The 118,156-nt window shown below is 33.5% G+C and overlaps 9 protein-coding genes and 2 long non-coding RNA genes across 47 annotated transcripts; 8 read left to right on the forward strand and 3 right to left on the reverse strand.

Annotated features, from left to right (window-relative positions):
- Nucleotides 1-1,585: 1,585 nt before the first annotated feature.
- Nucleotides 1,586-8,061, forward strand: LOC108208573 (protein HESO1-like). Its single transcript, XM_017379103.2, has 9 exons — nt 1,586-1,807; nt 2,956-3,124; nt 3,573-3,737; nt 4,230-4,408; nt 4,485-4,580; nt 5,811-5,880; nt 6,671-6,801; nt 6,978-7,088; nt 7,535-8,061. Exons 2-9 carry the CDS (start codon nt 2,986-2,988, stop codon nt 7,895-7,897), a joined length of 1,254 nt encoding a protein of 417 aa, XP_017234592.1. The 5' UTR covers nt 1,586-1,807; nt 2,956-2,985; the 3' UTR covers nt 7,898-8,061.
- Nucleotides 8,062-9,285: 1,224 nt separating this feature from the next.
- Nucleotides 9,286-9,962, reverse strand: LOC108208578 (histone H3.2). Its single transcript, XM_017379111.2, has one exon. It carries the CDS (start codon nt 9,888-9,890, stop codon nt 9,480-9,482), a length of 411 nt encoding a protein of 136 aa, XP_017234600.1. The 5' UTR covers nt 9,891-9,962; the 3' UTR covers nt 9,286-9,479.
- A 1,717-nt stretch (nt 9,963-11,679) lies between these two features.
- On the forward strand, nt 11,680-18,713 carry LOC108208030 (protein HESO1-like). Of its 4 annotated transcripts, none has more exons than XM_064087632.1 (10): nt 11,680-11,913; nt 12,618-12,719; nt 14,468-14,606; nt 14,952-15,116; nt 16,035-16,213; nt 16,290-16,385; nt 16,766-16,835; nt 17,443-17,573; nt 17,892-18,002; nt 18,212-18,713. In XM_064087632.1, the coding sequence occupies exons 3-10, from the start codon at nt 14,468-14,470 to the stop codon at nt 18,578-18,580; spliced, it is 1,260 nt and encodes a 419-aa protein (XP_063943702.1). In that variant the 5' UTR covers nt 11,680-11,913; nt 12,618-12,719; the 3' UTR covers nt 18,581-18,713. The 4 variants fall into 4 exon arrangements, with proteins under 4 accessions (XP_063943702.1, XP_063943703.1, XP_063943701.1 ...); XM_064087633.1 differs by having other exon boundaries at nt 12,659-12,719; XM_064087631.1 differs by lacking the exon at nt 12,618-12,719 and having other exon boundaries at nt 11,681-11,913.
- A 16,872-nt stretch (nt 18,714-35,585) lies between these two features.
- Nucleotides 35,586-55,957, forward strand: LOC108209370 (uncharacterized). 20 transcript variants are annotated; one of them, XM_064087640.1, is made up of 12 exons: nt 35,586-35,726; nt 36,347-36,425; nt 36,996-37,278; nt 51,534-51,617; nt 52,135-52,300; nt 52,465-52,664; nt 53,604-53,659; nt 53,814-53,946; nt 54,366-54,530; nt 54,914-55,109; nt 55,246-55,366; nt 55,541-55,957. In XM_064087640.1, exons 3-5 carry the CDS (start codon nt 37,036-37,038, stop codon nt 52,174-52,176), a joined length of 369 nt encoding a protein of 122 aa, XP_063943710.1. In that variant the 5' UTR covers nt 35,586-35,726; nt 36,347-36,425; nt 36,996-37,035; the 3' UTR covers nt 52,177-52,300; nt 52,465-52,664; nt 53,604-53,659; nt 53,814-53,946; nt 54,366-54,530; nt 54,914-55,109; nt 55,246-55,366; nt 55,541-55,957. The 20 variants fall into 20 exon arrangements, 16 of the variants coding, with proteins under 16 accessions (XP_063943710.1, XP_063943714.1, XP_063943718.1 ...); XM_064087644.1 differs by lacking the exons at nt 51,534-51,617; nt 52,135-52,300; nt 52,465-52,664; ... (4 more) ...; nt 55,246-55,366; nt 55,541-55,957 and adding exons at nt 37,413-37,496; nt 38,014-38,179; nt 38,344-38,542; ... (4 more) ...; nt 41,142-41,262; nt 41,646-42,289; XM_064087648.1 differs by lacking the exons at nt 51,534-51,617; nt 52,135-52,300; nt 52,465-52,664; ... (4 more) ...; nt 55,246-55,366; nt 55,541-55,957 and adding exons at nt 37,413-37,496; nt 38,014-38,179; nt 38,344-38,542; ... (4 more) ...; nt 41,142-41,262; nt 41,646-42,289.
- On the forward strand, nt 35,722-88,227 carry LOC108209373 (uncharacterized). Of its 10 annotated transcripts, none has more exons than XR_010288938.1 (13): nt 35,722-35,813; nt 81,925-82,081; nt 82,185-82,244; nt 82,442-82,520; nt 83,083-83,364; nt 83,489-83,572; nt 84,097-84,626; nt 85,568-85,622; nt 85,752-85,917; nt 86,331-86,495; nt 86,879-87,075; nt 87,212-87,295; nt 87,677-88,227. It is a non-coding gene; the product is annotated as an uncharacterized LOC108209373 (long non-coding RNA). The 10 variants fall into 10 exon arrangements; XR_010288939.1 differs by lacking the exon at nt 82,185-82,244 and having other exon boundaries at nt 84,097-84,262; nt 84,427-84,626; XR_010288941.1 differs by lacking the exon at nt 82,185-82,244 and having other exon boundaries at nt 84,097-84,262; nt 84,529-84,626; nt 85,488-85,622.
- On the forward strand, nt 71,229-75,843 carry LOC108209372 (uncharacterized). Of its 2 annotated transcripts, XR_010288927.1 has the most exons (7): nt 71,229-71,396; nt 72,379-72,544; nt 72,709-72,908; nt 73,816-73,980; nt 74,364-74,560; nt 74,697-74,817; nt 75,201-75,843. It is a non-coding gene; the product is annotated as an uncharacterized LOC108209372 (long non-coding RNA). The 2 variants fall into 2 exon arrangements; XR_001804596.2 differs by lacking the exon at nt 74,364-74,560 and having other exon boundaries at nt 71,234-71,396.
- Nucleotides 88,228-88,447: 220 nt separating the features above from the next.
- Nucleotides 88,448-97,311, forward strand: LOC108206085 (uncharacterized). Of its 4 annotated transcripts, none has more exons than XM_017376268.2 (8): nt 88,448-88,890; nt 90,394-90,597; nt 90,729-91,097; nt 91,614-91,721; nt 94,297-94,488; nt 94,683-94,913; nt 96,603-96,729; nt 96,820-97,311. In XM_017376268.2, exons 1-8 carry the CDS (start codon nt 88,474-88,476, stop codon nt 96,933-96,935), a joined length of 1,764 nt encoding a protein of 587 aa, XP_017231757.1. In that variant the 5' UTR covers nt 88,448-88,473; the 3' UTR covers nt 96,936-97,311. The 4 variants fall into 4 exon arrangements, with proteins under 4 accessions (XP_017231757.1, XP_017231755.1, XP_017231756.1 ...); XM_017376266.2 differs by having other exon boundaries at nt 88,449-88,890; nt 90,729-91,223; XM_017376267.2 differs by having other exon boundaries at nt 88,449-88,890; nt 90,732-91,223.
- A 783-nt stretch (nt 97,312-98,094) lies between these two features.
- LOC108206256 (putative F-box/FBD/LRR-repeat protein At4g13965) lies at nt 98,095-100,978 on the reverse strand. The gene is made up of 3 exons (XM_017376496.2): nt 99,736-100,978; nt 99,138-99,302; nt 98,095-98,826 (listed from the first exon to the last, which is right to left on the reverse strand). Exons 1-3 carry the CDS (start codon nt 100,885-100,887, stop codon nt 98,263-98,265), a joined length of 1,881 nt encoding a protein of 626 aa, XP_017231985.1. The 5' UTR covers nt 100,888-100,978; the 3' UTR covers nt 98,095-98,262.
- A 452-nt stretch (nt 100,979-101,430) lies between these two features.
- LOC108206257 (cyanidin 3-O-galactoside 2''-O-xylosyltransferase FGGT1) lies at nt 101,431-103,053 on the forward strand. The gene has a single exon (XM_017376497.2). It carries the CDS (start codon nt 101,592-101,594, stop codon nt 102,963-102,965), a length of 1,374 nt encoding a protein of 457 aa, XP_017231986.1. The 5' UTR covers nt 101,431-101,591; the 3' UTR covers nt 102,966-103,053.
- A 1,317-nt stretch (nt 103,054-104,370) lies between these two features.
- LOC108205963 (uncharacterized) lies at nt 104,371-109,063 on the forward strand. 2 transcript variants are annotated; one of them, XM_017376100.2, is made up of 8 exons: nt 104,371-104,634; nt 105,393-105,430; nt 105,562-105,639; nt 105,782-105,865; nt 105,965-105,999; nt 107,726-107,811; nt 108,664-108,729; nt 108,831-109,063. In XM_017376100.2, the coding sequence occupies exons 1-8, from the start codon at nt 104,568-104,570 to the stop codon at nt 108,863-108,865; spliced, it is 489 nt and encodes a 162-aa protein (XP_017231589.1). In that variant the 5' UTR covers nt 104,371-104,567; the 3' UTR covers nt 108,866-109,063. The 2 variants fall into 2 exon arrangements, with proteins under 2 accessions (XP_017231589.1, XP_017231588.1); XM_017376099.2 differs by having other exon boundaries at nt 104,374-104,634; nt 105,779-105,865.
- A 1,387-nt stretch (nt 109,064-110,450) lies between these two features.
- On the reverse strand, nt 110,451-113,286 carry LOC108208505 (WUSCHEL-related homeobox 9). The gene is made up of 4 exons (XM_017379040.2): nt 113,131-113,286; nt 112,193-112,969; nt 110,708-110,883; nt 110,451-110,596 (listed from the first exon to the last, which is right to left on the reverse strand). The coding sequence occupies exons 1-4, from the start codon at nt 113,228-113,230 to the stop codon at nt 110,591-110,593; spliced, it is 1,059 nt and encodes a 352-aa protein (XP_017234529.1). The 5' UTR covers nt 113,231-113,286; the 3' UTR covers nt 110,451-110,590.
- Nucleotides 113,287-118,156: the final 4,870 nt, after the last annotated feature.

The raw sequence follows: 118,156 nt of genomic DNA on the forward strand, positions 1-118,156 counted from the left end.
GCCAATTTAATCTTTGATCAAAATGTGTATTTTGTCAACACCCTGGCAATATCACGTCGAACTGTTTCAGGATCAGCCTCTCACCAACTCAGCTTACTTGTCTTCAGGTATAATAGAAGTGATTAGACATTTACTAGAAAATGAGTGGGCTTGTTCATTTCCAAACAGCCGCCGAGTCACTCTGGTCCAAAACGTTCCCTCTTTCCCTCCCTCCTCCAGAGTCGAGCCTTTGTCAACTTATGCATAGAGCGTGTTTGTCCCGGCTTAAAGCTGGGACTTAAAGCTGTTTCCAGCTTTAAGCTGAAAAATGTCTGTTTGTGCAATAAGTTAAAAGCCGGTTTAAGCCAAAAGCTGACTTAGAGGCCGAAGTTAGCTGGAGGTTCTTTTTTCAGTGACTTAATTTTTTTAAACTTTTTCTTTGATAAAAATTACCCATAAGTCATAAGTTATTCATAAATCACTTATATTTTTATTTTTATATTTTTAATAACTTATAAGTCATTCATAAGTCAAAATTACCTAAACAGATATTTTAAGCTGTCAACTTATCAGATAAATTGCGTTAAGTCATAAGCCACGTTAAGTCTTAATCATCTCCCGTTAAGCTCCGGATATCTTTACTGCTTAAACAAAAAAGACAAAAGGTTTTGATTTAAATAGATTTTTAAAAAAAATCTTAAAGGTTTTTTAAAAATTTGAAGAGTTCCTTCTTCTGTCTAAGTACCCATCCATTTCTTTTCTCTTTTTTCTAATTCATATAGTTTAATTAAATATAAAATGTAAAAAGGATTATAGATAGTATTTCCTCACCTTTAAATATAGGTCGCTTGATTTTTTAAGACATATTTCTAAGTTTTTTGACCGCATAACTAGAATCATTATTTTTATATATTCTATTCGAATCATAATATTAATATATTTTTATTTAAATTTTGTCTTAAAGAATAATGATTTTAACCGTACGGTTAAAATGCTGTATTTCAAAATAAAAAATTCATATACTAATATTTTAAAAATTATATATTTTTATGTTATATTTAAAAATCAAGAGGAAGACCCCTAAAGAGTCTTTTCGTATTTGAAATTGTGGCTCTCAAATATAAACAGAGCAGGAATGTCAAACAAAGACAAATTATTGCTAACATTATATGAGATACTCAATTAAGTACTTAAACTTAAAAATAAAAAAGTTAGGATAAAAATACTTGAACAAATTATATGTACACTAAGTTAGTCTCGTTTATTAATAAATCTAACTAAAATTTGATTTAATTATTGACGGGTTGAGTCGGTCAAAATTAAAAATAATTTGAATATGTTTTATTGAATTATGAACATTCTACCCGATCAAAGAAGTCGAATGATTTAAACTTTTAGTCACGTAATCATGAATTATATAATAAATTTTAATTTATCATAAATAAATATATATATATATATATATATATAATTGATGTAAAATCTGTACACTACACTTTGTAATAATTAATTTAATAATTATTAATGATAAAATAACTACGATAATAAAATCCAACTAATATATTCCATATTAAATTATTAATTAATTAAGGCGAAAACCGTACGCGGCCGAAACAGAGATCATGCTATGTTGAGGGCCCGTACGCAAAACGAATTGGGCATGATACAATCCACCAGTCCGCCACACTTTCAACCCTAGTTCGCCGCACTTTGACCACACTCTCACTTCATCTCACCACTTAAAACTTATCCATATAAAGCATCTCAAGCCCTCGCTTCCATGTTACTTCACCAATCGTGCTCTTGATTTTCTCAATTCAATTCTCAGGTAAACACTTATCTATCTTTATTTATACACACATTGCTTTCAATCAGCTTCGAGGATCGTGTTGTGATGGATGTGTGTGAATTTTGTGTATGTACGTGTTTATGTGTGTGCTGTAATTGTGTAGATTTGTCGAAATGAGGATTGTTGTGTTCGTCTTTATCGTGTTGATTGTGATTGGTTTTGTGATGATGTGGAATGGTGTGAAGAGACTGGAGTGATGTGTGTTTTTGTTGTTTGTTTCTTGAGGATTTAAAATTGCAAAGCTCGGATTTGTGAGATACATGTGAATTGTGTGATGAATTAAAGATTATCTGATTTTGAGTCTGTGATGCTACTGAGGGGATTGATGAATGATGCAGCGGTGTTTATATGTGATTGAGAGATGACACTAAAAATACTAGCAGGATGATACAAAGATAGAGATATACAATCTTGTGTTCTTCCTAGAGAATAACTTGCCAGGGTAGAGCATAGTAAGTGAAACAGAAACTTTTTTGCCATCTATAACTGAAACCGAATAAAACCAGTACGAACTGAACTAATTAATTGAATTACCCATTTGGTTGTCTAAGTTGGCTGTTTAATTGGTAGCTCATTAATTAACGCTCAAATGGTAACTCTAGTAAGTACCGATTTTTTTGTAGTTTCAAACCTAATCCCAGACTATCCCATGCCCAGTAGGTAGGTAGGCTTGTTAGTGGACCGTGGCTTCGATCTGAGCCTTAACAAAAGGATATGAACTGTATTAAATAAATCTGATCCACTAATAACCTAACCTAATAAGGATCGATGGGTTAAAAGCAAATATGGATTTCCGCTCATCCGATGTAATAAAGACCCTATGACCCTATCCAATTGCACCTGATTATATATATAATCTAATATATTCTCATGTATAAAATAAATTTGATAATGCTTGACCAAATTATTTAACTATTATGCATTCTTTATATCATTGGAATTGCTGTGTTGTCTCTCTTTCACACACACACACACACACACACAATTATATTAGATTTCCTCTTCCGCACACATCGTTATTTCATTAATTTCAATCGATTGAATGCTGTGTGTTTATAGTTCATCCACATATACTTAATTTGAGTTTTTTTCATGATATAAATGAAATCTTTATTCCTTGTTCGCAGTCTTCTCCTCTCCTTTATTAGTATTGGCAAATGAGTTCCAACACTCAAGTGGAGCAGACTTTGAGACATATTCTTCAGGTTATCAATCCTACAAGGGATGATTGGGAAGCAAGATTTCATATCATTGAAGATGTGCGAGATGCTGTTCAGACTGTGGAAAGCCTGAGAGGTATTAATGCGTTATGACTAGTAGCTCCCTAGCTTACGTACATTCTTGATTCCTGCAATCTTCAGATCGAGACATGAAATGGGATTGGTCAGGAATGAAGATTTATCTGGCAGTTTTATTGTTAGATTTTATCTTGCTCATACTTAACATTTTTTTCATCTCCTAGTTCAGAAATTACTAACTGGTACTCGCATGCTTATCTAAAAAAAAAAACAAAAAAAAACCTGGTACTGGCATAGGTCAGACCTAATAGGTCTGCATCCTACTCTCATGCTATCAGAAACATAGATAAATTGATATGGAAATTGAGATATTTTATGATGACTAATACACACACACATTACACATATATAATTGGTGCTTAATTGGATGGTATATCATTGTTCCTTTTTTAAAATTGAAATGGCTTTATGCCAAACAGAACTCACAGCTTAAATGGTGTACACAGGTGCAACCGTGGAACCATTTGGTTCATTTGTATCCAATCTGTTCACAAGATGGGGGGATTTGGATATTTCTATAGAGATACTTACGGGTTCGCATATATCGAATACGGCAAGAAAGCAGAAGCAAAGTTGGCTAGCAGATGTACTAAGAGCGCTTAGAAGGAAAGGTAATCTATTTAAAGATCTGAAACTATATGCATACTGTGAAATCATTGTTGTCCCTTGTGACATTTCACGGTATAAAGTTATGAACTTAAGGCAATAATCAATATGTGTGCTGCCGACAAGTTTCTTCATTCTTACAAATTACTTCCAAAAATTGCTGATGTCAGTTGCCTAATCATCACTTCCTGGTGTTGTGTGTGTGTGTGTGTGTGTGTGTGTGGGCAATCTTTGATCGGCAGAATAGTAAAAAGTAGTTATCCATAAAGGATAAATATTGTATTATGATTCAGTAAAGTTTCTTATGTTGCATCTACCTCCTTATAGGTAAAGTTTCTATGCTAGTAGAGGCTATTTGTACCAATAGATTAAAAATATATTAGTAACTATGAAAATATAGTTGATCCATATGTGTGTAACATTGATCTGGGGATTATATATAAAGGTATGAAGCAAATAATGAAATATATTGTTCATAGAAGTGTACCTCTTTGCAGGAACATGGCTCAAGCTCAGATTTGTCGCCAATGCCAGGGTACCCATCTTGAAGTTAGAGCACAAACTTCAAAATATCTCGTGTGACATCTCCATTAATAATTTGCTTGGTCAAATGAAGTCTAAGATGTTGTTTTGGATCAATGCGATTGATGGACGCTTTCGAGATATGGTTTTGCTGGTATTTCGCTATACCAAATTTGAGATGCCTGTCTCAGGAGTTATATACACCATTTTGATATGTGTCATATGTGTAGGTCAAGGAATGGGCCGGAGCACATGATCTAAACGAATCAAAGTCTGGGTCTTTGAATTCATACTGCCTCAGCTTGCTAGTTATCTTTCATTTTCAGGTAATATCAGTCCCTTTTGCATGTGGTGAATATTAATTTCGAACTATTACTGGTTCTCAAGTAAGTGAATAGTGATATACAAGTCCGGGAAGCATGGATTTTCAAAAAAAAAGTCTGGGAAGTATGGGTGCGGCAGTTAGGTACAGCACCGCACACCGGGTGCGCCACCCGGCTTATTCTGTACTTCGCTGGCGGGATTTGTAGGGGATACGGGATGAGTATACGGGGATTTAAAAAAGCCGGGACTTGTATCCTCAATTTCAGTTTTGAGCCATAATTGGAACATACTTACATATCGAGGGAGAAAATCTCAGCTCCAACCATCATCTCTGCTTAGTTGTTGTGTCATCTGTTAGTGTATGTATATATGTATCTCGTGTATGTATATATGCATAAGGACAGGGGGTCAGTTTGTGAGTGTGTGTATATGGACCAGCTGACTAGTACAGTAATTGGAGGTTGATTTTGGTTGGCTTTTTTTTAGTTTGATTTTATTAAATTCAATTGTCAATTAGTTTATATTTAGGTATTAATAAGTGATTTATGGGAAGTAGTGTACAAAACTACAAATTATGTCTTTTATTTGTCAAGACTCAAGCTTGATGAACTTATGTATTTGACTATTTCATTCAATTTGATTACCTCTTCTTCATTTTATTAATTAATTATGAAAGTATTACACACACACACACACATATATATATATATATAATACTTTAATAATTGCCGAATCCCCCCAAACCTGGATCCCCATATTCTTAATTTTCCCGAATTAGCGTATCACCGCACCCGCACTTGTGCTTCCTAGATACAAGTAAAGTCCTCCTAAGCTCTTTAGAGATTAAAAGAGACACCGCCTGTTCTATTATCAAAAGAGACTGAGACTCAAAACCAATTGCATCCATGGAGAAAAGAAAACAAATTGTCATATGTAACATATCATGCATCATGTATTATTATCTAGCCTTTTCTACAGCATTTTCCATGTTCTTAAGTTGCCTAAAATTATTAGATTGCTGTCATTCTGTGTTTGCTTAGGATGATTTTAGTATGGCTGAATAGGGATGTTCTGTAGCCTTCTGACACCAACTGATTAGCAAAAAAAAATTAGTGCTGTTTTCTGCCCAGCCACTTTGGTCTAGTGTTATTAAAATTATATTGCCCAAGTCTTATTTAAAATTGAAACCAGAATCACTACAATCCAGGCTTATTTTTATATATATCTTGCAGACTTGTGTACCTGCAATTCTACCTCCTCTTAAAGAACTCTATCCAGGAGATATGGCACATGACCTTCGAGGTACCATTTTTGATATAGTTATATATTATTCAGAGGTAAAGATCGCTGTTAGTGAGTTCTCATATTTATATTATATCAAAAATCATGTCTAGTTATTTAGCAGGGAAAAAAAAAAAAAAATCATGTCTAGCTTAACTTTAACAGTCCTCTCAAATTGGTGGAGATATCTGATATGACTTTTGATTGATCTTCTTTTTAACTTAAGAGTTCAAAATCTCATATACAGGTGATCATATGGTGGAATAAAAATGGGAAGGTAATAAGTGGTATACTGGTATATGGGCTTACAGTGTAGTGAGTGTGTTGAAATGAAATTCAAATGTAATACCGAGGTTGAGCATACTCTAATCTCAGGGGTCCAAACTGTAGTTCCACTTCTTTGGTTTTGTTGTACACATTATGGTAACTAATTGTTTGAAATATGGGAATTTCTGTTGATGAAGTCCATCAAGATTAATTTGCAAGCCAGCCAATATAGACATAGGGGTACACGAGTAATATTGGCTTATGTTTGATTTCTCATTTTCTACGAGAGTAGGGAAAATTTAGTCAGCCTATCAAGATGGTTTGATGGAAATATGAACAGATCTTAAAGATGGTATGGCAATGTTGCAAACTTCTTGTGTATCTTGAAGATCACATGATATTAATCTGTGCTGGGGTTAGGATTTATTACAGTTATAGATATGCAGTTTGTTATGCACCAAAAGCACGAAACCACTTTTAGAATCTGGCCGTTCAAAATCCAAAATAAGTTGCTCTGAATAATGCTTTCATTTTTCCCATACAGGTGTGAGAACTGATGCTGAGAAACAAATTGAGGAAACATGTGCTGTGAACATAAACAGGTTTCGGTTGAATAGATTTAGGCAGAGAAACCCAAGTTCTTTATCTGATCTGCTCATCTCATTCTTTGCGAAGGTATTTTCACAATCAGAACTGATGTGGGTTGCAAAAATAGTGTAAACACAAACATGACCTGCCAGATAACATACATCTTTTGCTCTTCATAGTATGTGTGTGTTTGCAGTAAAAAATGCCTGGCACTAATTTTGGTGTAGCGAAATAATTACTGTATATACATTATTCTTTCGCAGTTCTCTGACATTGACGTAAGGGCCTCAGAACAAGGGATCAACCCTTACTCTGGAGAGTGGGAAGATGTTGAGAGCAACATGGCATGGCTGCCCAGAACATTTGCACTCTATGTATGTTGTCTCTGTATATATCTCCCCCCCCCCCCCCGCGCGGTTCCCTCTCATTCACACATAGATACCGTGCTTTATTAGCTGCTTAAGCCTTAATAAAGGCATCTGTACCTCCAGATTTAACCTTTTTCTGTTGCCATGTTTTCTCATCAATGGGACCTCATTAGCTGCTTAAACCTTAATAAGCGCATCTGTAACTCCAGATTCAACTTTTATCTGTTGCCATGTTTCTCATAATGGGGCCTTATTAGCTGCTTAAGCCTTGATGTAGGCATTTTTAGCTCTAGATTCAATTTTATGTTGGCATGTTTTTCATTAATGGGACCTTATTAGCTGCTTTTTTTTTTTTTTTTTGCTGAATACCTTATTAGCTGCTTAAGCCTTAATAAAGGCATTTCTAGCTCCAGATTTAACTTTTTGTCTGTTTTGGTAAATATATTTTTTAGGTTGAGGATCCATTTGAGCAGCCTGCTAATACTGCAAGGTCGGTTACCAGTAACAATTTAACAAGATTAGCAGATGCATGTCGAGCAACCAACTACATACTGAGCTCAAATGATCACAACCAGGCTGCTCTCTTTGCTACACTAGTTGGACAACATCGATTGCCAACTGCGACGAGATCACAAGTCAGAAACACAAATAACCCTGGAAACTACAACCAAGGCCGTCCATGGGTAAACAGATCACATCAAAGTCGTGATACAAGGAATAATGGTCATTCCAGCAGTGCCAACAGGAACAGACCAGTTCAGCCTAACCAAAGTCAAGCACAGCAGCAGACTTGGAGGCCAAGACCCAGTAGTTAGATACATATCATGTATCAAATGCCTAAATTTACTGTACCATTACTGGAGTTCTTTGCACAGGCCACATGGTCTAAACGTAAAATTTTTACAATTGAGTATCAGTTGAGAGAACTGTACAGATTATATACAATTTTTTACAAATTTATACAAATTATTTTAGTTGACATTCATGGGCAAGTTTGAGTTTTTGTGCGATCGTTTTTTTTATAATGTGTATTAAAGGAGGGAGTTTTGACAGGAGGGTGGTCTTTAAAACCAGTGCGGTGTTTGGTTAATGAGTTTGAGTTTGGTGAATGGGAACTGAAACCCTGATTCGGGTGTAATTGTGTGGCTTATTGATTTCATTGCTGGTAACGGGAAGTTCATTTCCTGTTGATTCCCAATAGACGAGTAATTTATTTCCTCAATACATTTTGAAATTTATATCATTATAAATGTTTTTAAAATCTCATTTCCTTTCACAATTCGCATCCCATTTGGCCCCGAGGACATGAACATTAACCTCCCTTAAAATGTTTTAATTTTGTGCACCTAATTTGAAACTTATACCCGATCCGATCCAAAACGTGTACTTTCGTGTACATTATATATAAAAATATTAATAAATTTAATATATATTAATCATGTATAATTTTACTAAGTGTAAATGATATATTTATATTCGTATACAATTTTATACAAATTTGTTAATGTATCTTTAATATATACCTACACATACATATAAATATATGTTTTTTACATAATTAAATATCTAATATATTATATATTTTGCATATTTTCGTGTATTTCGTATACCCAAAATGAAAATTCATATTCGACACGATATCTATCGTGTAATTTCGTGTTCGTGTACTGTATCGAAATTCAAAATCCATATCCATTTTTTTCGTGTAGTTTCGTTTCATGTTAGCGTGTTACGTGTCAAATGGCCCAGTAGGTTTTACCAATACTTCAATAGTTATGTGTCATTTGTTTATAGGATGTTATAATTATTTTATTTTACAAAATATTGCACTAATTTCCAAAAAAAACTGAAATATAAATTATGTTAAACATCTCTTAGTTATTAATTTTTTTGGAAATTTATATAAATATATGCTTTTTTAGAAAATTATTTTTTGACAAAAAGTTATACTACCAAACATTGTACTTTGATATTATTGACTAATCTATATTTCAAAAATAATAATTTATTATAATGAAAATATAAGAAAATGTCCTAAATCTCACAGTTTAATATTGATAGTAAAGTTCAGTAATGTTAAAATTAAATGCCTCCTGCTAATCATTAGTAATACTGCAGCAGTGCCATCTTAAACTAACAAAGAAAGCACACACTTTTTACTGCAACTTTTTATGATCATCTTATCATACTAGATATAAAAATATAAATAAAAACTTAAATGCATTTAAACAAATCCAATTACTGGTTCAAATTTGAATTAAGGACATATAAAATTCGGATTTAGTGCTATACGCAGACATACACTTTGAACACAATTCATTCGACTTCTTCAATTACATATAATAGTACCACATTACCCCCAAATCGAAATACATAAACCCTAATTTCATCCCTCCTTCAAGCTCTCTCGCCCCTGATCCTCCTGGCAAGCTGAATATCCTTAGGCATGATGGTGACACGCTTGGCGTGAATCGCGCAGAGATTAGTATCTTCGAAGAGTCCAACCAGATAAGCCTCGGCAGCCTCCTGGAGAGCAGCCACAGCAGAGCTCTGGAACCGAAGATCAGTCTTGAAGTCCTGGGCGATCTCCCGAACAAGTCGCTGGAACGGGAGCTTTCGGATCAGAAGCTCGGTTGATTTCTGGTACTTGCGAATTTCTCGGAGCGCGACGGTTCCGGGGCGGAAACGGTGGGGCTTCTTGACGCCGCCGGTGGCCGGGGCTGACTTCCGGGCGGCTTTTGTCGCGAGCTGCTTGCGGGGGGCCTTGCCGCCGGTGGACTTGCGAGCGGTTTGCTTTGTTCTTGCCATTGCTTTTGCTGTTGTGTGTGAAAACTGTGTGTTTTAGTGTGTGTGTGAATGCTAGACTGTGATGTGAAGTTTGAGAGTGGTGGTTATATGGGAGTTGAGGTGAATGTGAGCCGTTGGATTGGGGGACTGGATCTACGGTTGTGGATGTGATTGACCCGGATCACTGACGTGGAGGTGGGTGGGATTGGATGAGCGCGGATCGTGGCCGTTGATTTTTGGATGGTTACTTGTTTGAGGCGGGGGATTTGAAATCTGACGGGCGGAACCGCGGAAGAGTGAAAATTTAGGCGGGCATGTAAAAACTGAGAAGTTCTAAATAAAATATTTTCACGTTCCAAATCGGTACATTTAAGAATTACTGCAAGTTGAAGACGACTGAGCCTAGCTTGATATTATATTATCTTTATAAAGAAAAGTTTCTCTGATGTTCGGAGATCTAAGTTAAGTTTTTATTAAGGATTTATTTTTATAAAAAATTAAATTTTTGTAAATTTTTTAAATATAAATATTAAGAATGTATTTCGTATGCTTTCAAAAAAAAAATGAATTTCATATTGATTATGTGATGAAATTGTTTTAGAAAAAAGGTAGAGTTAAAAGAAAACACTCTTTGTTTGAGATAACTAACAAAGATAAAATGAAATAGTAATTAACTTCATTCTCTTTGTTCGCGTTTGTATTCGTCCTCTTTCTCATTTTTTTTGTTTAACATTTACCCAACTTCTCCCGCAGCATTTTCAATGACCTTTTTTATGTGCTTTCAACTTGAAATTTAAACAACAATTGAAAAGAAGTTGCTACTAAAAACATCATCTCTCTCCTCTTTTATGAATTACCCGTGTAATTGATATTCCTTCCATCTCTTTTTAGTTGTCCAGTTTTGACTTTCAACAGTCAAACTGATCAAATTTTTTATATATTATACAATTGAAAAATATTTAAAAAACATATCACTATAAAGTACAGTGAACATTCATAAATTTCTTTTTGAAGTTAAAATTTTTTTTACATAATTATTATAATTCTTAATTTGAAAAATTTAAACTAATTATAGTTTAAAAAAATTATATGATTAAAAAATCCTCAAATAATAAAGTCTATGTGGGTGTTGGGCTAAGTTTCTTATAAGTGCTTCCGGGCTTCTTTTAGCACTTTAAGCAGCTTCTACTTTTTATATGGTGTTTGGCAAAAATAAGCAGAAGTGCTTATTTTGGGTTTTTAACCCAGAAGCTGGAAGCTAGACATGCTAGCTTTTTTTGAGTTTTTCCCGTGATTTGCATTTATTATGAAGTTTTAAAATTTATAATATATAATAAACTTTATTTATTAATAAAGTTTTTAATATTTTAATAATTTGATTTTTTTTTTAAATTTATACATTTAAATTACCAAACACTCAATTGACTTATAAGAAAAAGTAATTCAAACACTTTTAATAACTTATAAGTCAGGTTCACTTATAAATTATAATTCATTTCTTTGTTTTAAATAATAAATCACACTTTTAAGTTAAGCCAAATGCCCCCTATGCATACGGTATACAGTATAATACTACCTCCATCCCAAATTAGATGGCCCCGTTGACTTTGAGCATGTAACTTTTGGTGCATTGGCGTCTACTTCCGAAATTTATTTTTTTATTTTTTATTTTGTAAATAAAAATTTCATATTTAATTTATTTGCAAAATTAAAATTTTAAAAATAAGTCATGTAGCTATGCGGTCACTGAACGTTAAACTGTGTGCTCAAAGTCAACGGGTTCATCTAATTTAAGATGAAGGATATTAACATAATATTTAAGATTCAGATTTGATAAGCTCGTCGTCGTCGATGAATATGTTTTATTAGCGACATGCCGTCGAACAACTGGTGGGCGTGGACAGATAATCGTACCAATGGTGGGCGTGGACAGAGATAATCATAGCAAGGGACATAATTTGTTAAACAAAGTGGAGAATGTGACAACAACCGCTGGGAGAGCAATGGTTCTCCACTTATTCAAATCAGGTTCAACTTGGCTCAGGTACTCTACTCTCTGAGTATTTTTTTTTTTTTGCTAAATAAGTATTTTATGTCCACTATTTAGATATACGAAAGAATCGAGACTAAGAATTGGTTTGTTTAATACTTCAAATTTGGTGGAAGTTTAGGAACTTGACTAGTGTTTCTTTGAGAGACACCTCATGAAGTTTCGGATAGCTATGGTTAACGTAATTATTTGGTAGTGGATGAAGTGTCGAGTCTCGTAGCTTGATGATATTGTCATTAGGAATCTGTTTGATTTTGTGATGGATCATGGTTGCTGGTTTTGCTAAATTGTCTAAGGACAATTGCTTAATTGTCTTAGCAGACATAGTTCCTACGTTCTAGTCTAAACTTGTTTTATGCCAGTCATTTCAGCATAATGAAGATACATTAATAAAATACTGTGGTGCAACCGTAATTGTCATGGCAAACCTTCAATTTGCTCTTAATACGAATTATACTTATTCAAAGTTGTGACCGGTATTAGAAAAGAATCCCATGTGTGCAAGTCTTGTGAAATGCGGTTTTTTCAAATGAAGATTAAAGACTTTCGAAATATCTTCTTCTGAATAACTTGTGGAAGGTGTTTTGCAGTTAGTGATTTAGCTAAATAAGATTTTTAATCAAAAATATTTACCCTTTGCTATCGGTATTTGTGAGAAACTATGAAAGATAATCCAAAGTTTGTTTATCATGCTTTAGGTAGATTTGATCAATTTGAGACTTTTTATATGTGTCTAAAGGAGTGAAGGTTTTAAGGAGCGTGAAAGGAGTTGGGAGACAATGCCATTTCGTTCATGACAGGTGCTTACGAGTGTGAAAACTTTAAAATCAACTCTTCATTTCTAGCCTCCTGCATGTGTGTTTTTTTCTTCTACCCTATTCTGGTTTGTGTAGCTTGTTCGCTGTCTTGCCTGTGTTTCCAGTGTAGCTAGGGTTCATTGCACTAAGCTATGCTATGTGTATAATAAAGCAGTAAAAAGTTTGCACCTTGTATATATATGATCCTTATGGGTTTGCTTTAAGAAAATCTTTAAATGTATACATGATGTTTACCTTTACTTCTATGATCCGTTTGTGTTGTGTGTGTGGAGAAACGTAGTATGACTTTATGACTATCATCTTAAGGTCCTTTGTTATTACGCGTAAAGATCTAATAAAGTAGTGGTTCATTTATTTAATTTATCTGACTATTAATTTTAACTGATTCCTTTCACTTGTAAACCACTCTCAGCATTATGAAACTTATTTTGAGTTTTATGCATAATAAAGTTTGTAGTATATTTGCTCTGTTGCATTTTATGAGATATCCTTTAATTGTAGTTTTGTCATAAAGTTTGAAAAAATAAATATTGATCTCACCAAGGTATTAAGGACCGAATGAAAATAGGCATGATTGAGATCATATTGCATATACTTTTCATTCACACATCCGTACTTGATTGAATATATTAATTTGGTGATCATTAAGGATCGAGTTATGGTAATGCGACAAAAGTCGCTTGGTCTATATAATTATATGCAATTTTTTGCTCACTTTTGGTTATTGAATGTATGTTTTTTTGAATAATTTGTTGGGTAAGCGAGAGATATACTCATTGTGAAGCCTTATTAGTGGAGTCTAATTCGGCTAACATAATAGGAATTTGGTCCCAAGAACATTCACAACCTTTCGCTATTCCCATTAGTTCGTGAGAGATAGGACTAGAGGCTAATGTTTGTGTAAGATCAAGTACCACAATCTACCATCATGGAATCAGGTACACTTCTGCATATAATTTTATAGTATTGGCTTGATAATATCACAAAGATGATTAGTGGTTATATCTTTAAGTCTAACAAATGGAGGACTAGAGGAGACCTAACAAGGAGAACAACAATTTTTTTGCATTTTTCTCCAATTCGAGTTTCAACATAAAATTTACGTTGTCATATAATACTAAAATATACCCGACTCACCCTTTTTCACCTTAACCGGCCCAACCAAATAAAGAGGAAGCCCACCAAATCGCGACAGTAAAACCCTAGAATTTTCTAATCCAAGTATTAGACAATATCTGCGCCGCGTGCTCAATATCATTGTAGCCCCTTTTCAACAACAAATAAGAAAAAAGCAATTCTTCATCCGATCGGCACTCAAACTTTGGCCAATGATCATCTTGAAGTTTTGATTTTGAAGACAAATTCTCACTTGAAGGTATACATCTTTGCGCTGACTTATCTTCTAATAAGAACTTTTTTATGTTCCATCTTTCTGCAATATGTCTGTCAACATCAATTCTCACACCTTTTTCATTGTATGGAAACAATGAAATGATCATTCACTCAAATCTATATATGATATGCTTGATTCATATGGGTGTATGGATATATTCACTGTTCTTATACAAATGTATGCTTGTGCACTTTGGATTGATTAAATCTGGATATACGCGTGCTATATTGCTATATATGCATCCTTTGTATTAATTACCTGCCTAAAAGCTTAGATTTGAGTTTCAGATATCTCTAGTCTTGTTTGATGGCATTTATGACTGCTTTGGTATTTGCAGATGAGTGCCTATAGTCAACTAGAGCAAGCACTTCAGAGTATTCTTCCTATGATTAAACCTGAGAGAAAAGATTGGGCAGTGAGATTTGACATCATGGCAGATGTTCGAGATGCTGTTCAGACAGTGGAAAATCTCAGAGGTAGTAGAGGTTTATAGCAAGTAGTATCTCCCTCGCATAATTTTTACATCCTTTATTTCTTCAGAAACAAAACTAATATTCTTGTTAAGACATAATGAAATTGGTTAGGACTCAAGTGTATCATGACATTCTTTTTTATAGTATTCTATCTTCCTCAACTTGTCCTTCGTGAGCTTTTAGTTCAGAATATGCCAACTGGCATAGGTTTGTGTCCTAATGGCATGCCATCACAAAAATAGAAAGTAATGAACAGAATACTCTTAATTGGATAGAATGTAGTAATTCTGATTCACAATTTAAAGGTGATATGCCTAATAAAACTCACTACTTAATTGTTGTACACAGGTGCAACGGTGGAACCAATTGGATCGTTTGTATCTGAACTATTCACGAAATGGGGGGACTTAGATATATCTGTAGAGATACTTACTGGTTCTCATATCTCAAATACAGGGAAAAGGCAGAAAGAAAGTTTGCTTGCAGATTTAGTAGGAGCTCTTAGAAGTAAAGGTAATCATTTTCGAGATTTGGAACTATACGCATACTTTGAACTTGTTGCTGCCCCTTGTGACATCTCACAATATGTGGTAAAACAATCAATCTATAAATTCACAAATACTAGTTTTCCCATTCACAATATGTAGTAAAACAATTAATTTACGGATGTCAGTTACCGAATCATTGATTCCTCTGTTGGACTGTATATATAGGCACTTGAATCATGAACTGGCAGAAAAATAGTACTGTAAATATTTTGCAGAAAGGATATGTTTTATTATATTGCTTCTACTACCTTTTCAGTAATCTGCTTAATATGTAGGTATATTCAGTGAATTATTCAAAGATATCGGTAATGAGCTTGGTGTTTATCTTAACTAGAAAATTATTAAAAGCATTACTTGATGATTTATTCTCTGCAAATATGAGGATGTGACCAACACAATCACCAGTATTCATATATAGAATTATTAGATATCGTTTGTGCTTATGAGTGTGGCAGACAACATTGTGACAAACCTTTATGCCAGTAGAGGTTAGTCATGCCAATACATCAAAGGTAAAGGACACATATTACTTGTGTACACATAATCTATAAAAATATATATAATCACTGTATTACATTGGTATGAGGATTCATATATTAAGTTATGAAGCAAACTATTATGTTGAAGTGTACCTTCCTTTTTAGTATTAACCAGGATTGTTTGTAGGCAGGGACGGAGGGAAGGGGGGGGTATGGGGCGGTCTTGGCCCCCCCCAAAACCTTCCCCAAGCCCTTATATATAATCAATTTATATGATTAAAATTCATAATTTGTAGTATTTAGTCCCCCCAAAACTCATGATTTTGTAGTATTTTGTCCTTAAAATTTTTTTAGTAAAATTTCGCCCCCCTGGAAAATATTTCTGGTCCCGTCCCTGTTTGTAGGTACATGGCGCAAGCTCAGATTATTCAGTAATGCCAGAGTACCTTTCTTGAAGTTGGAGCACAGCCTTCAAAGGATCTCTTGTGATATCTATATTAATAATTTGCTTGGTCAAATGAAGGCCAAGATGCTGTTTTGGATCAATGGAATTGATAAACGATTTCGAGATATAGTTTTGCTGGTATTTCCTTTAACTAAATTATAGATGCATGCGTTGGGAATCATATACAACATTTTAACATGTTTCCTATATGCAGGTCAAGGAATGGGCCAGAGCGCATGAAACAGATGAAGCAGAGTCTGGGACTTGGAATTCGTATTGTCTCACCTTGATGGTTCTCTTTCACTTTCAGGTTATATCAATCCCATCATATGTGTTGAATATTTTGATGCACTCTACCAATTTTTTGAACTAGGTAGCATAAAAAGATATCGAATTCGAAATCAGTTAGGTTCATGTAAAAGGAAATGGACAATGCCCTATATTCTATAGCCTTTTTCGACTGGATTTGCCATGTTCTTAGGTTGCTCAAATTTGTGAGATCCTTGTGTTTGTTTAGAATGATATTAGTCTATATCTGACATTTGATGTGCTTCTTTCTGGCAAACAGATTTCCTTTGTTACTGTTTTTTGTCCAGACACTGTTCGTGATATATGAAATTTCATAGTCCAATTTTAAATTAGAAACTAGAAGCACTACTATCTAGGCTTATTCTCTTATAAATCATACAGACATGTGTACCGGCAATTCTACCTCCTCTCAAGGAATTGTATCCAGGAGATTTGGCACATGACCTTTCAGGTAACAGTATTAAGTTTAAAAACGTCCGCTTCTAACTTCACATTTCACAAATCTCATTTGTATGTATAGTCGAATATGAACTGCAAGGCAAAAAATTGAATGATGGTACATTGGCTAAAAGTATATTTTGTTAAACAAAATTCAAATATAACAGACTGAAGTTGAGCGAACACCCTGATTTGGGATTCAAACTGTAGTCCTACTTTTTCACATTATTTTTATCAAATATTTGAAATTTGGGGGTTTTTGCTGCTCAATTGCTTTAAGATTAAACTGCAAGCTAATCCAATTCTTGAAAGGTACACGAGTTAAACCGGCTAATGTATGAACTCTCATTTGCTTCGTAAGTTGAGAAGATTTTATTATCATATGAAGAGGGTTTGTTAAAATGTATAGTCGTATACAGATCTTCAGGATAGTATGGAGATGATGCAATTGCATATCTAAAAGATTGCATGATATTAATCGGCGTGTGTGGTTTAGGACTAATATAGCAGTTAAATAAGGTTCCAAGTATGATTATCTATATAAATTGTACTTCATTTAGAAACTTCTTTGAGATCCAAAATGAGTTGCTCTGCGTAATACTTTCTTTGTTTCCATACAGGTGTGAGAGCTGATGCTGAGAGACAAATCGAAGAAACATGTGCTGTGAACATAAACAGGTTCCAGTTGAATAGGTCTAGGAGGATAAACCGAAGTACTTTGTCTGGTCTGTTTATGTCATTCTTTGAAAAGGTATTTCTACAATTTTTTGATGACGGACTATTTTTAGCCTGCATTCAATTGTTATCTGAAAGTCAGATACTTGGTACAATTAGAACTATTATGGGTAGCAAAAACACCGTGGCAAATCTTCTCTTTCTTGAGAAATAAAATCAATAGGTGCTGGAGAGTAGCTACAACAGCTTTAGCAGGATATGCAGCCAGCAGCATTATCTGAACTCTTATTTGCTATTACGTTGCGCATCATAATATGTGTGTGGGTGCAGTGAAAGCTCCAAAAACTGAATTAAGGGTAGCAAATTAATATATGTACATTTACTATCTTTGCAGTTCTCTGACATTGATGTGAGGGCCTTAGCACAAGGAATGAATGTTTACTCTGGATGTTGGGAAGATATCGAGATCAACATGGCGTGGCAGCCCAGGACGTTTGCATTCTATGTATGTGATTCCTAACCTTTCTCTCTTTCTGACATTTGCACTCTTATGTGTATGTAATTCTCTTTCTCTAGACATTTAGACTCTATGTATGTAATCTCTCCCTCTCTCTGCCAACATGTTTCTTATTAATGGAATCCTTAATGGCTTAAAGCTTTAATATATGCATTTCTACCCCCGAATTCAACTTTTTTTGCATTTTTAATTTCTAGGTTGAGGATCCTTTTGAGCAGCCTGTTAATACTGCAAGGACGGTTACCAACAACCATCTGACAAAGATGGCAGATGCATTTCGAGCTACACACAATATGCTTGCATCAAATTATTATAACCAGGCTATCCTTTCCGCTACACTAATTAGACAAGATCGATTGTCACCAGCGAGACGATCTATATTCCGAAACATGCCAGGAAACAACCGGAGTCGCCCACAGGTGAACCAAGCTTCATCATCACAGTCACAATCACACCAAACTCGGAATTTCAGGAATAATAGAAGTTCCAACAATGAAAATATGAACAAACCGGTGCAGCCTCCTCATAGTCAAACAGGACAGATTTGGAAGGCAAAACCATCTTAATCGAACTAAAAATTTGTAACAGGTTACAGCACCGATCGTATTTGATATCGTATTGTGTGTGGTGGTTGTTTGTATTGTTTTGGTAATTTAACACCGTTGATGAAATTGGTAAAAATACAAAAAATAATAGTAAGAGCGATTGTTTTTACGCACAAAATTAAATTTATATGATAATTGAATCACTAAAAGAATTATAAATTTAAATCTTCTAACTAAATTTTAGTTGAGTTTAATATAAGTATAAATTAATCTAAATTAAAATAATAAATATTGATGAGTCATGTACAAATATAAAAAATGCGACGAAGATTGATGATTATTAAATAATTTTGATATCGAAAATATATAATTAATGGCGATAAAAAATAAATTAGTTAATTATTTATTTGAGGAATTCTGAGACCCGAAGATGAGTTCTAATTAGATAATGAAAAGGAGTCTAATTAGATTAGTCATAATTGGATTATGAAGGAAATTTGATTAAATTATATTATAAACCAAAAAGTTATAAGTTAAATTATGATTAACTTGTATGCGGTTAATATCTTGGATAAAATTTAATATAAATTTTTAGGTGTTGCCTCTGATTGATCGTAAGATGATTCAACTAAAGTTTGGATAATATGATCTCGTTAAGCCTCTCCTCGAAACCCTAAGAAAAAAAACCTATCAAGCTTCTTTCTTTTTCCTAGTCGTCGTGAGGGGCTTCCATCGGTTTTCACCGGTGGAAAGCCCCAAATCAGTTATTTTTTTTGTTTTGTTCTTGTTTTTCAATAATACCCCTCCCCAGGTAAGGATTTCTATCTTTCAAGATTGTATTTTTGTTTGATAAAAAATTTTTGGGTGATTTTTGTTCCCAATTTATTTGAGTTTTGTTTATTCTCTCCTTGTGAGAGCTTGGTGTGTTTTTTGGTGTGATTCAATGTCCAGGACGTTAGATCTACCAGATTTTCAAGAGGTTGATTCAGTGGTAAAGATTTATATGGGATTACAGTTACGATCGATAGCTCAAACGGGTTTTGATGAAGGCTATATGTGTATATATCAATTTCAACAAATCGCTTGATTGTGTCTTTGTAAAGACTAGATTAATCAGCGATATGATCTGTTTTATGTTTGCTCGACTAGATTGTTATTGTAGATGCCGTATGGCTTTTCATTATTGAATTAATTTCCTTTTTTCCAAAAAAAAAAAGATGATTCAACTTTACTTACATTAAATTAAATTTATTTTAAAATTACTTAAAGTAAATATGAAATTCTATTATTATCTAATCATATCATCATATCATATTATTATATAATATTCTAACTGGATAGTGAAAACGAGCCTAATTAGATGAGTTATAATTAATGAAAATGAAGTGATTAATTATATTATATAATAAAAAAGTTGTAATGATTTACCCATGGTCATTATCTTGGTTAAATTTTAATAAAAGCAAAGTTGTAGAATGAACATCATTGGTTTAAAATTTAGGGGTGAACTCTGATTGGTCCTAAAATAATTCTTATTTACTGATTGGTTAACTGCATATTATGGTACAAGGAATGTTGAAAATTGAATGTCATTGATTTAAAATTTAGTAAGGGCTTATGATTAATTAATTCTAAAATAATTCCTCTTTTTTGAGAGTAACTAAGATAGGAATTGGTAATCTGCATGCTGGCTCCCTCCTCTCTTCCTCCTCCTCCATTAGGGTTTGCTCTTTTTCAAGTAAATCGAGGGGCTTCCACTGGTTTTCTCCGGTGGAAAGCCCCAACCCTTTCATTATCTATCTTTTATTCTCGTTAATTTCTTTTCAATAAAACCCAATCTTTTGGGTGTTTGTGTGTCTCTCCTCTTGGAGTGTGTGGTTTGTCTCTCCTTTTGGAGTGTTTGTTATGTTTTTCTTTAGTCATGATTGGGTTTATTTCGTGTTGGATCCGTTGAAAACGAGTTTCTTGATATTTTTGGTGATCTACAAAAACTGTATCGAATCTGGGACGGTGGTGATTATTGCAAGAGCTCACCTTTCACAATCAAAGATTGTTCATCATTCACGGGTTTACACTTTCGGCATGTCTATAGCTGGTATCCGGCATGTAGATAGCTGGGGTGCCTTCGGCAAGTCTATAGCTGGTATCCGGCATGTAGATAGCTGTGGTGCCACTTCTCCAATCTCGATTTATGCGATTGGTGTTTCTGAACATTGGGCTAACAATAGTTTTTATGTGATATGGTCAATTGCGATGTTACTGTTTCCAGAGATTTTGGTGCAATTTGGATCGCTTAGGATGTCTTTGATTTCGTTTTTTGCTTCAAGAATTTTTGAATTCTATCTGTTAAACGATCAGGAAACAAATCATCTAATTGTTTTTAGCATGTTATTTGTTTTACCACCTGGTTGTATCGACAGTTGGGGGTTTGTCCCGACTGTATTATATTCAAGTTAATGAAATTTTCTTGCATTTGTCAAAAAAAAGATAGGAATTGGCAAAAGATTGCCAATGTCTATGTGGCATGACATTTTTAGTTGTCAACTTATTAGAGCTTCATGATTGCCAATGAGTTGCTACTCAAAGTTGGCAACTACGTCGTTTAGCTAAAAGCAAACTACAGTATTATCCAAAAACTATATTTAACCTTAACCATTTATGTATTTGAAATAGGTATACAATATTTATTTAGGGGACTACATTGACAATTCTTATAGTTGCCAACTATTGGAGTGTATTTTACAAAGAGGTTGCAAATGTGATATGAAGGAGAGATAAAATAAAAAATTAATATATATACCGAGTTGGCATGACTTAGCAACTATTTTAACAACCCTTGTTGGAGATGGTTAACGGCTCGTTATGACGGGAAAACACTGCATACTGTAGTAGAGTCGGATAGTATAATAAATGTTTATCCAATTAGAAAAGTGGAATTATTTTGGGATTAATTAAAGGTCACCCATATATTTTAGACCAATAATGTTCATTCTTCATCTGGGATTTTAATTGATTTTATACTCCATCCGTCCCACAATACAAGTCTTTTTTGTAAAAAAATTTTGTGCCTTAAACTTGTCGACTTTTAATTTCCAATGCAAATATATTGATAATATTCCAAAATTACCTTTTTTGAAAATGTATGACAATTAGTGAGGACTGAATAAGAGTCCACATTCATTCATTAATCAGGGGTACAAGTGAGAAAATATTATCAAATTAATGTGTTCTTAATATGCGCAACTTTTACAAAATAGACTTGTATTGTGGGACGGAGTGAGTGTAGTTTATGAATAATAATTGATTCTATCTGATTTTGATTTTATCCGGATTCTTTATAAATATCGCAAAGCTGACTAGAGTCTTTATGATTTAAGCACAATGTTTCGAAATCTCATGGATTTAGGTGGAATATGAAATATCTTATAATACACACAATCCCCAAAAAAAAATTCATCATTTTATGAAGTCCAAAAAAAATTCATCACCATTTGAATACAACCAATTTTTAATATATTTTAAAAAATCCCAATTGAATACCTTTGAAATTTGAAGTATAATTTAAAATCATGATTAAATACCACCAGTTTTTCTAAATAATTTAAAATCTTAAGTGAATTTCCAAGATTGTGATAATTTTTGAAAATCAGATTTGAATCCCCTCAAATTTAATGAATGAAAAATATCTTTTAAAATCTCAATTAATTATACCCCTAATAAATGCGGTAGATGAAAAAAATCTTTAAAAATCTCAATTAATTATACCCCTAATAAATGTGATGCATAAAAAAAATCCCTTTAAATACCCCATATGAATTGACACCAACCCATGAACATGTCAATTTCCTGAATCCCGAGGAAAGCTCAACCCTAGTTATGATCCACGCATGTATTTATCAATTTTCCATATCCACTTTGTCGCCGCCTTGTCAAATTTTCGTTAGTGCATTTTGTCGAACACTCGGTGGAGATGAATGGTTCTCCACCTGTTCCATGTGTAGTTGTTTCACTTTAACAAACTTATTATATAATGAAGAAAATTTTGGCAAACAAAATAAAAATAATGAAGAAAATGCTCCATTAAATATCAAACACAAAAATAGCTTCCATGGGGTTTTGGTGTTGTGATACAAATACTTTTGTTTCTCCATGAGGTTGGGTAGCTATCACTCTTGAAGATATGCATTTAGGGTCTTTGTCTGTTTTAGGTTGCTCTATTTCAACTCCCTGTGATGATGAATGTGTTCATGTTTATAAGTGTTTGAGAAGTGAAATTAAGCAAGTTAAATTTGCTAGTGGTGGATCTGTGAATCCTTCTATGTGGATGGAGTATTTTATGAATAGTGTTAAGGATGTAAATATGTAATGTTGCTATTCATTTGTCTACAGGTAACAAGGTTGCCCTTGCGCCCGTTGTTCTTGCATGTATTTATGGAAATATTAATTTATAACACGTGTCATCCACGAGTGATCTATAATATTTGTAATTTTATCGTTTATTTCTTAAATTTAATTGAATTACAAATAAATTATACTAACTGAATTTTTAAAAAGGATATTTAATTATATAAAAGATGATTGGTTTATTTAAAAAGAAAAATTGATTATATAAGAAGGTTCATAATTCGGCCGAAATACTGACCGACTAAAATTTTAATATTTCAACTTTAATAATATAATATAGAAGTATAAATGAGAGTGTTAGGACGGTCCCAATTTTGTAAAATTGCCAGGGCTGAACCAATTTTTTTTTACCAACGGTGTAAAATTTAATATGTCGCCCAACGAAATGATGTCTTGACATCCCAATGTTTTCTTTTGTTAGTTTTCATATACCATTGTAAATGAGTGCTAAGATCTGTGTGACGTCCCGAACCTGGGGTTAGAGTTCTGGAGCCACTAACCATATTAAAACACAAATCTGAAGTTTGTCTAGCAAATATTATTAAGTTCACACAACAACCCCAACAACAGGATCTTTGTCAGGTTAAGTATGTCACAGGTTTACAACTTATATCATAAACAAACCAAGATGTGGGACAATCTCTACATGAGATTACACCATATCCCTTAAAACCAACCTACAGAAATATCTACATCAAGCCAGAAACCTAGTTTAGATATGACTCCAACCGCCCGGAACTACTTGAGAGCTACTGAGCCAGAACGAAGAGCTAGAGGAACGTGCTCGGCTACTCTTACGGCAAGAAGGGTGGTTTTGATGTATCTGAAAAGGGTTAGTAATAAACAAAACAAGGGTGAGCTCAGGAATGCTCAGCAAGTGCTAGAATATTCAAATGTACGGTAAACAGTAAGAAAATTGTGATGTAAACAAATCAGTAAGTAAAGCTGTATAGTAAAACGAGTATGGAAGCAGAATAGTAAAACGTAACAGTTCAAAAATAGTTTAATATCAACTCCTATCTGCTTTTCAAATCAAGTTGAAGCCTCTGCTTCTAAATCAAAAGCTTTTCAAATCAATTTGGAAGTAACCCTTCCTCTAAAAGCTTTTCAATTCAAATAGGAAGTCCCCCTTCCTTTAAAACCAAAATCTCGAACCTGTTTACATGTTGGATTTAGATAAGACGCAATGGTCTGCGAAAGATGATCAGTCCTTCACAGGCCCCAACAATACCTAAACACATTAGATAATGTTGAACAATAATATCCATGGATTCACATATACAACCAGATCTGTTAAAACTTGGGACTGGCGCCTCAGCCACTTATTAACCGTACCAAATGCCTTACAAAGTTCGAGTAGTTTCCAGCTTTACATTTCAAGAAAAAGGTTTATTCCCTCAGAAGTATACTTATAACATATAAGCTTGAAAGGAACTAAACCGAGCTGTGAAAATCATTTATAAATATTTTGAAACCATGTGTACCAATTTGGCAAATTCAACCTTTCAAATCAAAACGGTACTTATATCATGCATTTGAAATAAGTAAAAGTTTTAAGGAAAGTACACTTGCCTGAGCTGAGCAAAAGACACAAGGTGTGGAATACTACTGCTGTCGGGAACCTACATAATTTAAAAGACTAGATCTCAATCGAAAATCTTATCCTTAATATCCTCAGCTAATATACTACCCTTCGTCATAACAGCTTCAATCAGCAAGTAAAGCATAATTTTGATCACGCACATAATTCTATACTAAAGCTTTAATAAAATTTTGGCAGCATTTCCCCTATACATAGGACTATGCCAAAATAACCAAACACAGCCAATCAAGCCAAAATTCAACCGACAATCAAAATGTATCAACCAAACTCCATTTCGCTTTCTCCTTTGATAAGATTTGAATACTCATAATGAATATTATTACCATTCAAAAATTAAAATATCAAGATACTCCATAAATATGATTGTAACATCTTAATCAATTCCCCTCTTTTAAGTTAAAAAAATAAAATTCAAACATATATATATAATATTAATAATTTGAATATTATTTTTTTTTCGAATTACTATAATCAAAATTTTAATCTTCAAATTTAAATATATAGTAGCTTCTAATCACAACACAATTACCACGTAATCATATAAAAGGCTTAGCAATTCCTCTTCCATTTTTTTTTTATAAAAGCCGATTATATACACATATATATAAATAGTTTAAATTTTTAATTTAAATAACCACACAATCAATATTCCCTACAAATAATTCAAAATCAAGTACCACAATTAGAATATCATAATTAAAATTAATTTGATAATAATCTACTCACACTTATCATTAATCATGTATATAATCGCATAGCCATTCAATCAAGACATAAATCATAGATCAAAATAAAAATAAAGATATTAAATAAGAAGGTTCGAATTTATACCCCTTGAAATCATAAATGCTTGAAAATCACTTGTGGAATTTGTCCTAAATACTCCCCGCACAGTTGATTAAATTTGCAAGGAAAATGTGTGGTGGTTTTGGAATTTTGTAAAATAAAAGAAAGGAAAAGGAAAGAAATGGGAGAGGGGATCTGGAAAGGGAAGAGGGGAGAGAGCCGAGAGGGAGGGAGCAGAGAGGTGAGAGAGAGAGTGGAGTGGTGTGAGGTGTGTGTGTGTATTTTTTTTTCTTTTTTTTTTTATATACAACTAAGGACACTTGTCCTACATGCATCTCACTACATGGGTGAGTCATCCCCACATTAAATCTGGTTGTGACACTTGTCACTCATGCAAATTCTCAGCTCCCAAAAGATGCCAAGTGTCCTTGGCTCGTGTTTTATCATATTTCGTTTCGTTTTTAACGTAACAATTACGATATGCAATTTATTCGAAAAATCATCTAAAAATCACGAAACATTTACCACAGCTAGATAATATTATTAAAAGCTTATAAATAATTTTTCAAAATTTTTAAATCAATTTTGGATATTTTACAAATTTTGAAAGTTTAATACAAAAATATTTCACCGAAAATCCAATTTTTATCAAAACTAATATTTCAGAATTTTTAAAAGTCTTAAAAATAATTATTAACATTATGGAACCTTAAAACGAATATTTGAAATTATTTTTGTATTTTTCATAATTCATTCGCTAAAATATCAATTTTCTGAAGTTCACAAATAATTATTAAATAATTAAAACAACCACCACAAATGTATTTATCCACACAAACACATACGAGTAACATGTCAAGGTCACATAACATTAAATTTTCACTCTTAACAAATAATCACATAATTATCATTTATTATTTAATAATCTAGCACAAAATTACGAGTCGTTATATCCTTCCCCCCTTAAAAAGATTCTGCCCTCAGAATCTGACTTAGTCAAATAAGTGAGGATATTTTTCTAGCATCTCACTCTCTAATTCCCAAGTAGACTCTTCTACTCTAGGATTTCTCCACAATACCTTAACTATAGGTATCGACTTATTCCTAAGCACTTTCTCTTTTCTATCTAGGATTTCAATCGGTTGCTCGATATATGACAGATCAGGTTGAATCTCTAAAGGCTCATACTCTATCACTTGAGTTGAATCTGAAACATATCTCTTCAACATCGACACATGGAACACATTGTGAATATGGCTCAGGTGAGGAGGCAACCCTATCTCATAGGCAACACTTCCAACTTTTCTCAAAACTTCATATGGTCCAATATATCTAGGGCTTAGCTTTCCCTTCTGGCCAAATCTTACTAATCCTTTCCATGGTGATACTTTTAACAATACTAGATCTCCAACTTCAAACTCGACTTCCTTCCTATGAAGATCGGCGTACTTCTTTTGTCTATCTTGAGCTGCGATCAATCTTTTCTGAATAAGTTGAACTACTTCCTTGGTCTGTTGTACTAATTCTGGTCCAACTATCTGTCTTTCTCCAACTTCTTCCCAATAGACAGGGGATCTACATTTCCTTCCATACAAAGCTTCATACGGTGGCATTCCAATGCTGGCATGGTAGCTGTTGTTGTAAGAGAACTCAATCAGTGGTAAATGTTCATCCCAATTTCCCTTGAAATCCAAAGCACACACCCTCAACATATCTTCTATTGTCTGAATCGTTCTCTCACTTTGTCCGTCGGTCTGAGGATGATATGCGGTACTCATTTTCAAATCAGTGCCCAAGCTCTTCTGAAATTTACTCCAAAATCTTGAATTGAACCTTGGATCTCTATCAGACACAATCGACACCGGAACTCCATGTCTAGACACAATCTCATCTAAATATAACTTAACAAGCTTATCCAAAGGATATTTCTCACTAATCGGAAGGAAATGCGCCGACTTAGTTAATCTATCAATAATAATCCAAATAGCATCATGTCCCTTCTTGGTTCTTGGCAATCCTACTACAAAATCCATGGCAATCTCTTCCCATTTCCATTTGGGAATTTCTAAAGGTTGAAGTAATCCGCTGGGTCGTTGATGCTCTGCTTTAACTACTTGACAGGTGTGGCACTTACTAACCCAATCAGCTATCTCCTTCTTCATTCCTGGCCACCAAAAGTTCCTCTTCAAATCTTGATACATCTTGGTACTTCCGGGGTGTATAGAGAACTTTGAACTATGCGCTTCTCGTAGAATCTCCGTCTTCAATTCTGGTACGTCAGGAACCCATATTCGATTAGAGAATCTAAATATCCCTTGTTCATCCTTTTGTGCACCAAGTTCTTCTCCCTTCAATACATTTGATTCCTGATTCCTTGCTCCCTCTTGGTATTTTTGAATTCTTTGTATCAGTTCTGGCTGAAAGGTCATCTCATACAAGCTTGCTTGAGCCATTCCTGGATTGCATACTTCAATTTTCAACTTCTCCAAATCTCTGGCCACTTCTTCTGCCATCACCATTATATTCAACCTCTCCTTCCTACTTAATGCATCTGCTACCACATTGGCTTTACCGGGGTGATAACTTATAGTACAATCATAGTCCTTGATCAATTCCAACCACCTTCTCTGTCTCATGTTTAAATCCTTCTGGGTGAATATATATTTTAGACTCTTATGGTCCGTATATATATCACACCTTTCTCCATACAAGTAATGTCTCCAAAGTTTCAGTGCAAACACAATCGCCGCCAATTCCAAATCATGTGTTGGATACTTCAATTCATGTGGTTTTAACTGTCTGGACGCATATGCAATGACTTTATCATGCTGCATCAACACACATCCCAGCCCTTTTAAAGAAGCATCACTAAAGATCACAAAATTTCCTCTTTCATCGGGCAATGCTAACACTGGCGCGGTCACCAACCTTTCTTTCAATTCTTGAAAACTCTTTTCACACTTATCATCCCAATTAAACTTCTCATTTTTCCTTGTCAACTTAGTCAAAGGTGCTGAAATCTTTGCAAAGTCCTTAACAAATCGTCGGTAGTAACCTGCCAATCCAAGGAAACTTCTTACTTCCGTCGGCGTCCTAGGTTGTTCCCATTTAGCTACAGCTTCAATCTTTGCCGGATCTACTTTTATACCATCCTTACTTACTATGTGGCCCAAAAACTGAACTTCATCCAGCCAAAATTCACACTTCGAAAATTTGGCATAAAGCTGCTTCTCCTTTAGTCTTTGTAAAGCAATCCTCAAATGTTCCGCGTGTTCCTCCCTTGTCCTTGAATAAATCAAAATATCATCAATAAAAACGATCACAAACTTATCCAAGTACTCCTTAAACACCCTATTCATCAAATCCATGAATGCCGCTGGTGCATTAGTTAATCCAAATGACATCACTAGAAACTCATAATGTCCATATCTAGTTCTGAAAGCTGTCTTCGGTATATCTTCCTGCTTGATCTTCAACTGATGATACCCGGACCTTAAATCAATCTTTGAAAAACAAGTAGCTCCTTTAAGTTGGTCAAATAAGTCATCGATCCTTGGTAATGGATACTTATTCTTAATGGTTAACTTATTCAACTCTCTATAATCAATGCATAGTCTCATGGTCCCATCTTTCTTCTTTACAAACAAAACTGGTGCTCCCCATGGTGACACACTTGGTCTGATCACACCTTTATCCAATAATTCTTGCAACTGCTTGGCTAATTCCTTCATCTCTATGGGTGCCATGCGATACGGTGCCTTGGAAACTGGTTCTGCTCCTGGAATTAACTCAATTGAGAACTCTATCTCTCGGTCTGGGGGTAATCCAGGTAATTCCTCTGGAAAAACTTCAGAAAACTCATTTACTATTGGGACCTCTTCTAATCTAGGTGCTTCTTTCTTAGTGTCTATTACATGAGCCAGATATGCCTCACATCCTTTCCTTAACAACTTTCGTGCCTCTATAACGGTTAAAAACTTTTTCTTTTGCTTCTGACCTTTAAACTTTATTTTCTCCCCTTCCAACGTGCTTAATACAACCTCCCTATTCTTACAATCTATCTTAGCCTTATGCTGAGACAACCAATCCATTCCCAATATAACATCGAACTCCCCTAACTGAAAGGGTATTAAATCTGCCCAAAAATACTTCCCTGATATCTCTATTCTACATTTTGGACAGACTTTACTTACGGACACTCTATCACGGTTTGCCACTTCTATAATTAGGTTTTCCCTTAATGCAACTATCTCACAATTCAATTGACTAACAAATTTCTCAGATATAAAAGATTTTGAAGCTCCAGAATCAAACAACACCTTAGCATCTACAGAGTTGACAGAAAGCGTACCTGCTACAACATCTGCTTCCTTCGCGGTCTTCTTCCTGGTCATCTTAAAAGTTCGAGAAGTGGCTCCCTTAGTCTCTGAACTCCCCATCGTATTTACCTTAGCATCCGCCATCCTTGGGGCTGGACAATCCTTTTTCATATGTCCCAACTTCCCACAATTGAAACACTTGACCTGATCTCTCTGAATTTTCTTGGTTGGACATGCATCCGCATAATGCCCTTTCTCACCACATCTGTAACAAGTGACATTAGGCCTATTACACACCCCTGAATGGTTCTTTCCACAACTAGCACACTTTGGAACTGGGGGTCTTGAGTTGCCTGGCTGATTTTGGGGTAAGGGCCTATTGAATGGTCGGTTTAGGTTTTGCCCCTGACTTCTGAATCCGAAATTCCTATTCTGGGGAGTTTCCTTCCTCTTCTGAGACCCCATATTCTGACTTCCTTCTCCAACTTCCGCCTTTCTCTTCTTAGCTTCCTTCTCCTTTTCACCCATCTTGTGTTCTCCTTCAATCACCATCGCCGTCTGAACAACCTCTGCATATGTCCGCAATCTCAATGCGGCAACTCCAACTCGAATATCCGATCTCAATCCTTGCTGAAACCTCTTCGCCTTTTTCAGATCCGTATCCACATACGAATCCACAAACCTTGCCATCTCCACGAACCTTGCCTCATATTCCGCCACACTCTTATCACCCTGCTTGAGCTCCAAGAAATCCAACTCCATCTGATTTTGAACATGTTCCGGAAAATACTTTTCCAGAAATAGTTCAACAAACCTATCCCATTCTATCATTTCCTCTCCTTCCAAACCTTTTGCTGATTCCCACCAATAATTAGCCTCATTCTTCAGAAAATAACTCGCATAATTTGTCTTATCCTCTTCCTTTACTTTGGCCAATCTAAACGCTTTCTCTATTTCTTTCAGCCATGCTCTGGCCTTGAAAGGATCTGGAGAACCCTCAAACTCAGGAGGTTTCGCTGACTGGAAGGATTTAAAAGTACCTACTAGCTCAACCCCTTGCGGTTGTTGCTGCCTCTCCTGTTGATGCTGGATATGCTGCTGTTGCTGCTGTACCATATTAGCAGCCTGTTGTTGCAATAATTGCATTATCTGATTCATAGTTGGGTTAACCGTCTCTTCCTGATTCTCAGGATCAGTACGGGTTGCTCTTTCTGTTGACATTTTCCTGTTAACATCACAAACAACATGTTGAGCAATTTGCTTTCTGATTTTAAAAATAATGGTATCTATGTACCTACATACATATAAGTTTTTGGAAAAAGCAAATTCACTGCTTCAGAGGTTATTTGTTAGTTCACAAGTGGTATACAAAATATCAACAGTAAGACAATACAATATACCAGTTGTAAATAACCCAAATGAATACAAGATAATAAACAACAAGCATGCATCTAAATAGATCCATGATAGAGTACAACAGTCTAACAGCTCGGGTACATACCAGAGTCAACAGAGTATAGATAATGTCTGAATTACAAGTACAACATCAACCTAAATGGGGATGTCATAGCATATTATCATTCCTCTCAACAGCCATAACCTCTAACATGACTCTAATCACTGCCTCCGATCACTCCTAGCTCAAATACTAGTCAATCTATAAGTCCTCTATACTGCACCGCCCTAGCCTTTAGACTAATATAGGGGCGAATCCCTCACGCTAGAATATCGGGAGACAGAGCAGCCTCTCCCTAGAAAGGTCCAAGGGCACACGGTCAAGATGATCAACGAGCTCTGGACTATGCTATCGAAGAAGAACTCGGTCAACAACTATTAGAATACCGGTCGATGCCAGGGTCAGCACCACTAACCCTTGACTAGATCTCACCGAACAGCTCCTCTATATGCGTTGCTTGACTCTACCCTTACAAGTTATGCTAATTCTAACCTATGACGGTGACTTAAACCTGTAGCTCTGATACCAACTTGTGACGTCCCGAACCTGGGGTTAGAGTTCTGGAGCCACTAACCATATTAAAACACAAATCTGAAGTTTGTCTAGCAAATATTATTAAGTTCACACAACAACCCCAACAACAGGATCTTTGTCAGGTTAAGTATGTCACAGGTTTACAACTTATATCATAAACAAACCAAGATGTGGGACAATCTCTACATGAGATTACACCATATCCCTTAAAACCAACCTACAGAAATATCTACATCAAGCCAGAAACCTAGTTTAGATATGACTCCAACCGCCCGGAACTACTTGAGAGCTACTGAGCCAGAACGAAGAGCTAGAGGAACGTGCTCGGCTACTCTTACGGCAAGAAGGGTGGTTTTGATGTATCTGAAAAGGGTTAGTAATAAACAAAACAAGGGTGAGCTCAGGAATGCTCAGCAAGTGCTAGAATATTCAAATGTACGGTAAACAGTAAGAAAATTGTGATGTAAACAAATCAGTAAGTAAAGCTGTATAGTAAAACGAGTATGGAAGCAGAATAGTAAAACGTAACAGTTCAAAAATAGTTTAATATCAACTCCTATCTGCTTTTCAAATCAAGTTGAAGCCTCTGCTTCTAAATCAAAAGCTTTTCAAATCAATTTGGAAGTAACCCTTCCTCTAAAAGCTTTTCAATTCAAATAGGAAGTCCCCCTTCCTTTAAAACCAAAATCTCGAACCTGTTTACATGTTGGATTTAGATAAGACGCAATGGTCTGCGAAAGATGATCAGTCCTTCACAGGCCCCAACAATACCTAAACACATTAGATAATGTTGAACAATAATATCCATGGATTCACATATACAACCAGATCTGTTAAAACTTGGGACTGGCGCCTCAGCCACTTATTAACCGTACCAAATGCCTTACAAAGTTCGAGTAGTTTCCAGCTTTACATTTCAAGAAAAAGGTTTATTCCCTCAGAAGTATACTTATAACATATAAGCTTGAAAGGAACTAAACCGAGCTGTGAAAATCATTTATAAATATTTTGAAACCATGTGTACCAATTTGGCAAATTCAACCTTTCAAATCAAAACGGTACTTATATCATGCATTTGAAATAAGTAAAAGTTTTAAGGAAAGTACACTTGCCTGAGCTGAGCAAAAGACACAAGGTGTGGAATACTACTGCTGTCGGGAACCTACATAATTTAAAAGACTAGATCTCAATCGAAAATCTTATCCTTAATATCCTCAGCTAATATACTACCCTTCGTCATAACAGCTTCAATCAGCAAGTAAAGCATAATTTTGATCACGCACATAATTCTATACTAAAGCTTTAATAAAATTTTGGCAGCATTTCCCCTATACATAGGACTATGCCAAAATAACCAAACACAGCCAATCAAGCCAAAATTCAACCGACAATCAAAATGTATCAACCAAACTCCATTTCGCTTTCTCCTTTGATAAGATTTGAATACTCATAATGAATATTATTACCATTCAAAAATTAAAATATCAAGATACTCCATAAATATGATTGTAACATCTTAATCAATTCCCCTCTTTTAAGTTAAAAAAATAAAATTCAAACATATATATATAATATTAATAATTTGAATATTATTTTTTTTTCGAATTACTATAATCAAAATTTTAATCTTCAAATTTAAATATATAGTAGCTTCTAATCACAACACAATTACCACGTAATCATATAAAAGGCTTAGCAATTCCTCTTCCATTTTTTTTTTATAAAAGCCGATTATATACACATATATATAAATAGTTTAAATTTTTAATTTAAATAACCACACAATCAATATTCCCTACAAATAATTCAAAATCAAGTACCACAATTAGAATATCATAATTAAAATTAATTTGATAATAATCTACTCACACTTATCATTAATCATGTATATAATCGCATAGCCATTCAATCAAGACATAAATCATAGATCAAAATAAAAATAAAGATATTAAATAAGAAGGTTCGAATTTATACCCCTTGAAATCATAAATGCTTGAAAATCACTTGTGGAATTTGTCCTAAATACTCCCCGCACAGTTGATTAAATTTGCAAGGAAAATGTGTGGTGGTTTTGGAATTTTGTAAAATAAAAGAAAGGAAAAGGAAAGAAATGGGAGAGGGGATCTGGGAAGGGAAGAGGGGAGAGAGCCGAGAGGGAGGGAGCAGAGAGGTGAGAGAGAGAGTGGAGTGGTGTGAGGTGTGTGTGTATTTTTTTTTCTTTTTTTTTTTATATACAACTAAGGACACTTGTCCTACATGCATCTCACTACATGGGTGAGTCATCCCCACATTAAATCTGGTTGTGACACTTGTCACTCATGCAAATTCTCAGCTCCCAAAAGATGCCAAGTGTCCTTGGCTCGTGTTTTATCATATTTCGTTTCGTTTTTAACGTAACAATTACGATATGCAATTTATTCGAAAAATCATCTAAAAATCACGAAACATTTACCACAGCTAGATAATATTATTAAAAGCTTATAAATAATTTTTCAAAATTTTTAAATCAATTTTGGATATTTTACAAATTTTGAAAGTTTAATACAAAAATATTTCACCGAAAATCCAATTTTTATCAAAACTAATATTTCAGAATTTTTAAAAGTCTTAAAAATAATTATTAACATTATGGAACCTTAAAACGAATATTTGAAATTATTTTTGTATTTTTCATAATTCATTCGCTAAAATATCAATTTTCTGAAGTTCACAAATAATTATTAAATAATTAAAACAACCACCACAAATGTATTTATCCACACAAACACATACGAGTAACATGTCAAGGTCACATAACATTAAATTTTCACTCTTAACAAATAATCACATAATTATCATTTATTATTTAATAATCTAGCACAAAATTACGAGTCGTTATAATCTGTAACCCCGATGCAAGTCGAACAATATCCTCAAATGATGTCAAATTTAAGAAACTCAAAAAAATTGAGTATTACATTGATATTATCTTAGTGATGTCTTACAACACTTGAACATCTTGTACATGTGCCTTATTTTCAAGACATTGCATTAAAAATTAGTTTCATTAGAAAAATAACATGAGATTTCATTAGATAATATAATACAACAAAGACGAAGAACATAATTAATAAAATTACATTATATTATAACTAGTAAAAAGAATATTGTGCGATCACATAGTTGATAAATAATAGAGTACTTTAAAAAAAATTCTAATATTAAATTTCGATATTGTAAAATGATACTTTATTTCCAACTATATATACAATATTATACATGTTAGAAATATAAAATTTTAATACTAAATTTATATCTGAATTTTTAAATTTAAAACCTCTATTTATATCTGATTTTTTGTTAAAGTTTAGACTTATAATTATTTCTTTTCATAGTCTAATTCGTCAATCAGAGAGAGTGTTGATTTTTTTTATTTAAGCCATATGCAAATCTAAGAGCAACCCCAATGCAAGCTCTCCTTACTCATATTTGGTCTAGGTGGACAAGATTTAGGGGTTAGGATCAAAAATCAGTCCTCCAACGCAACTCCCTATCCCCTAAAAATTTTAGGGAAGAGAAAACTCATCCCCTTATTTGAGGGAGCAAAAACCCAACCCCTATAATGCCACATCATCAATATTACCTATAATATAAAATATATTTACTCCAACTCTACCCCTTCTCACATATATTACCTTAAATATTGAATAAAAACTAATTTTTAATTTATAGATAACAAATATAGATAATACCATTGGAGTAAAACAACTTTTTACTTACCTATATTTTAGGTAACCATTATTTTATTATATTTTAGGTAATCAATATAAGGATTACCGTTGGACATGCTCTAAGCAAACCCAATCATGTACATAACTCATAAGTCACAGGGCCCAGTTATTTTACAGTATCTGCACTCTACAGAGCTGATAGAATAAGAAGAGTTCGACTTTTGACCCGGACCGGAGCCAACCTCAACCCAGCCCAAGGTTCGCTACCCTAGATCAACGCGGTGGCACGGAGTCACAAAGTTGAAAGTTTCATGATTTGTGAAGCTTCTTGAAGCTTTTAGATATCTAAAAGCTGGTAATCAATTATACAATTCTATCTTCGCATCATTCGATTCTTGTTTTTAGATATAAGCAAAGAATGTTCTTTTTGACTTTAAGATATGTTTAGTCACAGCCTTAGTTGAATTTTCGCTAGCGCCTTTTGTCGATCACTTGGTGGAGATGAATGGTTCTCCACCTGTTCCATGTGTAGTTGTTCCACTTTATCAAGCTTCTTGAATAATGAAGAAAATGCTCCAGTAAATATCGAGATTCGAGCCGTAATGACTCCTTTTAAGATAATATTTTTTTCCCTTTTTGTCATTAAATCGACGCCTCTTAAACAGTGCTATGGTGCTTGCTATCGAGACGAATTAGTTGTTAATTTTTTGCGATTTAGGGCGGAGAGGATTGAGAGTGCTTTTCATTTAAGATTGGGATGAAGCATCGTATCGATTGCGTGGTTATTTTGTACTCTTGGCCACTTTAGATTGATTAAATCGAGACATCTAAAAGCTGATATTATATGATAATACTTGCAATTCTATATGTGCACATCCGATACTTGTTTTTTGATATAAGCAAAGGATGTTGTTTTTGACTTTAAGATATCTTTAGCCTTGTCTGGTGGTATTTAAACCGTTTTGGTATTTGCAGATGAGTTCCTACGGTCAGGTGGACCATGCTACTCAGAGTATTCTCCCTGGTTGTTCAGAGGGTGGAAGAAATCTCAGAGGTATAAGAGGTTTATAGCAAGTAGTAGCTCCCTCGCATAATATTTACTTCCTCTATTCCTTTAGGAAACAAAATTAATATTCATATTAACACATGAAATGAGATTGTCAGGACTGAAGTTTATTCTAGCAGTTTCTTTATTTTATTCTATCATGTGTTATAGAAAGCCTTATGGGCACCGAACTTAAGCTCTGGAGCCTTTCCTTATTTATCAGTCCTTTGGTGCTGTGGTACAAATACTTTTTTTTTTCCATGGGGTGAGGTAACTATCAGTCTTGAAGATATTGTGCATTTAGGCCTTAGGGTGTCTGTCGTTTTTAGGTTGCTCTAGTTCAACCCCATGTGATGATGAATGTGTTGATGTTTATAATTGTTTGAGAAGTGAAGTTAAGAGTGTTAAATTTACTAATGCTGGATCTGTGACTCTTCAATGTGGATGGAGTATTTTATGAATAGTGGTAAGGATGTAGAGCATGAAGCATTTCTTGTATTTTGGCTGTGTAAGTTTGTTTTTGTGCGCACTCAGATACTTGTGCAGGATTTGAATGTTTCTGCTCATTTGTCTTAATAGGGTTGCCCTTGCTCCTGTTCTTGCTTGTATTTATAGAGATATGAGGGTGTTACATAATGCAATGGTTAAGCCTGTCGAATTAGGGTCTGGAATTGGTCTGAAGTTCACTATATGGCACTACGATTTAGTGCAGATGTGGGTTTGGGAGAGGTTTGTGGAATTGAGGCCAAAGCCAAATGTCATAGAACGGGGAGACCCTAGATCAGAACGGTGGAATGGAGTCGCAAAGTTTGAAGTTTCACGATTTGTGAAGCTTCTTGAAGCTTTTCGACATCTAAAGCTGGTAATCAATTATATGATAATACTTTCAATTCTATCTTCGCATCATTCAATTCTTGGTTTTAGATATAAGCAAAGAATGTTCTTTTTGACTTTATGATATCTTTAGTCTTATTTAGACCGTTTTGGTATTTGCAGATGAGTTCCCACAGGCTACAGTCAAGTGGATCATGCTCCTCAGAGTATTCTTCTTGGCTGTTGAGATGGTGTAAAATCTCAAAGGTATAAGAGGTTTATAGCTGGTAGTAGCTCGCTCGCATATATTTACATCCTCTCTATTCCTTTAAGAAACAAAACTAATATTCATATTAAGACATGAAATGAGATTGTCAGGATTGAAGTTTATTCTGGCAATGACATTGGGTCAATTAGGGTTCTCCCTTTTTGATGTCGTTGGAAGCTGATTTCCTCTTTCTATTTGGGGTTATAAATTGTATTTTTGTTTTAGGGTTTACTTTTTTGCGCGCTAAAACCGGCCCAATAACATTAATTACGTTGCACTTTTCTTAGCTTCAATAAAGCAAGCTTTTCTAATTGCTTCGTGCCTGGCCGTGCTTTGCACTTCATGGCCTCCAACGCGCGCTTGTTTGAAGTTGGGTCAAGTGTGTAGATATTCCATGATGATTAATTATTTATCTATTTTAAGGGTTCCTTAATTGGAGAAAATGTAGTAATTCTGTTTTTTACAATTATATTGGTGTTATGCCTTGAAAAACCACTATTTAACTGTTGTACACAGGTGCAATGGTGGAGTCAAACTATTTGGCTCGTTTGTAGCTGAACTATTCACGAAATGGTGAGATTTGGATATATCTATAGAGATACATGTTTTCATATCTCAAGCACAGCAAGAAAGCAGAAGGAAAGTTTGCTTGCAGATTTACTAGGAGCTCTTAGAAGGAAAGGTAATCTTTTTTCAAGATATGGAACTCCATGCATATTGTGAAATTGTTGCTGCCCTTGTGATATCTCACATTATGTAGTAAAACAATCAATTTATCAAATTTCAAATACTAGTTCTCCGCATCATTCTATACTTTTTTCTTAAGTTGAGGATCTTTTTGAGCAGCCTATTAAACCTGCAAGGGCTGTTCCAACAACCATCTGACAAGAATGGCAGATGCATTTCGAGCTTAACACAATATGCTTCCATCAAATTATCATAATCAGGCTACTGTCTCCCCACACTAATTAGACAAGATTGACTGCCATCTGCAAAACGGTCACCGGACAGAAAGAAACATGGAAAAAACCTGTGGCGTCCACAGGTAAACCGATCATCATCATCATTATCATTATCATCAGTGTCAAACTTAGAATTTAAGGAATTATAAGCATTCATTTTCTGTGTTGATTGTTTGTATAGTTTTGGTAATCATCCAAGACCACTGATGAAGTCTGTAAAATTATTTTCTTTATATCTCATTCCATCAGAAATTTGATAAGCCAAAGAGTGAGTAGTTTGGGCGAATATGTGAACACTCAGTAGTTTTAGCAATATATTTTTGGATCATATGCTTTTGATGATTTTGATTCGAAGCATAAGCAATTTCAGAACTTAGGATTGTTTAATCTTACTTTTCTTTGAAATCACACTTAATTAATTTAAACTTCATATCTAAATATTGAATGATGGTAGAATGAATATGTAATCTAGAAATTAATAAAATTAAATTCTTGAAACATTCTATATCATTTGTGTAAAACTATGTTTCATGAACAACATAGATTAGGTCAACTTTCCTGCTCTTCATGAACCCTAAGCGAAAATGTGTTCGTCTTTGAGAGAAAAAATCTGACAAATCAATATCAGTTCAGAAATTATTTACGCAATTATAATTAGTAGTATTTATTGAATCCACGTGTTTATGTTGTAATTGCATAAAAATCATTGCCCGAACATCAGTGGATACAGAAAATTATACTTGCATGATACACTAAACCTGGAGAACCACTGTTTAAACAGGATTAATATTGTTGACAACGTGTAGCTGTGACAGTTTAACAAATAGGAAAGCCTGTGAACACTTTAAAACAAGAGAATCATGGACATAGACTTCTTTAGATTTACTAATTATCAGAAGACTTGTGGAATGTATGTTAGTTTTATACTCTAAATTTGGTGGAAGTTCAGAAAAAAGACATGTGATCGAGACGATATTGTGAATGTGGCAATCCCGATAGACTGATCAATTCATGGAATACCACTTGTAGTTGAATAATGAAGAAAATGCTCCGTCAAAGATTGAGGCGTAATGACTCTTTTTAAGGTAATATACTTTTCTTCTTATTTAGTTGATGTCTCTTAAACATTTTTGCCGAAAACTGTGTGACTAAATGTGAAAGAATTATCGAGATGAAGAATTAGTTAATAATACAAATCTAAATTATTTGTGTGGAGGATCTTGATTAATTACTTACCCCAATTGGCAGCACAAAGAATACTCGTACAACAACGTTGGAGTTTGACCAACTCCAGAGTTTTGACTACGATGATACCATCAGTCTCCTTCTAAGCCCCGTCTCTTCAGTTGGTTCTCTTGAATTAGGGGTGGCCTGGTAATTTTGGTAAGTCCTTTTTTTTTTTTAAAATCCCAACTGTATACATTTTTTTCTTCCCGCACGTCGCAGCGCACACATCCCCTAAAGTAAAGAATTGTTTAACAAAGATCTGTCTTGGATCTGCTAGGTTATCATGTGTGTATTTCCATATGATTGTATCATCAACTGGCCAACTTGGATTGGTTCAATTTATACAAAGGCATTCTATATTACTCTACTGCCGTCAGATGGAGATATAAATATTCTTCATTATTATCAAATTACCTTAATGCTTAAACTAGATGATTTAATTATAGCTATCGATCTTTATATATATATTTCAAAATTAAATAACCAATAGTTAATGGCAATGCTTGCATTTCTTCCTCTACATCACCTTATATTTCTTTTTGATATATGCTGAGAATTTTTATTTTGACTTCAGATATCTTCAGCCTTGTCATTTCTAGTATGCAAATGAGTTCTCTGGTAAAACCTACATTGCGGGATACTCTTTCGCTCATTGGGCCTGAGAGGGAGGATGAGCAAGTGAGGCAACATATCATTGAAGACTTGTGAGATGTTTTTTGGACCGTGGAAAGTCTTAGAGGTATTAAGACTTTATAAGAAGCAGTGGCCTGTATGTCCCTAGTTGGATAGTTTATTTTGTACATCCTTGATTTCTGCAAGAAATAGAACTTCTTATTAAGACAAGAAATGAAATTTGTCAGGACTGAAGTTTTTTTATGGAAGTTTATTATTTTAATTCTATGTTGATGTGCTTGACCTTTGTGATGTCTTTTTTCAGACATTACTAACTGGCATAGGCCTGTGTTGCCTCAGAAACATGGATAAAGTAGTATAGGAATTGAAATATTCTCTGATGATTAATATTCAATTATTTTGTTTGTTGCTTAATAAGATGGTGTTCTATCATTTTCAATTGAAATGGTGTTATGCCAACCAGACTTACAGCTAAACTGTTATGCACAGGTGCCATGGTGGAACCATTTGGCTCTTATGTATCTAAGCATTTGACCAGAACATATCTATAGAGATACATAGAGGTCGCATATTTTAAATATTTGGAGAAACTAGAAGGAAAATTTACTAGAAACTGTACTAGAAGCTCTCAGAAGTGAGGGTAACCTGCCTCCTTTTTAGTAATCTGCTTGACAATTGACATATAGGTGTGTTGACTAAATCATTGTGAGATAATTTTTTTAAGGTTGATTTTGCAGGAAAAACTAGAGAGCTCTTTCAGAATTTAGCTGTTAAAAATTCAAATAACTTGACACTGAATATTACTTTCTTTGTTCCATACAGGTTTGAGAACTGCAGCTGTTGAACAAATTGCAAGAACATTTGCTGAGGACAAAAACTGGTTTAAACGGTCTAGGCGGAGAAATGAAAGTTCTCTGATCTGCTCGTTTCATTCTTTGCAAAGGTATTTTTACACATTTTCGGTTAAACTATATATTCTGCTCTACATTCAATTTATCTAATAAAGTGGGATGTTGGTATGATTACTGGTGAACTTTTCTTTCCACAATGAGAACTGGCATTAGCAGCAAGAATGCCGTGATTACAGCCTTAACACGTGATCGCAGCATTAGACCAACCCGAACCTATTCATGGCACAATTTACATTGGCAAAACCGGAAAATGATATGAAACTGACTGTCGAACCTAACATGATCCTGAAATGAGCAGTAAAAAGCACAATATCTTGCACTTTATAATGTATGTGTGCGTGGTGTCTGCAGTGGAAGCAGCAGTAATCAATTTCACTGTAACGAAAAAACTTATGTATATTTATGATCTTTTCAGTTCTCTGACATTGATATGAGGGCCTCAGAACAAGGCATCAATCCTGACTCTGGACAGTACGAAGATATTGGGAGAAGCATGGCATGGCTGCCTCAGACATTAGCACTCTATGTAATCCCACACACACAGACAGATTCCCTTGTGCTGGCGTGTTTCTCATTGCTGGAGACTCTGTAGCTGCTTAATCAATGCATGTTTAGCTCCTTTTTCACTTACAAATTTATTCTTAGGTTGAGGATCCTTTTGAGCAGCCTAATAATACTGCAAGGCCATTACCAACAGCCTTCAGACAGAAACACTGGGGGAAACTATGACGGGAGTCATCCACAGGTCAACAGAGAAGCATCAGCACCATCAGTCGCATCTAACTTAAACTGTAATGAATGACAAACGTTCTAAGAATGCGACTGTCAGCAGACCAGTGCAGCCAATTCAAGCACAACAGATCTGGGGGGCAAAACCCAAGAGCTAAATTCCACGAGGATGGACCTACAGCCTGCCTTCGTATATTAATTATTGATAAAGATAATATTGCTTATTGTTAATCAAGTCTTTATAAATGGTTTGTTGTAAAAATAACATTATAACCATTATGTTTAAAGTCAATGTATATGTTTTACAGTAATAAATTGTGTGTTGGCCTAGCTTTGGAGCCTGTGGTACAGGTAACATTACTGTTGTGAGTGTTTCATATCAGGGGAAATGAATTTTATTTTGCACTAAAATATCCCCTTTTAAAAACAACCACTCACGATCACAATCATTTGGTTGGGTGGTAGGAGAAATTGGGTATGGTTCATACATTTCATTTTAGTGGAGATACATTTCATTCCATCACTCGAATTGATACGTGATAGTCTAACTCTATATCCTTCTTGCCTGATTTGTGATTCCAATTCTATACCAGTCAGAGAACCAACCAATTTTTAGAAATCATATTTTCTGACACTAGCTTATGATTGTCCTTTTACTTATTGTAGGAATTGCATGAGATTGTACTATTCAATTCAAGTGCTGAGACAATCGCATATCCTAACCCTAAATTATCATTAAAAATGATTTTGTCCCACAATTTTGAATAATTCAAATCGCACCTTATTAGTTTAACCCGCGAGAACAGTTTGCACCCCTTCCGTTAAATATACATAATTTTATTCTTTAATGAAATATCATTTTGATATTTTAAAATAATAAAACTATAATTAGATATCTCAAAAGTATGATACTCCCTCCGTTTCAAAATATATGACGCTTTGACTTTTTGCACGTAGTTTAAAATCCTTTGACTATGTACTTATATTTATTATTTTTAAAATTTTATTTTTTTAAATAAAAGTATATAGTCAAAATTTTAAAGTATAAATTCTTTTTAAAAGAAATGATGAATCTAGATACTTGGTCAAAACACTTTGAAATTTGTGTAAAAAGTCGGACAAAGATGGCAGATGCATTTCGAGCTACACACAATATGCTCACATCAAATTATTATAACTAGGCTACCCTTTCCGCTACACTAATTAGACAAGATTGATTGTCACCAGCGAGACGATCTATATTCCGAAACATGCCAGGAAACAACCGGAGTCGCCCACACATGAACCAAGCTTCATCATCACAGTCACAATCACACCAAACTCGGAATTTCAGGAATAATAGAAATTCCAACAATGAAAATATGAACAGACCGGTGCAGACTCCTCATAGTCAAACAAGACAGATTTGGAAGGCAAAACCATCTTAATCGAACTAAAAATTTGTAACAGGTTACATCACTAATCGTATTTGATTCCAGTTGAATAGGTCTAGGAGGATAAACCGAAGTACTTTATCTGGTCTGTTCATGTCATTCTTTGAAAATGTATTTTTACAATTTTTTGATGACGGACTATTTTTAGCCTGCATTCAATTGTTATCTGAAAGTCAGATATTTGGTACAATTAGAACTATTATGGGTAGCAAAAACACCGTGGCAAATCTTCTCTTTCTTGAGAAATAAAATCAAAAGGTGCTGGAGAGTAGTTACAGTAGCAGGATATGCAGCATTATCTGAACTCTTATTTGCTATTACATTGCGCATCATAATATGTGTGTGGGTGCAGTGAAAGCTCAAAAACTGAATTAAAGGTAACAAATTAATATATGTACATTTACTATCTTTGCAGTTCTCTGACATTGATGTGATTGATGTGATGGCCTTAGCACAAGGAATGAATGTTTACTCTGGATGTTGGGAAGATATCGAGATCAACATGGCGTGGCAGCCCAGGACGTTTGCATTCTATGTATGTGATTCCTAACCTTTCTCTCTTTCTGACATTTGCACTCTTATGTGTATGTAATTCTCTTTCTCTAGACATTTAGACTCTATGTATGTAATCTCTCCCTCTCTCTGCCAACATGTTTCTTATTAATGGAATCCTTAATGGCTTAAAGCTTTAATAAATGCATTTCTACCCCCGAATTTAACTTTTTTTGCATTTTTTAATTTTTAGGTTGAGGATCCTTTTGAGCAGCCTGTTAATACTGCAAGGACGGTTACCAACAACCAACTGACAAAGATGGCAGATGAATTTCGAGCTACACACAATATGCTTGCATCAAATTATTATAACCAGGCTACCCTTTCCGCTACACTAATTAGACAAGATCGATTGTCACCAGCAAGACGATTGATATTCTGAAACATGCCAGGAAACAACCGGACTCGCCCACAGGTGAACCAAGCTTCATCATCACAGTCACAATCACACCAAACTCGGAATTCCAGGAATAATAGAAGTTCCAACAATGAAAATATGAACAGACCGGTGCAGACTCCTCATAGTCAAACAAGGCAGATTTGGAAGGCAAAACCATCTTAATCGAACTAAAAATTTATAACATGTTACATCAGTAATCGTATTTGATATCGTATTGTGTGTGGTGGTTGTTTGTATTGTTTTGGTAATTTAACACCACTGACGAAATTGGTAAACATACAAAAAATAATAGTAAGAGCGATTGTTTTTACGCACAAAATTAGATTTATATGATAATTGAATCATTAAAAGAATTATAAATTTAAATCTTCTAAGTAAATTTTAGTTAAGTTTAATATAAGTATAAATTAATCTAAATTAAAATAATAAATATTGTTGAGTCATGTACAAATATAAAAAATGCGAAGAAGATTGATGATTATTAAATATTTTTGATATCGAAAATATATAATTAATGGAAATAAAAATAAATTAGTTAATTATTTATTTGAGGAATTCTGAGACCCGAAGATGAGTTTTAATTAGATAATGAAAAGAGTCTAATCAGATGAGTTAAAATTGGATTATGAAGAAAGTTTGATTAAATTATATTACAAACTAAAAAGTTAGTTAAATTATGATTACCTTGTATGTTGTTAATATTTTGGATAAAATTTAATATAAATTTTTAGGTGTTGCTTCTGATTGATCATAAGATAATTCAACTTTACTTACATTAAATTAAATTTATTTTAAAATTACTTAAAGTAGATATGAAATTCTATTATTATCTAATCAAATTATCATATCATATTATTGTATAATATTCTAACTGGATAGTGAAAAGGAGCCTAATTAGATGAGTTATAGTTAATGAAAATGAAGTGATTAATTATATTATTATATTATATAAAAAAATTGTAATGATTTACTCATGGTTAATATCTTGGTTAAAATTTAATAAAAGCAAAGTTGTAGAATGAACATTATTGGTCTAAAATTTAGGGGTGAACTCTGATTCGTACTAAAATAATTCTTATTTACTGATTGGTTAACTGCATATTGTGGTACAAGGAATGTTGAAAAATTGAATATCACTGATTTAAAATTTAGTAATAACTTCTGATTAATTCTCAAATAAATCCTTTTTTTAGAGTAACTAAGATAGGATATGCCTCCTGGATCAGAGTCTGTCGTGCTTAGGTACGGTTTACCTTGGTTCATGTAGTTTGCAGGCTATTGCGTGAGCTCGTGGGTTTACCCGGTGCGCACCCGAAGGGTAGCGGCTGCGGGTTCCTACGTTAAAAAAAAAAGATAGGAATTGGCAAAATATTGCCAATGTCTATGTGTCATGACATTTTTAGTTGCTAACTTATTAGAGCTCCATGATTGCCAATGAGTTGCTACTCAAAGTTGGCAACTACCTCGTTTAGCTAAAAACAAACTACAGTATTATCCAAAAACTATATTTAACCTTAACCATTTATGTATTTGAAATAGGTAACAATATTCATTTAGGGGAGCACATTGACAATTTTTATAATTGCCAACTATTGGAGTGTATTTTACAAAGAGGGTGCAAATGTGATATGAAGGAGAGATAAAATAAAAAATTAATATATATACCGAGTTGGCAAGACTTAGCAACTATTTTAGCAACCCTTGTCGGAGATGGTTAACTGCCAGTTATGACGGAAAAACGGCATACTGTAGTAGAGTTGGGTGTTATAATAAATGTTTATCCAATTAGAAAAGTTGAATTAGTTTGGGATTAATCAAAGGTCACCCTGTATTTTAGACCAATAATGTTCATTCTTCAACTGGGATTTTAATATATTTTATACTCCTTCCGTCCCACAATACAAGTCTTTTTTATAAGAAATATTTGTCCCATAAACTTGTCAACTTTTAGTCTCCAATGCAATTATATTGACAATATTGCAAAATTACCCTTCTTGAAAATGCATGACAATTAATGAGGGTTGAATAAGAGTCTACATTCATTCATTAATTAGGGGTACAAGTGAGAAAATATTATCTAATTAATGAGTTCTTAATATGCGCAACTTTTACAAAAGAGACTTATATTGTGGGACGGAGGGAGTATAGTTTATGAATATTAATTGATTGTATCTGATTTTGATTTTATCCGGATTCTTTATAAAATATCGCAAAGCTGACTAGAGTCTTTAGGATTTAAGCACAATGTTTCGAAATCTCATGGATTTAGGTGGAATATCAAATATATTAAAATACACACAATCTTAAAAAAAAATCATCATTTTATGAAGTCCAAAAAAAATTCATCACCATTTGAATACAATCAATTTTTAATATTTTTTTTTAAATCCCAATTAAAATACCTTCGAAATTTGAAGTATAATTTAAAATCATGATTAAATACCACCAGTTTTTCTAAATAATTTAAAATCTTAAGTGAATTTCCAAGATTGTGATAATTTTTGAAAATCGGATTTGAATCCCCTCAAATTTAATGTATGAAAAATATCTTTTAAAAATCTCAATTAAATGTACTCCTAATAAATGTGGTAGATGAAAAAAATCTTTAAAAATCTCAATTAATTATACCCCTAATAAATGTGGTGCATAAAAAAATCCCTTTAAATACCCCATATGAATTGGCACCAACCCATGAACATGTCAATTTCCTGAATCCCCAGGAAAGCTCAACCCTAGTTATGATCCACACATGTATTTATCGATTTCGCATATTCATTTTGTCGCCGCCTTGTCAAATTTTCGTTAGTGCATTTTGTCGAACACTCAGTGGAGATGAATGGTTCTCCACCAGTTCCATGTGTAGTTGTTTCACTTTAACAAACTTATTAGATAATGAAGAAAATTTCAGCAAACAAAATAAGAATAATGAAGAAAATGCTCCATTAAATATCAAACACCAAAATAGCTTCCACCCTTCTGTGGGGCTTGTTTTGCTCCCAATCAACTCCAATTCTTCAGGTTGTGAGAATATTTGGAGCTCAAGTCCCAAGAAATTTGAAAGAGAAGTGGGATCTACGAAGCAATCAAGGCCTCAACATATAGTGTTCCAAGGGACAAGATGTTGATCTTGGGTCTTGCTAAGTTTTGGTGTTGTGATACAAACACACTTGTTTTTCCATGGGGTGGGGTAACTATCACTCTTAAAGATATTATGCATTTAGGGTCTTTGTCTGTTTTAGGTTGCTCAATTTCAACTCCCTGTGTTGATGAATGTGTTCATGTTTATAAATGTTTGAGAAGTGAAATTAAGCAAGTTAAATTTGATAGTGGTGGATCTGTGAATCCTTCTACGTGGATGGAGTATTTTATGAATAGTGCTAAGGATGTAAATATGTAATGTTGCTATTCATTTGTCTAGAGGTAATAGGATTGCCTTTGCGCCCGTTGCTTTTGCATGTATTTATGGAAATATTGATTTATAACACGTGTCATCCACGAGTGATTTATAATATTTGTAATTTTATCGTTTATTTCTTAAATCTAATTGAAATACAAATAAATTATACTAACCGATTTTTTTAAAAAGAATATTCAATTATATAAAAGATGATAGGTTTATTTAAAAAGAAAAATTGGTTATATAAGAAGATCCATAATTCGACCGAAGTACTGACCGACCAAAATTTTAATATTTCGACTTTAATAATATAACTATCTTAAAACCCGTGCAAAGCACGGGCGGTTATATTATTTATTATTTTATTGTATATATTTTGGGTTTAAAGAATTTTATTGAAAGTAAAATTGTGATAGAATAATGTGATTAGAAAAACTTTTATTTAACAGTTGAATAAATTCTTAATAGTCAAATCCTTCAAATAGCTAATTTGTAATTAGGTCAAATATATATATTTTTAAATAAGAATGTTAAAATATATATTTTTTACATGTTACTCCCTCCGTTCTTGAATATCCGCCTTTTTGACTTTTTCGCACACATTTTAAGATATTTTGACCACATAGCTAGAAATGTTACTTTCAAATATTTCTTTTTATGAATAAAAGTATTGATATAATATTTTTATTCAGAAAAAAAATCAAAAATAATATTTTTAACTACATAGTCAAAACATTTTAATACGCGTGACAAAAAGTCAAAACGCAGATATTTAAGAACGGAGGGAGTATAGTTTAAGGAAACGCATAAACTCAAATAGAAACAACTCAATTAGCATTTTAATATTTAGTTATTAATATTTAATAATATAGTATAAAATATATTATAAGTTAAAAGGAAGCGTAAACTCAAATACTGATTATAATACTAACATAATTTTTAATGTTTTGATTTAATAGACAATAAAAAATATATATTATAATTTGTTATAAATTAAGGAGGTTCATAGATCGAATATGAAACGGTTTATTAAACTTGATCGACCGACTAACTGAACTTTTCATGTTTCGATTTTAATAGTACAATAATAGATAGTATAATATAGATTTGTAATATTACTTTTAAATTGAGACCATTAGAATATTTAAAAGTAACGTTAATATATTTTGGTCGAAAAATATCACCATTTATTTTTTAATAATTATATATGAATAACATTATATATATATATATACACACACACACACATATTGCATGTGTTAGGACGGACCCAATTTTGTAAAATTGCCGGGGCTGATCAAATTTTTTTTTACCAACGTTGTAAAATTTAATAAGTCGCCCAACGAAATGATGTCTTGACATCCTAATGTTTTCTTTTGTTAGTTTTCATGTACCATTGTATATGAGTGATAAGATTTGTAACCGGATGCAAGTCGAACAAATGATGTCAAATTTAAGATACCCAAAAAAATTGAGTATTGCAATAATATTATCTTAGTGATGTCTTACAACACCTGAACATCTTGTACATGTGTCTTATTTTCAAGACATAGCATTAAAAATTAGTTTCATTAGAAAAATAGCATGAGATTTCAATAGATAATATAATAAAACCAAGACGAAAAACATAATTAATAAAATTACATTATATTATAACTAGTAAAAAGAATATTGTGCGATCACATAGCTGATAAATAATAGAGTACTTTTAAAAAAAATTCTAATATTAAATTTCGATCTTGTAAAATGATACTTTATTTCCAATTATATATACAATATTATACATGTTAGAAATATAAAATTTTAATACTAAATTTATATCTGAATTATTAAATTTAAAACCTCTATTTATATCTGATTTTTTGTTAAAGTTTAAACTTATAATTTTTCCTTTCTATGCGTCTAATTCGCCAATAAGAGAAAGTTTTGATTTTTTCATTTAAACCATATGCAGATCTAGCAAACCCAATCATGTACATAAGTCACAGGGCTCAGTTATTTTATCTACAGGGCTGATAGAATAAGAAGAGTTAGAATTTTGACCCGGACCGGAGCCAACCTCAACCCAGCCCAAGGTTCGCTACCCTAGATCAACACGGTGGCACGGAGTCACAAAGTTGAAAGTTTCACGGTTTGTGAAGCTTCTTGAAGCTTTTAGATATCTAAAAGCTGGTAATCAATTATACAATTCTATCTTCGCATCGTTCGATTCTTGTTTTTAGATATAAGCAAAGAATGTTCTTTTTGACTTTAAGATATGTTTAGTCACAGCCTTAGTCGAATTTTCGCTAGCGCCTCTTGTCGATCACTTGGCGGAGATGAATGGTTCTCCACCTTTTCTATGTGCAGTTGTTCCACTTTATCAAGCTTCTTAAATAATGAAGAAAATGCTCCAGTAAATATCGAGATTCTAGCCGTAATGACTCCTTTTAAGGTAATATTTTTTCCCCCTTTTTGTCATTTAATTGACGCCTCTTAAACAGGGCTATGGTGCTTGCTATCGAGATGAATTAGTTGTTAATTTTTTGCGATTTAGGGCGGAGAGGATTGAGAGTGCTTTTCATTTAAGATTGGGATGAAGCATCGTATCGATTGCGTGGTTATTTTGTACTCTTGGCCACTTTAGATTGATTAAATCAAGACATCTAAAAGCTGATATTATATGATAATACTTGCAATTCTATATGTGCACATCCGATACTTGTTTTTTGATATAAGCAAGTTTTGGTATTTGCATATGAGTTCCTACGGTCAGGTGGACCATGCTCCTCAGAGTATTCTCTCTGGTTGTTCAGAGGGTGAAAGAAATCTCAGAAGTATAAGAGGTTTATAGCAAGTAGTAGCTCCCTCGCATAATATTTACTTCCTCTATTCCTTTAGGAAACAAAATTAATATTCATATTAACACATGAAATGAGATTGTCAGGACTGAAGTTTATTCTAGCAGTTTCTTTATTTTATTCTATCATGTGTTATAAAAAGCCTAATGGGCACCGAACTTAAGCTCTTGAGCCTTTCCTTATTTATCAGTCCTTTGGTGCTGTGGTACAAATACTTTTTTTTTCCATGGGGCGAGGTAACTATCAGTCTTGAAGATATTGTGCATTTAGGGTGTCTGTCGTTTTTAGGTTGCTCTAGTTTAACCCCATGTGATGATGAATGTGTTGATGTTTATAATTGTTTGAGAAGTGAAATTAAGAGTGTTAAATTTACTAATGCTGGATCTGTGACTCTTCAATGTGGATGGAGTATTTTATGAATAGTGGTAAGGATGTAGAGCATGAAGCATTTCTTGTGTTTTGGCTGTGTAAGTTTGTTTTTGTGTGCACTCAGATACTTGTGCAGGATTTGAATGTTGCTGTTCATTTGTCTTAATAGGGTTGCCCTTGCTCCTGTTGCTTGTATTTATAGAGATATGAGGGTGTTACGTAATGCAATGGTTAAGCCTGTCGAATTAGGGTCTGGAATTGGTCTGAAGTTCACTATATGGCACTACGATTTAGTGCAGATGTGGGTTTGGGAGAGGTTTGTGGAATTGAGGCCAAAGCCAAATGTCATAGAACGGGGAGACCCTAGATCAGCACGGTGGAATGGAGTCACAAAGTTGTAAGTTTCACGATTTGTGAAGCTTCTTGAAGCTTTTAGACATATAAAGCTGGTAATCAGTTATATGATAATACTTGCAATTCTATCTTCGCATCATTCAATTCTTGGTTTTAGATATAAGCAAAGAATGTTCTTTTTGACTTTTTGATATCTTTATTCTTATTTAGACCGTTTTGGTATTTGCAGATGAGTTCCTACAGGCTACAGTCAAGTGGATCATGCTCCTCAGAGTATTCTTCTTGGCTGTTGAGATGGTGGAAAATCTCAAAGGTATAAGAGGTTTATAGCTGGTAGTAGCTCGCTCGCATATATTTACATCCTCTCCATTCCTTTAGGAAACAAAATTAATATTCATATTAAGACATGAAATGAGATTGTCAGGGCTGAAGTTTATTCTGGCAATGACATTGGGTCAATTAGGGTTCTCCCTTTTTGATGTCGTTGGAAGCTGATTTCCTCTTTTTATTTGGGGTTATAAATTGTATTTTTGTTTTAGGGTTTACTTTTTTGGGCGCTAGAACCGGCCCAATAACATTAATTACGTTGCACTTTTCTTAGCTTCAATAAAGCAAGCTTTTCTAATTGCTTCGTGCCTGGCCGTGCTTTGCACTTCATGGCCTCCACCGCGTGCTTGTTTGAAGTTGGGCCAAGTTTGTAGATATTCCATGATGATTAATTATTTATCTATTTTAAGCGTTCCTTAATTGGAGAAAATGTAGTAATTCTGTTTGGTACAATTATAATGGTGTTATGCCTTGAAAAACCACTATTTAACTGTTGTACACAGGTGCAATGGTGGAGTCAAACTATTTGGCTCGTTTGTAGCTGAACTATTCACGAAATGGTGAGATTTGGATATATCTATAGAGATACATGTTTTCATATCTCAAGCACAGCAAGAAAGCAGAAGGAAAGTTTGCTTGCAGATTTACTAGGAGCTCTTAGAAGGAAAGGTAATCTTTTTTCAAGATATGGAACTCCATGCATATTGTGAAATTGTTGCTGCCCTTGTGATATCTCACATTATTTAGTAAAACAATCAATTTATCAAATTCCAAATACTAGTTCTCCGTATCATCCTATACTTTTTTCTTAAGTTGAGGATCTTTTTGAGCAGCCTGTTAAACCTGCACGGGCTGTTGCCAACAACCATCTGACAAGAATGGCAGATGCATTTCGAGCTTAACACAATATGCTTCCATCAAATTATCATAATCATGCTACTGTCTCCCCACACTAATTAGACAAGATCGACTGCCATCTGCAAAACGGTCACCGGACAGGAAGAAACATGGAAAAAACCGGTGGCGTCCACAGGTAAACCGATCATCATCATCATTATTATCAGTGTCAAACTCAGAATTTAAGGAATAATAAGCATTCATTTTCTGTGTTGATTGTTTGTATAGTTTTGGTAAGCATCCAAGACCAAAGATGAAGTCTGTAAAATTATTTTCTTTATATCTCATTCCATCAGAAATTTGATAAGCCAAAGAGTGAGTAGTTTGGGCGAATATGTGAACACGCAGTAGTTTTAGCAATATATTTTTGGATCATATGCTTTTGATAATTTTGATTCGAAGCATAAGTGATTTCAGAATTTAGGATTGTTTAATCTTACTTTCCTTTGAAATCACACTTAATTAATTTAAACTTCATATCTAAATATTGAATGATGGTAGAATGAATATGTAATCTAGAAATTAAGAAAATTAAATTCTTGAAACATTCTATATCATTTGTGTAACACTATGTTTCATGAACAACATAGATTAGGTCAACTTTCCTGCTCTTCATGAACCCTAAGCGAAAATGTGTTCGTCTTTGAGAGAAAAAATCTGACAAATCAATATCAGTTCAGAAATTATTTACGCAATTATAATTAGTAGTATTTATTGAATCCGCGTGTTTATGTTGTAATTGCATAATAATCATTGACCGAACATCAGCGGATACAGAAAATTAGACTTGCATGATACACTAAACCTGGAGAACCACTGTTTAAACAGGATTAATATTGTTGACAATGTGTAGCTGTGACGGTTTAACAAATAGGAAAGCTTGTGAACACTTTAAAACAAGAGAATCATGGACAAAAGACTTCTTTAGATTTACTAATTATCAGAAGACTTGTGGAATGTATGTTAGTTTTATACTCCAAATTTGGTGGAAGTTCAGAAAAAAGACATGTGATTGAGACGATATTTTGAATGTGGCAATCCCGATAGACTGATCAATTCATGGAATACTACTTAGTTAAATAATGAAGAAAATGCTCCGTCAAAGATTGAGGCGTAATGACTCTTTTTAAGGTAATATACTTTTCTTCTTAAGTCTCTTAAACATTTTTGCCGAAAACTGTGTGACTAAATGTGAAAGAATTATCGAGATGAAGAATTAGTTAATAATACAAATCTAAATTATTTGTGTGGAGGATCTTGATTAATTACTTACCCCAATTGGCAGCACAAGGAATACTCGTACAACAACGTTGGAGTTTGACCAACTCCAGAGTTTTGACTACGATGATACCATCAGTCTCCTTCTATGCCCCGTCTTCAGTTGGTTCTCTTTAATTAGGGGTGGCCTGGTAATTTTGGTAAGTCCTTTTTTTTTTTTTTAAATCCCAACTGTATACATTTTTTTCTTCCCGCATGTCGCAGCGCACGCATCCCCCAAATTAAAGAATTGTTTAACAAAGATCTGTCTTGGATCTGCTAGGTTATCATGTGTGTATTTCCATATGATTGTATCATCAACTGGCCAACTTGGATTGGTTCAATTTATACAAAGGCATTCTATATTACTCTACTGCCGTCAAATGGAGATATAAAGATTCTTCATTATTATCAAATTACCTTAATGCTTAAACTAGATAATTCAGTTATAGCTATCGATCTTTATATATATATTTCAAAATTAAATAACCAATAGTTAATGGCAATGCTTGCATTTCTTCCTCTACATCACCTTATATTTCTTTTTGATATATGCTGAGAATTTTCATTTTGACTTAAGATATCTTCAGCCTTGTCATTTCTAGTATGCAAATGAGTTCTCTGGTAAAACCTACGTTGCGGGATACTCTTTTGCTCATTGGACCTGAGAGGGAGGATGAGCAAGTGAGGCAACATATCATTGAAGACTAGTGAGATGTTTTTTGGACCGTGGAAAGTCTTAGAGGTATTAAGACTTTATAAGAAGCAGTGGTCTGTATGTCCCTAGTTGGATAGTTTATTTTGTACATCCTTGATTTCTGCAAGAAATAGAACTTCTTATTAAGACAAGAAATGAAATTTGTCAGGACTGAAGTTTTTTATGGAAGTTTATTATTTTAATTCTATGTTGATGCTCGTGACCTTTGTGATGTCCTTTTTCAGACATTACTAACTGGCATAGGCCTGTGTTGCCTCAGAAACATGGATAAAGTAGTATAGGAATTGAAATATTCTCTGATGATTAATATTCAGTTATTTTGTTTGTTGCTTAATAAGATGGTGTTCTATCATTTTCAATTGAAATGGTGTTATGCCAACCAGAACTTACAGCTAAACTGTTCTGCACAGGTGCCATGGTGGAACCATTTGGCTCTTATGTATCTAAGCATTTGACCAGAACATATCTATAGAGATACATAGAGGTCGCATATTTTAACTATTTGGAGAAACCAGAAGGAAAATTTACTAGAAACTGTACTAGAAGCTCTCAGAAGTGAGGGTACCTGCCTCCTTTTTAGTAATCTGCTTGACAATTGACATATAGGTGTGTTGACTAAATCATTGTGAGATAATTTATTTAAGGTTGATTTTTCAGGAAAAACTAGAGACCTCTTTCAGAATTTAGCTGTTAAAAATTCAAATAACTTGACACTGAATAGTACTTTCTTTGTTCCATACAGGTTTGAGAACTGCAGCTGTTGAACAAATTGCAAGAACATTTGCTGCAGACAAAAACTGGTTTAAACGGTCTAGGCGGAGAAATGAAAGTTCTCTGATCTGCTCGTTTCATTCTTTGCAAAGGTATTTTTACACATTTTCGGTTAAACTATATATTCTGCTCTACATTCAATTTATCTAATAAAGTGGGATGTTGGTATGACTACTGGTGAACTTTCTTCCCACAATGAGAACTCTGTAGCTGCTTAATCAATGCATGTTTAGCTCCTTTTTCACTTCTTACAAATTTATTCTTAGGTTGAGGATCCTTTTGAGCAGCCTAATAATACTGCAAGGCCTATTACCAACAACCTTCAGACAGAAACACTGGGGGAAACTATGACGGGAGTCATCCACAGGTCAACAGAGAAGCATCAGCACCATCACAGTCGCATCTAACTTAATATGTAATGAATGATAAACGTTCTAACATTGCGACTGTCAGCAGACCAGTGCAGACAATTCAAGCACAACAGATCTGGAGGGCAAAACCCAAGAGCTAAATTCCACGAGGATGGACCTACAGCCTGCCTTCGTATATTAATTATTGATAAAGATAATATTGCTTATTGTTAATCAAGTCTTTATAAATGGTTTGTTGTAAAAATAACATTATAACCATTATGTTTAAAGTCAATGTAAATGTTTTACAGTAATAAATTGTGTGTTGGCCTAGCTTTGGAGCCTGTGGTACAGGTAACATTACTGTTGTGAGTGTTTCATATCAGGGGAAATGAATTTTATTTTGCACTAAAATATCCCCTTTAAAAAAGAACCACTCACGATCACAATCATTTGGTTGGGTGGTATGAGAAATTGGGTATGGTTAGTTCATACACAATCATTTGGTTGGGTGGTATGAGAAATTGGGTATGGTTAGTTCATACATTTCATTTTAGTGGAGATACATTTCATTCCATCACTCGAATAGATAGGTGATAGTCTAACTCTATATCCCTCTGGCCTGATTTGTGATTCCAATTCTATACCAGTCAGAGAACCAACCAATTTTTAGGAGTCATATTTTCTGACACTAGCTTATGATTGTCCTTTTAGTTATTGTAGGAATTGCATGAGATTGTACTATTCAATTTAAGTGCTGAGACAATTGCATATACTAACCCTAAATTATCATTCAAAAATGATTTTGTCCCACAATTTTGAATAATTCAAATCGCACCTTATAAGTTTAACCCGCGAGAAGTTTGCACCCCTTCCGTTAAATATACATAATTGATTTCTTTAATGAAATATCATTTTGATATTTTAAAATAATAAAACTATAATTAGATATCTCAAAAGTATGATACTCCCTCCGTTTCAAAATATATGACGCTTTGACTTTTTGCACGTAATTTAAAATCCTTTGACCATGTACTTATATTTATTATTTTTAAAATTTTATTTTTTAAGTAAAAGTATATAGTCAAAATTTTAAAGTATAAACTCTTTTTAAAAGAAATGATGAATCTAGATACTTGGTCAAAACACTTTGAAATGTGTGTAAAAAGTCTGACAAAGATGACAGATGTATTTCGAGCTACACACAATATGCTTACATCAAATTATTATAACCAGGCTACCCTTTCCGCTACACTAATTAGACAAGATCGATTGTCACCAGCGAGACGATCTATATTCCGAAACATGCCAGGAAACAACCGGAGTCGCCCACAGGTGAACCAAGCTTCATCATCACAGTCACAATCACACCAAACTCTAGAAGTTCCAACAATGAAAATATGAAGAGACCGGTGCAGACTCCTCATAGTCAAACAAGGCAGATTTGGAATGCAAAACCATCTTAATCGAACTAGAAATTTGTAAGAGGTTACATCACTAATCGTATTTGATATCGTATTGTGTGAGGTGGTTGTTTGTATTGTTTTGGTAATTTAACACCACTGACGAAATCGGTAACATAAAAAAAATAATAGTAAGAGCGATTGTTTTTACGCACAAAATTAGATTTATATGATAATTGAATCATTAAAAGAATTATAAATTTAAATCTTCTAAGTAAATTTTAGTTAAGTTTAATATAAGTATAAATTAATCAAAATTAAAATAATAAATATTGTTGAGTCATGCACAAATATAAAAAATGCGACGAAGATTGATGATTATTAAATAATTTTGATATCGAAAATATATAATTAATGGAAATAAAAATAAATTAGTTAATTATTTATTTGAGGAATTCTGAGACCCGAAGATGAGTTCTAATTAGATAATGAAAAGGAGTCTAATAAGATGAGTTATAATTGGATTATGAAGAAAGTTTGATTCAATTATATTATAAACTAAAAAGTTAGTTAAATTATGATTAACTTGTATGTGGTTAATATTTTGGATAAAATTTAATATGAATTTTTAGGTGTTGCTTCTATTGATCATAAGATAATTCAACTTTACTTACATTAAATTAAATTTATTTTAAAATTACTTAAAGTAAATATGAAATTCTATTATTATCTAATCAAATTATTATATCATATTATTATATAATATTCTAACTGGATAGTGAAAATGAGCCTAATTAGATGAGTTATAATTAATGAAAATGAAGTGATTAATTATATTATTATATTATATAAAAAAATTGTAATGATTTACTCATGGTTAATATCTTGGTTAAAATTTAATAAAAGCAAAGTTGTAGAATGAACATTATTGGTCTAAAATTTATGGGTGAACTCTGATTCGTACTAAAATAATTCTTATTTACTGATTGGTTAACTGTATATTATGGTACAAGGAATGTTGAAAAATTGAATATCATTGATATAAAATTTAGTAATAACTTCTGATTAATTCTAAAATAAGTCCTCTTTTTTTAGAGTAACTAAGATAGGAATTGGTAAAAGATTGCCAATGTTTATGTGTCATGACATTTTTAGTTGCCAACTTATTAGAGCTCCATGATTGCCAATGAGTTGCTACTCAAAGTTGGCAACTACCTCGTTTAGCTAAAAACAAACTACAGTATTATCCAAAAACTATATTTAACCTTAACCATTTATGTATTTGAAATAGGTATACAATATTTATTTAGGGGAGCACATTGACAATTTTTATAGTTGCCAACTATTGGAGTGTATTTTACAAAGAGGTTGCAAATGTGATATGAAGGAGAGATAAAAAAAATTTTAATATATATACCAAGTTGGCAAGACTTAGCAACTATTTTAGCAAATGCAGACTCAGCAACTATTTTAGCAACCCTTGTCGGAGATGGTTAACTGTCAGTTATGACGGGAAAAAACGGCATACTGTAGTAGATTCTTATACAGTTAACCAATCAGTAAATTCTTATTTACTGATTGGTTAACTGTATATTATGGTACAAGGAATGTTGAAAAATTGAATATCATTGATATAAAATTTAGTAATAACTTCTGATTAATTCTAAAATAAGTCCTCTTTTTTTAGAGTAACTAAGATAGGAATTGGTAAAAGATTGCCAATGTTTATGTGTCATGACATTTTTAGTTGCCAACTTATTAGAGCTCCATGATTGCCAATGAGTTGCTACTCAAAGTTGGCAACTACCTCGTTTAGCTAAAAACAAACTACAGTATTATCCAAAAACTATATTTAACCTTAACCATTTATGTATTTGAAATAGGTATACAATATTTATTTAGGGGAGCACATTGACAATTTTTATAGTTGCCAACTATTGGAGTGTATTTTACAAAGAGGTTGCAAATGTGATATGAAGGAGAGATAAAAAAAATTTTAATATATATACCAAGTTGGCAAGACTTAGCAACTATTTTAGCAAATGCAGACTCAGCAACTATTTTAGCAACCCTTGTCGGAGATGGTTAACTGTCAGTTATGACGGGAAAAAACGGCATACTGTAGTAGAGTTGAGTGTTATAATAAATGTTTATCCATTTAGAAAAGTGGAATTAGTTTGGGATTAATCAAAGGTCACCCCTATATTTTAGACCAATAATGTTCATTCTTCAACTGGGATTTTAATATATTTTATACTCCCTCCGTCCCACAATAGAAGTCTTTTTTGTAAGAAATATTTGTCCCATAAACTTGTCAACTTTTAGTCTCCAATGCAATTATATTGACAATATTCCAAAGTTAATACTGCAAGGACTGTTACCAACAACCAACTGACAAAGATGGCAGATGCATTTCGAGCTACACACAATATGCTTGCATCAAATTATTATAACCAGGCTACCCTTTCCACTACACTAATTAGACAAGATCGATTGTCACCAGCGAGACGATCTATATTCCGAAACATGCCAGGAAACAGCCGGAGTCGCCCACAGGTGAACCAAGCTTCATCATCACAGTGATCACAATCACACCAAACTCGGAATTTCAGGAATAATAGAAGTTCCAACAATGAAAATATGAACAGACCGGTGCAGACTCCTCATAGTCAAACAAGGCAGATTTGGAAGGCAAAACCATCTTAATCGAACTACTTTGTAACAGGCTACAGCACTGATCGTATTTGATATCATATTGTGTGCGGTGGTTGTTTGTATTGTTTTGGTATTGTGTACAGATGCATTTGCATCTCCAATAATTAATTCAAAAGGATGATCCCTTGTCCATTTTTTTTGAGGTGGAAGTGATTGTCTTGATGATGTAGCTTCATTGTTATAGTTCAGATTTCCATGTTGAAAAACTCCCCCTAAATTTGACATCTCATTATTTCTAGATTGATTAAAATTTTGAGACACTCTTTCAACTGATGATCCTTGAGGGGTTTCAACTGAAGCCTCCAAAGTAGTTTCAACTGATGCTTCAGTTGAGTTTTCAATAGCAGTTGTCTCTTGCACCAAGGTCTCATCAGTTGAAATATTAATTCTAAGGTTAATTCCAACATTTTGAACAGAATCATCACAATTATCATCACTATCATATAGATAACCTTCACCTTCATTCTCAAATCTGAGATTATCATGAAATCCTTCATCTGTCAATCCTTGAATCTTTTTATCATCAAAAACTACATGAATTGATTCCATAACAATGTTGGTTCTCAGATTGTATACTCTAAATGATTTTCCATTAGAATATCCAACAAAAATAGCTTCATCTGCTTTGGCTTCAAATTTTCAAAGATTTTCACCTTGATTTCTTAGAACATAACACTTACATCCAAATACATGAAGCAAGCTAATTTTTGGCTTCTTTCCCTTGAAGAGTTGAAAAGGAGTTTGATTGTGAGGTTTGGTAATTAGAGAAATGTTTTGAGTAAAACAAGCAGTGTTCACAGCTTCAACCCAAAAATAGGTTGGAAGTTGAGCTTCATTAATCATGGTTCTTGCAGCCTCAATGAGAGTTCTATTCTTCCTTTCTACCACACCATTTTGTTGTGGAGTTCTTGGTGCAGAAAACTCATGAATAATTCCCTTATCTTCACAAAATTCTTTCATCACAGAATTCTTGAATTCTGTTCCATTATCACTTCTTATTCTTTCAACTTTGACATCTGGATTGTTGTCTAATGCCTTGATATGATTGATAATGATTTTCCCAGCTTCATCCTTAGAATGCAGGAAGAAAGTCTAAATAAATTTTGAAAAATCATCAGCAATCACTAGACAATATTTCTTCTTTGAAATGAACATTATATTGACTGGTCCAAACAAATCCATATGCAGGAGCTGAAGAGGTTTCATAATTGATGAAAGAGATTTGCTTTTGAAAGAGCTTCTCTTTTGCTTTCCTTGCTGACAAGCTCCACACAGACCATCTTTGGAGAATTCCAGCTTTGGTATTCCTCTTACCAAATCCTTCTTGACTAGCTCATTTAGTGTCTTGAAGTTTAAATGAGACAATCTTTTGTGCCATAGCCAACTGTCATCTGAGCTTGCTTTGCTGAGAAAACACGTGATTGATTCAGACTTGACGGAATTGAAGTCAGCTACATACACATTTCCTTTCCTTTGTCCAATTAGTACCACATTGCTGTCATCTCCTTTGGTGACAACACAGGCTGCAGGAGTGAAATTAACTTTGTATCCTTTGTCACAGAGTTGACTGATGCTAAGCAAATTATGCTTAAGACCAGACACCAATGCAACCTCATCTATGATGACATTCTCTTTTGCAATCAAGCCATATCCCATAGTATATCCTTTGTTGTCATCTCCAAAGGTAATGCTAGGGCCAGCTTTCTCTACAAACTTTGTGAGTAGGGAAGAATTACCAGTCATGTGCCTGGAGTATCCACTATCTAAGTATCACAAATTCTTCTTATGGTTTCCCTGCACACATTTCAAAAACAGATCAAGTTGATTGTGGTACCCAAATTGCTTTGGATCCAGATTTGTTAGTCTTAACAGCTTTTCCTTCATTCTCAACTTTTCCCTTGGATTGAGGTGGTTCGATCTTGGGTTTTGGTTGAGAAATTGGAATTTCAACATTGTTCTTAAACACAGGCATTTGAGGCATGCATACATTGTTTATACCATGCAAGTTTGAATGGAATTGAGGCATGTTAGAAGCATTGAAATATGGATTGAACATATATGGCATGCTAGGCTGAGAATATGAATTGTGAGGCAATAAACCAGGCATCATGTTCATAGCAGATAAGTTCATGTGAGGAACAGATGGCATGGGAATAGGCAATGATAAATTGGGAGCAATCACAGTTTTGCAATTAGTAGATAAGTGATTTACACTACCACATTTACTGCAAGTTTTCCTAGGAGCACTGGCATTGGGTGTGTAATTAGTGTGCTTATTGACTCCAATTTTACCATTTCTATTCCCTTTCTTCTTCTTAGTCTCTTCTGATTTAAGCTCACTAGCATCCAATTTCTTCTTGGTCTTATTACTGGAATTATGAGTGTTATTGACACTTTCACTAGTCTCAGAAGAATTATTCTCACCTTTAACAAAGTTCTTCTTAACAGGACCATATTTCTTGTTGAGTTTCTTGAGAACTTTCTTGTCAACTGATGAGTTTTTGTTCAACTGATGATTCTCTTCAGTTGAAGCTTTACTTTTCAACTGATGATCATCATCAGTATTCTCATCACTTGAACTGATCTCAGAGATCTCAAGAGCTTTCTTATTCCTTTTCCATTCATTCTCCACAAAGGTTTCTCTACCTTGCATGTTGATGATATTAGTGGAAACATCTCTCCCATATTTCCATTTAGCTATAATTTCTTGTTCCTTATCAAGCTGTTTTCTTATGATCTCTTCTCTTTTTAATACAGCCAAAAGATCATCCTTGGCTGTTTGACATTCAATCTTCAGTCTCTCAAACTCAATGAATTGAGTTTCTAGAGCACTGTTTCTATCACTAAGAAAGGTGTTAGCTTCCTTAATTCTACAATTTTCCTTAGTAAGAGATTTCAAAGAGACATGCAAATGATATAACTCAGTAGACATTTCATTGATAGTAGCATTGCATTCATCTTTAGTTAACTCTACTAAGTTTGTAGTGAATACCTGACTGCTGCTTCCAGTGTTTTCTTCTTGATCTGTGGGTTGGCCATTAGAGCAAGATTGACAAACTCCTCCTCATCTTCAGAATCATCTCCAGCTGCCCAATCATCTTTTGTAATGAATGCTCTTTCTTTTTGCTTGAGAAGTTCATAATATTTCTTTTTGTAATTCATATGATCACTGGATCTCTTCTCAGCTTTTGGCTTTCTGCATTCATTAGCAAAGTGACCTGCATTTCCACAGTTGAAGCACTTGAATTTGGATCTGTCCACCATGCTTCTATCAGGCTTGGAGTTGCCTTTAAATGATTTTGCAGGGTTGAAATTCTTCTTGAATTTCAGTTTGGAGAATCTTCTTGATAGGAAGGCTAAGTGCTGATCAATCCCATCACTTTCTTCATCAGAATCAGCTACATCTTTTCCTTTTCTTTTACTTGATTCTGAGCTCTCTTCTTTGACCAACTTCTCAGTTTCTTCAACCTGAGATTTTCCCTTGTCCTTGACAGTTTCATCAAGAGATGCAACTAAAGCCACAGATGAATACCTTTTCTTTTGGATTTTCTCTATTTCTTCATCTTGTTCCATTTCAAGCTCATAGGTCTTCAGAGTTCCATACAGTCTCTCTAGAGTGTAGTCTTTAAATTCTTGAGTGTTTCTGAGAGAGACTGTCATGGGTTTCCATTATTTGGGAAGAGCTCTCAAGAACTTCAAGTTTGAATCTTTAACCTGATATACTCTTCCAAAAAGTTTCAGGCCATTTAACAGTTTTTGAAATCTGTTAAATGTGTCACTCAAACTTTCACCAGCCTTGAAATGGAATGACTCATATTGTTGAATCAGCAACTGCATTTTGTTTTCTCTTACTTACTCATTCCCTTCACAGATGATCCTGATGGTGTCCCAAACTTCTTTAGCACTTGTGCCGCTAATAATACTATCAATCATTTCTTGATCCAAACCATTAAACAGAAGGTTCATGGTTTTCTTGTCCTTGTGCACTTCTTCAGTATCTTCTTGAGAATACTCACGGATAGGTTTTGGAACCATTTTTCCTACCATATCTTCACCATCAGCTCCCATACTGGTGCAGACCTTCATTGGGACATGAGGTCCTTTCTCAATGCAGTTCACATAACTTTCATCAATAGACAACAAATGCAGATGCATTCTTACTTTCCAGTGAAAGTAGTTGTCTTTGTCAAGAACAGGAATCTTCACTCCAGCATCCTTCTTTCCCATCTTTCTTTAGCAGTGTTGATCTTTTTCCCTGTTTGTTGGGAACCTCGCTCTGATACCAATTTTTATTTTACACCAACTATAAGAAAGATTGTAGAAGGGGGGGTTGAATACAATCTTTTACAAAAATAAAACATTCAAGAACAAACACTTTAAAACAACAAACAGAAAAACACCAAGTATTAAAAATACGGGTGGATTGAATGATCCACCCGTGAGATTTTATATAGAAGAATCTGTGGATTGATTACAATTCGCACAGCTGCAGGTTCATCACTTGAACAGTTTCTAACTCTCAGATATTCTCTCAAGTTTTTCGAACAAGTTCAACTGATGCTACTAACTTGGTTATATACTCCAAGTTTTACAAAGCTTTTTAACTAGAATACAAATTGCACTCTAATCTAAAACAATGCTGCACATCTTTGTCTTATGCATGCGCTTTCTGAGATGTCTTCATCTTTGACCATCATCTTGATTTGATCCAGATTGCATTACATGAGATAAGAATGTTTCTGCTTCTTCCTTATTTTCCTAATCAGGCTTCCATGTCTATTTTAGTGTAATTCGATCCATTTGATTCTCGATCCATGTGATTTGTCAGACTTAAGCTCTAGTCACTTTCAACTGCTCTTTGCTTCATCGGTTGAAAGTTCTGGTTACTTTCAACTGCTCTTTACTTCATCAGTTGAGAGTTCTTTCATCAGTTGAACGAATTACAGACTTCATCAGTTGAATGTTGTTTCAGTCTCATCAGTTGAATTCCTTAGCATCATCAGTTGAATACTTTGTCTTCAGTTGAATGCTTGGTTTTCATCAGTTGAAACATGACCCAGTCTTCATCAGTTTAATAGTTACATCTCATCAGTTGAATATCCTTCACTTAGATAAAATTACATGGCATTGGATATTTACAATTAGCCATCCTATTCTACCCATCCGTTGATAATTCCCAAAGACAAGAAGTATAACAATTACAACTGAAATTTGATAAAGATTCTAAAAAAGACATGTTACAATATGTTTATGTTATCATCAAAAATTATTGATTCCTAACAAAATCCCAATTGAATACCTTCGAAATTTGAAGTATAATTTAAAATCATGATCAAATACCACCAGTTTTTCTAAATAATTTAAAATCTTAAGTGAATTTCAAAGATTGTGACAATTTTTGAAAATCAGATTTGAATCCCCTCAAATTTAATGAATGAAAGATATCTTTTAAAATCTCAATTGAATATACCCCTAATAAATGTGGTAGATGAAAAAAATCTTTAAAAATCTCAATTAATTATACCCCTAATAAATTTGGTGCATAAAAAAATCCCTTTAAATACACCATATGAATTGACACCAACCCATGAACATGTCAATTTCCTGAATCCCCATGAAAGCTCAACCCTAGTTATGATCCACACATGTATTTATCGATTTCCCATATCCATTTTGTCGCCGCCTTGTCAAATTTTCGTTAGTGCAACATTTTGTCGAACACTCGGTGGAGATGAATGGTTCTCCACCTATTCCATGTGTAGTTGTTTCACTTTAACAAACTTATTAAATAATGAAGAAAATTTCGGCAAATACGATAAAAATAATGAAGAAAATGCTCCATTAAATATCAAACACAAAAATAGCTTCCTCCTTCTGTGGGGTTGTGAGAATATTTAAGATGGCAGATGCATTTCGAGCTACACACAATATGCTTGCATCAAATTATTATAACCAGGCTACCCTTTCCCCTACACTAATTAGACAAGATCGATTGTCACCAGCGAGACGATCTATATTCCGAAACATGCCAGGAAACAACCGGAGTCGCCCACAGGTGAACCAAGCTTCATCATCACAGTCACAATCACACCAAACTCGGAATTTCAGGAATAATAGAAGTTCCAACAATGAAAATATGAACAGACCGGTGGAGACTCCTCATAGTCAAACAAGGCAGATTTGGAAGGCAAAACCATCTTAATCGAACAAAAAATTTGTAACAGGTTACAGCACTGATCGTATTTGATATCGTATTGTGTGCGGTGGTTGTTTGTATTGTTTTGGTAATTTAACACCACTGACGAAATTGGTAAAAATACAAAAACTAATAGTAAGGGCGATTGTTTTTACGCACAAAATTAGATTTCTATGATAATTGAATCACTAAAAGAATTATAAATTTAAATCTTCTAACTAAATTTTAGTTAAGTTTAATATAACTATAAACTAATCTAATTTAAAATAATAAATATTCATGAGTCATGTACAAATATAAAAAATGCGACGAAGATTGATGATTATTAAATAATTTTGATATCGAAAATATATAATTAATGGTGATAAAAATAAATTAGTTAATTATTTATTTGAGGAATCCTGAGACCCGAAGATGAGTTCTAATTAGATGAGTTATAACTGGATTATGAAGGAAGTTTGATTACATTATATTATAAACCAAAAAGTTATAAGTTAAATTATGATTAACTTGTATGTGGTTAAAATCTTGGATAAAATTCAATATAAATTTTTAGGCCTTGCCTTTGATTGATCAAAAGATAATTCAACTTTACTTACATTAAATTAAATTTATTTCAAAATTACTTAAAGTAAATAGGAAATTCTATTATTATCTAATCATATTATCATATCATATTCTAACTGGATAGTGAAAATGAGCCTAGTTGGATGAGTTATAATTAATGAAAATGAAGTGATTAATTATATTTTATAATAAAAAAATTGTAATGATTTACTCATGGTTTATATCTTGGTTAAATTTAATAAAAGCAAAGTTGTAGAATGAACATTATTGGTCTAAAATTTTGGGGTGAACTCTGATTAGTCCTAAAATAATTCTTATTTACTGATTGGTTAACTGCATATTGTGGTACAAGGAATGTTGAAAAATTGAATGTCACTGATTGAAAATTTAGTAATGGCTTCTGATTAATTCTAAAATAATTCTTCTTTTATAAGAGTGACTAAGATAAAAATTGGCAAAAGATTGCCAATGTCCATGTGACATGACATTTTTAGTTGCCAATCTATTAGAGCTCCATGATTGCCAATGAGTTGCTACTCAAAGTTGGCAACTACCTCGTTTAGCTAAAAACAAACTACAGTATTATCCAAAAACTATATTTAACCTTAACCATTTATGTATTTGAAATAGGTATACACTATTTATTTAGGGGACCACATTGAGAATTCTTATAGTTGCCAACTTTTGGATTGTATTTTACAAAGAGGTTGCAAATGTGATATGAAAGAGAGATAAAATAAAAAATTAATATATATACCGAGCTGGCAAGACTTAGCAACTATTTTAGCAACCCTGGTTGGAGATGGTTAACTGCTAGTTATGACGGGAAATCACTGCATATATAGTGTAGTTGAGTCGGGTATATAATAAATGTTTATCCAATTAGAAAAGTGGAATTATTTTGGGATTAATCAAAAATCACCCCTATATTTTAGACCAATAATGTTCATTTGGAATTTTAATATATTTTATACTCCCTCCGTCTCACAATAAAAGTCTCTTTTGTAACAAATTTTTGTACCTTAAACTTGTCAACTTTTAGTCTCCAATGCAAATATATTGAAAATATTCCAAAATTACCCATCTTGAAAATGTATGACAATTAATGAGAGTTAAATAAGAGTCTACATTCATTCATTTATTAATTAGGGGCACAAGTAAGAAAATATTATCTAATTTATGCGTTCTTAAAATGCCCAACTTTTACAAAAGAGACTTGTATTGTGGGACGGAGGGAGTATAGTTTATGAATATTAATTGATTGTATCTGATTTTGATTTTATCCGGATTCTTTATAAAATATCGCAAAGCTGACTAGAGTCTTCAGGATTTAGGATTTAAGCACAATGTTTCGAAATCTCATGGATATAGGTGGAATATCAAATATTTTAAAATACACACAATCTCAAAAAAAAAATCATCATTTCATGAAGTCCAAAAAAATTCATCACCATTTGAATACAATCAATTTTTAATATATTAAAAAAAATCCCAATTGAATACCTTCGAAATTTGAAGTATAATTTAAAATCATGATCAAATACCACCAGTTTTTCTAAATAATTTAAAATCTTAAGTGAATTTCCAAGATTATGATAATTTTTGAAAATCAGATTTCAATCCCCTCAAATTTAATGAATGAAAGATATCTTTTAAAATCTCAATTAAATATACCCCTAATAAATGTGGTAGATGAAAAAAATCTTTAAAAATCTCAATTAATTACACCCCTAATAAATGTGGTGCATAAAAAAAATCCCTTTAAATACCCCATATGAATTGACACCAACCCATGAACATGTCAATTTCCTGAATCCCCATGAAAGCTCAACCCTAGTTATGATTCACACATGTATTTATCGATTTCCCATATCCATTTTGTCGCCGCCTTGTCCAATTTTCGTTAGTGCAATATTTTGTCGAACACTCGGTGGAGATGAATGGTTCTCCACCTATTCCATGTGTAGTTGTTTCACTTTAACAAACTTATTAAATAATGAAGAAAATTTCGGCAAATAAGATAAAAATAATGAAGAAAATGCTCCATTAAATATTAAACACAAAAATAGCTTCCTCCTTCTGTGGGGTTGTGAGAATATTTAGAGCTCAAGTCCCAAGAAATTTGAAAGAGAAGTGGGATCTACGAAGCAATCAAGGCCTCAACATATAGTGTTCCAAGGGACAAGATGTTGATCTTGGGTCTTGCTGAGTTTTGGTGTTGTGATACAAACACATTTGTTTTTCCATGGGGTGGGGTAACTATCACTCTTGAAGATATTATGCATTTAGGGTCTTTGTCTGTTTAAGGTTGCTCTATTTCAACTCCCAGTAATGATGAATGTGTTCATGTTTATAAATGTTTGAGAAGTGAAATTAAGCAAGTTAAATTTGCTAGTGGTGGATCTATGAATCCTTCTATGTGGATGGAGTATTTTATGAATAGTGTTAAGGATGTAAATATGCAATGTTGTTATTCATTTGTCTGGAGGTAATAGGGTTGCCCTTGCGCCCGTTGTTCTTGTATGTATTTATGGAAATATAACACGTGTCATCCACGAGTGATTTATAATATTTGTAATTTTATCATTTATTTCTTAAATTTAATTGAAATACAAATAAATTATACTAACCGAATCTTCAAAAAAGATACTCCCTCCGTCCCTCCCATTTCTTTCCACTTTCCTTTTTGGGACGTCCCATCCAATTCTTTACATTTCAAAACTTACCAAAAATAGTCAATGGGTCCCACCACTTCTCCACTTTTCTTTCCTTTTCACACTACTTTTACTCCACTATCTTCTTTTTATACATTAAAAATCAATGGGTCCCACCACTTTACCCACTTTTCATCCTCTTTTCAACTAATTTATACATATTTCTTAACCTTCGTGCCCAACCCATTCGATAAGAAATGGGAGGGACGGAGGGAGTATTTAATTATATAAAGGATATTTAATTATATAAAAGATGATAGGTTTATTTAAAAAGAAAAATTGATTATATAAGAAGGTCCATAATTCGGCTGAAGTACTGACCGACCAAAATTTTAATATTTCAACCTTAATAATATAATATAGAAGTATAGATGAGAGTGTTAGGACGGACCCAATTTTGTAAAATTGCCAGGGCTGAACCAAATTTTTTTCGCCAACATTTTAAAATTTAATAAGTCGCCCAACGAAATGATGTCTTGACATCCCAATGTTTTCTTTTGTTAGTTTTCATGTACAATTGTAAATGAGTGCTAAGATCTGTAACCCCCATGCAAGGATGCAAGTCGAACAATATCCACAAATGATGTCAAATTTAAGATACTTGCAGTAATATTATTTTAATGATGTCTTACAACACTTAACATCTTGTACATGTGCCTTATTTTCAAGACATTGCATTAAAAATTAGTTTCATTAGTAAAATAGCATGAGATTTCATTAGATAATATAATACAACAAAGACGAAGAACATAATTAATAAAATTACATTATATTATAACTAGTAAAAAGAATATTGTGCGATCACATAGTTGATAAATAATAGAGTAATTTAAAAAAAAATTCTAATATTAAATTTCGATATTGTAAAATGATACTATATTTCCAACTATATATACAATATTATACATGTTAGAAATATAAAATTTTAATACTAAATTTATATCTGATTTTTTAAATTTAAAACCTCTATTTATATCTGATTTTTTTGTTAAAGTTTAGACTTATAATTTTTTCTTTTTATGCGTCTAATTCCCCAATAAGAGAGAGTTTTGATTTTTTTTCATTTAAACCATATGCAAATCTAGCAAACCCAATCATGTACATAAGTCACAGGGCTCAGTTATTTTATCTTAGGGCTGATAGAATAAGAAGAGTTCGAATTTTGACCCGGACCGGAGCCAAAGTTGAAAGTTTCACGGTTTGTGAAGCTTCTTGAAGCTGGTAATCAATTATACAATTCTATCTTCGCATCATTCGATTCTTGTTTTTAAATAGGGTTAAATAGCTAATTCACCACTAACCTGACTGGAAACTTGCAACTGAGCAATGTTGTTGAAAAAACTTTCAAACGCATCACCAAATAATTAAAAACTTTCAAAATCATCATTCTCCGTCAGTTCCGTTAAGTAGTTAACGGAAAGTTCAAAAAAGAAATAAAAAAAAATTGGAAAAATTGGAAAAAAATAATGAAAAATTCTGAAAAATTCAACAAAACCTGACTATTATTTTTTTGAAAAATGTGAATAAAATAAAAGAAAATCAAAAAATTAAAAAAATGGAAAACAAAACGTTTCAAACCTTTTTTTATTCTTTTCAATTTTTCTAAAACACGAAAAAAAACTTGCCACCTAATTTTTTTCAAAATTTTTCAAATTCTTTTAAGATTTTTGAATTTTTTTCAGAATATTTTTGAACTTTAGAATTTTTTTTCAGAAATTTTTGAATTTATTATGAATTTTTTGTTTTATCTCCAAATTTTTCTGAATTTTTTAAGTGTTTTTCAGATTTTTTTCATTTTTAAAAAAAAATATTTTTGAACCGTTAATTACTTAACGGAACTGACGGAGAATGATGCTTTTGAAAGTTTTTAATTACTTGATGATGCGTTTGAAAGTTTTTTCAACAACATGACTCAGTTGCAAGTTTTGAGCCAGGTTAGTGATGAATTAGCTATTTAACCCTTTTTAAATATAAGCAAAGAAGGTTCTTTTTGACTTTAAGATATGTTTAGTCACCGCCTTAGTCGAATTTTCGCTAGCGCCTCTTGATCACTTGGCGGAGATGAATGGTTCTCCACTTGTTCGATGTGTAGTTGTTCCACTTTATCAAGCTTCTTAAATAATGAAGAAAATGCTCCAGTAAATATCGAGATTCGAGCCGTGATGACTCCTTTTAAGGTAATTTTTTTTTTCCTTTTTGTCATTTAATTGACGCCTCTTAAACAGTGCTATGGTGCTTGCTATAGAGACGAATTAGTTGTTAATTTTTTGCGATTTAGGGCGGAGAGGATTGAGAGTGCTTTTCATTTAAGATTGGGATGAAGCATCGTATCGATTGGATGGTTATTTTGTACTCTTGGCCACTTTAGATTGATTAAATCGAGACATCTAAAAGCTGATATTATATGATGATACTTGCAATTTTATATGTGCACATCCGATACTTGTTTTTTGATATAAGCTCTTGAGCCTTTCCTTATTTATCAGTCCTTTGGTGCTGTGGTACAGATACTTTTTTTTTCCATGGGGTGAGGTAACTATCAGTCTTGAAAATATTGTGCATTTAGGGTGTCTGTCGTTTTTAGGTTGCTCTAGTTCAACCCCATGTGATGATGAATGTGTTGATGTTTATAATTGTTTGAGAAGTGAAATTAAGAGTGTTAAATTTACTAATGCTGGATCTGTGACTCTTCAATGTGGATGGAGTATATTATGAATAGTGGTAAGGATGTAGAGCATGAAGCATTTCTTGTATTTTGGCTGTGTAAGTTTGTTTTTGTGCGCACTCAGATACTTGTGCAGGATTTGAATGTTGCTTTTCATTTGTCTTAATAGGGTTGCCCTTGCTCCTGTTCTTGCTTGTATTTAGGGTTTACTTTTTTGGGCGCTAAAACCGGCCCAATAACATTAATTACATTGCACTTTTCTTAGCTTCAATAAAGCAAGCTTTTCTAATTGCTTCGTGCCTGGCCGTGCTTTGCACTTCATGGCCTCCAACGCGCGCTTGTTTGAAGTTGGGCCAAGTGTGTAGATTTTCCATGATGATTAATTATTTATCTATTTTAAGCGATCCTTAATTGGAGAAAATGTAGTATTTCTGTTTGTTACAATTATAATGGTGTTATGCCTTGAAAAACCACTATTTAACTGTTGTACACAGGTGCAATGGTGGAGTCAAACTATTTGGCTCGTTTGTAGCTGAACTATTCAAGAAATGGTGAGATTTGGATATATCTATAGAGATACATGTTTTCATATCTCAAGCACAGCAAGAAAGCCGAAGGAAAGTTTGCTTGCAGATTTACTTGGAGCTCTTAGAAGGAAAGGTAATCTTTTTTCAAGATATAGAACTCCATGCATATTGTGAAATTGTTGCTGCCCTTGTGATATCTCACATTATTTAGTAAAACAATCAATTTATCAAATTCCAAATACTAGTTCTCCGCATCATCCTATACTTTTTTCTTAAGTTGAGGATCTTTTTGAGCAGCCTGTTAAACCTGCACGGGCTGTTGCCAACAACCATCTGACAAGAATGGCAGATGCATTTCGAGCTTAACACAATATGCTTCCATCAAATTATCATAATCAGGCTACTGTCTCCCCACACTAATTAGACAAGATCGACTGCCATCTGCAAAACGGTCACCGGACAGAAAGAAACATGGAAAAAACCGGTGGCGTCCACAGGTAAACCGATCATCATCATCATTATTATCAGTGTCAAACTCAGAATTTAAGGAATAATAAGCATTCATTTTCTGTGTTGATTGTTTGTATAGTTTTGGTAAGCATCCAAGACCACTGATGAAGTCTGTAAATTTTCTTTATATCTCATTCCATCAGAAATTTGATAAGCCAAAGAGTGAGTAGTTTGGGCGAATATGTGAACACGCAGTAGTTTTAGCAATATATTTTTGGATCATATGCTTTTGATGATTTTGATTCGAAGCATAAGTAATTTCAGAACTTAGGATTGTTTAATCTTACTTTCCTTTGAAATCACACTTAATTAATTTAAACTTCATATCTAAATATTGAATGATGGTAGAATGAATATGTAATCTAGAAATTAAGAAAATTAAATTCTTGAAACATTCTATATCATTTGTGTAACACTATGTTTCATGAACAACATAGATTAATTAGGTCAACTTTCATGCTCTTCATGAACCCTAAGCGAAAATGTGTTCGTCTTTGAGAGAAAAAATCTGACAAATCAATATCAGTTCAGAAATTATTTACGCAATTATAATTAGTAGTATTTATTGAATCCGCGTGTTTATGTTGTAATTGCATAATAATCATTGACCGAACATCAGCGGATACAGAAAATGATACTTGCATGATACACTAAACCTGGAGAACAAAGGCATTCTATATTACTCTACTGCCGTCAAATGGAGATATAAAGATTCTTCATTATTATCAAATTACCTTAATGCTTAAACTAGATAATTCACTTATAGCTATCGATCTTTATATATATATTTCAAAATTAAATAACCAATACTTAATGGCAATGCTTGCATTTCTTCCTCTACATCACCTTATATTTCTTTTTGATATATGCTGAGAATTTTCATTTTGACTTCAGATATCTTCAGCCTTGTCATTTCTAGTATGCAAATGAGTTCTCTGGTAAAACCTACGTTGCGGGATACTCTTTCGCTCATTGGACCTGAGAGGGAGGATGAGCAAGTGAGGCAATATATCATTGAAGACTTGTGAGATGTTTTTTGGACCGTGGAAAGTCTTAGAGGTATTAAGACTTTATAAGAGGCAGTGGCCTGTATGTACCTAGTTGGATAGTTTATTTTGTACATCCTTGATTTCTGCAAGAAATAGAACTTCTTATTAAGACAAGAAATGAAATTTGTCAGGACTGAAGTTTTTTATGGAAGTTTATTATTTTAATTCTATGTTGATGCGCTTGACCTTTGTGATGTCTTTTTTCTGACATTACTAACTGGCATAGGCCTATGTTGCCTCAGAAACATGGATAAAGTAGTATAGGAATTGAAATATTCTCTGATGATTAATATTCCATTATTTTGTTTGTTGCTTAATAAGATGGTGTTCTATCATTTTCAATTGAAATGGTGTTATGCCAACCAGAACTTAGAGCTAAACTGTTATGCACAGGGGCCATGGTGGAACCATTTGGCTCTTATGTATCTAAGCATTTGACCAGAACATATCTATAGAGATACATAGAGGTCGCATATTTTAAATATTTGGAGAAACCAGAAGGAAAATTTACCAGAAACTGTACTAGAAGCTCTCTGAAGTGAGGGTAACCTGCCTCCTTTTTAGTAATCTGCTTGACAATTGACATATAGGTGTGTTGACTAAATCATTGTGAGATAATTTTTTGAAGGTTGATTTTGCAGGAAAAACTAGAGACCTCTTTCAGAATTTAGCTGTTAAAAATTCAGATAACTTGACACTGAATAGTACTTTATTTTTTCCATACAGGTTTGAGAACTGCAGCTGTTGAACAAATTGCAAGAACATTTGCTGCGGACAAAAACTGGTTTAAACGGTCTAGGCGGAGAAATGAAAGTTCTCTGATCTGCTCGTTTCATTCTTTGCAAAGGTATATTTACACATTTTCGGTTAAACTATATATTCTGCTCTACATTCAATTTATCTAATAAAGTGGGATGTTGGTATGACTACTGGTGAACTTTTCTTTCCACAATGAGAACTGGCATTAGTAGCAAGAATGCCGTGATTATAGCCTTAACACGTGGTCGCAGCATTAGACCAACCCGAACCTATTCATGGCACAATTTACATTGGCAAAACCCGAAAATGATATGAAACTGACTGTCGAACCTAACATGATCCTGAAATGAGCAGTAAAAAGCACAATATCTTGCACTTTATAATGCATGTGTGCGTGGTGTCTGCAGTGGAAGCAGCAGTAATCAATTTCACTGTAACGAAAAAACTTATGTATATTTATGATCTTTTCAGTTCTCTGACATTGATATGAGGGCCTCAGAACAAGGCATCAATCCTTACTCTGGACAGTACGAAGATATTGGGAGAAGCATGGCATGGCTGCCTCAGACATTAGCACTCTATGTAATCCCACACACACAGATTCCCTTGTGCTGGCGTGTTTCTCATTGCTGGAGACTCTGTAGCTGCTTAATCAATGCATGTTTAGCTCCTTTTTCACTTCTTACAAATTTATTCTTAGGTTATGGATCCTTTTGAGCAGCCTAATAATACTGCAAGGCCTATTAGCAACAAAACCTTCAGACAGAAACACTGGGGGAAACTATGACGGGAGTCATCCACAGGTCAACAGAGAAGCATCAGCACCATCACAGTCGCATCTAACTTAAGATGTAATGAATGATAAACGTTCTAACAATGCGACTGTCAGCAGACCAGTGCAGCCAATTCAAGCACAACAGATCTGGAGGGCAAAACCCAAGAGCTAAATTCCACGAGGATGGACCTACAGCCTGCCTTCGTATATTAATTATTGATAAAGATAATATTGCTTATTGTTAATCAAGTCTTTATAAATGGTTTGTTGTAAAAATAACATTATAACCATTAAGTTTAAAGTCAATGTAAATGTTTTAATAAATTGTGTGTTGGCCTAGCTTTGTAGCCTGTGGTACAGGTAACATTACTGTTGTGAGAGTTTCATATCAGGGGAAATGAATTTTATTTTGCACTAAAATTTCCCCTTTTAAAAACAACCACTCACGATCACAATCATTTGGTTGGGTGGTTGGTTGGGTACGTGGTATGAGAAATTGGGTATGGTTAGTTCATACATTTCATTTTAGTGGAGATACATTTCATTCCATCACTGGAATAGATACGTGATAGTCTAACTCTATATCCCTCTGGCCTGATTTGTGATTCCAATTCTATACCAGTCAGAGAACCAACCAATTTTTAGAAATCATATTTTCTGACACTAGCTTATGATTATCCTTTTACTTATTGTAGGAATTGCATGAGATTGTACTATTCAATTTAAGTGCTGAGACAATCGAATATCCTAACCCTAAATTATCATTCAAAAATCATTTTGTCCCACTATTTTGAATAATTCAAATCGCACCTTATTAGTTTAACCCGCGAGACAGTTTGCACCCCTTCCGTTAAATATACATAATTTTATACTTTAATGAAATATCATTTTGATATTTTAAAATAATAAAACTATAATTAAATATCTCAAAAGTATAATACTCCCTCCGATTCAAAATATATGACGCTTTGACTTTTTGCACGTATTTAAAATCCTTTGACCATGTACTTATATTTATTATTTTTAAAATTTTATTTTTTAAAATAAAAGTATATAGTCAAAATTTTAAAGTATAAATTCTTTTTAAAAGAAATGATGAATCTAGATGCTTGGTGAAAACACTTTGAAATATGTGTAAAAAGTCTGACAAAGATGGCAGATGCATTTCGAGCTACACACAATATGCTTACATCAAATTATTATAACCAGGCTACCTTTTCCGCTACACTAATTAGACAAGATCGATTGTCACCAGCGAGACGATCTATATTCCGAAACATGCCAGGAAACAACCGGAGTCACCCACAGGTGAACCAAGCTTCATCATCACAGTCACAATCACACCAAACTCGGAATTTCAGGAATAATAGAAGTTCCAACAATGAAAATATGAACAGACCGGTGCAGACTCCTCATAGTCAAACAAGGCAGATTTGGAAGGCAAAACCATCTTAATCGAACTAAAAATTTGTAACAGGTTACATCACTGTTCGTATTTGATATCGTATTGTGTGTGGTGGTTGTTTGTATTGTTTTGATAATTTAACACTACTGACGAAATTGGTAAACATACAAAAAATAATAGTAATAGCGATTGTTTTTACGCATAAAATTAGATTTATATGATAATTGAATCACTAAAAGAATTATAAATTTAAATCTTCTAAGTAAATTTTAGTTAAGTTTAATATAAGTATAAATTAATCTAAATTAAAATAATAAATATTGTTGAGTCATGTACAAATCTAAAAAATGCGACGAAGATTGATGATTATTAAATAATTTTGATATCGAAAATATATAATTAATGGAAATAAAAATAAATTAGTTAATTATTTATTTGAGGAATTGTGAGACCCGAAGATGAGTTCTAATTAGATAATGAAAAGGAGTCTAATCAGATGAGTTATAATTGGATTATGAAGAAAGTTTGATTAAATTATATTATAAACTAAAAAGTTGGTTAAATTATGATTAACTTGTATGTGGTTATATTTTGGATAAAATTTAATATAAATTTTTAGGTGTTGCTTCTGATTGATCATAAGATAATTCAACTTTACTTACATTAAATTAAATTTATTTTAAATTACTTAAAGTAAATATGAAATTCTATTATTATCTAATCAAATTATCATATCATTTTATTATATAATATTCTAACTGGATAGTGAAAATGAGCCTAATTAGATGAGTTATACTTAATGAAAATGAAGTGATTAATTATATTATTATATTATATAAAAAAATTGTAATGATTTACTCATAGTTAATATCTTGGTTAAAATTTAATAAAAGCAAAGTTGTAGAATGAACATTATTGGTCTAAAATTTAGGGGTGAACTCTGATTCGTACTAAAATAATTCTTATTTACTCATTGGTTAACTGCATAATATTGTGGTACAAGGAATGTTGAAAAATTGAATATCACTGATTTAAAATTTAGTAATAGCTTCTGATTAATTCTAAAATAACTCCTTTTTTTTAGAGTAACTAAGATAGGAATTGGCAAATGATTGCCAATGTCTATGCGTCATGACATTTTTAGTTGCCAACTTATTAGAGCTCCCTGATTGCCAATGAGTTGCTACTCAAAGTTGGCAACTACCTCGTTTAGCTAAAAACAAACTACAGTATTATCCAAAAACTATATTTTACCTTAACCATTTATGTATTTGAAATAGATATACAATATTTATTTAGGGGAGCACATTGACAATTTTTATAATTGCCAATTATTGGAGTGTATTTTACAAAGAGGTTGCAAATGTGATATGAAGGAGAGATAAAATAAAAAATTAATATATATACCGAGTTGGCAAGACTTAGCAACTATTTTAGCAACCCTTGTTGGAGATGGTTAACTGCCAGTTTTGACGGGAAAAAACGGCATACTGTAGTATAGTTGGGTGTTATAATAAATGTTTATCCAATTAGAAAAGTGAAATTAGTTTGGGATTAATCAAAGGTCACCCCTGTATTTTAGACCAATAATGTTCATTCTTCAAATGAGATTTTAATATATTTTATACTCCCTCCGTCCCACAATACAAATCTTTTTTGTAAAAAATATTTGTCCCATAAACTTGTTAACTTTTAGTCTCCAATGCAAATATATTGACAATATTCCAAAACTACCCTTCTTGAAAATGCATGACAATTAATGAGGATTGAATAGGAGTCTACATTCATTCATTAATTAGAGGTACAAGTAAGAAAATATTATCTAATTAATTAATGAGTTCTTAATATGCGCAACTTTTACAAAAGAGACTTGTATGTGGAACGGAGGGAGTATAGTTTATGAATATTAATTAATTGTATCTGATTTTGATTTTATTCGGATTCTTTATAAAATATCGCAAAGATGACTAGAGTCTTTAGTATTTAAGCACAATGTTTCGAAATCTCATGGATTTAGGTGGAATATCAAATATCTTAAAATACACACAATCTCAAAAAAAAAAAAATCATCATTTTATGAAGTCCAAAAAAAAATCATCACCATTTGAATACAATCAATTTTTAATATATTTAAAAAAATCTCAATTGAATACCTTCGAAATTTGAAGTATAATTTAAAAATCATGATTAAATACCACTAGTTTTTCTAAATAATTTAAAATCTTAAGTGAATTTCCAAGATTGTGATAATTTTTGAAAATCAGATTTGAATCCCCTCAAATTTAATGAATGAAAAATATCTTTTAAAATCTCAATTAAATGTACCCCTAATAAATGTGGTAGATGAAAAAAATCTTTAAAAATCTCAATTAATTATACCCCTAATAAATGTGGTGCATAAAAAAATCCCTTTAAATACCCTATATGAATTGACACCAACCCATGAACATGTCAATTTTCTGAATTCCTAGGAAAGCTCAACCCTAGTTATGATCCACACATCTATTTATCGATTTCCCATATTCATTTTGTCGCCGCCTTGTCAAATTTTTTTTAGTGCATTTTGTCGAACACTCGGTGGAGATGAATGGTTCTCCACATGTTCCATGTGTAGTCACTTTAACAAACTTATTAAATAATGAAGAAAATTTCAGCAAACAAAATAAAAACAATGAAGAAAATGCTCATTAAAAATCAAACACAAAAATAGCTTCCCCCCTTCTGTGGGGCTTGTTTTGCTCCCAATCAACTCCAATTCTTCAGGTTGTGAGAATATTTGGAGCTCAAGTCCCAAGAAATTTGAAAGAGAAGTTGGATCTATGAAGCAATCAAGGCCTCAACATATAGTGTTCCAAGGGACAAGATGTTGATCTTGGTGTTGTGATACAAACAAACTTGTTTTTTCATGGGATGGGGGTAACTATCACTCTTAAAGATATTACGCATTTAAGGTCTTTGTCTGTTTTAGGTTGCTCAATTTCAACTCTCTGTGTTGATGAATGTGTTCATGTTTATAAATGTTTGAGAAATGAAATAAGCAAGTTAAATTTGCTAGTGGTGGATCTGTGAATCCTTCTACATGGATGGAGTATTTTATGAATAGTGTTAAGGATGTAAATATGTAATGTTGCCATTCATTTGTCTAGAGGTAATAGGGTTGCCTTTGCGCCCGTTGTTTTTGCATGTATTTATGGAAATATTGATTTATAACACGTGTCATCCACGAGTGATTTATAATATTTGTAATTTTATCGTTTATTTCTTAAATCTAATTTTTAAAAAGGATATTTAATTATATAAAAAAAGAAAAATTGATTATATAAGAAGATCCATAATTCGACCGAAGTACTGAACGACCAAAATTTTAATATTTCAACTTTATTAATATAATATAGAAGTATAGATGAGAGTGTTAGGACGGACCCAATTTTGTAAAATTGCAAGGGCTGAACCAAATTTTTTTTACCAACGTTGTAAAATTTAATAAGTCGCCCAACGAAATGATGTCTTGACATCCCAATATTTTCTTTTGTTGGTTTTCATGTACCATTGTAAATGAGTGCTAAGATCTGTAACCCGATGCAAGTCGAACAATATCCTCAAATGATGTCAAATTTAAGATACCCAAAAAAATTGAGTATTGCATTAATATTATCTTAGTGATGTCTTACAACACCTGAACATCTTGTACATGTGTCTTATTTTCAAGACATTGCATTAAAAATTAGTTTCATTAGAAAAATAGCATGAGATTTCATTAGATAATATAATAAAACCAAGACGAAGAACATAATTAATAAAATTACATTATATTATAACTAGTAAAAAGAATATTGTGCGATCACATAGTTGATAAATAATAGAGTACTTTTAAAAAAAATTCTAATATTAAATTTCGATATTGTAAAATGATACTTTATTTCCAATTATATATACAATATTATACATGTTAGAAATATAAAATTTTAATACTAAATTTATATCTGAATTTTTAAATTTAAAACCTCTATTTATATCTGATTTTTTGTTAAAGTTTAGACTTATAATTTTTCCTTTTTATGCATCTAATTCGCCAATAAGAGAGAGTTTTGACATTTTTCATTTAAACCATATGCAGATCTAGCAAACCCAATCATGTATCACAGGACTCAGTTATTTTATCTACAGGGCTGATAGAATAAGAAGAGTTAGGATTTTGACCCGGATCGGAGCCAACCTCAACCCAGCCCGAGTGTTGAATTAGGGCTATAACCTAGATCAACACGGTGGCACGGAGTCACAAAGTTGAAAGTTTCACGGTTTGTGAAGCTTCTTGAAGCTTTTAGATATCTAAAAGCTGGATCAATTATACAATTCTATCTTCGCATCATTCGATTCTTGTTTTTAGATAGGGTTAATTATCAACTAGGTCATTTATTACACTAGAAAATATCAAGTGGATCACTCAGAAATTTTTGGTCTCATTTGAATGACTAAAGTCATAAAAAATATCAAATAGATACCTCTAATATCTTTTCGAGAAGTAATCTTTATTTTTCGTTGAGTTCCACACATTTTTCTTGGCTGTTAGTATAATCATATGAAAAGATATGAATTCTTGTATGTATCGTAATATATTTAGATTTTAAGAAATTTATTTATTATTTATTTGATATAAATCAAACAAAATAATTGTAAAATTAAAAATAAATAGTAAATAAATTTCTTAAAATCTGAAGATATTAACATAAATACTGGAATTCATAACCTTTCATTTGATTATAATAACAACCAAGAAAAATGTATGGAACTCAATGAAAAATAAAGTTTATTTCTCGAAAAGATATTAGAGGTATCTATTTGATATTTTTTATGACTTTGGTGATCCAAATGAGATCAAAAATTTCCGAGTGATCCACTTGATATTTTCTGGTGTATAAAGTGACCTGGTTGATAATTAACCCTTTTTAGATTTAAGCAAAGAATGTTCTTTTGACTTTAAGACATGTTTAAGATATGTTTAGTCACCGCCTTAGTCGAATTTTCGCTAGCGCCTCTTGTCGATCATTTGGCGGAGATGAATGGTTCTCCACCTGTTCGATGTGTAGTTGTTCCACTTTATCAAGCTTCTTAAATAATGAAGAAAATGCTCCAGTAAATATCGAGATTCGAGCCGTAATGACTCCTTTTAAGGTAATACTTTTTTTTTCCTTTTTGTCATTTAATCGACGCCTTTTAAACAGTGCTATGGTGCTTGCTATTGAGACGAATTAGTTGTTATTTTTTTGCGATTTAGGGCGGAGAGGATTGAGAGTGCTTTTCATTTAAGATTGGGATGAAGCATCGTATCGATTGGGTGGTTATTTTGTACTCTTGGCCACTTTAGATTGATTAAATCGAGACATCTAAAAGCTGATATTATATGATGATACTTGCAATTTTATATGTGCACATCCGATACTTGTTTTTTGATATAAGCAAAGGATGTTGTTTTTGACTTTAAGATATCTTTAGTCTTGTCTGGTGGTATTTAAACCGTTTTGGTATTTGCAGATGAGTTCCTACGGTCAGGTGGACCATGCTCCTCAGAGTATTCTCCCTGGTTGTTCAGAGGGTGGAAGAAATCTCAGAGGTATAAGAGGTTTATAGCAAGTAGTAGCTCCCTCGCATAATATTTACTTCCTCTATTCCTTTAGGAAACAAAATTAATATTCATATTAACACATGAAATGAGATTGTCAGGATTGAAGTTTATTGTAGCAGTTTCTTTATTTTATTCTATCATGTGTTATAGAAAGCCTTATGGGCACCGAATTTAAGCTCTTGAGCCTTTCCTTATTTATCAATCCTTTGGTGTTGTGGTACAAATACTTTTTTTTTCCATGGGGTGAGGTAACTATCAGTCTTGAAAATATTGTGCATTTAGGGTGTCTGTCGTTTTTAGGTTGCTCTAGTTCAACCCCATGTGATGATGAATGTGTTGATGTTTATAATTGTTTGAGAAGTGAAATTAAGAGTGTTAAATTTACTAATGCTGGATCTGTGACTCTTCAATGTGGATGGAGTATATTATGAATAGTGGTAAGGATGTAGAGCATGAAGCATTTCTTGTATTTTGGCTGTGTAAGTTTGTTTTTGTGCGCACTCAGATACTTGTGCAGGATTTGAATGTTGCTTTTCATTTGTCTTAATAGGGTTGCCCTTGCTCCTGTTCTTGTTTGTATTTATAGAGATATGAGGGTGTTACATAATGCAATGGTTAAGCCTGTCGAATTAGGGTCTGGAATTGGTCTGAAGTTCACTATATGGCACTACGACTTAGTGCAGATGTGGGTTTGGGAGAGGTTTGTGGAATTGAGGCCAAAGCCAAATGTCATAGAACGGGGAGACCCTAGATCAGCACGGTGGAATGGAGTCACAAAGTTGTAAGTTTCACGATTTGTGAAGCTTTTTGAAGCTTTTAGACATCTAAAGCGGTAATCAATAATATGCAATTCTATCTTCGCATCATTCAATTCTTGGTTTTAGATATAAGCAAAGAATGTTCTTTTTGAGTTTATGATATCTTTAGTCTTATTTAGACCGTTTTGGTATTTGCAGATGAGTTCCTACAGGCTACAGTCAAGTGGATCATGCTCCTCAGAGTATTCTTCTTGGCTGTTGAGATGGTGGAAAATCTCAAAGGTATAAGAGGTTTATAGCTGGTACTAGCTCGCTCGCATATATTTACATCCTCTCTATTCCTTTAGGAAACAAAATTAAATATTAATATTCATATTAAGACATGAAATGAGATTGTCAGGCCTGAAGTTTATTCTGGCAATGACATTGGGTCAATTAGGGTTCTCCCTTTTTGATGTCGTTGGAAGCTGATTTCCTCTTTTTATTTGGGGTTATAAATTGTATTTTTGTTTTAGGGTTTACTTTTTTGGGCGCTAAAACCGGCCCAATAACATTATTTACGTTGCACTTTTCTTAGCTTCAATAAAGCAAGCTTTTCTAATTGCTTCGTGCCTGGCCGTGCTTTGCACTTCATGGCCTCCAACGCGCGCTTGTTTGAAGTTGGGTCAAGTGTGTAGATGTTCCATGATGATTAATTATTTATCTATTTTAAGCGTTCCTTAATTGGAGAAAATGTAGTAATTCTGTTTGTTACAATTATAATGGTGTTATGCCTTGAAAAACCACTATTTAACTGTTGTACACAGGTGCAATGGTGGAGTCAAACTATTTGGCTCGTTTGTAGCTGAACTATTCACGAAATGGTGAGATTTGGATATATCCATAGAGATACATGTTTTCATATCTCAAGCACAGCAAGAAAGCAGAAGGAAAGTTTGCTTGCAGATTTACTAGGAGCTCTTAGAAGGAAAGGTAATCTTTTTTCAAGATATGGAACTCCATGCATATTGTGAAATTGTTGCTGTCCTTGTGATATCTCACATTATGTAGTAAAACAATCAATTTATCAAATTCCAAATACTCGTTCTCCGCATCATCCTATACTTTTTTCTTAAGTTGAGGATCTTTTTGAGAAGCCTGTTAAACCTGCAAGGGCTGTTGCCAACAACCATCTGACAAGAATGGTTGATGCATTTCGAGCTTAACATAATATGCTTCCATCAAATTATCATAATCAGGCTACTGTCTCCCCACACTAATTAGACAAGATCGACTGTCATCTGCAAAACGGTCACCGGACAGAAAGAAACATGGAAAAAACCGGTGGCGTCCACAGGTAAACCGATCATCATCATCATTATTATCAGTGTCAAACTCAGAATTTAAAGAATAATAAGCATTCATTTTCTGTGTTGATTGATTGTATAGTTTTGGTAAGCATCCAAGACCACTGATGAAGTCTGTAAAATTATTTTCTTTATATCTCATTCCATCAGAAATTTGATAAGCCAAAGAGTGAGTAGTTTGGGCGAATATGTGAACACTTAGTAGTTTTAGCAATATATTTTTGGATCATATGCTTTTGATAATTTTCATTCGAAGCATAAGCAATTTCAGAACTTAGGATTGTTTAATCTTACTTTCCTTTGAAATCACACTTAATTAATTTAAACTTCATATCTAAATATTGAACGATGGTAGAATGAATATGTAATCTAGAAATTAATAAAATTAAATTCTTGAAACATTCTATATCATTTGTGTAACACTATGTTTCATGAACAACATAGATTAGGTCAACTTTCCTGCTCTTCATGAACCCTAAGAGAAAATGTGTTCGTCTTTGAGAGAAAAAATCTGACAAATCAATATCAGTTCAGAAATTATTTACGCAATTATAATTAGTAGTATTTATTGAATCCGCGTGTTTATGTTGTAATTGCATAAAAATCATTGACCGAACGTCAGTGGTTACAGAAAATTATACTTGCATGATACACTAAACCTGGAGAACCACTGGTTAAACAGGATTAATATTGTTGACAATGTGTAGCTGTGACAGTTTAACAAATAGGAAAGCTTGTGAACACTTTAAAACAAGAGAATCATGGACAAAAGACTTCTTTAGATTTACTAATTATCAGAAGACTTGTGGAATGTATGTTAGTTTTATACTCCAAATTTGGTGGAAGTTCAGAAAAAAGACATTTGATCGAGACGATATTGTGAATGTGGCAATCCCGATAGACTGATCAATTCATGGAATACTACTTGTAGTTAAATAATGAAGAAAATGCTCCGTCAAAGATGAGGCGTAATGACTCTTTTTAAGGTAATATACTTTTCTTCTTATTTAGTTGATGTCTCTTAAACATTTTTGCCGAAAACTGTGTGACTAAATGTGAAAGAATTATCGAGACGAAGAATTAGTTAATAATACAAATCTAAATTATTTGTGTAGAGGATCTCGATTAATTACTTACCCCAATTGGCAGCACAAGGAATACTAGTACAACAACGTTGGAGTTTGACCAACTCCAGAGTTTTGACTACGATGATACCATCAGTCTCCTATGCCCCGTCTCTTCAGTTGGTTCTCTTGAATTAGGGGTGGCCTGGTAATTTTGGTAAGTCCTTTTTTTTAAATCCCAACTGTATACATTTTTTTCTTCCCGCATGTCGCAGCGCACGCATCCCCCAAATTAAAGAATTGTTTAACAAAGATCAGTCTTGGATCTGCTAGATTATCATGTGTGTATTTCCATATGATTATATCATCAACTGGCCAACTTGGATTGGTTCAATTTATACAAAGGCATTCTATATTACTCTACTGCCGTCAAATGGAGATATAAAGATTCTTCATTATTATCAAATTACCTTAATGCTTAAACTAGATAATTTAATTATAGCTATCGATCTTTATATATATATTTCAAAATTAAATAACCAATAGTTAATGGCAATTCTTGCATTTCTTCCTCTACATCACCTTATATTTCTTTTTGATATATGCTGAGAATTTTCATTTTGACTTCAGATATCTTCAGCCGTGTCATTTCTAGTATGCAAATGAGTTCTCTGGTAAAACCTACGTTGCGGGATACTCTTTCGCTCCTTGGACCTGAGAGGGAGGATGAGCAAGTGAGGCAACATATCATTGAAGACTTGTGAGATGTTTTTTGGACCGTGGAAAGTCTTAGAGGTATTAAGACTTTATAAGAAGCAGTGGCCTGTATGTCCCTAGTTGGATAGTTTATTTTGTACATCCTTGATTTCTGCAAGAAATAGAACTTCTTATTAAGACAAGAAATGAAATTTGTCAGGACTGAAGTTTTTTATGGAAGTTTATTATTTTAATTCTATGTTGATGCGCTTGACCTTTGTGATGTCTTTTTTCAGACATTACTAACTGGCATAGGCCTGTGTTGCCTCAGAAACATGGATAAAGTAGTATAGGAATTGAATTATTCTCTGATGATTAATATTCAATTATTTTGTTTGTTGCTTAATAAGATGGTGTTCTATCATTTTCAATTGAAATGGTGTTATGCCAACCAGAACTTACAGCTAAACTGTTATGCACAGGTGCCATGGTGGAACCATTTGGCTCTTATGTATCTAAGCATTTGACCAGAACATATCTATAGAGATACATAGAGGTCGCATATTTTAAACATTTGGAGAAACCAGAAGGAAAATTTACCAGAAACTGTACTAGAAGCTCTCAGAAGTGAGGGTAACCTGCCTCCTTTTTAGTAATCTGCTTGACAATTGACATATAGGTGTGTTGACTAAATCATTGTGAGATAATTTTTTTAAGTTTGATTTTGCAGGAAAAACTAGAGACCTCTTTCAGAATTTAGCTGTTAATAATTCAAATAACTTGACACTGAATAGTACTTTCTTTGTTCCATACAGGTTTGAGAACTGCAGCTGTTGAACACTGAATAGTACTTTCTTTTTTTTAAGTTCTCTGATCTGCTCGTTTCATTCTTTGCAAAGGTATTTTTACACATTTTCGGTTAAACTATATATTCTGCTCTACATTCAATTTTTCTAATAAAGTGGGATGTTGGTATGACTACTAGTGAACTGTTCTTTCCACAATGAGAACTGGCATGAGTAGCAAGAATGCCGTGATTACAGCCTTAACACGTGGTCGCAGCATTAGACCAACCCAAACCTCTTCATGGCACAATTTACATTGGCAAAACCCGAAAATGATATGAAACTGACTGTCAAACCTAACATTATCCTGAAATGAGCAGTAAAAAGCACAATATCTTGCACTTTATAATGCATGTGTGCGTGGTGTCTGCAGTGGAAGCAGCAGTAATCAATTTCACTGTAACGTAAAAACTTGTATATTTATGATCTTTTCAGTTTTCTGACATTGATGTGAGGGCCTCAGAAGAAGGTGTCAGTTCTTACTCTGGAGTCTGGACAGTACGAAGATATTGGGAGAAACATGGCATGGCTGCCGCAGACATTAGCACTCTATGTAATCACACACACACACACACACCGATACCCTTGTGCTAGCATGTGTCGCATTGATGGAGACCCTGTACAACCTTCAGATAAAAACACTGGAGGAAACTATGACGGGAGTCGTCCACAGGTCAACAGAGAAGCATCAACACCATCACAGTCGCATCTAACTTAAAAATGTAATGAATGATAAACGTTCTAACAATGCTAGTGTCTGACAGACCAGTGCAGCCAATTCAAGCACAACAGATCTGGAGGGCAAAACCCCAGAACTAAATGCCAGAAAGTATCACCCCTGCCCCCAAGTTTCTTCTTATTGTACACTGATTATTGATAACAAATCATTTTTGAGAATGGTTGGTTCTATGAATGTAACCGTTGAACCATTACATTTAAAGTCTGGTAATCTTTTGATTAATTGTGTATTTTTTGTGATTTTATGACCTGCTAATATTTTACAAAGTGCGGCAAAATTAAATTATTTATATTATAATAACATGTTTAAATCGATTTAAAATTCAGGATACTGCTTATTTTGAAAAAAAATCCTATTTTAAATACACAGAGTTTGGAATATCTTTAATGCAGTTAAATTATAAAAATTATCGAAAAATCAAATTAATCAAATAATTAAATTTCAAAAAATATACATATAGTATTATTGTACCTTTGAGCTTCGAGCACGAAAAATGGCGACTCAACGGTCACTCTCTCCCCTGCACACTCCTCTCTTTCTCTCTCTCTCCGCTCCCAAATCTCTCCTTTTCTCTCTCCCAAAACTACCCTTCCCTTCTCTCAAATCTTCGGCCCATACTCTCAGTCTCACTCGCGCGTCTCCCAACGCACAGAACGACGCCGTTCTCGAAATCCTCTCCAGTTTCGACGGCTCCGATAACAAAGCGCTTCCCGCGGTGAGAACTTACGAGAACGAGTTGACTCGGTTGAGTCTCGTTGGCGCCGTTGATTTCGATCAGGCGGTTGTGGCGGCTGCTGCTGATGGCGGCGAAGCTGCGGAGGAGCATGTTGTGAGTGGATCGAATGCGATGGTTGTGGAGACGGTGTTTCCTGGCGGCGGTGATGAAAAGGGTACCGTTTCGACTCGACTGGTTAGTTTAAGTTGTGTAATGTAGAATTTCGATAAGTTAGTACTCAGATACAATAGATTAGTAATCTGGATATCTTTAAGTTAGAACTCAAAACTCGATATTCTCAGTAAGTTTGCTTAATATAATAATAATCTCAATAAGTTAAAGTTAGTTTATACTCGATGACTTGATGATCTTGATAAGTTTTTAATTGTTATATTAATAATCTCGATAAGTTTGTACCTGTTGACTTAATAATCTCGATAGGACTGTAATTGATGAAATAATAATCGACATGAGTTTGTACTTGATGACTTGACAATCTCGATAAGTTGTACAAGATGACTTAGTAATCTTGATATGTTTGCACTGGATGAATTAATAATCTCGATTTTGAGATTGGCATTGGTTTTTGCCACGAAATTAAGCACTTTCTTTATCATCCTATCATCTTCTTATTTCTCATTCTCTGAAAAATGAGAAACAAGAAGATAGACCATGTATTCTCATTCCTCTGTCTTCGGAAAAAGCTAATCACTGGACTGCTCTAGAATAGGTAAATCGCCGGAGAAAATAACGATTGAATCTAGTTTTGAGAGCATGCCTTACTCTAAAAGGGAGCGAAGAGTTTCTAAGTGAAGGCAAGCAGTACGACGAGCACCTAAGTTATTTAAGTGAAATTCCCATACATCCAAAGTCCTGAACCTGGGGGATGCCCCAATAAATCTTTGTACTGGATAAATGAAATGGGTCATGTTCCACATGGAACCATTAGCCATAGAACTTTTAGAACCATTAGCTTATTTCGTATTAGTTAGGGTTCTGCAGCAGAACTCCACATGAAAAAAATGTCTTATTTATGTATTTTATTTTGAAATTACTTTTGAACACACACAACGATGCAAAAAAAAACGTGTATTTAGATTTAGATCCTGAAAATCTATGTAAAAAATAGGGTTCTGTAGCAGAACCTTGGTGGTTCTATGGTTCTATTTTAAGCACTGGTTCTCTCTTGAGCGCGACCCGAAATGAATAATCTCCTAATAAGTTAGATTTTATTTGTATGTTATACTAATTCTTCTTTGTAACATAATATATAAAAGTCCTAATAGATACTTACATACATTTGCGTGTGCATATTGTAAACCGGAAATGTATAACTGTGCATAACTGCGTATACTAAAAGTTGCAAATGTTTTCTTCCTACTGGAAGAATCTGCATTCTAAAAATAATGCTTTTAATAAGTATGGTAATTGATGATTACAAATACATTCTTAATTGTTCAGGCTGTGCATTAGTCATATAAGCTCTTGGAGATCTAAACATGATTTCATCAACAACCATCTAATCTGAATTGATATGCACCAGGACATATGACTTATTAGCTTGTACTTGACTTAAAATACTACTCATAGTTGATATCAATTTATTATTCCTCCCAACAGTTTATTCATTGTAACAATAACTGCTTTTCTGTTTTTTCTGATATGACTATTGTTATGCTGATTGGCCTTTTATCACAGTTTTTGCCTGCAAGCAAAGTTAAGGAAAAATCCAAAAAGCTCAAAAGGATATTAATTGATGATATTTTGTCGAGTACTTCATCTCGAAACATACTTGCCATGACATTTAGGCAAGTTGTTGTAGAACAACTTTGGAATTGGGAAATGGTAATATTCAGACCTGGAACGCAAAGAAATATGGACGATCTCATGAAACCAAGAGAGGTTAGGTATACTCTACTTTTGTAATCGTCTACCAACACGTGCTATCCTTTGTAATACCGTGATCAATATGTCTGTCCTGCAGGTGCCATGTAGTACTGATGGGTTGAGTTATCTTGTTCCTTTCTTATCAGCAGGTCCCTGCATCTTTCACACTAAGCTCGTCAGATGAATTATCAATTTCTGTCCTTGCGGAAGTTGTTTGCCTAGCTGTGCTTGATAGTACTGAAAGACATTTCTGTGATAAATCCCTGGGGAGAGGGTATGCTAGTTTCTTCAATCTCTTTCGAAAGACTGAAAGGATATCGTCAAAAGATAGGTCTGTCAGTATTCAGGTGTTGGTGGAAGATGAGCTGGTAAGGAATGCTAAAATTCTGTTAGAAAAATTCAACTTTGAAAAGACAAACAACAAGCTCATGGGTGTGAATCCAAATTATAATTGGTGGATGTTATCAGCATTCTCTGAATTGACTAAGATTGGCGGCCCTGAATTTAGTACTTGGGTAAGCCAGTATGTACCTGCCTACAAGCTGCAAATTGACCATAATAAACTTAAGAATATAAAGTTCGATGGATGGAAAAATACTTCAGATAATTGGTGGGAAGTGCTGTTGACACACTCCCAAATGGTAAATGAACAGTTACCATGTCTTTTATTATCATTTGAAAGTTTATAAGCAAAATTTAAATGATTCACTTGTTACAAGTGTAGTATTCTTCTTCTCGTCTCTACTCGATGCCATGTTTTAGTCACATTATTATAATGTTAATAAATTATGCCATCAAGTTGTTGACTTATAGCACTTGAAAATTCTATTTTTAAAAGAAAATATATTTTCCAAGAATGCTTCTAGGTCATGTACTGGAGTTATCAAATACAGGAGGTGAATAATAAAGAGGCAAATAATTTAATATCGTCTTTGATAACACCATCTTCTATACAGCTCTATCTTGATTCTTGTTTTAAAGTATTATGTCTTCCCTTGTGCCTCGTTAAATCTATTTGCTTCATTTAACAGGTTGGTTTGGCCAACATTCTGGACATGTACTATGAAGATTTATATACTCTTCCAAATAAAGAGTTATCATGTGGTGCCATTAATAAAGCTACGGATTTGTTCAATAAGGTATTTTACTGTATATCCATCAAGTGTTTTCATTAGCAAATACAAATTTTGTTAGTGTAGAGAGAACACACAGAGAATGAAGGGCATAAATCTTTTAAGATATGGAATGATAAAGTTTGCAAACCCATATATTGTTTCCAAACTTCAAAATATCAAGTTTACATCAAATGTCTAGTAATATAATGGACAAGAGTTTCTAAATCTTTTACTCTTGCTTGTGTTTCTTTGCTAATATTTTAAATGTGCTAAGATAATATATGATCCGGTAAACCAGTTCTGTTTGGGGTGCAAGTTTGGAGTATCTAAATGAACAGTATTAGTTGAAATTTTATGCACATGACTGAATAATAAAATCCCATTTCGAAAACCCAATCTTTCTCTCTGAATTGTTTACCCTAATTGAACTCCTTTACTTCTTTCGTGTCCAATTCCTGATGAATTTTATACTGGACCATCCCAAATAGGTCAACAGAATGACTTTTACATTCTTTTTCATAGTTCGTCAAAGATTTAATGCTCCAACTCCACGAAAAATAGGTGGGGATCCTTCTGCTTTTGATTTTTAACTCAACTGAATCAAATCGATTTGCTTTTTACTGCTCTTGTGCATTACAAACAGGACTTGATGGTTCTAAGACAAACTAAATGGACGAGTCCTCTTGTTTCTTGATAACAAATTCTGAAATTTTCTAGCTCAAGTCGGTCCGGATAGGTAGTGTTTTTGACAGGGAAGCTGCCTCTTCATTTTTGCTATTGTCAGATGATATTTAGTTTAGTTGATAGGTTGGGTTATGATATTTTAGCTCAACTGTTAGGGGCTTTAGTTCACTAGGGCTTCTTAGAGTTGCACGCTCTTGTCATTGATAATCAGTTTCCCCAAAGTATTGTCTGCAATCAATCGTTTCCTTCTAGGCTTCTTCTCTTGGAAGTTTTTCCTTGTATTTTCGGAATCCTATCGGGGTAGTGATTCTTCCACTGTTCAATCAACTAAAATCATTATTATTTATTATCTATTGGTTTCATGCATCAGATCCAGTTCCATTCAATCTAATGAAGTGGAAGATGTTACTCTTTGTTTTGAACTCTGTATCTACTTCAAATTTAAAATTAGGTAACAACGTTAGTTCAGTCAACTTAAGATTGATCCAATTATATTACTTTAAATATTTGTGAATGTGAGTTTAAGAATGTGTAATCTAAGTTCACTTGAACCTTGTTTTGGTCAGTTAGCTTGTTCTTTTTTAGCTTTTGCAATATTTACAAAGTCAAATTCATTAAATTTGACCAGAAACTACCATCTTGGTAAGTTGGTATCCTCTAACTTTTTTAGACCAAGTGTTGAGGTTTTTCCTATTTACTATAACTTTCATACTTTGCAATTAATTTTGAGAGGTCAATTGAGCTTAACTAATTAGTCCTTCGTAAGAAAACCTTATTGTTCTGGGGTTGGTTTATTTTCTCATCTTTACATTTTGACTCTACTTCAATAACTCAAGAATAATCACTCTTGTCACTTTCAAAATATTTTGCTCGAGAAGAATTGATTGCTCTCTTGCTTCTCTGAATCTTTTGGCATTTATTCGTTATCTTAAAATGATGGCGCACTTGGCAGGACCGTTGTCTGAAAATTACCTTTAGCATGTTCCACAAAAATTTCTTTGCTGGAGTGCTTGTACTTTCAGAATGCTGCCATTCAGTTTGACTTTGAACCTATGGGATTATTAGATATGGTAAAAAAATTATAGTTGGTCTTTCATGAATTTTTAGTCCAAGGGCAGGGTAAAATAACATTTTGGACCTCGAAAGTAGAGGAGTTTTGCTGGAATTCCCACCATGCTGATTGAAGTGCATACAGAAGAAGAGAGAAGTACCTTAACTAAAATAGCGAGGGAATAGGCCATGTGAAAGAAGCAAACTTTGAAGACATTGAATGCGGGTGTCTGGGGGTGATTGCAGGCATCTCAAACTTAGTCGACCAACTTATAAGACAGGGATGCCTTGGCATGGAATAAAGATTTAAAAGAATAGTTCGACATCTATTGAATTTCATTGTTGAAGAGAAAACATATAGCTGTTTTGAGTATAAGTGTTTTGTCATTCAAATAATCAAAGCTGACCACAACTGACAACACACAGTTAGCTGATAACTGTTAATATGAGTTGAGAGTTGTTGTATTAGATGAATCAGCAAAGAATGGAGCCGTTATCTAGCTTTTCAAGTAGTCATATGAACTTGAGTGTTTCAGTTTTCTAAATTCTGTGAGATCCCAAAGAAAAAGCAAAACTCTTTGATTATTCATAAAGTAGAAGAAGCATGCACATTGTGGAAATCAATCTCTCTCTTTCCTCCCCCCCCCCCCCCCCCCCCTCAATCTCGTGTGCTCGGATGAACTAATTGCACCATTAAGTTTTGATCAGCATGCAATCTTTTGCTACTAATTTATTTATTTTGCACAAAGAAATCATCCTATGGTGAAGAGTTTCTTTAATTCTTCAAGTACCTCTTTGCAGTATTTGGTATTGGTTTGTTACATTCTGTCTTCACATCAGTTATGTAGTATATTTTGTGGTACAGGGACGAATATCTTTTCTTAAAATCCTGTCTACCTTTGTCGTAGTGAGTGTGCTCAGTCTAGTTGCTATCAGCACTACTGGAAAACTTCGGTTGCCACATATACGCAATGGCAGAATGTACCTTAGAGATCCTAAATTAACAAAAGCATCCGATACTGAACCTATTCATCAACAGTCTGCGGATTCTGCTAAGGTATGATCTAGATATTTCGATGCATATGTATGAAGTCAGTATTATAGTTGATATTATTGCACTAGTTTATGCGAGTGTGTATGCAGTTTTTTTGCATACATTTAAATCTTACTTGTTCTTTCATGCTTAGCTACATTTTCTCTTACTGAATGGTTTTTTTTTGGTATGTGATTAAATGATTTCTGATATTATAGTCAGAAGATCTTGCCACTTCAATTGTAGCAACAGTCAAAGAGACTTATGGCTGGCCTGGGGATATCATGAAACAAAGTGATGGTGCTGCATGGGTTGGCGAACTTCCAGAATTTTATAAAAGTATGGTTAAAGCTGATTATCTAGGTGTAGACAATACATCTGTTTCTGCCTCATCAGAGAGAATTGATGATGAAATTAAAGCTTTGACACAAGATATAGGAAGCTATCAGGTACATGTCATTTTTTTGCTCACTGAACTGTTACTGTAGCAATAAGATGTAATTTGCAGCTATTTTAAAGATAATATATTTGATTAACGCAAGAGTCATTATTTCATTTTACTATCATTAATTTTTGGTCAAAGAGGGTCTCTGTTTTGTGGAACCAAATTTAAGGAAGATGTAGTTTGTGGAACTAATATATTTGCAACTTGTAAACTCTTTATTTAACACACTTGGATTAAAGATAATATGATCTGAGTTTTAATGCACCGGATGTATGACATGTTTTGTGGTTGTAATTTGAAGTCTCGTGATTATGTTGGAGTCTATTGTAAATCTAAGGCTTTTATTATCTGTCTACTTAAGTAAGGTACAATAAAGTAATGTATATCATGCTAGTCACTAGTTTTGGAAAATGGCCTGTAGAATGAGATACTTTATCACCAAAAGGATTTTTACTTTTAATTTAAATGTGAAATCTGTTGTATGATTATATATTTGTTTTGATAGTCAGTATTATTGAATTAGTTTGTGTATGAATCCAATACAAGAAATTTGATTCCTAAGCTAACTTTAAAGCTACACATTGTTGTTATTCGATCAGATACAAAAAATTGTTAAATAATATTATGATCTTGGATGTTAAGATTTTTCTTCAATTATATTGTTAAGGCACACACTGCCTTAGTGCCTCATAGGCACACGTCTCTTGATTAAATAACAAAGTCTAGGACGGGCTTCCGTAGTGCTAAGTTACCCGGACTCGGCTAAAAGTGTCCAACATGGATACGTGTCGGAGTGTCGGACTCGGCAATAATTTGAAAATTTTACATGTTTTTGGCTTAAAATAAGTGTCGGAGTGTCCATACCCATGTCCGAGTGTCGAGTGTCCGACACGGGTACTCGAGACAAAATGAAGAGTCCGGGTAACATAGCCGTAGTGTGTAGTGTGTGGCTTTCATAGTCTGTAGTGTTGTTAACACGGTTTAGGTTTATTTCAATAAGGCACACAATGCCTTGGTCCTTCATTGACGCACGCTTCTTGATAAAATAACACAGTCTAGATGGGCTTCCTTAGTTTGCAGTATTTGTTAACACTGTCTAGGACGGGCTTCCATAGTCTTAAGTATTGTTAGAGGACTTCGAGCTTTTGACCCCAGTTGTCATGAGTTCTTAATTGGTCTACAAAGGAAAGGTATTGGGTGAGAAGGCAAGTATAGGTAACTTATGCTTACTTGCTTAGTTATACTCAGAGTCTTAAACTATGAAAAACATGTTCAGTATGTTCCCCATGGTAGGGTAAGATGTACACAGGCCTTAGCCCTACTCCTACACGATATTGGCATGCTCTCCCAAAAATGAAAGTAGAGACTGTTTTCGTGAATATATCTGGATTTTTTGGAAAGTTGTCGACTAAATTAAATGTTGTGCAAATAAAATGCCATTTTGTACCTCTGTGTGTGTTATGTCTGCAGTGGTAATTTATGTTCTTCTAATTGCACTGATTTGTTCTCTCGTTTATGAGGTCTTCCAGAATGTGGATATGGTTCATCTATCTCGATTTTGTTTGTTTCTGGATGCTGATATGTCAATTAATTATTTTGGATACTTTTCTTTGCATTTAATATTGTTCTGAGGTATAAATTATAATACGAGGTTAAATCATGATTCATGAGTGCACTGCTTGTTAAATTTCAGATTCAGATTATTTTGTCTGCTGAGGGAAAGATTACAGGGATCCAACCAACAAGCAGTACTGCTTTTGATCATTGGGCAACAAACCCCTTAGCAAAAGAGCTGTATGTTGGGAAAAATGTTTTGCCCGGTAAAGTAGTATATTGTTGGCATTGACTTTATTTTAATCATAAGCAGAGGTTTGATCCTGTTGATTTACTTGGGTAATTCTTTGTAACAGGTTTGCCGAACCCCAGACTCGAAAATATTGGTCCGACTGAGATGGTTGTATTAGACTTGTTTATTCCCGTAAATACTGGTAACTGTTTTGCATTAGCTAGACCAACCAAGTTATGATTGCTTTGGTGTTTAAATGTGGCGGCCAATTTTCTCCTAGTTAACAATTAACAGGTATTACCTCTTATTTAAAGATGCTCATCCCTGGAGGTCCAGGACCTGAACAAATCATTTATAGCACAGGGTATAGCAGTCCAGCTAAAGAAATGTCCTGAAAAAACCTGAGTAGGTGGTATAGAATTTCATGTTTCTTCTGCAGCAGTTGAGACTTAATATTTACAGACTGACGGTGAAGTTTTAAAACCTCATGGTCTATACTTTAGTTGCGACTTTTTTCCTCATTTACCTGCCTTTTTCCAATTGCTTGGATTATATATTAACATTTGAAAATTTTGTACTTGTGTTTATTGTGTTCTGCAGATGAGTTTGACGTCTACGCCAAAGTTGTTTGAATTTATTCTTTTTAAGTTTCCATCTTGTTAAAACATGTTTTCTAAATTGCTACAGGTGAACAGGTTTTTCTACTTTTTCATCTTCAATAAATAATAGTATGTACTTACAACAACAACAATGATAATGATAATAATTATATGATGATGATGATGATGAAATTCAAGGGTCATGTTCCAGAGAGAACCATTAGAAAGAGAATCACAGAACCCTTACCTTATAAGTCAGGGGTTCTGCAGCAGAACTTAAGTATGAGTTAGGGTTCTGCAGCAGAACTTCACATGCAAAAAATGTCAATATCTATGTATTAGATTATAGAATTATTTTTGAACACACACAACAATGAAAAAATATGAAAAAAACATGTATTTAGATTTAGATCCTAAAAATCTATTTAAAATTTAGGGTTCCGCAGCAGAACCTTAGTGGTTCTATGGTTCTATTTTAAGGACTGGTTCTCTCTTGAGTGCGACCCTGAAATTCAATTATATTAATAAAAAGTATGACTTGTAGAACTAATAAAAACAACAAATGCGTTAGCAAATAGATTATAGATGAAAAATATTAGATTGATCGAACAAAAATATGAGATGCCTGTTATTTTCGATTTTTTTTTGACAATCAAAAACAAAATAGGCGGATTTATGCAGTTGATTGCATAGTTTCTTATAATAATATTAAAAATATACATTTTAAGAGTAACAAATATATATTATATTGTTATCTGATCATATAAGGATCTGGCTCGCACTAAGCTGATGAACAATAGTTTAACATCAATACGGCAACACCATACGCCATATGTGCTTTTCCAACACAATTCAAAATTCAAAAGGTTAGACAGCAGGAGACAAAATATGTATAAGTAACACTTGCATAATAAGTGACCAGCATAAGGTCTTATAACGACAGAAATACAGGACTAGCCAGAAGCTTTCTAGATTTCTGTTATCTTCTCCAAACAATAAGCCTGCAGCTCTTGTAATTTACTTTTGGCATCGTCCACGCAAGAGTCAGTTGTGTGGAGCTCATGCGGTGAGACCAGAAGTTGTTCAATATTGTTTAGATGGCTCAGCAGCCAAACTAACTGAAATCCCCATCTCTGCAGATCAGCAAATAGATCTTTGTACTTGCTAATAATATCAACGTTGAAGTCAGCCATTGAGGTTCTGAGAAACTCAGTCACTGAGGTGCACAACATATTCAACATCATTGTATGGAACCTCTCGCTTTTGGCTGTGGAGTGCTCGAAAGTCTGTGGGTAATTTTTCATGATAATATCAAGGAGGCCTACAAACTCTAAGTTAACTTCATGGCCATGCCATAAGCCCGAATCACTATTTCTGGAAGAGCTAGCCCGAACATTGCTTATCTCTGGACAGCCAATCTGTCTCACCCTGTCAGCATATACTCCAATTTTCACATCGCTTTGAGTTGTGTAGTGCTCATCACCCTTTCGGGATGTCACAGAGACTGGCACTGCTTGAAAATTCACTTTGTTCTGAAACAATCAATATTTGAAGAAAAAAAATACTTCGGTAAGATAAACAAAACATCTCTGTTTATATAACAGAGTTAAGGGTTACAAACTGTAATTAACTCTAAAAAACTATAGATTTTTATATAATCATTATTAATACACATGGAACCGCAACATCAGGCCCTAATTCCGCACCATGATACCATAATTTGAAGGAAATATACCTAATTAAGAGAAATTTTACATGCTCACATGCTGTATATCCTATAAATAATAACAGGATAACAAATGCATTAACTTATTAAGAAGAAAGATATAGATTCATTACATACCAGAGGCAATGTTGTGACAATGGTGGCTTTTGGAGAGCCACCAAGTAGGTAGGATCTCAGAGCACCAGAAATTCTTGATTCTTCATATTCTGGTGGTAGCTTCACAAACTCTAAGTTATAAAATGGAGAAGGTAAGCTTGCAAGAAAATCTGTTGCAGAGAGTGCCTGCAAATTAATCAACAAGCAAAACAAAAGTATGTAAGTATATAAATCTAATCATTTTATTGTTAAATAGAATTGTGTATCAGTCCTTATTGTTAAAGCTGTAACAGATGCTTAGCATGTATTACTATAATTATATAAATATCAAAATTTATTGATGATCAAAACGGGCATAGATAAACATAAAGATCTTTGCTTTAACAGATAAATAAAGGCTTTTATCAACTTTTAGGGTATGATATTGAATGTGTAGTCAAAAGTCTCATCCATGACAAAAGTACCTATGAACAATAAATTTCATACGAGGCATGATCAGAAACTTATTTTATAATATCCTCAAAATTTTAAAATACAAGTATTAATATTATTTCTCTTCAAAACAAGAAACAGATATGTAAGGATTGCTAATATTATCGAATGAAATATAGAATTTTACCTCAATGCTATTCAAGTTGAGAGTAAGATACTTCGCATTACCAAGTGCTGAAAGCATATCTATTAATAGACAACATAGTTTCTTCCTATAAATCCAATCCTCTCTGCTTAACCAAATGAGTGACTCTATATTAACAGTCTCCAACTCAGGAACTTCCAACGTAATTGATAGTATACCAACACAACTGAAATTGCGAAGTTTTGGTGCCAAAACCTTGATGTTACCATAAAGGGGATCATAGGACAGCATCACAATATTCAAGTTCAGCAGTTGAGGACATGATATTGAATGTTGTTGTTCCATGGACGACCTTGTTAAGCATAATTTGAGATTTTGTAGATTAACAAGTGTAGTGAATATGCAATTGATATTCTTGGGAAGATCCACACCATCTAATTCTAGACTTAATAAAGCTGGAAAGTTCCAAATTATCTCGGGCAGGTTTCTACACCCAGTCAAACGGAGGGTTGTTAAATGAGGCAAATTAAACGCAAAAGACGATAGTTTCAGATCCCAACCCTCAAGATTAAGACTCCGCAATGCAGGCAAGCAGGTCAAACATGATCCTGGTAACTTATCAAAGACATTCAAAAACAAACCCTGTTTGGTAAAATTCCCTCTTGGGAGCCCCAAGCTGAGATGTGTTAAAGCAGGTAAATTCCAGCACTCGGGTTCAGACTGAGATCCAACTTCAGCAAGTCTGACTTGTAACGTGAGTTTCTTTAACGAGCTAGAGCTCAACCTCGACAGCTTAAATGAGGTATGAAAATAGAATAGCTTAAGATTCAAGCACTCTACATTGTGCGAGATTGCGTAATCAACAAACTGTTCAACTAAAGAGTCCGAGGGTATGCTCTGGGCACTACATAACATTAACTCGGAAACAGGGGCCTGGTGGTTTCGGTTAAACAAGACATGGCGAATAAAGTTATATGTGTTTTCAGGGGAAGAGTGTTGATACTGACCGAAATTGAGAATAGGAAGAGTAGTCCACACAAACCTCCACCGTGTCGAGAGAACGCTGGTTTGAACGGCTTGTTTTGCATCAAGAAATGAGAGTATCCTGTGAATCACGTCATCAGGGAGTTTGCTCAGCTTGTCTTCGTCTTCATCTTCATAAACCCTCTTCCTCTTAGCTTGCGGAGACCCCATTTGCTACAAGTGTCGGACCCTAACCCCTCCAGAGACCTGTAATAAAATACTCCCTCGCAGTTTTACCCAACCCGAACCTCAAAAGCAAAACCCTCGCCAGAACCATAATATTTTTTAATAAATATCTTTGTTCTTAAAATCGGATCACCGTTTAATCCATGTTTCGTAACTCTCCTTAATAATTAAATCTCCGTTTAATCACCACTCAATCTGATTAATCCTCGATCAATTCAATTAATCTCCGATTAATTCTTGTTTCGTGATTAGACCGATTAAGTCTGATTCTCACTTTTTACGATACTGATAAATATGTTTTAAATTAATAAATAAATATCATTTTAATTCAAATAAATATTATGAAAATAATATAAATACATGTATTTTATGTAAATATATATGATATTTAATAATATGTTGTACCCATTCTCGTTAATCCCCAACTTCCTCCTAATAAATCGTAATATACTGAACAAACTTGAACACACATCTTTCTACCAATTGGCCTTGCTGCATTACCAACTGAAGGAAGTATCATCTTGTATATTTTCAGGTGATTATATTTAACATTTTTGCATAAAATAGGTACAATTTTACAACATATACAGTATGAGTGACACATTGTTAAAATGATCATTGTTCATTTTGGGTTTCAGGTTTTCTTCTAAGAGACTGTAAGATCCTCTCTGGATGTTAATATAAGAAAAATGAGTGACAAAAAGTTTCACATTGCCATGTACCCATGGTTTGCCATGGGCCATCTTACTTCTTTTCTTCACCTTTCAAACAAATTTGCAGAGAGAGGTCACAAAATTCTCTTCTTTGTACCTTGTAAAACACTGGATAAATTGAAGCAATTCAATCTTCACCCAGATTTAATCACTTTCATTCCAGTCACTGTCCCTCATGTCGAAGGACTTCCTCCTGGTGCTGAAACAACTGCTGATATCACGTATCCGATGCAGCCTTATCTCATGACTGCCATGGATATGACACAACCAACTGTTGAGGCCTCTCTTAAAGAACTCATGCCACATTTTGTGTTCTTTGATTTCACGCATTGGTTGCCATCTGTGGCGCGGCCTTTAGGCATTAAGACCATTCATTATTGCACTATAAGCTCTGCAGCTACAGGATACCTGATAAGAGAAAAGGGTAGTTTTAAGAATATACAGTTCACAGAAGCTGATCTGATGGAACCTCCTCCAGGTTTTCCTTCTTCGTCAATGATAAAGCTCTTTGCACATGAAGCTCGGCAATTGAGTGGTGCAGGTGTGAAAAAATATGGCAAAAACATATCATTCTCTGAACGTGTTTTTACCGCGTTTACTGAATGTGATGCCATTGCTTTCAAAACTTGTAGAGAACTGGAAGGTCCATACTGTGACTATGTAGAGAATCATTTCAAGAGGCCTATTCTACTTGCAGGACCAGTAGTGCCAGAGCAGCCAGCTTCAAAATTAGATGAAAAATGGGCTAATTGGCTGGACGCACAGCAGCCAAATTCAGTAATTTTCTGCGCGTTTGGAAGTGAGTGTATCCTTCCAAGTGATCGGTTTCAAGAACTACTGTTAGGATTTGAGCTTACAAGTCTTCCCTTTTTGGCTGCTTTAAGGCCGCCATTTGGCATTGAGAGCATAGAAGCAGCATTGCCTGAAGGTTTTAACAAGAGAACTCAAGAAAGAGGTATAGTTCACGGAGGATGGATTCAGCAACAACTAATACTGGCACATCCTTCAGTGGGGTGCTTTGTTACTCACTGTGGATACGGGTCCTTGTCTGAGAGCTTAGTTAACAAATGCCAATTAGTTCTACTACCAAGTGTTGGCGATCAATTTATCAATGCAAGGATGATGGGCAGGGATTTGAAAGTGGGAGTGGAGGTTGAAATAGGAGAAAATGGTGTTCTTACAAAAACAAGCATCTGCAAGGCTATACAATCTGTGATGGATGTTGATAGTGAGGTTGGGAAGGAGGTAAGAGAAAATCACAGTAAGTTCAGAGAGCTATTGTTAGGAAGAGGCTTTGAGGATTCTTATATTGATGGCTTTGTGGAAAAGATGCAAGGTTTTCTGCAGTGAACTTGTTCTGATAATTGAGCTTTAATAAATTCTTACACTTGCCAAATTTTCACTTTTCCATGAAATACTTAGAGTTCAATTTTCCTCACAGCTTCCACTCCATTGTATTAGATTGCTTTACCAAGCAGCAAGCTGATACACTTGAACAGTACTAATAGACTGAATCTAGACTAAAGATGTTATGAATTCTAGAAAATGGTAAATACACATGCTTGATGCTTGTTAGTATCCTCAAAGGATAGGTAGAAGAAATAATATACAACTCTGGTAAAATCCTAACTGTAATCCGAGTATAAATATTATGAAATCCTTGAATATAATGCATTCCATAAAGAAGAAAGATGAGTGAGATGATTGTCTACCGGAGTATCCAGTAAACAAACATGAAGAAAAGTTATTCAAGGAGGTACACAATACTAAACAAAATTGAAAATCAGAACCCGCTCAAGAACCACAGAGTGCAGTGTTCGAAAACAAGTTTACCATACATGAAAAGCTAGAGCTTGAGTTGAAAATAGGGATGCTAAAAATTGTAAGGGATGACATCCTAGTACAGTAGCAAACGATACAACAATCAAGTAAAAAACCAATAAAATAGCATAAACAGAACAGCATAAGTTTGGATCATCCATGGGAAGTTACATAAACATGTTGGTCTTGTATACTCCCTCCATCTGTTCTGAGATATTCTCGGGATGAGGTTGACCCAGGATCTGGGACCACAGAGACAAACCATTTTGTGCTATCCAACCCATTTGAGTTATCCAAGATCCAACTGTGTTCAGGAGTAACAAAGATAAAAATTCACTTCTATACCTAAAATATTAGGCTATTTGTCCCTCTCATTTTTTTACATTAATTTTTGACACATTTTTTCACACTCATTTAAAATATAATTTTATAACCTTTTTTTAAAAAAAAAATTCTCTGAATAAAAATTTGATATTTAAACTTTTATTAAAAAAAGTAAATTTTAGAAAAAAAACTATGAAACTATACTTTATAAAACTTTCAAAATGCGTGCAAATAGTGAACGTAAACAATCACGGACGGAGGGAGTATAAATAATTTAATTTCTAGTAATCTTTTTTTAACAAAACCTCCTTTTAATTTGTTTACAACATAAACATGTGATATAGATACATTATTATTATCATTTAATCTTAATTAACAAAAAATAATTTTTTTTATTCATATCTATTCCATGATACTTTCAAAACATATACAAAACAAAAACTATATTCTAATAATAAATTAACCTTATTTAATTTTTATAATTTTTTCCTACTTTGTTTATTATATAGAAAAGTAGAGCCCGTTTTTTATTTATAAAACCAACTTCTATTCAATTTAGAATTACTAAATATTATATTTATATATAAATACCTTTATTGTTATATAATCTTTTATAGTAATCTTCTTTCTTATAAAAGAGGATACAATAGTCAATCAGCCCCCTTTTCAAACTAGGGTTTTTCATCCCTCTTTCATATTCCAACACTTCCAGCACAAGTGTGTGTGTACACACACACACATATACTTTACACCACAATTTTATAAAAATTGCATCTTTTTCGTGTTGAAATTATCCAATTACACAACATGGGTCGGGGCAAATTCAAGGGGAAACCCACGGGTCGGCGCCAATTCTCCACTCCCGAGGAGATGAGTATGTTCACTATCTCATTCATATACGTATGTATATATGTGTCTATATGTGTATATGTTTCTGTGTATGTCATGATTTGTTTGTTAGATCGTGGCTACTGTGCTAGAACTGAATTATAATTAGCTTAGATTGATGAATTTTGTTGATTTGAATTATGGGTGAAATTCAAGATTTTGTTAATATATTTTTAATGATTTCTCGGAAACTTAGTTTTTTTTTTGCCGGTAAAGTTTGATCTAAATTTTCGATATGGGAATCGATCAGTTTGAAGTTTCAACTGTTTTGGAATTGATAGGATATGTTGTTAGTAAGGTCACTGGGAGCGTGGGAGAGCTTGAAAATAAATAAATTGTGGGCTTGATGAAATTTCAGATTTTACGATTGATTGGAGATATTTAATGAAGTCACTGATTGGCGTTAAATAAATTTCAGTGCTATTAAAATTTTAAACTTCATTCCTGTGGAATAATTGGAAATAGTCAAGTTTTAGTCTTAAGAGAACTGATTAAGCTTGAAGAGCATTGGTGTAATATCTATTTTAAGTCTAGAAGCTTAGATATAAGTATGTGCTAGTTGAGATCTTTAATAATTATTTAGCCTAGTGTATAATTTTGCAGTGGTCTTTGTCAAATTGAATTATTGTTGTCATGTATTGTGTTATTATGCAATGCTTTGGTATAATCAAGTGTTGAGATTTGAGTTTTTGTATACCAAATTAGTCTTCAATACTAACTATTCATTTAATTGTAATATTGTAGTTGCTGGCACTTCCTCTCGTCCCCGCACATTTAAACGGGTATTTAAATATCAAACACATTCTTTCATTTGTCACATATTGATGGTTAATTCTCTCATGCTTTTAAATCCGAAGATGCTAAAGTCGTATAGTTAATGTGTCATCTTATTGCAATTTTTTGACATAAAAAGGAAGAAGCTGAGGATATAGAAGATGAAAGACTAGAAGAAGAATCTGAAGAGGAGTCGGATGATTCCGAGGGAGAAGAAGTCAGTACTGTCAACACATTTCTTAATTTAAAATATCCTGTTAATGATTAAGTTTCTTTCCTGGCTATCCTTTTTTATGGAATGAAGACAGAGAAATGAAGACAGAGATTAATTTATGCTGGTTGTAATCTTCTTATAGCAGAAGAAAAAAGGCACCCAAGGTATCATTCAGATAGAGAATCCTAATTTGGTGAAGCCGAAAAATATGAAAGCTCGAGATATTGATGTGAGTAGATGTACACACACACGGACACACTCTATATTTATATGTTTAGAAGTAAGTGTATCTGGAGTTCTGAGCGTGTTAACACTGTTTGTTGTACAGATCGAGAAAACAACTGAACTTTCCAGGCGTGAAAGGTTTGTGAAAGATTTTGCTACTTATTAAACAGCACTGACTGATTATTTCCTTTGTATTTCTATTTCATTGATTTTAATAATCTCAAGTTGTTCAACCTTTGTTCTACTTATAATAGGTCTAAAACGAATGTGTAAATATTTCACTTATAAGCTATAGTGTGAACTTATAAGTAGATCTTTTGGATCTTATAGATGTCTGTTATTATTTCAGTTACTACATTATGATTAGGTGTATGGAACAGTCAGTTTACAGAGATTACAGAGGGAACCTAGATAATCAATATGAGGAAACTCTATGTGGTGAAGAACAGTGAGATAGGTAGATTCCAGGAGTGAAAAAAGAGACACTAGAGCGAGAGAGTTCTTGCTTACTCTCAGATGAGAAATTCGGATTTAGATCATCATTCAGTATTTAACAAATTTGAAATAGCAAGGACAGAACTCAGCTTTGACTTGACCACGTTACTTCGACTTCATACTGACTTTACCTACTGAACTTTTATGCATTTATACTTGGTCAATCATGACCCTTCCTGACATATTACCCCTTGATATCTTCCACTCATGGATGTTACGCATTACTACTTAGTCAACCATGACCCTTCTTGACATATCAACCCCTCGAAATCTTTTGTGCCACTCATGGATGTAGTGAAGTTGTAACCACCTGGATCAAATACTGGGGCCGTTCGGCGAAACATAAAAGAAGTTACATATTGTTATAAGTAAGAAGTTACTTATAGTTGAAAAGTCACTTTTAATTTTATTGTTTGGATTAATTTATCAGTAACTTATAACTTATTAGGTATAAAACTAGTAATATAATAATAAAATATTAGAAATTACATCATGTAACCTATATAAAACTGCTTTCGTTACCCTAGAGTGTGTGACATATGTTTCACCTCAGATGTAGTCATGTAGCCATCGTAGAAATGGCTCCTCTCCACTCATTTTTGTTCTTTTGTTATTATACCTATCTGATTAATAGAAATAGATTGCTGTCTTTGATCGGAAACCTAGCCTCTGTAGGTTATATACCTTGCTTCGCAGAATTCCCTTGTGATAGCATTATTTTTATTTAATATTCATTGTTCATTCCACTTGGCTTTAAACCGATTCCGTAAAGCTAAACTTCATTCTGAATCAGTCCAGAGAAGAGGATTTACCCTCTTAACTAATTTCTAAATTGGACATTTTCATGAGTTATGTCATGAAAAGATAGGACTTTATACGGTTAAGTCCTTCCAGTCCTGTTCATGTCTTGTATTTATTTGTTCCTTTACTCTTTTGTCTTTATGTGGATACTCTGGTAAGTTTGGCTAATTTTGGTGGTCATTCTCTTGCTCATTCGTCCCTTGACCCACTATTCTTATGCTTTATCCTTGTTATAATGCTTTTCTAAAAACATCTGTTGCGTCAGATGGGGTTTAACCTGTTCTAGAGACTAGAGATGGAGCTTAATAATGAAATTTAGGTTATTTTTCAACCTGCTTTAAGGTTCTATTTCCAAGTACTATCTGTGGTGAATCTACAAGTATAGTGAATAGTGTTGTGTGTTATTATTATCCTAGATAATTGCTACTTTTCAGCGAGGGTATTAATTAAATTTTATGGAATTGATTAGGCATATCTCATGTACTAAGTTCTTAGTGAAGCAAAAACGTATCTTCAATCATGCTGATATCGTCCTTATAATTACTATGATATTCTTGTTTATTTTTAGAGAAGAGATAGAGAAGCAGAAAGCCCATGAAAGGTACATGAGGTTGCAAGAACAAGGGAAAACTGAACAAGCAAGGAAAGATTTAGGTAAGGATGTCATCATTTCTGTTAGTATGTGACTTGATACTACATGATATGTTCTGCCTGTTTGAAAATGTTTATACAAACATTCACTTAAAACTACTGCCATGTTCAGGAATATACTCTCTCCGTCCCTTTTTAGTTGTCACATTTCTATTTTTGTTGGTCAAATTGACTAAGTTTTGACCAAAGATTATAATTCAGTCACTCATTATTTTACAAAACTGAAAATTACATCTTAAAGTAGATTAAAAGTTATTTCTTGTGACATTTTTTTTTATTTTGTCAATTCATGAAATATTAATAAATCTCAGTCAAGCTTTAGTCAATTTGACCGGCACAAAACCAAATGTGACAACTAAAAAGGGACGGAGGGAGTATTATATATGTGTATGTACTATGTACATTTGGATATACCTATACACATACCCCTGTTTGCCTTATATTAAGTGCTAAGTTGGTGCAGCTTTACTCACAAGTCATAACATGTCACTGGCTTTTAGAGGTTCTTGACTTTTAAGGATTCATATTCTATCTACTTTTGGATTTGTAGTTGCTCTGAGACTGTTATTACATTATTCCTCTTCCTATGTAGTAGTATTCACCAGTTTTTCTTGTGAAATGTGATTACAAGGTAACTGTAAGTGCGATTAAAATTTTCTGTTCTGTAAATACCCTTCATCCTTTGTCACAACACTTCTTTAAGTTCACACCTATCCGATATTATGTATGAATTTCTGGGCATGCTATGTAGCTATACATCTATTCACCTCTTGCTGTCTAGATGTTGCATGGCTATTTTATCACTTGCTTGTTATTCAATGTACTGAACACGCATCACTTGATGGGTTCTTGCAGATCGTTTGGCCCTTATTCGTCAACAGAGGGCAGATGCCGCCAGAAAGAGGGACGAAGAGAAAGCTGGTACTTGATTAATATCTGCCGAATAACTTGTATTGGTCTATGTTTTCCTGTATTCGTGATCATAAACTTAATAATTGAGGTGTTCTATGTTTTTGATTCAGCCAAGGAACAGAAGAAGACGGAGGCTCGCAAATGATACTACGAGGGGTGTGTGGTTAAAGCAAGTTATGTCAAAAGAACTAGTTATATGTGATTCTGGTTCTGATTCTCATATAAAGATGGCTATGCAATTATTTTTATTTGCAGTTGTGAACTGAAAATTCACATTTTCTTCATTTGACTATGTTATATCATTTTGTTGCTTTTGGCAAAATAGAATTATAAACTTCATAGATCTCTTTACCTTTTTGTGCATGCTTTTTTAAATACTTTCTCTACACTGAGTAAGCGGAGGCCCTAGGATGCGCATAGTGTATTAGAACATCATGATCAATGGATGCTTAGAAATGCAAAATGCAAGTTTTTATAAATGAATTTTGCTCCAACTTTCAAGGATTCGAACGTTTTAAACCCTCTTAAAGATGGAACCTGCAAGGAGATTTGGAAGATGAATCCCGCAGAGGCTCCAAAGAATCTGAGCAGTACATAGAGAGACTCAAAGATGAATCCTGCTCAGACTTTTAAGGGTCCCGAACATTTCAAAACTTCTGGTAGAACCTCAACTCTCGAGGATGAACCCTTCATAGGCTTCCAAGGGTCTGAGCACTGAAATACCCCAAGGCCTGTGACCGAAAAAAAAAAACAAACACTTTTAAGATTATTTAACTTCAAAATATAATTTTTTAATTTTTTAATAACATAATTTATTAATTTTTCTAAAACATATGATATTTAAAGTTTTATTAAAAAAAATTAAAATAATTATAAAATTTTAATTTAAAAAATTTAAAACACTTGTTAAGTAATGAAAAGAACATATAAAAATAAATAGAACACACAGATACAAATGATTAATAAAAGCTGTGTGAACTTGTGTGCGACTAATGATCAAATATTGTTTCATATCAGGAATACTTGCAGTATTGTCATACACTCATCCAGTGGTATAAATCAATCCATTTATAGACAGACAATTATTTAAACACCATGATTTCGGCCAAGACTCAACAACACTGAACATGCAGTGACGGATCGATCGATATATCAACATCACTCAACCTCATCAATCAATCCCACGTATATGCAACTGTTCTTGCCACGTTCCACAGAAGCTGCGCTAGATGATACACGTCATTCATCCACGTGTCACTTTTTTGCTGTTATATTTGTTAAACTTACCGTTTGTTACACACTTGCACATTCCTTCACTAAGAATCAACCGTAACGTAACAGTTAACCAAAAACCTGCCACAAGTCTGATATTTGATATCATGATACAAAACCTAAAGTATAAAGTCCAGCATATATAAATGGTTCATAATTCATATAAATAATTTCAGTATTATAATCAGTGTATTATCAAATATTAGTATAGTGTATACCATAATCTTTTTTGACAATTAAAGTCTATATGTCTTATAGATAATTGAGTATGTGTTCTGGCACTTTTAGTGATGAGTGAAAATTGAATCCGAATCCGGATGTTTTGGATAACAAATGATAAACGCAATACTTGAACTAGGACAACAGGGGATAAAATTAACAACACTAATATACTTAAATTATATGTTAGGTCAATCCATACATTTCTAAATCATTCAGATGCCCATGCATGCAGTGATGCACACAGGATACAACATTGCTATAAATGGGAAACTTTAACTTGTAAGGAAACTGACACACTCCTGGCTAGTCAAGATTAACAGCTACCAACTCACTGACTTCATCTTTCCCCTGTCCATTTCTTCATCTTCTTTGTCTTCTAAATCTGTATATCATGATAAACATAGTTATCAAACAACTGTTTTTCATCAAACCAAGTATTTACAAAATAAAAAAATATGGAAATAATTAAAAATTTTAATATTGAGTTACACACCAGGTAATAGAAAGCACCATGCTGGAGGGGCTGCAGAGTAAACCCCCACTCATTGGTCACCACTGGCTGACCAGAGGAGTGTATGAGCACTGCATCTTCACCAAACACTTCTTTCACATTCAACGGCCCTGATGCTACCTCGAATCCCACATCATTTATGATCACCGTTGATTTTCCTGCACCTTAATCACCATAAGTAAGACATAACGGCTCCTTAAGGTCTAATTAGTAACACGTGCATGAGTTCTTCAAGGTTGAACTATATTCACAAGGTGCTATCATTTTCAAATTCCAGATTTATATAATGTAAGCCAACTTTAAGAGCATACAAGTCAAGTAAAGTAAAAATCCAAAAAAAGAAAATCAGAATTAGTACTTTGAGTTGCCATGCACACGTCAAACCTTGATGCAGGGCTACTCAGAAACAAGATTACAGAACAAAAGACAAAAATATATGCTTGGACTTGTTTCCAGATATGTAACATATCAAGAATTGCTTGGATCTTATAAGATACTGTATATAGTAAAGAAGTACCTGCATGAATCGGTGACCGGTGACTGCAATAGCTAGTGTCTGTGTTTATATTTATGCAGTCGTGATGTTCGTACTAATTGCAGAGCAAGCACATATATATTAATCGCTCCGTCCCTTTCTAGTTATCCGGTTTTGACTTTCGATAGTAAAATTGATCAAATTTTAACTGGAATTTATATATATCGAGGCCGTTTGGACAAACTTAAAAGAGGTGATTTCTCGCTTAAAGTAAAAAAAATGGATTATAAGTAATAAGTAATTAAGTTAATAAAGTGTTTGGAAAAGAAGCAGAAACTCTGAGAGAAGCTAACATTCTCATCTTCTTAACAAACTTCTACTTATTTATACAAACGGGTCGAGAAAAACAGAAGCCAAAAACCAGAAACAGCTTCTGTTTTTTAAAAATAAACAGACCCATTATAAGTATAATTAAAAAATATTTAAAAATTATATCATTATCAAGTACATATAATTTTTTTAAATATAATTGTTAGCTTTCTAAAATTATGGAAGTATTATCTGTAATCAAACGAAAAGAAATTGACCATTCAAAGTAAATAGTGGGCTCTAAAAAGAGAGGGAGGGAATATATATATCGCTTATGTATTATATGGGGCCGTTGGCCTTAACTTAAATGAAATTATCGTTTATAAATGTGAATTATAAATGAAAAGTAATGAAAAGCGGTTATTCTTGGCTATATATTTATTTGTTTAGATATTTTCTTATATTTACAATTTATTGGTTATAAATATTGTTAAGATTTCAAATGAAAAAGTCATTCAAAAGAAATTATGTACAGATAAACTAATTGTGACTTATAATCAAGCAGCAAAATAAGTATATCGGAACAAAAGAGACAAATAAAATGAGAAGGGGTATTAAGTAACTTGTACATGTACAGAGTAAATTTGATAGAAAAGTAAAAAGCTAAATAACAAGTAAGGTACCTTGAACATGATTGATAGGGGAGGGAACCCCATTAGGAGAAAGAGATGTGAAGTTAGTAGACATAGTTGCTGGTGGAGTACTGTAACTACATATCTCTTGTTGCTGCAAGGCCTTATTCTTCCCATCTTCAGCCTTCTTATAATTCACAGGCCCAACATTCATCATCAAGTCAGTGAGCAAAAGATTAGAGTAGCTCCTCCCAGTCTGCTCATCACTCACTGGACTAGCTTGAGTGATCACATTCGTTGATATCTCGGGGAAGCTAAACCCTTGTGTGAAAGCACCACCATGATCTCCTCCACTGAGCACAGGGAAAAAGAAGGGCTCTTGCACAAATTCTCCATTAGGGTGAAAGTGGTGGCTAAAAGGCTGATTAACAGAAGGGGTGGGGGAGTTGAGGGAGCTTCCATCAGGGGAAATGTTCAATGAGAATGGTGCAATTGTGGATGACTTGTGGGAAGATTTGTCTGATGAAGATGAGGATGATGAAGGGGGAACCATGGTGGACAAAGCTGAAGAGATTGGAGTGTGAGCATGAGGGTTTGTTTTGTTGCTGCGTTGTTGCTTGTTTTTACTTCTTGATTTTCTGTTCTGGAACCAGTAGAAAACATTGGCATCGCCAACTTGGCCATACTCTTGTAGCTGAACCCTAATTCTCCTTATTTCGTCTCTCGGTGGATTCACCATTCCGGAGTTGAATATCGCTTCGAGTATCCGAATCTGCTCCGGTTTCGGGTTCCATCTCGGCTTCGGCTCATTGCTCCTCTCTTCACATCCTGTAAATTATCCAATTACACTATTTGTCATATCATACAGTCCACTACAAGAAAAATGGCCAACTAAAAAAAAACGGAATTTTATCCGTTCTATTTTTAATAACCGAAAAAGTAAAATTTCCCGAACAGACGGATATGATCTATGGATGTAAATTACTTACCAGAAGACAGGAGGGTTCTGTGATGTTCATGTTGTTGCCACTGATGGAGGTGAGGCTTGGACTTGAACATACTAGGCCAGTGTCTATTTGAAGCAGCCATGAAATGCAAAACGAAATAATACCAGTAATGCCCTTGATTTAATAGAGAGATAGTAAAGGCAATTCAAGTTTGTAACGTAAAGGCTCTTCTCTTCTTATAGATCGACTTGAAGAGTCTGTTCTCTTGACCGTACGTGTTGGATCGCTTCAACTCCAATTTCCTGCAATAAATTAAAAATTAAAAAATAATAATAATTGAGATTCGGAGATAAAAATATGATGACAGCGACAGGAATCACCTGCAAAAATGAATAAAAATAACTTTTAGCTAGAGGGAAGGGTTTAATTGCCCATACCTTTGGTGCTGGATTAATATGAATAAAAATATAATTATATAAAATAAAAAGGAAATAAAAATGATGAAAAGGTGGGAATGGGGAAGTAGCTTCAAGACTACACAAAGTACAATGAAAGCCCCCCGGGGAAGAAGCAAAGAGAACATAGAGAAGTGTACATGCTGGGGCTCTTATCAGAATCTTTGGCAGTAAAAGCTTTGTAGCTCTTTATTGTAGAGAGATGGAGGAGCCTGCAATTCAGTACAGTTCAACCTACTTTTCTTAAATTAATATACTTATATTACGTAGTATTTTTTACGGTTTTTCTATGGTGTGCCCACACGCTAAGCACTAATTTTTATGAGTTTGATGCATTCTTATTGGTCATGTAATCATAAATATGGATGCCTCTCTGCATTTACACTAACTCCACCAATTAAAATTCACTAAACTCATCAAATTTAGTGCTTAATGTGTGCCCTTGGGCACACACTAGAAAGACCCTATTTTTTATAATTAATAGAAAATTCACATGAAAGTATATATCGATGGATGAGAATCTTAAATTCTAATGTATCTTAGAAAATTGCATAACCAATGAAAGTCGAGAGAGGGTTTAATGCTGATTACTAGTGCATCGGTTTCATATTGGAAAAGGATTGATGGTGCGTTTTTGGTTTGACTCGAGGAATAATCAGTAGCCGCTAGCGAGGACATTCCAAGGACTACGTGAATTTTGTAAATGTTTAATGCATGTATAAACATCAATTCGTTCATACTTATTCCGTTGGAGTTTTAGTATTTCAGGTTTACGATGTAACGGTACTAATTCATTCCACAGCGGGCTAAGTGGCCACCACAGTTCTTTTCGAAACGGAAATAATATTTTCAACTATCACGTCAAAATATTTAAAAATGTCTTTGCTATCGTCGTCTTCCATTAAATTACTAGTTGTTGTTGGATGGTAAAAAATATATATTTTTCTCGCAATAACATTTACAGGGAGACAATTATATATACTCCATCCACATCATGCACACACATAATATAATATTATAAAAGAATTTATATGATATATAATGTTATAAAAGAATTTTATATAACATATTTAATTGAATAAATATCTGTCATGTAATATATTTTGCATATAAATAACATAAACAAATATAAACTTGCAGGACATGGAGTCTTTGATTCGTACCCTATTTAACACAACTCTATATATATTTAGTGATGAGTTGAATATGTAGAGGGAGATATGCCGCATCTGCAAAATGACAGTAAATCTGTTGAAGAAGCTGGTGAAGGAGATGACTGATGAATAAGAATGGATAATAATGATTGCTGTCTCAATTCATATGTTTATACATTTATGTATTGCAATGTGCAACCCTGCTTACTGCTTACCACTTCCATGTTTTACCGAATCTCCCTGAAGCAAATGTATCAACTTCACTTTCTTACCTCTCTGCAATCAGAATTAGTTACCATGCTTTACTGTTTTCTTTGGTACTATTATTCTCACTTTTTACTTTTACCTCTCCATTTCAATTTGTACTACTAATTATAAATATTATTGGCATAAATATATTACTGGACGACCAAATATATATATATGACTAATACTCATGTCTTCCAAAATCAATAGTAAGCTTCAGTCTAATTAATTAACTACTTCTTATGTAACAGACATTCCATATACGACCTAAATCTAGAGGATTATGATAAGATCATTACTTAATTAAGAATCTTGAACAATGTTTAGTAAACAACAGGACGCCTGGATTAATATTTTATCCCCAGCACATGTTCATACATACTGCCCCGTCCACGTTGTTTAATTTTTTACATGCAAATTTAGAAGTATTAACTGTGTATCTGGAATTTATATTTTTAAACTTTTTTCTGATTGAAATTATTTATATGTGTTGAAATATAACATAAGATCCATTTAAATCCTTTCCCTAGCATCTTAAAGTTTTTGATGGACCGGTTTGCAATATGATATGAGAGCCAAGTTTGGCGAAACTCGTTCGACAAGTACTGATAGTACATGTAGTTGCGTATTGCGTTGGAGAGAGATATGAGATATGGGCATATGGGTGTACGCGTTTCTTGCGTCAAATGCGGCAACAACATTTACTCCATGCAAACGTGCACTCTAGTAAATACACAACATGCAATGTTTAGATGCCACAGATTTGCTCATTTGCTACGTCCACATGCAAGTGGCCACTCTAATATCTTCACCTAAACATCAATGCTCAGAGTCCACATAAAATAACAATCTTGGCACTGAAAATCAAGTTCCAGAGATCTGAATTCAAGTCTCTTGTTCATTAGTCGTCACGAGAAACCGATTTGATCATCTTGGTGCTTCATTTCTTCTTGACCTACTTCACCTATCAATGAGTAGTGTCTTTCACTTGTACTACATCACTGAATATGCCAGCACAACTATAACTAATTCCATGGTATCCTGCAGATCAATAATCAATGTGTTAAGAGATTTAAGTTAGTTTGTCAGTGTTTTCGTAGACATGTCCCCTGGAATTTAAACCTTTTTTCTTAAATAATGCGTTCAGCTACTTTTACGTACATGTATAATAGTGTAAGCAGTTCACATGCAGGAAGGATTTCATATTAATTGTGATGCACAGGTGAAAATGTCTTCCATGTGAGAGCGTCGATTTTATATGCTTCCAAGAGAAGGAAATATATTACTATAGTCTATAGACACAAAGTTCAGTCTATTATCGCAAGAGTTATGACTAATTTTATGTTTCAGCATGGAGTTTTGTATGCATATTATAATGTATATACGGCAAAATTGTAAAAAAAAATTTATATATATATGCAAGGGGCTATTGATGTGGAATCTTTTAAACGGGTTGTTGATGTGAATACTTATTACAATTAAAATCCACCGCATGCCATTATATATAAAATTTTGTACATAATTATGTGCTTTAACAATTCATTGGGTGTTTTGATACACCGCTTCTCAGCTTATTTATAAAAAAACGAGTTTAACTTATTCCGGTCCGTTCGGCTAAATAAAATAAGTACTTCTTTTGGCTAATAGAAGCTGAGAAACACAGCTTTTTTTGTAATCCACAGCTTCTTTCGAACGAAAAAAAGTCATAAAATTCGAGAATTTAATAATTTATAAGTCCAACTGAACTTCTTACTTATAATCCAGTTTTTTACATTAAATAATAAGTATTCTTAACCAAACGACTCCTAATTAGACTAGAAAATTAGAGATTTTTCTAATTAATCATCTTTTTAAATTTACCTAAATCGAATTTTTCTAACTTTCTAAATTTACCGAAATCGCCCATCTTTATGGATCAAATGCAATCAAATCTATAGAGTCGATGCCTGAATTACCTAAGGATGATTTTGTAGTTTTTGTAAATTATAATCAATTGATTGTGGTCATTTTTAAAGTTAGCCAGCGGCTAGGACCGGAAATTCAATAGATTGGATTCTAACTGCACTTGAATTTCTATAAATCGATACATGAATAAGGACAAGTCCAACCATGTTGTTCTGACAAGTGTATTATAAATATAATAAAAAATAAAATTTAAACAATTTAGGACATCTTTTAATATATCAACTCAACAGTATGTCTTATTAATTATGTGCCTTAATGTTAAATAGTAATATATATGGTTGTTGGAAAGAAATGAAAAAAAAAAAAAGAATAGAGAAGTGTTGAAATGAGAGAAAGCTAATTTTTCAAACTTAAAATTAAAGATAATTTAAAACTCGGATTTCAAACCTAAACAAATAGATTCTAAATCTAATCAAAACTACACTTTGGGTACAATAGTTTTCATATGTATACACTTTATCAATCGTATTATTACACTCTCTACGTTTCAAATTAAGTGTCACTTTGACTTTTTCACGTAATTTGAGGTGTAAAAAAATCAGACTTATACATACTTTTTTCCAAATTTTTTTTTTTTGAATAAAAATTTAACATCTATATTTTTATTCAGAAAAAAATTAAAAAGAAATGTGTATAAGTATATTTTTCTTACACCTTAAATTACGTGTAAAATGTTAAAATGACACTTATTTTGAGACGGAGTGAGTATCATGTAATATTTTTTTTCAGGAATATTGACTTCTTACCAAGCGAAAAGAAGGAACATTAACTTTTTGTAGAAGATTTTGAGCAGAAAATTTTGTTGTACAATATTGACCAAACTGTGCCTCACCATTGTAGCCTCCATTGCCAAGTCAGAGCAAATTATACATATCTACATGTTCCTAAAAGGAAAGCAATATCTGATTGTCAAAACATATTAAACTTGTCCTTAACAGTTTTAGCTGTCTAATCTTCATTCGCCACATGCAACCCTTAATATTTTCAGGTGCATTACTAGTCTGGCTTCTCCAGAATTATGTACGTTTCTTAAATTTTCTTTAAGCTAACCATATAGTGACCACTATAAAAAAATCTCATTACAACAAAAACGGATAAATTTGACAGTCAATTTCCGGTCATATTTAACTAAATTTGACTGCCCGCTGTCAAATTTAGCTAAATTTGACCGGAATTTGTTGGTCTTAAATAGCTTAGTGGAATTTAACATTTTCGGTCATATTTAATTAAATATGACTGCTTAAATAT

The sequence above is a fragment of the Daucus carota genome, chromosome 2 (assembly GCF_001625215.2).
Source record: "Daucus carota subsp. sativus chromosome 2, DH1 v3.0, whole genome shotgun sequence".
NCBI lineage: Eukaryota > Viridiplantae > Streptophyta > Magnoliopsida > Apiales > Apiaceae > Daucus > Daucus carota.

Coding starts and splice junctions, on each gene's coding strand:
- LOC108208573 (XM_017379103.2), top strand. CDS start 2,986: ATGAGTTCCAACACTCAAGTGGAGCAGACTTTGAGACATATTCTTCAG. Junction 3,738..4,229: donor AAGAGCGCTTAGAAGGAAAG/GTAATCTATTTA, acceptor ACCTCTTTGCAG/GAACATGGCTCAAGCTCAGA. Junction 4,581..5,810: donor TAGTTATCTTTCATTTTCAG/GTAATATCAGTC, acceptor TATATCTTGCAG/ACTTGTGTACCTGCAATTCT.
- LOC108208578 (XM_017379111.2), bottom strand. CDS start 9,890: ATGGCAAGAACAAAGCAAACCGCTCGCAAGTCCACCGGCGGCAAGGCC.
- LOC108208030 (XM_064087632.1), top strand. CDS start 14,468: ATGAGTGCCTATAGTCAACTAGAGCAAGCACTTCAGAGTATTCTTCCT. Junction 16,836..17,442: donor TTTGGCACATGACCTTTCAG/GTAACAGTATTA, acceptor GTTTCCATACAG/GTGTGAGAGCTGATGCTGAG. Junction 18,003..18,211: donor CCAGGACGTTTGCATTCTAT/GTATGTGATTCC, acceptor TTTAATTTCTAG/GTTGAGGATCCTTTTGAGCA.
- LOC108209370 (XM_064087636.1), top strand. CDS start 37,036: ATGAGGGTGTTACATAATGCAATGGTTAAGCCTGTCGAATTAGGGTCT. Junction 37,279..51,533: donor CTTTTCGACATCTAAAGCTG/GTAATCAATTAT, acceptor TGGTATTTGCAG/ATGAGTTCCTACAGGCTACA. Junction 51,618..52,134: donor GATGGTGGAAAATCTCAAAG/GTATAAGAGGTT, acceptor TGTTGTACACAG/GTGCAATGGTGGAGTCAAAC.
- LOC108206085 (XM_017376266.2), top strand. CDS start 88,474: ATGGCGACTCAACGGTCACTCTCTCCCCTGCACACTCCTCTCTTTCTC. Junction 91,722..94,296: donor CTACGGATTTGTTCAATAAG/GTATTTTACTGT, acceptor TTTGTGGTACAG/GGACGAATATCTTTTCTTAA. Junction 94,489..94,682: donor AGTCTGCGGATTCTGCTAAG/GTATGATCTAGA, acceptor CTGATATTATAG/TCAGAAGATCTTGCCACTTC.
- LOC108206256 (XM_017376496.2), bottom strand. CDS start 100,887: ATGGGGTCTCCGCAAGCTAAGAGGAAGAGGGTTTATGAAGATGAAGAC. Junction 99,303..99,735: donor TCAACTTGAATAGCATTGAG/GTAAAATTCTAT, acceptor ATTAATTTGCAG/GCACTCTCTGCAACAGATTT. Junction 98,827..99,137: donor TTGTCACAACATTGCCTCTG/GTATGTAATGAA, acceptor TGATTGTTTCAG/AACAAAGTGAATTTTCAAGC.
- LOC108206257 (XM_017376497.2), top strand. CDS start 101,592: ATGAGTGACAAAAAGTTTCACATTGCCATGTACCCATGGTTTGCCATG.
- LOC108205963 (XM_017376099.2), top strand. CDS start 104,568: ATGGGTCGGGGCAAATTCAAGGGGAAACCCACGGGTCGGCGCCAATTC. Junction 107,812..108,663: donor ACAAGCAAGGAAAGATTTAG/GTAAGGATGTCA, acceptor GGGTTCTTGCAG/ATCGTTTGGCCCTTATTCGT. Junction 108,730..108,830: donor GAGGGACGAAGAGAAAGCTG/GTACTTGATTAA, acceptor TTTTTGATTCAG/CCAAGGAACAGAAGAAGACG.
- LOC108208505 (XM_017379040.2), bottom strand. CDS start 113,230: ATGGCTGCTTCAAATAGACACTGGCCTAGTATGTTCAAGTCCAAGCCT. Junction 112,970..113,130: donor CAGAACCCTCCTGTCTTCTG/GTAAGTAATTTA, acceptor GATAATTTACAG/GATGTGAAGAGAGGAGCAAT. Junction 110,884..112,192: donor CCCTATCAATCATGTTCAAG/GTACCTTACTTG, acceptor ATTAAGGTGCAG/GAAAATCAACGGTGATCATA.